The sequence below is a fragment of the Mercenaria mercenaria genome, chromosome 10 (genome assembly GCF_021730395.1).
Source record: "Mercenaria mercenaria strain notata chromosome 10, MADL_Memer_1, whole genome shotgun sequence".
NCBI lineage: Eukaryota > Metazoa > Mollusca > Bivalvia > Venerida > Veneridae > Mercenaria > Mercenaria mercenaria.
The window spans coordinates 29,867,964-30,006,903 of NC_069370.1; the positions used below are offsets into that span (position 1 = coordinate 29,867,964).

General features: G+C 34.6%; 6 protein-coding genes across 15 annotated transcripts; 3 read left to right on the top strand and 3 right to left on the bottom strand.

The window, feature by feature from the left end:
- Positions 1 to 38,990: 38,990 nt before the first annotated feature.
- LOC123559555 (inter-alpha-trypsin inhibitor heavy chain H4-like) lies at positions 38,991 to 41,505 on the bottom strand. Its single transcript, XM_045351478.2, has one exon. It carries the CDS (start codon positions 41,333 to 41,335, stop codon positions 39,398 to 39,400), a length of 1,938 nt encoding a protein of 645 aa, XP_045207413.2. The 5' UTR covers positions 41,336 to 41,505; the 3' UTR covers positions 38,991 to 39,397.
- Positions 41,506 to 56,703: 15,198 nt separating this feature from the next.
- On the top strand, positions 56,704 to 62,805 carry LOC123559554 (uncharacterized). 3 transcript variants are annotated; one of them, XM_045351477.2, is made up of 4 exons: positions 56,704 to 56,891; positions 57,593 to 57,885; positions 60,208 to 60,387; positions 61,019 to 62,805. In XM_045351477.2, exons 2-4 carry the CDS (start codon positions 57,630 to 57,632, stop codon positions 61,195 to 61,197), a joined length of 615 nt encoding a protein of 204 aa, XP_045207412.2. In that variant the 5' UTR covers positions 56,704 to 56,891; positions 57,593 to 57,629; the 3' UTR covers positions 61,198 to 62,805. The 3 variants fall into 3 exon arrangements, with proteins under 3 accessions (XP_045207412.2, XP_045207410.2, XP_045207409.2); XM_045351475.2 differs by having other exon boundaries at positions 56,706 to 56,891; positions 57,561 to 57,885; positions 61,019 to 62,804; XM_045351474.2 differs by having other exon boundaries at positions 56,707 to 56,891; positions 57,558 to 57,885; positions 61,019 to 62,804.
- A 97-nt stretch (positions 62,806 to 62,902) lies between these two features.
- LOC128545855 (uncharacterized) lies at positions 62,903 to 68,978 on the top strand. The gene is made up of 3 exons (XM_053552595.1): positions 62,903 to 63,411; positions 64,446 to 64,625; positions 68,427 to 68,978. Exons 1-3 carry the CDS (start codon positions 63,153 to 63,155, stop codon positions 68,603 to 68,605), a joined length of 618 nt encoding a protein of 205 aa, XP_053408570.1. The 5' UTR covers positions 62,903 to 63,152; the 3' UTR covers positions 68,606 to 68,978.
- Positions 68,979 to 69,721: 743 nt separating this feature from the next.
- On the bottom strand, positions 69,722 to 88,855 carry LOC123559553 (metaxin-2-like). Its single transcript, XM_045351473.2, has 8 exons — positions 88,691 to 88,855; positions 84,698 to 84,745; positions 82,298 to 82,417; positions 78,561 to 78,637; positions 75,206 to 75,337; positions 74,197 to 74,322; positions 71,982 to 72,058; positions 69,722 to 70,008 (listed from the first exon to the last, which is right to left on the bottom strand). Exons 1-8 carry the CDS (start codon positions 88,731 to 88,733, stop codon positions 69,843 to 69,845), a joined length of 789 nt encoding a protein of 262 aa, XP_045207408.2. The 5' UTR covers positions 88,734 to 88,855; the 3' UTR covers positions 69,722 to 69,842.
- A 5,325-nt stretch (positions 88,856 to 94,180) lies between these two features.
- Positions 94,181 to 111,480, bottom strand: LOC123559551 (monocarboxylate transporter 13-like). Of its 8 annotated transcripts, none has more exons than XM_045351462.2 (8): positions 111,278 to 111,473; positions 107,497 to 107,841; positions 105,689 to 105,832; positions 102,154 to 102,900; positions 98,827 to 98,891; positions 96,019 to 96,223; positions 95,273 to 95,398; positions 94,181 to 94,660 (listed from the first exon to the last, which is right to left on the bottom strand). In XM_045351462.2, exons 2-8 carry the CDS (start codon positions 107,819 to 107,821, stop codon positions 94,440 to 94,442), a joined length of 1,833 nt encoding a protein of 610 aa, XP_045207397.2. In that variant the 5' UTR covers positions 107,822 to 107,841; positions 111,278 to 111,473; the 3' UTR covers positions 94,181 to 94,439. The 8 variants fall into 8 exon arrangements, with proteins under 8 accessions (XP_045207397.2, XP_053408565.1, XP_045207402.2 ...); XM_053552590.1 differs by lacking the exon at positions 111,278 to 111,473 and adding an exon at positions 110,864 to 110,911; XM_045351467.2 differs by lacking the exon at positions 111,278 to 111,473 and adding an exon at positions 110,846 to 110,865.
- A 5,679-nt stretch (positions 111,481 to 117,159) lies between these two features.
- On the top strand, positions 117,160 to 126,008 carry LOC123559552 (maternal B9.15 protein-like). Its single transcript, XM_045351471.2, has 3 exons — positions 117,160 to 117,270; positions 117,547 to 117,987; positions 124,547 to 126,008. Exons 2-3 carry the CDS (start codon positions 117,677 to 117,679, stop codon positions 125,088 to 125,090), a joined length of 855 nt encoding a protein of 284 aa, XP_045207406.1. The 5' UTR covers positions 117,160 to 117,270; positions 117,547 to 117,676; the 3' UTR covers positions 125,091 to 126,008.
- The last annotated feature ends 12,932 nt before the right edge of the window (positions 126,009 to 138,940 follow it).

Below are 138,940 nucleotides of genomic sequence, written 5' to 3' on the forward strand. Positions count from 1 at the left end.
TATCCAACGATTCTCTAAATGGACCAAATAACACAGTGAAGGGATGTAGTTCCATTAGATTTCTCAAACTTCAAACAGTTCACTGCATGAATGAAGTTAAGTTGTGTCAATTCCCTTTGCTATGACCAATATACGATGTAATCTGTCATATTTATGACTTGTAATTGTGCAATTCTCGAATGTAACTCATTAAGCATAAATGTGCATTTTAAGAATTGCACAGGCTTACAAAGCTTGGGTAACATCCAGCGAAAGACAAAAAATAGTTCCACAGGGCTCCAGATAAGATGCGTATTAGCGTAAATTACGTATAGAAATAATGCAAATACGCATGTCTAATAATTTCTAAGCGTATAAAAACGTATATAAAATTACAGAAACGCACACAATGCATTTTTAAAAACAAAATCTGAATCGTCTGGATGCGTTAGGTAACATAGCCGATCAGCCTTAATTCTCCCACATTGAACGTAAACACGCATCGTATGATTTCTATAAACTTTGCGTGGGTTGAATTTTGCAGTCAGTAAACGGATAAATTATCGGAAGAAGAAGCTCTTATTGGTTTGTTTAGTTACTACTGATATTAAAAATGATTTTAATTCTTATTTTTCGAGAAATAAACAAATCGGCGAAACATTAAATTGTATTTTCTTGTAGTTTTTGAAATCGAAAGTAGATCGTCTATGTTTGGCTGCTTTCACGAAACGAAATAACTTTTTTATGAAAAGATTTAAATAAGAGGTAATTTAACCGTAAACTTCAATGTCAGATACTGCCAATTGCTGCTAAATGTCTTCGTATCATCACAATTTGTAAAATATATTGTTCAAACTGGAGAAAAGTGTAATCGTATCCGGATATAATATTTTGGGTAAATATCGAGCTGTGTTATGAAATTTTAAGAAAAAAACTAAAAACAAACTGAAACTGGTAGACTATACTGTCAGTACATCAATCATTAGCCGACTCAGGCCATTCAGGCCTTTGATTATCATTTGTAAAGTAACGGTAAACTATAATCGTGTACAGTACATACATAGGTTTAAATCAGAAGAACATTCGTAATTTTGGATATCATTTGATAATTTTTACATAAATCATTCAGGAATTGAATCCCCTTTTGATACATGTAAGTTTTATTTGAATTTATGACCAATTCCGTGAAATAATTGGCATTTAAACCTATAGCATGTAAAGCGTCAGCAGCAATGAAAATTTCATCGGAAACTGCTTCAACTATTTTGGTCTTTCAAGTGTTTTACGCGAGCGGGGATATTGCCCATATGAAAAAGATATCTCAGTATTTCCTAGAATTGTGCCAAATTAGTCTGACTACCGGACAACTAGAACGCTAGCTAGACATCCAGTTACCGGACAGCTAGACATTCCAATAATAAAATAGTAATTTCTTCACCATAATCAGAAGCTTTCTTAAATTCTAATTTGTCTTGGAACTGATTGATGAAAATAATTAATGCGTTCTTTAGTACATAAGGCATGGATTGGATTGTGCTCATGATTTGTTGTAATTATAATACTAATATGCTTGTCTCTGTTAAAACACTCTTACGCTAGTAGAATGACGTCACGTTAACGCGCGGTGACGTCAAAGTTTTTGTTGCGACCAAGAAAGAGCGCTTCTATATTTATCAAAGAGCTATAAAAATAAACAGATCGGCAACTTGAAAGGCATATAGAGCAAATCTCGCCAGAAAAAAAACGTGACAGCTGAACGAGATCTCCTTACCGGAAGTGACGCGTTCTCCACACGCCATTTTGTATGCACGGTCAGTTATTCATTGTAAATTAATTATCTCCGCGTCTCCACGCTTCTTTTTATGGTAAGAAACGTGCATTTTGTGTCTGAAGACTATTTCACATTAAACTAATGTTGCTTTAGATTATTTCTTAAATAAAACATTTACAAAAATCGTGATAACAACTACTCATATCTTTTACCAGCAATTACTTTATACACATGCAATACAGTACATAATACGTACATGTTACATAATGTATATTGATAAACGGAACTCCAACCAGTTCCATTAAAATTGGGGACGAACTGACTGGGGCGAAATTACGCCTGCATTTTGCATAAAGTGACAAACAGATAAATTTATACCTTCATTAATAAACTATTTACAGATTAAATAAACATTCTGTTGCACAGTAAAGTTATGATTTGCCTGATGATCTGAATAGTTAGAATGAGATATTTTCCTCTTTTTGTTCGAGGAAAAATGTGGTATTTCTGACATGTATGTACCAAAGGACGTAAAAGAAACAAAGGGAGGTAACTTTTTTGAGACTAATCCAACTATGTACAGCTGTTTGCTAAATATCTATTCCCCCTTTTTTTCAGTTCAATAAAATTTTATCGATGTTACCATCATAATCGCTACAAAAAAGTCTTAAAACTCTTCAAGGCCAGCTATAATCTTTAAACAACGTCTTATGGATCAGTCTGTAAACAAAGATGGCGTCGTAGGTTTGTCGGTGACCTAGTTTTCGCGCATTAATATATTACTGCAGTCAGAAAAACACAACAGAAATATATATTATAATAATTGAAAAATACGTTAATAATTGTATTTTTTGACGTTCGACAGCTGAAAATACATTTGTGCCAGAATGATTATATTTTGATGGTTGACTACAGCTATGGCATGGAACTACTTACCGCACTATTTTGTTCGGTTTGCAGTAAGGAAATTTCTGCATTGTTAACTTTGGATCGATTGCGAGACAACCGATCCAATCAAAGTACTGAGAGGACTGATGGGGGCAATGCTTTGCAGTTTCAAGACTTGATGTAACCCATTCATGTCAGGGAAGTACATGCAGGCATTATGTAATGCACTTGTGTGTGGCAAGAAATGGAGTGGTCACAACTTTAACAGAGCACAACAATAAAATTCATTAATTTTGTGTTCAATACACTTCTATATTTTGTTCAAAAGGCAAAGATAAAACATCTAGTCTTGTTCAATAGCAGTTGTTCATAAACAAACAAAAACCTTTCATTGCCAGGTTTGATAAAATGTAAAAGATAAAGCTATACAATGTATTTCAATTTCTTCAATACTTCTGTTTGCACTCTATGTCCTGACATCATGTGTTCTTGACAGTCTAACAGAAACAGGCAGACTTTGTGACACTTTCATGATGAAAGTTTGGAAAGAAAGTCAAAATATTCCAATATGTGAAAGTTTAAAGGAACAGGATTTCCTTGAACTGACATTGAAAAAAACTAGGCTATGTTTTCTAATGTGTACAATACTTATCAATTAAAAAAGTCAGGAATGTTTTTTGTTACAAATAAGCATCATTTTAACAAGAAGTCGTCATAAGTTAACACACAAACACCTGTAAAAATATTTATATAGATCTACCTTTTTTCCATTCCAACTATTGCTAATATTCAGTAACTGTTTTCTTAAAAACATACAATCATGATATATGAAGCTATTATTATTCATATTGTTTGTTATGTTTGTTGATCAAAATAACATTGTCTGTTTCAATTTTAGGTTATTTAATATACACCTGTATTTCAAACAATTAATATCATAATATAAGAAATACATTAAACACTATGAAAACCATGATTCGTCATATCAATGAACCTACCGAAATGGCGTATACAGTTAGGTTCGAGTAAATTAGGATACGAAACGCCCGTGGAAAAAGAACAAGATTTCTGGTGGTTCTGCCTTCGAATATCACCATCAGAAACCATTTGCACCCTCAGATAGATGAAATACATTAAACTGGTAACATAAATGTACATCTGCTGGGATAATTACCAAGAAAATGAGGCCAAAATGTAACGGGCACCTGCGGCAAGTTATCATCGCGGAATGGTGGATTACCTCCCATAGCAAAAATTACTCGGTCTGAACAATGATAAAATACGTATATGTACGCGCAATTATAGCAGTATTTAGCGCACTTTTTACGTTAAACGATAATTTTCCTGCAGATAAATACCAGTTTGATCAGCGTATATGGCGTTTTTTTTATATAAAAATCTTGGAATGAATTTTTTCTTCGGTCCTTTTACAAGGATTTCCCGAACATTATATGTTAAACACGTCATATACATAATGTTCTGATCTTTAGACTAAAGAATCGGGCACATGTTCAGTTTGGGAAATGCTGTACTTTTCCAGAATAAGCGCGTTTCTATTGGCCCTATAGTGAGGTCGGATTTCTGGAAAAAGTAAAAAAGTATCGCCACTGATTTGCGGTGGCGTGGTGGTTGCTATTGAAATTACTGCATGCCCGCAAGATTCTGATGCCATAACTTTTGACAACATCTCTATGGATTCAAACCTTCCCTAGATGACATGTATATTCAGGATGCTCTCTCCAATTCACAGTGCATTTCCATATCGACGGACTCTTTGCGAAATCTGCTATATCGGCGGCACCGGCTATTTTTTTGCTATAAACAGTGCCCAGGTTGGTATGGGAGGCGAAAAATCGAGCTGCCATCCATGATCATAGGTATGCTGCTCAAAAATAAATAGAGCACAGAACATTTAATAGACTGTCTTTTCTATGTTTTGTAGTGTTTACTTTTTAATTATCAGCGATTTTGCTCGCAACTCGATGAAATTTGTTGATGGTGTACTGACATGGAAAACTAGCCCGACTTTTTCCACAGTCTTTAACCAGTTTTTGCTTTGATATCATACATATCAAGCGCACTGTTTGTATTCATTTATCAATATTCTTCCAAATAATAAAGATAAATATGCCGAAATGTAAATGGATTTTTTCAAAAACCCCTTACTTTCGATTTTGTCGTGGCACCGGCGGTCTCTCTGCATACCAGTTTTTTTTTTTTTTTTTTTTTTTTTTTTTTTTTTTTTGATGCACAGGCAGGCTCTCTGCATTACGCACAGAGAGGCTCTATATGCTAATGACTATCTGGAAACATTATAGCTTAATTAATTTGGTGTGTATATCTGACTTTTTATAACTGCCAACATTTTTATAACAAAGAATCGCCGGTGCCGACGCAAGAAACCGCCGATAAAGCATATTTCGCAGAGTCCGCCGATATGGATATGCACCGGCAATTGTGTATTAAATTTTAGTAACTATTTGAAATTCAATTCATTTTTATGCAACTTGTGTGGACAAGACATTTTGATTAACGATTTACAGCTGATTTCGAGATCAAAATATATAATTATACATAATATACAATCACGAATAAGGACGGTCCGACCAAGTACATAAATATGCCTTTAAGCTTTAAAATGTTCTTAATAGTTGGTGTAAAACAGAAGTAATCTGTTCATAGTTGATTTTACGAATTCAAACAAAGAGAGAAAAAATCTACTGCCGATTATTAGATTAGATAATATGATAATTATAAAAGGTCAAACTGTCAAATTAATTTCCCCTAACCAAATAAGTCATAAATTCAAATTGACGAATAAATAATGAATTTTTTCTACCTGTTCTATTTCAAGTAAAACACTGTTTTTTATTTTATTTTTTCGTATTATTTTTTATATAGTATTAATTTTTATATATAACATATCTCTTGAAAATATTTTCTTACACATGTGAAAAGTATTTCATTTCATCACTGTATTTTCTGAAATAATATTTTAGAAATAACACCTGCACGGAAAAGATATTTTAACAGATCGGAATCGGGATCTATAGGATGTTGCCGCATAGTTGCTCACTTTCTGATTGTTTAATCTGTGAAGATAAAATTTGGTAACTTAAGATATATTCATGTTGCTAAGAATTAAGCCCTTATTTTTCCCGCATTTTTTCCCTTTATATACATGTATAACATGTACAATGTACACATACTGATTCTTAATTTTGCGTAAGGTTTACTTTGATAGCTTATTCGAATCATACATGTTTCAATGTATATCTATGTTGCTAACAGTAATATCATTATTTTCTTCATTTTCATTTATGTACATGTGTAATCTCATTCTCCTGTTAACAGTACCTTATCTACCTGTATTCATTTTCTTTTTTTACTTTTTCAGTAGAATGAATAATAACAACCTTTATGTAACCAACCATGTAAGCTGTAAAATTGTTTACCAATAACTATGTACACAATGTTGTATACGTTATTTAATAAACATTCTGTTCTGTTCTGTTCATATTTATAGATTCGCCTACTGATAAACGGTAGTGATCGCCGCAAACTGATAAAGTTTCTCAATAATACACATCCACAACGGTGACCTCGAGGCAAGGCGATGAAAAAATCAATAATCTATCGGCTTATCAGTGGCGTTGCAATTCTTTAGTAGTTGCTATTTTCACGCAGAATCAAGAACACATTTTTTTGAGCGTATTGAAACTAGATATTGGATTTCAGAATAGGTCACATGATCAAAACAAGTGTCGGTTTCAGAATCGATCGCGTGATCAAATCAAGCGTCTTTATTATTCTTACGCTTAAGTGGATCTATTATAATTTATATTTATAATGCAGTTTAGTTTTCTTCAGATACTGTTGTAAATATAAAATGTGTAGATGTATTTAATCATATCTGGATCAAAAATATAATTGCAAAATGCAATATTAAAGTTATGTTTGGTAAATACTTTGGAACTTGTTTTCTGTGTGTTGTCAGGTTGGTCATAAGCTCGACAAGAAAATTGAAATTGCCCCAAAAAGTAAGCTTATGAGCAAGCAATTCTATAACAGAAAACTGTTCCGTTATGCTTCCTTCAATATTGCTATTGGCGAATAAAGCTATAATTGGTAAAGGTAGGCTGGAAAGGCATAAACAAAACAAAACATAAAACAACAACAACAACAACAACAACAACAACACTATATTTCAAATATCAAAGACTACACTAGCGTGATTATAAAAGTGAATATTGCTTAAAACACTTAAATACGTTGTTTTTATGACAGTATCTTCAAACTTTCGTAACACTTGACATGAACGTGGCGGCAAGCCCTTTTTAGATAATAGTACATTTCAAATTACACGGTTTATAGCATATTAATGTTTATATCTGACTCAATAGAATACTTCTTCTGTTTCATTTGATTTTCTGTTTCTATACGATTTTTTTTTCGATATCCAAAGTGTTACAGTATTTAGTTTTTCAGTCGCATTATAGTCGTTTAAGTACTTTAATGTTTGCATTGATATAAATCATGCACGCTGGATTATAAGAAAGGTGTGGCGCATGTCATGGTTTTCACAATGTGTTCATGAATAGAAATATTTCAATAGAGGAGATTACGGGTATAGCATTGAACGCAAAGAATGGTTCTGCTCAAGGATTTGATCGCATACCTTACGACGTTTTGAAGTTCCCCACTGTAATTACTGTATTACAGAGACTATTTCAGTTGATATTTGATTGCAGTATTATCCCCTCTGTATGGCGTAAATCGATTATCTTTCCCATATTGAAAGACCCTTCAACTGACAAAAGAGTGCCATTGAACTATAGAGGTGTCAGTCTTCTTTCATGTGTGAACAAACTATACACGTCATTTATCAATAAAAGAGTGACATCACACCTGGAGCATAGCAATCTTCTGGCAGACGAACAAAACGGCTTCAGAGCAGGGCGTTCGTGCGAAGACCATATATTTACACTTGAAAGCATAATACGTAACAATAAAAATGTACATACTTCATTTATTGACTTGAAGAAATCCTTCGATTTTGTAGACAGAAAGTTGCTGTTATATAAATTGCTGTTGCACAACATAGATGGAAAAATTTATGAATCGATTAAAAGCATATCTGCTAGTTCTTCAGCCCGTGTAAAAATTTCTAGTAAGGACCTGCCGAATAGTTACACGTTAACAGACTGGTTAGATTGTGCCTCTGACCTAAAATAAGGGTGCACGTTGTCGCCTACACTATGGGCGGTGTTCGCCAACGATTTAGTGCAAGAAATCAATGAACTTGAACTCGGGGTAAATGTGGGAAACGTAAACATCTCGATACTGCTATACGCAGATGATATAGTTCTCATATCGGACTCTGAAGAGAAACTGCAATCAATGTTGGATGTGGTTCACTCATGGTGCAAGAAATGGCGCGTCCTTATAAATACAAACAAGTCCAAATGTGTTCACTTCCGGCAAGGGCGCACACGTCGTACTGATTACGTGTTCAGGGTTGGTGATAATATATTGGAAACGGTGGAACACTACAAATATTTAGGCGTAATCTTTGATGAGAAAAACTCATTTTCTGTGAACTGTGAAACCTTGGCCAAAAGGAGCAGGTCGAACACTGGGTTCCGTGATTAGTAAAATACACAACTTGAAAGATGTCGGCTTTAATGCATATGAAAAACTATATAACAGCTGTGTTGTACCAATTCTAGAGTATGGGGCTTCAACATGGGGATTCAAGCAGTTTCAAAGCATTGCCAACATTCAGCATCGTGCTTTAAGGTATTTCTTTGGGGTCCACCGCTTCGCTCCACTTCTGGCTATGTACGGTGGCTCAGGGTGGCTACCAACGGTTGAGAAGCGGAAGCTATGTATCCTACGTTTTTGGAACCGTTTACAAAAAAATGGACAACGACCGAATCACAAAGAAAGTGTTTAACTACGATTACGAACGGTGTACGAACAATTGGTCCAGTGACGTGAAAACGATTATGAACTACTTAAATCTAAATCATGAATTTACGACAAAAAATACTGTTAACTTAACAACTGTGAATGGTTGTTTAAAGACAAAGTACAACACCAGATGGCAAAATGACATCATGAATGTGAATAAGCTCCGAACTTATCGCCTGTTCAAATCCTCGTTTAAAAAAGAGGAGTACTTAACACTGAACTTAAAAAAGTACGAGCGTTCGCTGTTGTGCCAATTTCGTTTTGGAACGTCTGGAGGAAAGACTGTGTCTGTTTTGTGACAATAACCAGATTGAAAGTGAAACTCATTTTCTGGTATCTTGTGATAAATACACAACCTTGAGAAATAATACATTTAATGCTACTTCACAGAACAATTTATCTGAGACTGATCTTTTAAGTTTATTAATGCAGTCATATACTAGAAAGGTAGCAAAATATATTGTTAAAGCATTCCTATTACGAAGAAGTTTATTATATCGTTAAAATGCATACTTTTAAATATACTGTATGTTTGTATCATATCCACTAATTTATGATTATCATGTTAAATTAAGGGACGTGTATTTTGTAGATATAGTCAAGATATGCTCCATACGTTATCTTGTAATTGTAAACTAGTAGTGTTCTTTTTGAATTTTCGTTTCGTTTCAAGACCAACACTTCTATTACAATATATTTTAACAGTTCAATTTCACATCTCATTCTTTAATATGTCTTTTTGTTTCGTATAAGATTGATGTTTGTGATAATTGTACACATATAATCGAATAGTTAATCGCACATGTATATATGGTAGTACGTTTTGTGATAATCATTGCAATCATAAACTGTAATATAGCTGTAGTTAAGGACGAGAGACAAAATTTAATATAGAAAGTCGCTTTTGCAATTTAACGTTGGTGTTACAATAATGCTATAAATATAATCTGTCTAGTATTACTTCATCAGATAAAACTTCTCATTTACATTAAGTACACTACATTTTTCGATTAATTATCCTAATACTTAGCCTTGTTGATTCATATCACTGATAATTAACTAAAATTCATTTAATTAAGTCTTCATTCATAGGGGAGCTTCATTTCATTGTTTTATTCTACGATTGTTCCAAATTTTATAATCGCCATTCTTAGATATTCATGTGCAAATAATTTTTAAAATTGTAAATACATGTACGTTATAAACAAGGTGACATATAGGTCCTTTGGGCCGGATGTAAATTTCATGTTTATTGTTTGTATGTATCATATCATTGTTGTTACACATGTCACTATAATAAATAAATTTCTAATCTTATCTTATCTTATCTTATCTTATCTTATCTTATCTTATCTTATATGTCTCCTAAATTACCAAATATAACACGATGTTTAGCTCTGCCAATTTCAATGTTCATCAACATTTTTATTAACAAGAATATAGCTATACTGTGGTTTCATACAATAGTCATTTAATTTAGTTTTTAACACATTACACATAATTGCAAATCATAGTGCTATATCTTGGGCAGTTACATTGGGCTCAGTGTTGTTATATTTCTATAACTTGGGCAGCCATATTAGACAGTGTTGTTATAATATTTAGTTCCGTTGTGATCAATGTCAGTGTATAATGCCTGTGAGGTGTTGTCGATCTCATGACCTATCATCTGTCAAAAAGTTGTGGTGAATTTTAATTTTTTTAATGTGTACCAGGAAGTCGTTGAGATAGTATCCACAAAATTGACATAACTCTAAGGCCTAAAAATTCTTTGTTTCCGGTAACATGCTAAAACATTAGGGTAGGTAGGTCGGAATTGTTTTGGGGTGATTTTTTTTTATTAATTTAGAATGAATACAAATAAGGGGGTAAGGGGGTTATGCCTTTAGAGCATCAGTAAGTTGATTTCGAACATCACTGACAATTTTAAAGCATAAAAAGTGCAGTTTTGCAACTTTTTGTTAAAAGGTTGACAAAAAAAGTTCTCCAAGGCCATAAAAACATTTAGCGTCGAGCCAAAAATTTAGGGTAGGTCGGGATACCGGAAACAAACATTTTTACGCCTTATAATATATCTTTAATTTTCGAAAAATAGCAGCGTCAAGTGTTCTTTTCTTTATATCTTTATATCTCCTTTCAACTGCAATTCATGGAAGGACATCGTTATCTTTCAACTTAAACATTCCTTATTTGGAAAAGCTACAAAAACATGTTTACAACAAGCTTAGACACGGAACATTTTGTAGGGTCGGAATTGATGCAATGCCTTTTAATATGTTGAGCTTATTTATCAAATTGAATACTCATCTTAAGGCCGAGTTAGGTTTATTCAATTAAGCGTCTACTTTTACGCTTTGATCTGTAACACATATTGTATCATAAGGTTGTCCCATACCGCACCTTAAGACATTAGTTAAATCATGTAACAAGTTTTAGTACTGTAAAAGTGTACAGCATCATCATGAAAAAACTCGCGTTCTAAGATCAGTTCTATTTTTGAAGTAATGAATTTATTGTCGTAACACATAGCAATTTGTTTGTTTTGATATTGATTTGCCCGATCACGTGCTGTTAGACATACCTACTAACTCAGCATAAAGTAAATTGCGCGAAGCGATGGGTGTGCCCTAGGTAAGATTACAAAACTTGCAATTAGAAGGTTGTTCTCCGTTTAATGTCACTTTGATAACATCTCGTATGTACGTGAAGAAATTGTAAATTTCGTACCCCGGAAGAGAAAAATTGAAATTACAGTTAATTATGACGTTCATATTAAAAGGCTCGGTCGTTCGATTTCGTGGAAAATTTGTTAATTTCTGTGAATTTATCATATCAATTATTGATTTTATAAAGGCTTTTATATTTACCACCAATGGGAAAAGGCAAATATTGACTTCCTCTTAGTGAAAATTATGAGCGATACACAAGTTATTTGTTGACATAGTAAGACGCTAATACCTGCAAAGTCACAACTCGTTTTAGGAAGGAATTCACACCGACAGCACAGCAGAAGCATTTAGAATAGAAACCCATATCATATATATATATCTCTCTCTCTTGGCGATGGTTTAAATCTTGGGGTTACTTATAAGATTCTTTCACTGGTGGTAGGTGCAGATGGGAATAGGTGGCATCTATGTAACTGTTTCGGGTAACTGTTTCGGCGGTTACGAGGCTCTGTTCTAGTTTTCTATTAAGATATCATCTTTTGCAATAATATTTTATCATAAAATATTGATTTAAAGTCTGGAAAATACGCATCCAAATATATATAAATTGACTGAATATATAAGTAACTGTAAGTGTATGACTGCAAGCACAATTATATGTCATATCTTGCCAAATTCATCTGCTAAAATACTAAAATACTGGAATTAGGTATTTATATAGTCCGCCCGCCCAGCTCAATAGGGAGAGCGCACGTCTACGGATCTCGGGGTCGCGAGTTGATCCCCAGGCGGGGCGTATGTTCTCCGTGACGATTTGATGAAAGACATTGTGTCTGATATCATTCGTCCTCCATCTCTGTTTCATGTGGGGAAGTTGGCAGTTACCTGCGGAGAACAGGTTTGTACTGGCACAGAACCCAGGAAAACCGGTTAGATTAACTGCCCGCCGTTACATAACTGAAATACTGTTGACAAACAAAAGGTATTTATACTGTATAACTATATTCAACACTGTTCATACAAAAGTTTATTTCGTGCTTTAATATATAGAAACTCTGTGTTAATTTTACAAAGCACTTAGCAGCTTTACTTGCATTTTCAAGGCTTTACGTCTGGTATACAGAGTTATCTGCGTGATCACGTTTAAAATGCCACGTGCTGATTTAGTATAAGCAGTGTGACCAATCAAGTAATCTCGCTACGTCACTTTCTACTTTCACTTTCGAGCTCAAAATGACGTAGCGCGATCACGTTATTGGGCACACTGATAAGAGGTTTTGCTCTTCACGTTACTCGACCCCAAATAAAACCTATCCTAGCATATATTTGCTGAATGTGTGACTGTGTCCGAAAAATATACTATTTTGTTCCTATCTAGCCCGTAATAACAAGTATGGACGCGGACTTTGGTTATGTGTGCAAGAAATCCTTATATCAAGCTAACTGGAATCAAAAACTCCGTTCATGCTTTTCAGTTTAATTGACAAGGTTACTGACCGGGAAATGGGACAGACTTACCAACTCAGCGCGGGTTCGAATCCCGGTCCAGGCACTGGAAATTTCTGAGATGCTCTAGAGTGTCTCCCGTCTAACTAGAGGCCTGTACTGGTTCTTCCCAGGAAAGACGGCTTCGCGTGTATCGGTGAAATACACCGGGCACGTTAAAGAACGTGTCTATTCGCAAAGATCTAGGCTAAGTTAGCCGGACACGTCTGTATCTAAAACGTTCTCTCTGTCTGTCCTAGGAGCTTTATCTCACTCTGTCCCTCGGTGAGATCGCTCTGTGTCTGTACTAGTAGAGGATGAATTTCGCACAATGTGTGGCTGCGTTTGCTATATGTAAGCGCCTTATAAATCTGGTATTATAATAATAATAAGTTAATACTGTATGTAAACATAATGACATGTCTGTTTGACAAGATAACATGGCCTTTAAACAAGACAGTAAAGTAAACGGACAAAAACAAAACAAAAATCAACAACAACAAAAAAGACAGCTTTAAACAAGTTAATACTGTATGTTAACATAATGGCATGTCCGTTTCACAAGATAATTTGGTCAGTAAACAAGACAGTATAGCGAACAGACAAAATAACACATCTTTAAACAAGTAAATATTGTAGGTAAACATAATGGCATGTCTGTTTGACAAGGTAGCATGGCCTTAAGACAAGACAGTATAACAACTTTACACATCTTTAAAGAAGTTCATAGTGTATGTTAACATAATGGCATATCCGCATCACAAGATAATGTGGTCAGTAGACAAGACAGTATAGCGAACACAACATAACACATCTTTAAACAAGTTAATACTGTATGTACACATAATGTCATGTCTGTTTAACAAGATAACATAGCAAACGGACAAAAAAACACAGCTTTAAACAAGGTAATACTGTATGTTAACGTAATGGCATGTCCGCTTGACAAGATAATATGGTCAGTAAGCAAGACAGTGTAGCGAACAGATAAAATAACGAATCTTTAAACAAGTTAATACTGTATGTAAACATAATGACATGTTCGTGTGACAAGATAATATGGTCAGTAGACAAGACAGTATAGCAAACGGACAAAATAACACAGTTTAATCAAGTCAGCACATCTTTAAACACGTTAACACTGTATGTAAACATAATTACATGTCCGTTTGACAAGATAATATGGTCAGTAGACAAGACAGTATGACAAACAGACAAAATAACACATCTTTAAACAAGTTTATACTGCATGTACACATAATGGCATGTCTGTTTGACAAGATAGCATTGCCTTTAGACAAGACAGTACAGCCAACGGACAAAAAAACAGCTTTAAACAAGTTAATACTGTATGTTAACATGATGGCATGTCCGCTTGACAAGATAATATGGTCAGTAAGCAAGACAGTATAGAGAACAGACAAAATAACACATCTTTAAACAAGTTAATACTGTATGTAAACATAATGACATGTTCGTGTGATAAGATAATATGGTCAGTAGACAAGACAGTATAGCAAACGGACAAAATAACACAGCTTTAATCAAGTCAGCACATCTTTAAACAAGTTAACACTGTATGTAAACATAATTACATGTCCGTTTGACAAGATAATATGGTCAGTAGACAAGACAGTATGGCAAACAGTATTATGTACACATAATGGCTTGTCTGTTTGACAAGATAACATTGCCTTTAGACAAGACAGTATAGCAAACGGACAAAATAACACAGCTTTAATCAAGTCAGCACATCTTTAAACAAGTTAACACTGTATGTAAACATAATGACATGTCCACTTGACAACATAATATGGTCAGTAGACAAGACAGTATGGCAAACAGACAAAATAACACATCTTAAAACAAGTTAATACTGTATGTAAACATAATGACATGTCCGTGTGACAATATAATATGGTCAGTAGACAAGACAGCTTAGCAAACGGACAAAATAAGCTGACAGCTTTAAACAAGCTAGTACAGCTTTAAACACGTTAACAGTGTATGTAAACATAATGGCATGTCCGTTTTACAAGATAATATCGTCAGTAGACAAGACAATATTGCAAATGGACAAAACACATCTAGACAAAAGATTATAGCAAACGGACAAAATAACACAGCTTTAAACAAGTTAATACTGTATGTTAACATAATGACATGTATGTTTGACAAGATAATATGGCCAATAGACAAAACAGAACAGTAAATTGACAAAATAACACAGCTTAAAACAAGTTAATACTGTATGTTTACATAGTGACATGTGTGTTTGACAAGATAATATTGTCACTAGACAAGACAGTACAGCAATCTGACAAAGTAACACAGCTGTAAACAAGTTAATACTGTAATTAACATAATGAAACTATAGTTGATTTCCAGACAGTCCCGGCGTTCCATATTTTATTGTGCAGTTAATTATCGTTTTGTTAATGCTTATATATTGGTGACAACACAGGTCCTTTCTTATTTTCTAAATTCCAACATGAAAAATATCATACAATTAACTAGTTGGTAAAACAGAACAGATTAAGGACTAAATCACCTTCAGAATGTCTGAATATTTGTCACATGCATAACAGAATAAAGATAAATTTTCTTGTTTACACTACTAAATACTTAAGTAAGAAACTCGGAAGTACGAAGGGGTTGCCTCCAAATTCAAGTCTAAATTTAGAAAGTGTACTTTTACTATAGTTTGTTAGTAAAGTGAATTAAAAACAAATAGGTTCAGTGAGTTTTATCAAGTTATGATTTTATCAATATAGATTTGTGTATAATAGATAGAATAAGTACATCCTGTTTATATCACACAGAAGGAAATGTAAAATGAATAACACAATGATTTTTGGCAAATTCTTTAGTACCAGTTCAATAGCTAGTTTACTTGATGACGAATATGTAAATATACCACATAAACACGCTAAACACGAAATCAAAGTTTAAAAGTTGAATGATACGGTAACCATGGTTACCTAGTTACATGACATTGATTTCAGTCCGTGGAAACTTTTATGATACGTTTTACGTTATTTTCCGAAAACTGTAGTAAACAATTAGACGATATCATTGGCACGTAGGTACTTGTCGAGGAGTGAATGCGAATGAGGTTTAAGCGCGTATAATATAAATAATCACTTATACTTCTTTTTCATCCACCCATCGAAATGTTAAACGTGTTAGAAAACTATACTCTTTGATGTTTCATATTAATCGGACAAACCAAACAAGAAAATATTAAATTCGATGTTATGATCTGTTGAACATTTACAGCAAAAATAAAAATATATCTTTATGCAAGGGAAACTATCCAGTTTGCTTTGATAAGGAAATCATATTTTTCTATGACCTAAATCAAAAGCCACATCGCCATCAAATTATACATTTGGTTTCCACGGTGTATCTAGTGTATACATGTACAAAACAAGTTGACATTTTGTTATTTCTTTATTTGCATAACCTTACTAGCCGACACTACCCATTATAGTTATCTCCACACCAAAGCAATAAATTCTAACATAAAATATTTGTATTTTCCTCAATTTTACGAAGTTCCGTTAAGACCATTTTGACGCGAAACTGCGAGATACGTTGCGGTGGCGCGATGGTTCGACCTATGGCAGAGTTTCAGAAATTTCGGGAGTATCCAGGATATTCTGCCGGGGCTACTCTTTTTTTTAGAGCGAGTCCGCTGTGTCGTCTTGAAACTCTATGTTCAGTAGTCAGATCTTCACGATGGCAAAGTCGAAGCATGGGCTCTGACAGTTGTCAATAATCATTTTACACAATTACAACTTATCACCCATTGATATAATTGGCATAAAAACCCATTGTAACCGTGCCTTGAGGCAATATTAATGTTAAAGCGCGCTAAAAATATAAAAGAGTCTTATGTCATTTTCGCGTAACCTGTCAAAGTTGCACTTAGCGGACTTTAAATGTTATAATAACAAAAATGTTCAGAACACAATTTTCCATAAGATAATTCAAATATTAAACATAATTGATTTTATGCAATAATAGCGATAACACACATTTGTTTCGTTAAAACAAAACCTGCAGCATCTCTAAGGGCACGTGCACCAATCAGTCCGCCTTCGGGATTATGCAGATGGTGTTACACGAAAAAAAAATCTCGCACCAGCCCTGCAACTTTAGTTAGTTAGATACTGTTATACTAAATCCGTCCATCGAAATGAAATGAAATGAAATTAGATATTTAGTTGTGATACATATATAAATAATTATTTTCATATGAAGTGTTTTCTCCAGTGTGTTTCCCTAGTTTTTAAAGAAAGCAATTACCACTACTAAAACCTGATATTTTCATTTTCTTCTACCTCTTACAGTAAGTTTTGAATTAAATCAAGGGACATTAACTGGTAGTTGTGTTAACGCGTAAAGCTAAGGAGAGTTAATTCTCCTGTTACGTTTACTCATGATGAACTTTTATATTTTCAAATAGTATAATTCAACAACAACGACAAAAAACAAAACAAAAAGAACAATGCCAAAGAAATACTGAAGCACCGTAAACATACAAGAAAAGTGTCCAAACTGATACAGGTGCCCGAATAAGTAAATGCAGGACTAAATCCGATGGTAAATATAATTGAGCATACACGTGCATGGCAAACGGTACCATTTTATAAAGACCAATCTCATCACCATCATGCCACATTACGGTAATTATACTGATGAAAATCTGTTAAACAGACACAAGATATGCAAACAGTCGCTCATACATCTGTCCATAGGTACGGCGTCGACATCACTTGCACACAGACGCTCATACATCTGTCTATATGGATTTAATGCAGAAAGGTACGGCATCGACACCACTTGCACACAGCCGCTCATACATCTCACAGTCGCTCATACATCTGTCTGTATGGACATAATGGACATAGGTACGGTGTAGACACCACTTAAGCACAGCCGCTCATACATCTGTCTATATGGTGATAATGGGCATAAGTACGGCGTAGAAACTAGTTGCAAACAGTCGCTCATACAGCTCTCTATAAGGACATAATGGACACAGTTAAGGCATAGACAGCACTTGCACACAGCGTAAAAAGCAGGAACTTGAGGCCCTTCGACAGGAGGCGATGGAGAGAGAAAAGGAGTTAGAGAAACTAGAATCTGAGGTGTCAATACCGAACAAAACTGCCGAGAATTGGGACAAGTCAACACCGACCAAAACTGGCGAAAATTCGGATAAGTCAAGGAAAGACAACTCTGGCGGGAAGAAGAAGAAAAATGACGACAAACGTATGGACAGACTAAATATAAATGATTTGAGAAAAATCCCGGGTTTGAAGAAAAAAGCAGTACATGAATTGTCTAAGTTAGGGATTTTAGATGACAGCAGTATTTCTAATGACACTGATATTTTAAGCTCTAGTGAAAGTAGCTCTTTGAATTCTAGTGAAACAAAATCAGACTCATCAAGTTCTTCCTCAAACAAGATAAAATCTAAGAGTAAAAAGAAAAAATTGATTTAGAGAAATACTTGATACAAGAGGGCCATGATGGCCCTATATCGCTCACCTGTTATCATTGCACTTGAGGACAAGAAGGTCCTCAGAAAAAATATCTAAGTCCAAAGGACAGGAACAACAAAGGAAAGAAATTTAACCAAAAAGAAAAACAAAATTCTTACAAGGTACAGATATGTCAAAATACACCTAAAAATTGGAGGTACCATCCATGTTGTACCACAGAAAAGTGGTCTCGGTTTTTCCCTACGGCCAATAATAAAAAAGTTACTAAAAATAGGCTATTCATAGTAACGTAAAAGGGAAGTAATTCAAAAGAAAATTATTGTAAGTTAACAAAAGAAGGATCTGCCAAATAAATCTGTTGACATAAATGAAATTTCAGATCAGTATCTTCATTAGTTACGGAGATATACCCATTTTAATTTGAAATAAAGGGAGGTAATTTGACATAAAATCAGTCCATAGTTATCTACCCTGATTGGCTCGGTCCAGCTAATGACAATAATGAAATTTCAAATAAGTCCTGTAGGTACTTACTGATATAAATCCATTTTGACTACAATCAGGGGAGGTAATCAGATATAAAATAACTCTGGAAACTATGATTGGATCTGATTTGTCATGGAATCCAAGATTTATTGTTGTTGAAGATATTTTGGAAGTTTGTATCAAATAAAACCATAAATGAAGTCTCTATATGGCTGCAAAAGCCAAAATAGCCAATTTTGGACATTTAAGGGGCCATAACTCTGGAACCCATGACGGAACCTGGCCAGTTTAAGAAAGGAACCAAGATCTTGTGGTGATACAAGTTGTGTGCAAGTTTGGTTAAAATCAAATTATAAATGAAGTTGCTATTGTGCAGACAAGGTCAAAATAGCTAATTTTGGCCCTTTCAGGGGCCATAACTCTGGAACCCATTAGGGGATCTGGCCGGTTCAACAAAGGATCTGAGATCTTATGGCAACACAAGTTTTGTGCAAGTTTGATTAAATTCAAATCATAAATGAAGCTGCTATTGTGCAGACAAGGGCAAAATAGCTAATTCTGGTCCTTTCAGGGGCCATAACTCTGGAACCCATAATGGAATCTGGCCAGTTCAAGAAAGGAACCAAGATCTTATGGTGATACAAGTTGTGTGCCAGTTTGGTAAAAATCAAATCATAAATAAAGCTGCTATTGTGCAGAAAAGGTCAAAATAGCTAATTTTGGCCGTTTCAGGGGCCATAACTCTGGTACCCATAATGGGATCTGGCCAGTTCAAGAAAGGAACCGAGATCTTATGGTGATACAAGTTGTGTGCAAGTTTGATTAAAATAAAATCATAAATGAAACCACTATCGTGCAGACAAGAAATTGTTGACGGACGCACGGACGCACGGACAAACGACGGACGACGGACGAAGGGTGATCACAAAAGCTCACCTTGTCACTATGTGACAGGTGAGCTAAAAAGAGGCAACTAATAAAGCAATCATAGGACCTTTTTCAGAGAATCCTTTTGCCGAGCAAATAAAAATTAGTCCACTTAACACCGTACCAAAGGCCAATAAAGTTGATAGACGAGTTATCCTAGATCTTAGCTTTCCAAAAGATGGTTCAGCTGTTCTATTTCTGAAGATAGTTATCTCGGAGAAGTACTATTGGTTTTTCCTAAAATTGATGACTTTGATGCTTTAATTAAAAGTAAAGGTCAGAGTTGCTTAATGTATAAGTTGGACTTAAGTAGAGCATACAGACAGATCAGTATTTGTCCATCAAACTATAATTTGGTAGCTTTTACTTGGAAAGGTCATATATTTTGTAACACAGTCTTGTCAATGGGGTAAAGGTCGGCAGCTCAAATTTGTCAATGTGTTACAAACGCTTTTGCGTATATGATTTGGAACTTCGGGTAAGCTGTATTAAATTACTTGGATGATTTTGCGGGTGCTGAAAATAAGGTTATTGCACCAATTGCCTTTTCACTGTTGCGTAGTTTATTGGTTAAGAGTGGAATTGTTGAAGTGATGGAAAAAGTTTGTTCTCCATCCACCCTTATGACGTTTTTTAGGAGTTCTTTTTGATAGTGAAAACATGACAATGCAGGTTACTGCTGATAAGCTTTCCGAGATAAAGTTGCTAATTAAGGAATGGTTAAACAGAACACACGCTTTTTGAAGGATATACAAAAGTTGCTAGGAAAACTTAATTTTATTGGAGCTTGTGTTCGATCCAGTAGAGTTTTCATAATCGGATTTTAAATTGGCTCAGGTTATGTTATGCACATAATAATCTTAGCTTTCCACTGCCTTTAGAGGTTAAACAAGATTTGTGTTGGTGGGATAAATTTCTTCAATTGTATAATGGAATATCCTTGATAGATTATGGAGAATTGTCTGGTGCTGAAGGAATATTTACATCTGACAGCTGCTTGTCAGGCTGTGGTGGCATGTTTGGTTCCCAGTTTTTTCATAAGGAATTTCCAAGCATCAATACATGAGTTTCAGTTTAGGGCGTGTCATTTAGAAGGTTCTGTAAATAGTTTATCTGATTGTTTATCAAGATGACATTTACACTCTTCTTATCAACTGGAGTTTCAAAAGTTATGTGCACAGTTGGGTGAATTTACAGAGTTTAATGTCACAAATAGTTTTTTTCAGTTTTCGCACGAGTGGTAATTTCTGTAATTAGAAATTGGTTCTGTTTCAGAATTACTCAAGTTGAGAAGGAACTGAAGATATCCACAGCTTCAGCCTTTGCAAAAGGTACAAATAAGAACTAAAATGTTCAATGGGAGAGTTTTTTTTTGTTTGTTTTTTAATTTATTTTTTACCTACTTTAACACAAACATTACAGTTGAGCAGGACATTTAAATCTATAGACAGTATACGAAATTATATTTCGGGAATCAAAACTATGCATGCCCTTTTGGGGTATGAATTTGAGCATATTAACATATATCTGCTTAAATTGTCTTTGAGAGGAATGACCAGATTAAAACAACACACAGTACATAGAGCTCAACCAGTCACCATTCAAATTCTGAACGATATTTATGATATTTTAGATTTTTCGGACCCAAATGACATAGTTTATTGGTGCTTGTTTGTTTTTGCCGTTTTCCTTGTTGCTCGCAAGTCTAATTTGGTACCAACTACACAGCATGATTTAGCTAATGGCAAGCTTTTACACAAAGACGATATTGAAATATTTCCTGATTACCTTTTAATACATTTTCGCTGGTCAAAAACAATCCAGTTTGGAGAAAGGGAAGTTGTGTCTCCCTTTGTAATCCAAACTATGCCCTGTTTCAGCATACTGGAGGCTAATTAAATTGAATATTAATAACTCATATGGTGAGTTATTTTGTCTGCCAGGTGGTAAAAGCATCACATATCGTCTTTTTCTCAAAACGTTCAGGGAATGCATTTACAAAATTAAATTAAATCCAAGAGAGTTTTCTACGCATTCTTTCAGAAGAGGTTTTGCTACTCTGGCATTTCAGTCTAATGTTCTTCCAGAACACATTCAGTCATTAGGTGACTGAAAATCTGACGCATATAAGTGCTATTTAGAACTTTCGTGGGTAGAAAAACTTAATATTCTTCGGGAGATGTTTTCAAAATTTACCTGATCAAGAAACAAATTGTTGTATAACAGTTAGGCCGAGAAGTTTAGTATCAAGTTTTATATATTTTTGAGATATTAAAGTCACCATTTTGTCAGATTCCATAGCGAAATACGTGACAGATATTCGCCAGGCTAAAGAAATTCCCTTTCCAGGAATAAATATTACTCGTCTCACGGCAAGAATTGCAAAGAATATAGACTTAGCGTCATCTCCGTGTACAATATTTCATGTTAGCACCAACGACATTATTATTTTTTCAGAAGGTGATATTACGAGTGCTTATAATGACATAATATCAACTGAACTGTACTCCAATACATACATAATTTTTTCCAGCATTTTACCGAGACCTTTAAATCATGAAGTTTCGGGTCCTAAAATAAAATCAATTAATGTACAATTGAAAAAGTTATGTGACAATAGGAATTGTCAGTTTGTTTCATCTTCCAGATGCTTTTTTAGGTTTGGTAAACCCGTTAGAGAGTTGTTTTTCATTAGAGATGGGGGTTTTCATCTTAATTAACATAGAAGGCACACGTCGACTTCGACAGTGTTTTATCAACACAGTTGTTCATCTTTTTAAGTAATACTTGATAAGGACAAGAGTTTAGCATGAATAAGAATTCCCAATTTAAGGACTGAAATATATATTCAATAGCTCTGCCTACAGGTTGTTAGCAATTTTGATATGTTAGAGGAGATGATTTCAAGGTCACCAACTTCAGTTATACATATATATTGTTTGACCTGTGTTGTGTTCATGTTAACCTTTTCATGTTATTGTGCAAACTTTCATTTCACATTCCTAGGGGTTATATAAGGGTTGGGTGTTTTAACTTCTTAGGAAGTACATCAATTCCTAGAGGTTTGACTACAGAGGGAGTAATTATTCTCTCAAGTCAGGGGACTCTTTAATGGAGATATCTTCTCCTGCAGAGCCTGTTTCTAGTGGAAGTAGTATGTGGCACTTCTCTGGAATTCTTGATTTTTTTAGGGGAAGGGATTGTTCATCATCAGTACAGATAGATATGTGATTGATTATTTGATTACTCATGTTCATTACATTATCTTGTGTTTTCACAGGTTTTCTTTTGATGACAGATAATGTAAGTTTTGTAAAGTTTGTTTATCTGTGCATTTAGTTTGTCTTGTCATTTGCTTTTATTTTGTTTATTTTTGGGCTGGGAGTTGGCGTGTTGAAGCCTTGGGGCATTTTGTGCAGGTATTTCTTTAGCCTAAAGGCATATTAGACTTAACAAGTGAATCATACATTGTAGGACTGTTGTTGTACTGTTGAAGTTCAACCTTGTAATTAAATGATATACTTTCACTTTGTTATTAAATGTCGATGCACCTGAATTAAATCTATTACTATATTTAATAACAGTCAGTTGTGTATGTTGAATAAGAGGATAATCTATTGCATTTTGGTTGCACAAAATCATTTAATTATACGAATTCTAAATATCTATTCTCCAAATATTTTTTATCAATCCTCCATCAGCTGTTTTTTCTGAACATTTTTATCAACCCTCAATCAGCTGCTTTTTGTTTACATTTTTACGTCACTTCTCTTTGCAATTCCATTGCTTTTTATTGGTCAAACCTAAGTTGTTTATGAAGTATTAATACGCGAGAATTACTTATAGAATTTCGCGCGTTTTAGACCAACAGTTTCGACACTGTTGAATCGTCGACGTTGATTTATTTTGCCACTCCCACCCACTATATTCATGCTTAGGATTAGCATGTGTTTGTATTGCATATATTATTTTAGCCTTTTTCTTTAATGTTATTTCCTTTTTTGCTTTCCTTCCTTTCAGTTTTTTATCCTTTGTTTTTCTTTTTCTTTTCTTCCTCAATTTATTATTTCCTTTTGTATTTCTCTTCTCCTGTCTTCCACGTCTTAAATATGGCTTATTTATGTTTAAATTACTTGATTTATGTTTGCAGTTTATTTTGATTTTCTTTAATATTGATGAAGATATTAGATGTTATATCTGTTATAATCAAAATGCATTGTGAAAGGCGTGTTGAAGCCTTGGGGCATTTTGTGCAGGTATTTCTTTAGCCTAAAGGCACATTAGACTTAACAAGTGAATCATAATTTGTAGGACTGCGTAGTCATCATTTCATGGACACACAGATACGGTGTAGACACCACTTTCACATATCCGCTCATACATCTCGCAGTCGCTCATACATCTGTCTTTATGGACATAATGGACATACGTACGGTGTAGACACCACTTAAGCACAGTCGCTCATACATCTGTCTATATGGATATAATGGGCATAGGTACGGCGTAGAAACCAGTTGCAAACTGCCGCTCATACAGCTCACTATAGGCATAATGGACATAGTAGGGCTAGACAACTTACACAGCGCTTACAGTCTCCATATGGCATAATGGACATAGGTACGGCGTAGACAGTTGCAACAGTCGCTCATATCTGCCTATAAGGCATAATGGACACAGTACGGCGTAGACAGACTTGCACACATCCGCTCATACAGCTCTCCATATGGACATAATTGACATAGGTACGGCGTAGACAGCATTTGCACACAGTCGCTCATACATCTGCCTATAAGGACATAATGGACACAGTTACGGCGTAGACAGCACTTGCACACAGTCGCTCATACAGCTCTCTATATGCACATTATGGACATAGGTACGGCGTAGACACCAGTTGCACACATTCGCTCATACAACTCTCTATATGGACATAATGGACATAGGTACGGCAAAGACACCAGTTGCACGCATCCGCTCATACAACTCTCTATATAGACATAATGGACATAGGTACGGCGTAGACACCACTTGCACACAGCCGCTCATACAGCTCTCTATATGGACACAATGGACATAGGTACGGCGTACACAGCATTTGCACATAGCCGCTCAAACAGATCGCTATATGGACATAATGGACATAGGTACGGCGTAGAAACCAGTTGCACACAACCGCTCAAACAGATCCTCCATCAGTGTAAGTTATACGTAAGGCGTATAAAATCCATACATAGTAGTTCATCAATTTACTGACTGGGCGCTGCCAATTGCCTATCCTTTATTAGTGCTTTAACGTTGGAACTGGATTTCTATAATGGATGGACAATACATTGCGTTAGCCAATGTTGCTTGACATCAATTTGCAATGTAACGTTCGTTTTGCAAACAAATTCGACTGCTTTAGCAATACTATATGCTTCATCAGTTGACTAATAAGGCTAGGTTTTTAATCTAATGCCATTGTATTTCCAGTCTGTTAGGTTCCGTACTTTGGTTTTTAAGTCCGACTCTTCCTTTGGATGATATTTCAGTTGCAGTGTAAAGGCCAACCCATCTCAGGGTCAGTTTACTACCAAACCGCCTGTTCTTGCTTGTACTCTTTCTGTGCACACTCATTTTAAGTAAGACAACTTTGCAGGATTTTTTTTTTGTCACAGTTTTCCTTTTGTCTGTTTTGTGCTTTCTTAATGTTCTAAGCAACAGTGTTATTCAGAATTTGCCTGGTTTCATTGAATGAATCAAGCCGTTGTCAATTCATAGTTGTTGGGGAGACCAAAATTCCGTGCTTGTCTTCCAAACATCACTTCAAGTGTGATTCGTTGAGGAGATAAGCAAACAGCGCACTCTCTTATCTACTATCCCAGTCGGTCCCAGCCTCATTTGCAAAACATTTCTTACAAGGAGGCAGTAAACAGTTTTCAGAGCTTCTCGGCCTAGAGTCGCCTACCCAACTTTCAAAACCTCACACAAAAGTCTGTAACCACACACCTGAAATAAAGATATTGCAACATTAACATGACTGTATGTCTATCGTTACAAACCATCTGCAATACATCTCTAATATCTAGTTTTCTGTTTACAAGACCTGAATTTTGTGCTCTCCCGGTCGCGGAAACTGATGACGAAAAAAGCTAAATTTGCCAATTTTCAAATCGCCGTAGAAAATTCCCTGCAAATGATAGCCCCAACTGCTACACGGTGTCATACTCTGGTAACACTGTAAAATCTGAAAATAAGCTCAAATATATGTGTCATCCGTACCGTTTTTTCACTATTCCAGTTTTCCTGAGGCCCCTGCTAAAATGACAACTCCACTGTCAGCTAGCTCAGCGGAGGCATGTATTCGCATCTACAAGTCATTACGTCATACTATCAAGATCAAGGCTACTCAGCTATTTTTTTTTAAACATGTGAAACTCAATTCTAGCCGCTGAAACTTCAATTCTAGCAATAATTATTATTTAGAAGTTCAAATATGCACTTCATTCCGTAAATTGCCTTAGTCTAGTCCGATTTTGCAGATATAAGCTTATTTAAGAAGTTACAAGCATTTTGTTAGTATTTGGTCCAACATACTTTTTTAACATATTTCGGGTATGCTGAATCCAAAAAAATATGTTGGCCATCTGGCAAATGCCTCTGAAAGGGTTAAAAATGGGGGCAAAAATGACCACTGTTTTTAACCAAAAAAAAAATCCGTCGATACTACTTTATGATACAAATCTTTATCTTTTATATGTTTCAACAAATTATTTCATGTTATTAGTATAATTGAGTAAATATTCATCAATAAAATATATCACAAGTTAAAAATGTGAACTTTACGGGGTTCAAAAAGGGGAATTTGAAGACAATTTAAAAAAAAATCCAACATCATTTATAGTATAAAAAATGAGATTAATTATTAGATTGAAAACTTCTGCTGGAATTTTAATGTCAAAAAGAAAATGATATTTTGATGAAATGGTTTTGCAGTTTTAAAATAGTCATTTAAGAAAAAATAAACAATGAGGAAGTTAAAACTTAACATGGCATTTTCTGTAATGAACAGAATACCGTGTAGAACTTATTTTATCCTGGTAAGATCATTTTATTTGATAATCAACTTTTTAATACCTTAGAATCATAATAATTGATGAAAAATAAATGTGACAGGGATTAAGATTAAGGCTAATGTGAACTTTATTAGTATAAACAATCCAGGTCTCTATCACAATAACAATCTGAGTCAAATCATGTTTTTCTTAAAGTCCTTATCTAAAGTTTTACTTATTTGATGTACATTAACTCTGATAAGAACACACTCTTTCATGATCATTAAGGTTTTAGAGGTGTCAAGAATACTTCATGGAATCAGGACTTTTCGAAGGACTTTTTACAAGTAGAACAAATTTACATGTATATTTTATTTCTATTTTTTTTTAGAGATGCTTTGCTTTATATACTTCGTTATAAGATTTGGTGAAATTGTATTTATTTTAACTTTCAGTATCTGTGATAAGGTTATTTATAAGAATCTGTTAATGCTAGCTTTTTATATACAATAATTGCTTGTGAATGATAAATAATAAATATTATTTTGTTTAATAGGTGTTAAAATATTCCAAAGTAAGAATGGACAAGACTTTGTATCTCAAGAGAACATTTCAAGATAGCACAGAATAGTGCATCATTTGTCAGGAGGCAAAATCTGACAAAACATGAAACTAAACAGCCTCAAAGCATAGCATCTCTAAAAGAGTGTGCGGAATCAAGAGTTTTTTTTAGAGATTTTTTCTAAATATGAAGCCATTAGTAGAATTGGAAAAAAGATGAAAATGACAAAATACGTTGCCATAGAAAGTGTTATTCTAATTTTGTCCACAAAGAACTTTCAGTCAAAGCTAAGATTAATATAGAACAAACATCAGATAAAGCTGCATCCTCATCAGAATTATCATATACTCCTACTAAATTAAAAAATGTGTATGTTCTGTCAAGACAAAAAAAAAACAACAACAACATAAAAACTCTTTAACATAACTAGTCATAGTATTTTAAAGGATGCTAAACATGACAACACAATGCGATTATGACTCTCTGATGTCAACGGAGGGCAAATATCATAAAAATGTTTAAATTCTTTTCGATACGGAGTTCGCAAAACCAAGGTGGACAACTCAAATACAGATATTGCCATGATCTTTGTTATACATGAACGCGGGTATGCTGCAATGAAACCGCAAATACTGCAGCTTTGAGGCAGTTGGAACAGATACCGCATACGTACTGAAGAGACTTTCTCAACAATTTGTTGTCATTCATTTAATTCTAGAATATCATCTTTCAAAGAAGCCCTACAATGTAAACTGAGAAACCAGTTTTAGTTTGTAACTCCACTTCATATATCTTCTGGTGAAAGGAATACACTTCTTGTTCCATCTGAATGTGCTGCGTCAATGCTTAGAGATGCCCATTATAATACTACTGGTAATAGTGATGAACGGCTGACAATACTGAAATATAATTCTAGTGGCGACTTCTTGTCATTTGTACACGTAGCACTTAAATTAAGGGCTGATATGTTCTCTTTGGAAGGAAATTCTGCACCGAGTGTGACTGAAAATGATTCAGTAAACTGTGTTCCGGAGTGTCTATTCATGTTTCTGAATTTAACGTATGGTGGTTAAGAGCTTCTAGATGAAGAATTTGAACGTAAAGATCCTGAATACTATTTGATAGGCAAACAAATATATTAAGTGTAGCACACGATATTGTTTATGGAGTGAGTGATGGTACAAAATGGACCCCTAAACACACAGGTCTGGCAAATACATTGCACTAGATGACTAGGTTAAACCATTTACTTAACCTATTTCATAGTGCAGGATACACATTGAGCTACAGAGACATACTAAGAGTAGAAACATCTTTAGCTGAAAAAAACGAACCTGGAGTCAATGGATCCTGAAACTGGTCATGTTATTCCGCTGAATCTTACTGAGAATGAGATATCGACACATTAAACACTGTTGTTCAAAAGTGTATGTATATATCAGAAAGACTGGGACAGTCACATTCAGTTATAACTGTTGAGCAGGCTCTTTACTTTAAGCTTGTGGATTTGAAATGGGCAGTGCCCTAGAATGGGTGGTTTGCAATTATCAATAAATGATTTGAAATCTGGTGTAACATTTTAGCACTTCCAGCAAATAAAATTGACGTAGTAGATTTTTATCAGAAGCTGATCATGCAGTCGCCTACAGAAAAGACGTTGGTTGTTGGCGTCGGCTTATAGGAAGAAGAAATTGTTGAAAACACTGTCATTGAACTTAATTTGGATGAATTAAAGGCTAAACGCGAGGAAGCTGACACAGGAATCATTCTCCATGCTGTTCACTGCAGTAAACGATCAAATTGTGTCACTGTTGTTGTTTCTGCCAGAGATACTGACGTATTTGCTCTTACTATGCCACTTGCAGGAAATAAATGCAACAGTATGGATGATGGCTGGAACAGAGAAAAAACGAAAATACACTCCATTCAACACAGTGTTAAATAAATCCTCAATAACTGAAGAGTTGCGTAGAAATCTATTTGGCTTTCATGCACTCACTGGCTGAGACACAACATCACATTTCTGTGGAATCTCTTAAGATCTGTATTTAAAGTGTTTACAGCCAGTGCAAAACTGATAGGTCTTGGATATGGACAACTGTCTGGTGATGTAATGAAAAACTGAATATTTTATTTGCAAAATATATGGTCAAGATGCTGTAAGTACTGACAGTGCCCAAAATGTTCTGTTTGGCAGGTCTATCAGTCCTGAACACATACCCACAACCAATGATGCTTGCTCATTTCACATTAGAAGAGCTCATTATCAAGCCCTGGTATGGAACCAATCAACTGTTCTCACTGCAGACCTGCCTGCACCTTCCGACATGGGATGAAAAGGTGGCAGATGACACACTTGAGCCAATTTTTATTACCCGTGATCCAATTCCTCAAGCTTGTATTGAGTTCATTGCTTGCAGGTGTACATCTGGATGTAGGACCCTCAGATGTTAATGTAAAAAGACCGGGCTCTGATGCAAAGACATAAATAATGAATATGCGATAAAAGTATTACCAGCTGTATGATCTCGAGGCAGAAAATTAACATGAAATGGGACTGTGAAAGCAAATATTTCAATCTATATTATTTTGAAACAATTATATGATAAACAGTTTATGGATTTAGCTTCTGTCCTGTAAATTGATTCCAAGTATAAAATTAGTGTACTGTATTCAGCATTAGCTTTTCAATTATAACCAACGTGAAGTATTTAATTATCATCTTTTTGGCGAAAAAAATCAATTTAGAGTGGGTTTTTAAATGCTTTTTTCTCCTAACGGAGCACACATTTGGATTAAAAGTTATTTATCTTTGAAAAAAATGTTGTTAATTTAATCTGTTACTATGTTACATGTAACTTTGATAAAGAACCCCACATACTTTTGGATAATTGTAATACTATTACATATTAATATTAGAAATATCTTAATTTGGTGGCCATTTTGTTTTCCGCCATTTTGACCTACAAAATATCATTTGTCAGATGGCCAACATATATTTTTGAATTCAGCATACCAAAATAATACTAAAACAATAGATGGGACCAAATACTAATAAAATGCCTGTACCTCTCACATTTATTGAAATCTGGACTAGACTACCTCTTATTTGTAAAGGACAAAGTTCAATTAAGCCTTATATGGCCTACACAATTTGTAAAATTTTCAAATTGGTTATAATTACAACAAATATACATTGCTTGCTACCAGAATGTTTATCTACTATAATGAATTTAGTTTTTTGTAAACAATTTTATTATTTTGTTCAAAACATGCCACTGAATATTGCCGAAATCGCAGATTTTTTAGAAAATGAACATGTTTTGCCATATTTAGGTCACATGGGCATGTTTTTAGTAGTGAGCACACTCGAGAACCACAAAAATATTTTGACCATAGGTCAAGCTTCTTCCACAGAATTTATGGTCATTTTTTTCGACAGCTGTGCTCATAATGAAAATTTCAGATTTGTTTAAAAATTTGGTTAAGAACTGAAGATTTCCCATACCCTTAATGTTAAAAGTATTTTCGTTTATGTCAGATATTTTCTTTGATAATGAATGAATTGTAAAATATTTCATTCACTTTGATAAAACAATTCTTCTTGATGAAAGAAAACTTGTTCTTCACTCCATTTTGAGACTTTCAGTTTTTAGGCCATTTTTGGACAAAAGTGAACCTTCTCCTTTGACACTAACAGCTGAAAACTGTTTACTGCCTCCCAAAGTTCTTTTATCACACTTTCTCTGTCCATTTGTGTGAGGATGGTATGCAGCGGATATTTTATGCTCAGTGGTTAATTCATTGGTCAGTTCGTCAACCACTTTGTTTGTAGATTCTTTGCCTTGATTAGTGATTATTGAATCCATTAGTTCATATATACATATTATACCTATCAGAATTTGTCTACAATTTCAGATAACATGTGCAGTAGAAAACTTTAAGCAATGGTCTGCCGCTGCCATTTTACCCGGTATACTTGTTCTGTTGACAAGAGGTTTCATAAGGACCAATTATATCAATCCCAATAAGATTTCGCACTTTTTTTAATGAAGGTATCAATGTCTTCTTTCAAATATGGATATTAAGTGGAGTATTTTTTCTGTTGTACACAAAGCGTGACTACCACTGATGAAGCTGAGTGACATATTCGGATTAGTTATTTTCGGACAGAGATTAGTTAATTGGGACAGAATATTGAATATACGTCTTCGAATGCTTGAAAAATAAGTAAACTGCAGACTGATTTTAGTAAATAGAGGATATTCAAGCTTTTTTCATTAATACGTTGTTGTTTTTTTCATGAAACTTGGATCAAATGATCACCTTATCAAGAAAATGTGCAAAACTTATGAGTCAGCCATGTCGCCTCAAGGTCAAGATCACAACTCAATGTCAAAGGTTTGAGCCTTCCATTTTGTGTCCGCTCTGTATCTCCTAATTCCCTTGAAGGATTTTCATGAAACCTATGTCAAATGACCACCTTATCAAGACAATATGCAGAACGTATGAGTCAGCTATGTCGGCTCAAGGTCAAGGTCACAACTCCAGGCCAAAGGTTTGAGCATTCCATTATGTGTCCGCTCTGTATCTTGAAAACACCTTGAAGGATTTTCAAATTCATTGATGTCGTCATACATGAACTATAAAATATACTTAACAACGTCAATGCTTCCACTATATACCATCAAATTTGAAATACCGCAAACGCATTTAAACTCCAGTTTTTATATATAGGTAACTGACCGTACCAAGACGGTGCCCCTCTTTTCAACTTGCTTTTTGCTTGGTTCGTTTTATATGTTATATCTATATCTGTTATGGCGTTACTTTCCTTATTCTCCCCCACCACTCCTCCAACATTTACGCCTTCCTCTCCTTTTTACTATGAGTAAAGTGAGATACCTAGTGATTTTGCCATCGGTCGTCCCACTTTGTTTTCTGTTTGTTCCTTTGTTCGACTTTTGCCGTTTGTTTTGCTTTGCCAATCCTTGTTTTCCCTTTCCTCCACCCTTTGTCTACACCATCTTTGCATGTAATTAAAATTTAAAAAAAAAATTTGAGGCAACCTGTCTTCTATATCTTTCCACTACAGTTTCTATTCTATTTATGGCGGGTCTACTTTGCGATGTATGGCTCTGCTTGAGTGTACTTTTGCTATGTGCCTCCAGGAAATGTACACAGTAGCAAAAGAAGAGTCACTATATTTCAAAGAAAAACATAAAACTACTTAAAAGCAGGCAAAAAGTAGATTTTTATCAGTCTGCTATAAATTGAAGATGATCATGTAATATATTCTTTTCTAATAAAAACATAACATTATTCCTAGACATCTGTTTTCTTAAAATCAACTGTATACTTTAAGTAAAAAAGTAAAAACAATTAAGGTCTGTACAAGGATGCTTCTGGCCAAATTGATGAATACCAATCTATTGGTTAAAAAAGGTAAATAGTTTAAAGTTTTTTCTGTCTTTTGATTCTGCCCCCATGAAGTGCAGTCAATAGAAAATAACTGAACGAATTTGAGAAAAATCTTTCCTCAATATGCTACAGATCAAATCTGGTAAAGATGCAATATGCGGTTCCTGAGAAGAAGTCGTTTTAAAGATTTTTTATTAGAAAAGTCTTTGATAGGATGTATTTGACAACGTTTGGTGAACATCCATCAAGTCGTTTATCTGCAAAAGTTGTTTCGATGATTTTCTATTTACATATTTTATGTTAATTAAGTGCAGTCAATTGGACCATTTGAACATGTTTGAATAGACAGGAGAAAGGCTATTCCTTGGAATCTTCAGACCAAGTTAAATGAAGATCAATTATTTGGTTCTTGAAAAGATATTGTGAAAGCATTTTTCTATTTTTAGCACTAGTGACCATAAAGGGTAGTCAAATGTAACTATTTAATCAATCTTTAGAAAGGTCCATTCAAAGATATTACAGACAAAGTTTGGTGAAGATGCATCCAGTGCTTCATGAGAAGAATTTAAGGTGTTTGTATTTTTGCATTTTAAGCTCGGGTGACTTCTACATGTGGCCAATTGAAACCATCTTACCAATAGTGAGAGAGATCTACACAAGGCTGCTACAGACCAAGTTTGGTTTTATTCTGACTAAAGTAGTAGTTTTAGAGGAGGTACTTATATAAAATGTTGACGCCGACGGACGGATGATGAAGGACGATGGACAGAATGATCACTAAAATCTCGTTTTGTACAAAGTATAGAAGACAAATGCTTACCTTTTGACCATTGAACAACTTAGGGGTTGCCGATTTCATATAGAGCTTATAACTCAGTTAAAGCTGATCTATTGATAAAACAGAATAAGCATACCATTTCAGAATATCATCAATGTAGAGGTTGACAAAAGTCTCTTAAAAGACGCCTGTGCTTACAATTAAAATTCGGCACAGTGAAAATGAAAAGGCTTAAAATGCTGAAAATGGAATAAAATGTAAAGCCTAAGGAGATTAGGTGGCTATTTAAATTTCTTCATTTGAACAATATCATCTGAATGAGATTATCAAATTCGTTTTTGAAATATTAGACTGCTTTGTGTTTTGTTAATAATCGTGAATATGTGCCCGCTCGTGATGAAATAATGCACGGAGGGGCACCTGGGGTCTTCCTCCACCATTAAAGCTGGAAAGTCGCCATATGGCCTATAATTCTGTCGGTGCGACGTTAAACCCAACAAAAATCAAATCAAATCAAATAAATAATCGTGAATATAGAAAAACATAAAAGGTAAGTGTAGATTTCCTTGAAGCATAGAGCGCAGCAAACACAGCCAGAGACACAGATCGCCAAATAGGCCTGCCACAAATAGAAACATGCAAGTATACAAACTGACAGCGGGGACAAAACGAACGGATAAAGGGACACATTGGGCACTGCCCAGGAAGGGCCACAGGCAACACATTCGAACGATACATCTATTTCTATCTTTCTTCTTTCCAAGATCATATACTGCTAAAAAAGAAGCAATTTGGTCTTACTGACAGTGTTTATTTCTATATATCATATTTGCGTGATAATCAATTTTCATCAGTGGAATCAATATTATTAACTAAAAGCGCAAAAGTAAACAAACCTCAAGTACTCTGTCAAAAAAGAGATTCTATGGGGGAAAATGAGGAAGCCATCCATCTGGCTTACAGAAGGTCGGTGGTTCTACCTAGGTGGCCACCCGTGGTGAAATAAGGCACGGAGAGGCACCTGGGTTTTTCTCCACAATCAAAGATAGAAAGTTCCCATATTATCTAAATTTGTGTTGGTCCGTCGTTATACCCTACAAATTTATTGTGCATGCAAGTTTCTACGGCAACAACCGAGCGCTCGTTTTCTGCAAACATACCAACATAATACTATGTATGACAATTGAACCTCGATGTACTCAATTTGGACATGTCAGTGACTTTGTTTGCATTAAAATAGGACACCCGTCTCACTCTGCTGTTCAAGTTCCAAATGACATGTGTTTTACAATTGATAAATCAAAAGAGCAGCAGGAGAATAAAAATGGTCAGCCAATGTCTCTAGTAAGAAAAAAGTTACGCTAAATTTAACACTCTTGGTGTGATATTGAAGATTTTTTTATGGTTGCACTTAAATCTATCAGTCTATATCCAAATCTGGATACCGGAATATCATTTAACAATTTACGCAGTTTGAATTTGCGTTTGCATGCCAGTATTAGATGTTGTTTACGTTAAATAGAAAAAAGTTACGTTTCGCGTGAGAAAACTGGAAATATTTGCAATGTGTGGTAGAAGATACATTTATCAAAATCCTGTCAAAATGTGGATTCAGAAGACATGCATTAAATCAAACATTGACGAAGATTAAACAACGATAACAACAAAAAACTAAAGTATCCTTAATGTGCGAGTATTGCTTATGCAATCTTCACATTGTAGAGGATATTAAATAATAAATAAATAAATACATTTTGTAATTATTCTACTAAAATGAACTAAATTGAATAAAAATTACTTGAGTAGATAACCCTTACTTACTGAGAAGTACCAATTTTGGAACAAATATGGCTAACATTTTATCGGAACATCTTTCGATGAACACAATGATAATCCTCCCATCTACAGGAGGATATGCTTGTATGCGTTTCTGGTGGCGACTATAAATATGTCTCAATACAAAGTAACTATGCTGTAACAAACAAACAGGAAACATATAAAGCCTAGCTTTTTCTTTTGTTTGCTTGTTTTTTATATGGTGGCGCTTGTTTCTTCTCTAAGTAGAAAATTGTCAGTGTTTTTCCAACTGCATTGAGGAAACAGCTAAATTCTTACGTCTTCCTAGATTAATCTTTAAATATTATTCAATATAATAAAGCAATTAGCTACATTTAAAACTGTCAATGCTTTACAATTATTCAGCGTGGAAAATCATCATTGACCCTCATCTCCTTGGTTGAATAAGTTTTGCTTTTGAAAAGTTAAAAGGTAGTTTATATTATTAAATTTGCCTTACAATTAACCACCGCGTTATAAGCATAATCAATATGAACATTCATCCCAATGAAAGTAATGCAGCATTGTGAAAAGCTTGCAAAAATAGCAGCTTATTCCACACGGCCTGTAAACACTGGCTCGTCCTCTTTGAGGAGATGAGTTGAAAAAAGAGCCAATGATACTTCCGAGGAGGCGCTAATGACCGGAACTTAATGCAGAATGTAAACAAAGAAGAAGGGTGAGTTGATTGTTTCCTTTCTCAGATAAATTTAAGGCCCTATTTCAAATAATAGCGAATGTAGTTCCATTCAGAAATGATTATACTTTTTATATATGAAGGCCATTTTGCAAGGTAAATGCATTCCTTGACGTGAGAACTTTTGAAAGTCGGAAAACAGAGCAAGTCCAAACCAAAAGTAGACATTTTCCCATATATTTCGCCCTAATTTACACAAATTTAAGATTTAATAGTCCCTGCATCAATCTTGCTGAAAAGCATATCTTACTGCTGCATGACTTATGTGGTTTACTAGCGTGTTTATCCCGTACATGTGCATTTAACACCGTGTGGAGGAGCCATCGCCGCAGAGGAGGCGCTAAGAACCGGAGTGGGAGCCAAAGCACTTTGAAATTGAGATTTTTAATGTATCATCAATTCTCATATACCAGAGCTATATCATGATTCCCTTGGATTGTGACAAACATCTGATGGATGATATTGTAACAACATCCTATTCATTTAGAATGTATTACGAGATATTTACACTTCTCTTTTCTTTTGCACTTGTCTAATGATGGGCTATTATGGCGTTATAAGTTGTATAATTATGATATTTTCTATGTAAGGGATATTTCCTAATGCACAAACGGTTTTCGTGTCCAACGCATTTTGGATTTTTTAATAGTTAGTGTTAACTTTGTGGTAGTCTTCAAATGCAATTGCAATATGTGCTTCACTAGGTACTTACAAATGCTAAATAAATATATTTGTTTACTTGTAAATTGCTTAATTCGATTACATATATGAGAAAATGCTAACACTCAAAATACTCTCCCAGATGTTCTAACGATAACAATGAAACTGAAAACGTTAGATGTTTATTCCCCGGACGAACCGCATATAGGTTTGTCTTATCCTTGTCCGTTTGTCAGTCGTTCTGCAGTCAAAGTCATGTTAAGTTATTATTTAGTACTGCGAGTTTGTAAATAGGGTGCCATCTGTTGAGGCAATATTTGATGTCAGACTTTGTTTTTAATTAATGCTACGTAGTCAGAATGTGTACTGACCGTTACTAAGCTTACAGTTACAGAATTATAAATACAATTTTTTAATTTTACTTAAATAACGTTTGTAAGGAAACATGTATGTTGTTACTTTTAAACAGACTCATCTGGAACGAACAGGAGTAATATCATACAGAATTGGGCATCCTTTCTTTGCGATTCCTTTCAAACATTTAAAATAAAATTGACCATTTAACATTAAACTATGTAGCCGTTGCATTGATACATACACATATATTTTTAGCTCGATTTTTCGAAGAAAATGTAGAGCTATTGCACTCGCACCGCCGCCGGAGTCGGCGTCGCCGTTGGTCTTTTTTTATAAAGTCAAATATCTCTGTTACTATCAAATCTATTGACTTTAAATTTAAAATAGTTATTTACTATCAAAGTCTACACCAGGAGAAACAATCCCTATAACTGATTTGAATTTTGATGGAGTTATGCCCCTTTTTAACAGAGAATTTTTGGTTAACCCTTTTGGTTAACCCTTTTGATAGCATCAAATATCATTGTTACTATCAAACAGAACAGAACAGAACAGAATTTTATTCAGACTTGTACATCGTACATCGTCTAAACACCAATATTACAATATACATAGTCACGTTCATACAATTTTAAAGAAAGTAACAAACATGTTGTTAACTAGAAAAGAGAAAACAATACCTAGCAATATAATATATAATCAAAAATAATGCAATTAACAAAGGAGAAGTGAGAATACATGACATGGAATTCTTTATAATGTATTAATAATAACCAAATTTCTTTTTTTTTTATTGCCTCTTTGATACATTTACACACATTTATAAACTCATCTTTGTTGGTCGAATTTAGTAGTGAATGGAACTATTGACTTGAAACTTAAAACAGTTATCCACTATCAAAGTCTACACCAGGAGAAACAATCCCTATAACTCCAATTTGAATTTTGACAGAGTTATGCCCATTTTTAACTTAGAATTTTTAAGTTTTATAAAGTTTTTACTGGCAAAGCTCTAATTCAGAGTCAAGCACTGAGAAAAGTCGAGTGCGCTGTCTTATTGACAGCTCTTGTTATTTTAGGTAGAGTATGTGCATTTGGGTAGTATAATACAATATCAAGCATCAAATTACAAACATTAAAACGAAATAGCGAGAACGAAAACGCTTTATACGAGTGTTTATCAACCAGGAAAAGAACTGGTCAGTGGCTCCGACTCTGGACATTTGCGCCTCCTCCAAGGCTTTGGCTCCTCCTCTTAGCCAAAATTGAACATAGAGGGGTAAAACCCGCCGTTAAAACACATAGATAATTCAGATTTAACATACCATTATGGGAAAAATTGGTACAATGTATGTTTACTCTTATTTGTGTAAATTAGGGCGAAATATATGGGTAAATCTCCACTTTTGGTCCGAACTTGCCCCATTTTCCAACTTTTAAAAGTTCTCACGTCAAGGAATGCATTTACCTTGCAAAATGGCCTGCATATATAAAAAGTATAATCATTTCTGAGTGGAACTACATTGGCTTTTTTTTTAAATAGGGCCTTAAATTTATCTGAGAAAGGAAACAATCATCTCACCCTTCTTCTTTGTTTACATTCTGCATAAAGTTCCGGTCATTAGCGCCTCCTCGGAAGTATCATTGGCTCTTTTTTCAATTCATCTCCTCAAAGAGGACGAGCCAGTGTTTACAGGCCGTGTTCCATAATGTCGTTCAAAAATCATTGCATATCTTGATTACATAGTTTTGATCGTTCCCGCGAATTATGTATTTACATATCCCAAAGCCATGCAATTTTATCACTAGTTAGTAGACATTAAGTCCTCTTTGCATGCACACACCAATAAACTTAATGTAAACGGCACCAAGTGCACAAATCATTTAACATTTTGATACCGTTAATATAAAATCATTAAACTTTACAAATAATAATGTTAAACAGGAAACCAGGTTTACGAACCGAAACACTTTAATATACAAAAACAGACTATCGATTAACAAAACAACACATATTTTAAGTCTTATACATACATATTGCAAATAAATATGCATACATATACATGTATCAACAATAGTTACACTTCAAAATAGCCTCTGTGTAATGACATTAGACACATTAAAATACAGCAGAGAATATTTTGATTTATTGTCACACAATACATATCTGATAATTTCCGATGCAGGGATTTTTTGAAAATAGACAGGGCCTATCATTACAGTTTTGATTCTGAAACCACTGACGCATGGGCAATCAGGATGACGCTTCTGTGAAATTACAAAATCTTTCGTGCTAATTTATTTGTGAACTTAACCATAACCCAAAGACCATATGAAATTTCGGCTAGAAAAAAGTTAAATCTATACATGACATAATAACTTCGAAACTAAAAGTCCAATAAGCAAAAACAATCTGTTAAATGTGGTTTGATGACAGCCTGTTGTCATGGAATGTATAAATATTCCATCTTCGGATCCAGGATTACTATGAGTTGGATAGTCGGTTACAACAAGTGACGTTAAAGGCGTCACAAATCCGTATTTCAGAGATAACTCTAAAGCCATATTGGTTGCTACGTCTCTTCTCCCTGCGTCGACTGCGCTTGTCGATTCTTTTAACAATTGTTTCACCCATTGGTAGATAACAAGTCGCGACAGCATGGCAGAATCTTCATTTAATATCAAAATTGTTGGAACAGATTTGAAGACAATATCACCCGTGACTCCAACAACTTTAACTTTAGGGTAAATTTCCTCCCCGGCGATTGTTCGGCCATTTATTACAATTTCACCTCTGCAGTCATATAGTAATACTTGAGTCTGCGTAACATTGGTGGCAGGAATTGTTTCACCGCCCACTTCAAAAGAGAAATTAAGATTCTTATAATATGGATTTTTAATATCTTCGTACATCGCAATTAGTTGACCGTCAGCAACATCACTTTGGATCTCTTTGATTTTAGTTAATGTACCGGCGTTTTGATATGCTATTGAACTAAGAAATGTTATATCTGCATGTCTCCCGAATGCAATCGTGTATATTGTCGATTTGCAGCATCTTCCTTCGAGGCCATTATTTGCACTCCGTACATTTTTAAGGATAGCGCTTGTATTTGTCACACCTGCTGTAGGCGATCCATCGGTTAGAAACACAATTATTTGTCCAGAGCGTTCGTTGGCAGCATTAATGTCAAATAAACCTACAGCCCGCAGTAAAGCGTCATTTATGTTTGTAGAACCTCTCGCTTTGACATTTTGCAGCACATACCGCTGCGCCCTATTTACATTTTCTGAACTTGCTACCTGAAAACTTGTTTGCCACATGGCTGAAACGTCATCAAATATAATGATATTGAAATAGTCATTTGACCGGAGTTGAGATAATATTGATGCCATGGCCTGCCTAACTTGTAGTATAGGGTTTCCGCTCATAGAGCCGCTTATGTCAATGACAAAAACAATTTGCTTTGACATGATTTCACTCTCATTACAAGGAACCGAAAACATGTGAACAAACTCTCCATCACTGTTAAGAAAGACAATGCCTCCGTTCTCTTCAATTTGTAATTCATATTCTATTTCAAATGGTGCTTTTAGGCCTTCAGTTGCCGCTACCTGGTCAGACTCACTTGGCTTCCAATCTATTGCATTCACATAATAGCCATCATTCGTTGCAGTTCCCTCATTGGATAGTTCTTGTTGAATAACATATGGTGTTTTGTAAGTGAGTGTTTTAAATTTTTGTTTTTCCTTAAAATTACATTTTACTTCAAGGTTTGGTATAACATGATCCGAATCTATAAAAATCTTTTGAGAATACTTTCCAGCATGACGCTGAAGAAACTCCTCATATTCCAGGCGAAATTCTATCGTAGTATTTGCTGCAACGTTTACCTCGACATTGAATATATCTATGTCAATATCATCCCTTATGTCCTGTTGACTAATGAGACCTGCAGTAACATTATCTTTCTTCGCTTTTTCGTATTCAGCTTGCGCTTCTTTCTTCTCTTTGATGGCAGCTTTTATCGTTCTGTTATCCGTATCTATTTCAAAACTTGTGATGAACGCTTCCTTCGGGAGCCTCACTTGAAATGCCACTTCCTGGTCCGCTGACTTCCGGTTTATCATCATACTTCTCACTAATACCTTTGCGTATCTAAGAGCAACATCCGAAATAATTTCAAGCTCCTGAACATTGATCTCATTCGAATTCCTACGGTGTCTTAGGTTCTTAATAGTATACGCCATGTTTATCAATAAACACGTCACAAATATAAAAGCTTTCATCTGCATCATAGTTATTTTCAGTCTTCCAGTTTCTTCTACGAGAAGCTCATTTAATCCATTATCTGTTTTGTATTGAGTTTCATACGATTGTATTGATCCACACTGTACAGCTATATGTACCCTAACTGTACAGCTATATGTACCCTAACAACCGTGTAGTAAATTATGGTTATTCATCCAAATCAAAAACAGGGTCTATTTTAAAATACAACAAATATGTATAGGATTTACAAGTACATAAAGTACATGACATATAGGTTCATACTTTATAGGTGATAGTGTGCAGTTAGTTAAATATTTTAGTACATGAGGCGTCACACGGGATTTAATTGAGTGATAAAACTTACATTAAACATTAAACATTAATAATAGATGAAACCTTTTCCTCATGTTTTGAGTAAAAATTCGCCAATGTAAAATTTGATAAATCCTTGACTTTTTTATATTTTTAGAATATAAAATCGGTTATTAAATGGGCTGCTGTGTGGTTGACTTTTTTCTAGACTGGTTTGAAAATACGACCCTCGAGGATTTTTAATAATCAGTGTGTATGGGAAGATCGCAGTTTTGATTATCTCTCCGAGTATAAAAAGACTTATGCAATGGATGAAGTGTATATGCGCGTGTACTTCAACTTATTTATGATAATCGCCCTTGATTGGATTGATTCGCTGTTTTCATGTTTTCTTAATGACGTTATTTGGGATAATAATTATTTCAACATGGTTGTAATTATATTTATTTAACCTTAAAAATTTGCCTGTTTTACTGATTGGCATACGGGTTACCGTGGCATGATTTACACTTCCATTTTCCATGTGCATGATTTATTCTTGCTCAACGCACTCGCAAAATCCATCTGGCACCCCAATGCCAAATGACTCACGTGTTATAATGACAACTTACGATTGTGCATCGTTTAAATCGTTTAAAGTAAATACAAAAAAACATTTTTTGAAAATTTCCCCCCCTTTTTCTCCTTTCCTTTTTGATAATTCTCGTCAAAACTTTTTTAAAAGGTAAAAACATAACGTTTTATATCATAAAAAATTAATGTTTTACATTTTGACACGCTGGAGCGTAATAAGCCATTACTAAAATGAAATACCTGCTGTGCTTTGACGTCGTTTTTGTAAAAGATGTTGGGCAAAATTTAAAACAAAAAGGAAAAATTTTTTATTTTTACAGGAAAAGCTAACTCGGGGTGGGAAATTAATTTCAGTATAGCCCCGGTTGTCCCAAAGCCTGTAAGGGCAAGTAAATTTGACCATTTAAAAAAATTATTTTACAAGTACAAAATTTTGAGTTGACAAAAACGGGCAAGCAAGCAAAATCGACTTTGCCACCCTTGAACATTGATAAAAAAGAATATTACTTTGGATTTCTCATTGAATTTATCAAACTCGTTGAATAAAATTGATAAAATGTCGATAGAGCCTCGCATTTTATTATTTGATGCATCTCGTTTAAGGTGGAATGCGCCTGATCTGAAGTTCTTGGGTTCCGTTTCGAAATTTTGTTTAATATAAAATTCAGCATACATGTTTTCCTCATATAATGCGCATTTTACATTTTAGATATTTCTGTAACATTTTTCTCTACAAACTTTCAAACACGACCACTGACGTCCATTTTTGATGAACCATGTTTCACGTCCGTCAGACTGTTTTCGTAAATCGTTCTGTTCAGTCAACAAGTATCGATTTGCTTGTTACTCATCAAATTTTCATTTAAAAATGTCTTTAAAATGATGTATAATTTGTGGAGATCACTTTACCGTTAAAGTCGATATTTACAATAAATTTAAACTTAGTTTCATTTAGGCAAAGCAGCTGGGCCATTATAAGCAGTTTAGTTTTGATTCTCCTTTTTCAGCTACATTTATTTTGGCCGTGTTCAGAAAAGTGAGTACATCTGTACCAAGAAAATATTTTATATTACAAGATGATATTTAACCAGTTACGTAACAATAAAGTCGTTGCTCCAGAAACATATTAATGATAAATAACGTGACAAATCAAACTACATTTTCTATACGATTTCTTAAAAGTTACATTTCGATCTAATTCACAAATACTGCTTTTTTTATCAACGATATATCAAAATAAACAAATGTTTCTTAAAGTAAATTGCTTAGCAAAAACTTGTAAATGATATAACTATGTTATTTACAGTGCAAGTAGATGTTTATTCTGATCATTCTGGCATTAAAAATACATATCTTTAATTCAAATGTTGACTATATCAGATAAAATTTAATTAATTTAACTTAAATAAGTTTTTAACACTTTAACTAATAGTTTTCTCATGCTGCTTCTGATAAATATTAAAGTATGCATGTGTCTTTACTCCCAGCTTAGGCTTCGTTCAAAACGAAATGATACTTCAGTATTTCTTGACGCACGGACAAGAAAACATTAACAGGGATGTACAGGGCCATTCTCAGCGTTTGAAGAACATTTTCATAAGAATTTTAAGCACAGGGAATTTGAATAGTAGACCATAATTGCACGGTATAATGTTAATTCAGCTTGTATTTGTTATAATTCTAGTCTAGGACAAATCTTTGTAAATGTAACTCAACAACATCATACAATATGAAATTATGAAATAATATAGTACAACAATATATATTTTGAACCTTACAGTATGTATGAATACGATATGAAATTATATAGTACAGCAATGTATATTTTTTAAACTCCAGCAAACACATATACATACACAGTAAATGGATATAAGCAATCTACTTGATATTAAAACAAAACCATACATATTGGAATTTCGCAGATAAAAGGGATTATTTTTTTGGAAATGGGCCTCAAATGGACCTCAAAAAAGTTTTCCTGAAAAAATAAAAATAAATAAAAACTACTGACCCCCCCCCCCCCCCCCCCCCCCCGAAAAAAAAAGACAAAAGAAATAAGAAGATAAAAAAAAACATAAAAGGGTACCTTTTCCTGCTATCGCCAATTATAAACCCTTTATTTTTCATTAGATGCGGGTAATTTGAAAAGTAGCAAATGTAAATATTTTTATACAAATCTGTAATTCTACGTATTAAGGTTTGGTCATATATTCAGTTTTTGGACCAAGTTTGACCAGTTTTTTTTTCAAACTTTTGATACTCTTTGTTAAGTTTAGCTATATATTTCAGTGTTATGAATTTTGTTTTAAATATTGAATAAACAATGGAATATTTAGACACTGTGTATAATTTTCTTTAAACTTCGACTTATAAATGTAGTATTTAAGTAGTAATGATATAAAATTTCCTTTATGGTTATCTTTAGCATATGAGAAAAGAAATTTCTTTTCTTGTATATCTAAGACTATTTCATACTCATTTTTTATCCAGTTTTTCACTTCTGTTAAATAAGTTTGAACATATGGGCATAGATTGAATAAATGTTCAATCGTTTCTCTCTGAGTTTTACAGTAGGAGCATATATTACTGTCGCTTTTTTTAATGACATATAAAAACGTGTTTGTAACAAGTATGTGTTGATTTATTTTAAACTGAAAATCTTTTAGCTTTACTTCTTTTATTGTCTGTAGATTTTTACAGTATTTCTTAAACTCTGACCCGGTAATTCCCATTGTTTGTATCCATTTATTAGGTACCATTATACTTTTCGTATCGACAAATGTATCATAAAAACTATGGCTTCCTTTCTTTTCTTCAATCAACGTTTTTAGATAAGGATTTAAATACATATTATTTTTATACTGAATAATATCATTTGCGCTTTGCCTTATTTTGTTTTTCCAGTCTATTGGTATATTTGAAATAATACGATGTAAATCTAAAAAGGTTCCATTTATTGTGTAATTGTTTTTTAGACTTTCTAAATTCAAAAACATCCCCTCATTGTCAAGTAACTCTATTACATATACGATATTATTACGATACCAATTATCAATGTATTCCGTTTTATTTCTAAAGTTGTGGTTATACCATAAAGGAGAGTACAGAATGTCTTCTAAGTTGCTGATTTCACAGCATTCAATAAATTTACCCCAGCTATTAAGAACATTTCGCCAAAAAGGATTTTGTATTTCCATAGCGAGTATTTTTGAATATTGCGAACCCTTAGCTTAATAGGGAGAGCGCAGATCTACTGATCTCAGGGCCGTAAGGTCAATCCCCGGGCGGGGCGTATGTTATCCGTGACCATTTGATAAAAGACATTGTGTCTGAAATCATTCGTCCTCCACTTCTGATTCATGTGTGGAGTTGGCAGTTACTTGCGGAAAACATGTTTGTACTGGTACAGAATCCAGGAACACTTGTAAGGTTAACTGCCCGCCGTTACGTAACTGAAATACTGTTGAAAGACGGTTTTTTAAACCCAAAACAAACAATAAAACAAAAAAACTTTTCAGACACGGGACATATTCGCGTTCGCCATCGTACTGTCACAACTTCGCCATCGTATGTCACGTTCGCGTTGTACCATGTACCTCGCGCTTCGCGAAAGTAGGGAGCAGGCGCTGGCCCTAAGACGGAACACCTTTTAAATTTAATATGAAATTAAGGCACTGCCTCAATCGGAATCGATCAGACTTCAAACTCATCCCTTTTAACATTTAAAAAAATGTCTACTAGGGTGTTAAAAACGGGCAAATTGTTAGAAGCACAATGACAGACCTTAAGGTGATCACAACAGCTCAAAACTGTGCCCCGATGAGTAAAATCATACAAACAAAAAAGTTACATAATTGCAACCACTGTTTAACAAGACTTAACAGACACCATAAAATCTATTGCACCACGCAGGTTAAAAAGCTCAGTTTTGGGAGACATATTAGCTTTCTTGTGAGGCTTGGTTTTTTCTATTTGTTTAAATTTTGTAATTTGAATTATCGTAAACAATCTAATTTTTGCTTTTATATACACATCACAAAGACTTGCATTACACTTTATTTATTGAATAATGTTCTTTTTAGTTTTATCTGTATACACATTTATAATGATCACAGATCACAAAATTTTGTTTTATTTACATGAATATAGCTAATGTGATAAAACTTTTAATAACAGTACTGGATGCTTTTGTCAGCTTTGAATAAGTATTGTCAAATAAAGAAATTGTGACTTGCTGTATTTCTTTATTTAAAATGTACATTTTCTTACAACAAGACAAAAAACAAGGGGCATGTGGACCCTGTATCGCTCACCTGGCATATTGACATAAGATCATCAGAAACATTCTGACAGTTAATTAAGATATGATCATAATGTAGCCTCTAAGAGTTAACTAGCTTTTCCTTTGATTTGACTTGGTGACTAGTTTTTACCCCACATGACCAGATTCAACTTGATGAAAGATCATCAAGATTAACATTCTGATTAGTTTCATAAGATGCAGTCATAAATGTGCTTGGTTTTAACAAGCTGTTCCTTTGATTTGACTGCGCTATTCTTTTCCACTACCTAGATTTAATTGGCTATGATCATCAAGATTAAATTCTGACAAAGTTTTCATTAAGATATGGTCATAAATGTGACACTACGTGTTAAAAGCTTTTCCTTTGATTTGACCTGGTTACTGTACTAGTTTTTGACCCTAGACGACCAATATAAATTCCAATATTTTATTGAGGTAAATTTTGACCAATTTCATTAGCTGGGCAAATTGTGACTCTAGAGTGTTAACAAGCTTTTTCCTTGATTTGACCTGGTTACCTAGTTTTTGACCCACTTGACCCAGATTTGATCTGTCTATGGTCATTAATATTAACTTCTGACCAATTTTTCTGAAGATAAAGTCTTAAATGTGACCTTTACGTTTAACAACTTTTCCTTTGATTTGATTGGGACCTATTTTTCAAGTGACCACATCAAATGTCCAAGATTTTATTGAGGGTACATTCTACCAGTTTCATAAAGATTAGTCAAAATTGTGACCTTAGAGTTTTAAATATTCAAATTGTTGAAGTTTGGCCAAAATTGTGACTCTAGAGTGTTAAAAGCTTTTTTTTTTTTTTGTTGAAACTAGTTTTTGACCCCACTTGACCAGATTTGAATCTGATCTATGGATCATTAATATTAACATTCTGACCAAGTTTCATGAAGATAAAGTCTTAAATGTGACCTCTACAGTGTTAACAAGCTTTTCCTTTGATTTGACTTGGCGACCTAGTTTCAAGATACCCAACATAAATGTGTCCAAAAATTTTATTGAGGTAACATTCGGGACCAAGTTTCATAAGATTAAGTCAAAATTGTGACCTCTAGAGTGTTAATAGTCAAATTTGTTGACGACGGACGGACACAGGGCGATCTCAAAAGCTCACCTTGAGGCACTTTGTGCTCAGGTGAGCTAATGCTAGAGTTGTCACAGGAGTGACGAATTATCCCCCCAAACAATATGGCCTTATCAAAGAACTAAGCCAATAACAAAGCAGCATTTTCTTGAGCTATTACCTAATGACCTCAAATTCAATCTTTATAGTTTCATGATCCTCCGCCCAAGTGTTCTAAAGTTGTTGTAGGGAAAAAGGGTTTTAAATGTTCCGTATCATCCTGACCTTTGGAACTCTAAAAAAAATACAGGTAATCTGCTGGTCAAGCCCAACCTTGTACTAAATTTTTTTTTCTCACCCCAAGCATCCTGAAGTTATTGTCCAAAAACCGTTTTAAAAGAACCGTTATTTATTTTGTTGAAGTTAACATCACAGACACAGGATAGGTCAATGGCGACTTTCCAGTTTTAATGGTCGAGGAATACCCCAGGTGCCCTCCGTGCATCATTTTAAAAGAACCGGGTCAGTGTGACCTTGACCTGTGACCTAAACATCAATTAGGGGTCACCTGCTGGTCAAATCAACCTCCCTAACAATTTTCATGATCCTAGGCTCAAGCATTCTCAAGTTATAATCTGAAAAACATTTCAACTGTTTTGCCTTTTGTGACCTTGACCTACGGACCTCAAAGTAAAAACTTGACCTGTATTTCATGAGGGTGACACCTATGTACCAAACTTTATCATCCTAGGCTCAAGGTCTCAAGTTATCATTCGGAAATGGTTCAACTGTTCAAAATCAATGTGACCTTGACCTTTGATCTATTGACCTAAAAATTCAAACACCTGTATTTTATCATGTTACCCTGTGTTAAAAAAGCTATGATCCAGGCCAAAAGCGTTTGCAAGTTATCTTGACCTTTAAACCTATGCCCCCCAAAGTCGAACTTGACCTGTAACTTTGTACCAAAAAATATTTAAATCGTCAAGCTTTTCATGATTTAATCATCTGGAAGCCATGAAAACCTAATGATGAAAGACAGGGACAAGCTTACTACATGGGGGTATAACAGAAACATCCTCTTTAAATCTCATGAAAAATATGAGAACTAGATCCCCACGGGAAAATTATGTCAAGCCCGCCAGCTGTCAAAAGGACTGGGAGTTGGGGCATGACACTCCTTTTTCTCATTGAGGCAAAGGATTTATCCCAAATAAAAGAGATTGCAAAAAGTTACAATATAAGTTATTTACAGTAACAACAAAGGAAAGAAAATTTAAAAATTTTAAAAAAATTCAAAAAAAAATTCACACAAAATACATAAAAATTGGATGTAAACATGCATGTTGTACTACAGAAAAGTGGTCTTGATTCTTCCCTACGACCAGTAATAATTAAGTTAAAAAATGTAAGCTATTTATAGTAACAACAAAGGGAAGTAATTCTAGGATCTTATGCATAGAAACTCCGTGCATGATGATGAAAAATTGTGCCAAGTTTAGATCAAAATCCTCTAGAAATCAAATAAAAATGCTCCAGACATTAGTCTATTCTTGACTGACTTTTGAACCTCTAAGTTGACCTTGACCTTAGACCTGGGTTCTTCCGCATGACACTCCGTCTAATGGTGGGTGAACAATTTGTGCTAGTTACATCCAAAAGTCCCTCCATGCGTGAAGAAGAAATGCCCCAAGACAAAGTTTCATTCTTGTATCCTTGACCTCTAAGGGTGACCTTAAACCCTAGACCTAGGGCCCTGGTTCTTGCGCAGGACACTCCATCTCATGATGGTGAACAATTGTGCCAAGTTACATCAAAAATCCCTCCATGCATGAAGAAGAAATGCTCCGGACAAAGTCATTTTTGAATTTTGACCTTTGCCCTGTAAGTGTGATCTTGACCTTTGAAATAGGAACCTGGGGCTTGCACATGACACTCCGTCTCACTGAGGTTAACATTCATACCATATATAAACAAGATTGCTCAATGCATGTCCAAATTATGGTCCGAACAAACAAATCCGGACGGACGCACGCACACACATACACCGAATAGACATTTAAACAACTATGTCTTCGCTTCCACAAGCGGGCTTGACAATAACAAAACCAATGTGATAATCACATTATCTTTTAAAAGTAACAGAGCTTAGTCAAACACTGCTGTTCTAAAAATATATTTAGTTTCTGAATAAATCCTGATTCCTATCCTTAAAAGTTTTTTTTTTATTAAAGTTCCCTTGTTCTTCTTGTTTTTTTATTTTTTTCTGGTGTTTCTTTCTTGCTTTTCAAGTATATGGATTTGTTGCCCTTCCATTTTGTAGCTGCCTGCTTAAGAAGTGAACCTTTAAAACAAAAAATCAAATATTGTAAATTGATAAAAAAGCCCCCCACCAACTTTCATAAAGATCCCATGAAAAATGTGACCGTGGTCACAAGACAAAAGTTTTAACCGGACGCACGGACGACAAACGGATGCCGCGCTATCACAAAAGCTCAACTTGTCATTTTGTGACGGTGAGCTAAACAAAGCGTCGGATGACAGCGCGCTCGACTATCGAAGATTGATTGAAGAATGGGGTCAAAAAAATTTCCATAGATTTCAGACAAAAGAAAAAAAGGATTAAAAAAAAATTTTTCCCTGTATTTGTGGATTTCGATTAGTCTTGCACTAATGGCAATGTGTGACCATGATGGCAAAATATGTTATTAAGTTATATTTTAGGCAAACACAGACTTGTATGAAAAGTTTAACTAATTTCCAAGTCCAAAAAGGGTCATAATTCAGTCAAAATATTTGAGAGTTATGTAAACTTGCCTACAGATGGAAATCAGGGTTGATATACTAGTGTTAACAGTTTAAAGCCACAGTTCAATATTTTGACAAAAATGCCCAAAGTCCAAAAAGGGCCAAAATTTTCAGCCGTATAGTTGCAAGAGTTATGTACTCTTGCCTGCAGAGGGAAAATCATAATGATAAACAAGTGTTAAAGTTTAAAAAGCCATATGTAAATAGTCTTGACAAAACTGGCCCAATATGAAAACAGAACCAATTTCCAAGTTAAAAAAGGGGCCATAATTCAGCCAAAAAATTGACAGAGTTATGTATCTTCCCTATTGATGAGACTATAATACTGAACAAGATATAAAAGTTTCAAAGCCATATGTCAAACACTTTACACAAAATATAAACTGGTACGAAAACTTAACCAAGACTTCTAAGTCAGAAGGGGCCATAATTCAGCCAAAATGCTTGATGGAGTTATGTTCTCTTGCCTCAACTGGATATGGTGATGGTAAACAAGTGTGAAAGTTTCAAAGCTTTATCTCAAAAGACTTGTAAAAATGAAGACTGGTACGAAAAACTTCCCCCAAAGATTTCTAAGTAAAAAAGGGGCAATAATTCAACCAAAAATGCTTGATGGAGTTATGTACTCTTGCCTACAACTGGACATGATGATGATGGTAAACAAGTGTTGAAAGTTTCAAAGTTTTAAATCTCAAAGACTTTGCCAAAATATGAACGGGTACGAAAAACTTAACCAAGATTTTAAGTCAAAAGGGGCCATAATTCAGTCAAAATGCTTGAAAAGAGTTATATACTCTTGCCTATAACTGGACATGGTGAGGGTAAACAAGTGTTGAAAGTTTCAAAGCTTTATCTCAAAAGGGACTTTGTAAAAAATGTGGACTGGTACGAAAAAACTTAACCGGGGGTGTGACGCCGACGCCGACGCCAACGCCGACGCCGTGGTGAGTAGGATAGCTCTACTTATTCTTCGAATAGTCGAGCTAAAAATCAATATCTGAGAACCACTTCCTGCGATAACACTAAAATGTAAATAAAATTAAACCATTTGTTGATGTGATTTTTGGGAAATGTTGCCTTGCATTTTGGGATGTTGGGGAAAAAATGCAATATGTTTGGACTGGGAAGTGGCCGAAAATAGGCCTCTGTCATATAAGGATGAAAAGCCCTGCCGGCTAAACAATTTCTGACAAGAAATCATTTTCAAAGTTTTTCTTTTCGGTGAGTTCTATATGGAATTAAATATTTGGGTAATTTTGAAAGAGGACCCCCCCATGACATTCTGTGAAGTTTGGTGTAAATCTGCCCAGTGGTTCTGAAGAAGATTTTTCCCAAATTTTTGGCAAAATGACGGACATCAACTCATGTTGTCACCCTGTGACAGGTGATCGAGCTAAATAAATGTTTAAATTTGCATACATGTATTAAATTTTATGGTTTTGTCCAGAAATGCTTTATCATCAAGGAAATGAAATGGAAGTCTTTACTAAGGACTAAAAAAAATTTTGTTCCGGTAACATGCTAAAAACAATTAGGGTAGGTAGGTCAGAAAAACTTTTCCTTGGAATTTTTAAAATTATTTTTAGGGAGACTTTTTGGAAATTATTTTGTGTCAAAAAATGAATACAAATGGGGGTAATGCCTCTAGAGCATCAGTAAGTTGATTTATAACATCACTGTCCATTTTTAAAGCAAAAAGTGCAGTTTTGCAACTTTATGTCAAAAAGTTGAAAAAAATGTTCTCAAAAACAAAGGGGACGGACCGTCCATTTAGGTCGGGCCCAAAAATTATGGTAGGTCGGATACAGGAAAAAAGACAAATTTTTTTTTTACGCCGTATGTTTTTTTGGGATTTGATTCTATGCACCGACTCAATCGCAAAAATCTGTTCACACAAATACTAATTTGTATACAGTATATCATGCCTTTTGAATGATTGAAACTGCTTCCCATGGTGCACAGCTGCAACTATATAATAAAGAAACAGAAAGATAGAAATACCTTTTGACCGCACAAGTGGTTCATCTGTCAACAAGCACTTTGGAGCAGTACAACAATACTCTGTATAATAGAAACCCAAAATGCCTGAAAATAGTGAAAGGTGAGCAAATTAAGAAAAAAATGGACAACCAGCTGTTTTGAAAAATTCAAAGGCTAAGAGCTAACATCCTTTGGCAGTTTATCAATTTTCAAGCCAATAAGATGACCCCAATTATATCATTGGTATGGCGGGGATAAAAATTTTTTAAATAAAACTTTTTTAATGAAAATAAAACCGTAGCAAATTTTGTCAAAATGTATAATGAAACGAAGTAAATGCGGTTAAAAATTTCAGTTTTGAAAAAAGAAAAGTCCCCTGTATGAGTAGGTTTGTTTACACGACTGACCAGCCAGAACAGCCAAACATTCATAGCGTCAAGGCTCCACAAAGGCCACGGTGTGATCGGAGTTCGAAGGGAAGGTTTCCCTCGTGAGGGTCTGGAGGGCGATGATCCTTAAATGCCGGAAACGCCTCACATAGAAAATTTTAGACTTTTAACACACAATAGACTGGTTTTGAATAGTTTTCCCTCCATGTTTACTTTTTGTGATGTTTATTCATGCGGTGAAATAACAGGGGTTGCCCCGTTGAATGTAAAGCTGTATTATACGGTACAAAAACACTGTGTCAACGTCACCTTGCATGTTTGATTCAATAATTTTCTACGAAAAAAAACAATTGATTGCTTTATTTCTTTAACATGCGTGTGATCTTGAATAGTAGGTGTGTAAGCGTGATCTAAGGCTGAAATACGTGTGGCACACACGCAATGCGTGAGTCTTGACAGGTATGAACATTACTTTAACCCAGTGAATTCCAGGTACCTTTTTGACTTGGTGGTCTATGACCTTCACTTTGCTCGGTATCATGAAAAGGCAAAAACAGACTGGTAAAGCAGCTAGAAGAATCTGTTCTGCCTTCCTCAGTTTAGTATGAACAAAAGGACCGACAAAAAGTACAATTTTTTATTGGTATCTGACGGTCATGATTCATAAACGAAAAACTTTAAACGTATTTGAGTATGTGTGCAGTGTGCAAAATTTAGATTTCAACTAACCAAAGCTGGCAACCAGATAGAAAAATTTTTCCCAAACCTGACACCAATTTCACACGCCCGACCCTTTAAAACTGAAAATTTTGAACCATAAAACAATGGTCTGCTCATACCCTAAAAATACTTCATCATATTGTTTGGGACATGCTGACTGGGATTCCTAGGAGAACAGGAACTGAATGCATCGGACCAAAAAGAAATGTGAGCGGCTTCAGTTTGCATTTGCAGAGCTCAAATTTAAACTTTTTTTTTACCCAAGAAATGCAAATTTTAGCATGTAGCTTTTTTCTTGTTGCTTTAAACTGAAATCTACAAGCTTGCAAATTTAGACTTTCATAAAGAATGTTAGAATATCCTAAAAATCATGCTAGAACATCAATATTGTTTGCAAAGGTTTTCCTTGGTGTACAATTTTATGCGTTATAACTCAAAATGACCTTCAAAGTAAATTTGGAACGCATCATTGATGGGGTAACTTAACTACTGGCTGAAAAATACGGCAAGGCAAATTTTCGTACCTAATATATAAATAGCGATTCAACTGTATACATGTACGAATTAGTAAGATAGCCTGCGTTCTAAATTAATTATAAGATAGACCTCTACTTTCTTTATAATCATTAATCCATTCAACAAAAAATGGCTAACCAAAAAAGAATGTTGTTTTTGTTATCCTCAAATGAAAGCGAATCTACAAACATTAACAAAAACCGAACAATTTTTACTATTATTTGTATTTACAAAATAAATTGTGTGAAATTTTTTATCTTAACTTGCATTCCATGAAACAGACTGCATTTAGCGAGTCCAAAATTTGAGCCCTGTGATTTGTGAAAGTAATTACATCTTCTGCATGATTATGGTTCTGACTAACTCTTAAACTCTTGCATTTATGGAACAGTTTGAATTCAATTCCTTTTATAATTCGACCAACTAATCAAGCATGCTTCAGAATCCAGATAAGGGCTGTATTTTTGTAATTACGAACTTTTTTAGGGATCAGATATACTTTATTTTAAAATGTGGATGTATCAATACGAATTTATTTTAAAATGGGTTGTATCAGTACCCACATGTAAACAGTATTACATATATCCAAAGAAAGATGAGCCGAATTGCATGTCTGCCCCCAAGTTGCACTTATCAACTATCTCGACTGTTGACAATTGCACGGTGTCAAAAAGAGTGTGGAATATACGAAACAAACACCCCAAAAGCATAATGTAACGCATTAACACATAAATTTTTTTGGGCTTCAAAAAAATTATGCGTCATAAAAATCTGAAAAGGGGAAATAAAATTCTACCAAAACTGAAAGGCAACCAAGTTATTTTTATTTTTAATTTGGTATATGAACAGAATGAAAACCCAAGTTTGAAAGAATATCTTTACTATTTTTCAAAAAAATGTTAGTTTTTTATGTCGAAAGCCCGATCGGGCAATGTTACCAGCCTGTTTAAAATCTATATTTTTTTCTATAAGCCGATCCGATTCCCTATAAATTATAATGCTATATTTAGGCCGAGCACAGCTTATCGGCAGAATCATAAGCTCAACCAAAGAAGTATAAAATACACAGAATGGCAACTGGCTGTAATCTCGCGTGAGCTCGTGTCAGAGGGTGATTCGGCGTTATCTTACTAAAAACAAACATCGGCGAGCATGGAGTTACAATTTGTACCTTTAAAACTACATTTAAAATACATGTTAGCTTCTAAAACAAAATAAGTTTAATGTGAAATGGTCTTAAGACATGAAGTACATGGTTTTTTTTTGCCATCGAAAGAAGCGTGGTCATACGGTGATAATTATTTTACCGATGAATAATTGCTTTTGCATACAAAATGGCGCGTGGAGAAAGCGCCACTTCCGGTAAACGAGATCTCGTTTTTTTGTCACGGGAGGTTGGCGAGATTCGTTCTATATGCCTTTCAAGTTGCCAATCTATTTATTTTTATAGCTCTTTGGCTCAACTTAATTACTGTGTATACATGCAGTGAGCCTTAAGAAATAATAATCTAAAAGGCCCATTTCAAATTGATGAATAAATAAAAATGTAAAAAATAAGGAATTTCTATGCTTTTTATGGGTGGGGTGTTTGTTTACATTATTATTATACAATGGAAAGTTAGTTACTCACGTTTCTAAAAATGTCAACAGGTCCGACCATGCACATGCTGTAATGGAGTGCCGTCCATATTCTATATAAAAGTAAAATAATTCCATTAATCAGTCATGCCTGCAAGTAAAATCACTGATTTCTTAATTTTAAAAATTCAATATAGGCTTAGTAACAAAGAAGTTCAAAGAAACTAAAGTACCGGAAAGGAATTAAATACGATCTGAAAAGCGACACAAAGGTGAATCTATTCTCTCATTACCCGAGCTGAAGAACTCGTTTTGGGGAATGTTTTTGTTTCCTCAAATTTTCAAAATGTCGGCGCCAGTGTAACGTGTATCCACTCTTACTTAAATATAAAATGTTCAAATGTCGCCGTTTAAAAATGCTACTCAGTATTGAATAAAGCATGTTTGTATCACAAATTATATCAGTGTAGGGCACGTTACCGGCTGATTAGCTTCTAACGCAAAAACAATTTTAAAAGCTTACTTTGAATATTCTTTCGAGTCGCAGACATCTTATTGTGGGGGATTTTGCGTTTCGCCTACTGATCTGACGGACGCTTATTAACAATAACGAAGACCGTGATATCCCGAATTTCATCGGGGTCGGGTCGCACGCCGGGGGTCTAAACCGGATCACCATATTTTTTTATTTGGATAGTATGTGTTGTTTGGATACCCTCGTATGTTACCGTAGTGGGATTCGATCCCGATTTTCGTCGCTTCGCGACGAAAATCGGTAAGATCGATTCCCTATTACGGTAGCATACGGGTATATGTGTAAACATGCTGTCATTGGAGAAAATAAGTCATTGAAGTAATGAACCCTCCTGTTTAACTAAACCAGAACAATTTTGTTTCTGTTTTAAAAAAGACGATTTTAGGTCCATGTTTACAAACAAGATTCATGGGCATAATTTGATTACCCTTGAAAGGTATTATTTCAAACAATGAATAAATACGATATAATCGATATTGAACTTAAATCTTTTTCACTATAAATAGGCTGTATTTATCTATGTTATATTTTTTTCAAAAGCAAACAAGTTTTAAATACAGATTCTTTTGTATTTATCTGAATAGTGTTGAAATAAATTTTCGTGCGAAAATATATTTAAAGATATAACTACCATAACAATTTCGGCAGGTATATACTTTGTTTACGAAAGTCTGACAATCATATTCAGCGCAAAACTTACTTTGAAAAAAAAACCTCACTTTTTGTAGGAAATGTGTTGAGATGGTCAGGAGAAAAATGGATTAAAGAGTCTCGTAAAGTATATATAAAGGTATTTCTATTCAGTGTATTTTTTTTTTATTTCTCTGAGAAATAATGCCAAGAGAAACAACACAAGTAAAATCGCTTTACAACACAATAAAACAAAAAAATAATGCAACAGGAAAAGACATTATTTACGGTAAGGCGAAGGGGTGGGGACGTCACGAAAAAAAAGTGTTCCGATCAAAGGGACAATATAGGTGGATGGAGAAAAGGGGAAATTAATTTTAAATAAGTCGTTATTCCAAAGACTGATCATTGTTTTGTTTTTCTTTATGACATATTTTCTCACGCGCGCGCGTGCAAGCGTGCGTGCGTTTTTCGAAAGGTGTCCTATCGTCTTTAATTAGTTTTGACTGATGTTTTTTTTTCTTCATGCTCATTGTTGGGACTGGCAATATTTCGCGGAGAAATAACGAAATGATCGCATGGGATAAATGAACAATAAAGATATTTGTCAAGATCATTGAAAAATAATGTCATATTTTCCATGCAATATGTGTAGCTTGAAGAAGTCCGTAGATTATGCCAGTTGGCTAAAAAGGTACAAATACATCTTGTGTAATGGAAATTTCAGATACATGCTGTAACAACAGTGGTAAAATTATTATGTAAATGTGTCTAAATGAATACAAATATAAATAAGAAATCCAAGAATCTTAATAATGCATTCCAGCAGCTGGTGTCTTGACACTAATTTTCAATGTTCAGTTCAACTGACAGAGAAGTTTGAGTACGTGCTTCAAAGATGTCACCCAAAATGGGACTATATGGATTAATACCAGCTTCGATTGCTATCTTGTTCATAGCTGTTGCCATCGGTGTGAATAGGTGGCAGTATAAAAAGGAATCTATGTCTAAATATATACAACATGAAAGTTATACTGGCCTGTGGAAATTATGCATTGAAACAACTCTGACGTATTCGAAGCCGTCAGTGACAAATCTTGGAACAATTACTGTGAAAGAAACGTCGTCAACATGCGATGACATCGCCGCCTTCTGTAAGTATAGAATGTTTTTCAAACTATAAAAAAAAAAATAAACATATCTTTTTTTATACGCGTAGTTACGTGCACAAAGTATCACACCTAAGGATGCCAGTCACACGAAGAGATGATCTCTAACAATCTATGCTAAGGGATTTGCTAGCAAAATAATAAGGATTTCACGACGAACTGTAACAGATTTAAGAAGGGTTATTCTGGTTCAAGCAAGAAAGATCTTTTTTTTTCTAGTAAAACTAAGGTTTTGATTTTACTAGATCTTGAATGTAAACGTAATTATTAGGTCATTTCTGACTGATTTTTTTTTGTATCCGATGGGAGTTGAATACAGGGTTTTGTACTCGTTAGTGAAATACATGTGTTTGTAACAGAATATTTGTAGGTATAAAATAAACTTAGATATTTAGGAATATACAACAATGTGTAAATATTCAGACGTAGTCAAACATAAGATCGAGTATGTACTCTTTATTGAAGAAATAGAAAGCTCCGGGCTTACACAGTAAAAATGAAAAATAATGATTAAACGGACAACAGTGTTCTAAACACCCATTTACCCACACCTCGCTACTTTAGTAATGTTTTTAACAGTTTATTACTATGACCAAGACGTATATAGAAATACAACATACCCAAAGGCAGACGTGATTCTGACACCCTCGTTAGTAACTGTACGACTGCTGTTTCGAGCCAGATCGGCTAGATCTCACAGTTGATCAACTGAAAGTGCTGTTTCTGAAGGTTATTGCACATTAGTCTGGCAGTAGAAATGTACACAAGAATAGAATGCTTGTTTTGGAAGTTTATTTCAAAGCCCAGGTAGCAAGCTAGGTGTTTGGGTGTGTTGTAAAATACACTTAAGCCATTGTTTTAGTATGGTACTTCAGAAGAAGACAATTGTGTTTGTCATGTAGGGCTATCCCTATTTCATACATAGTTCCTCGGATTCATGTGCAGTATGATAGTTGCCGGTAAGGTAACAGATTACTTACACACGGAACTGTGTCAGCCCCGACTATACAGATAAAAAAACAATTGAGCAAAGACAATTGTGTTTGTCGTGTAGGGCTATCCCTATTTCATACATAGTTCCTCGGATTCATGTGCAGTATGATAGTTGCCGGTAAGGTAACAGATTACTTACACACGGAACTGTGTCAGCCCCGACTATACAGATAAAAAAAACAATTGAGCAAAGAGAATAGCGCAATGTGCAATGTACATGTTATTCTTTCACATATCCAAGCGATGGAAAATGCACCACTGTCAATTTCCAAGTCAGAGAAGTTGTGTGAAGATGTCGTTTAAAAGTTGATAATGGAATATGGTAAAAATGACCAAAGATTGGTTCCACCAAAATGCACTCATTTGCAATGTCTGTCTCGTAAATCACAGACGAATTTTATCAAAGAAAATGTCCAAATTACCCATATTTCTACGCCAAATACTGCCGTCATAGATATGTCACTGTGTAAACAGAAATACTTGACATAGGAAAATGGCTCGGCATGAAACTAATAACAATCAAGAGAAAAAGCGATCATATTTACTAAGCTCTACGAGTTTGCTTATGGTAGAAGAAAGATGTAAAACTTTGTAGGACAACACTTTACGAGACTGCATCTTTTCATTACGAATCAAGAATTTGCCATTTTACGTGAAAAATAAAGTAAGACCACACATTGCCAATTTTTTTTCATATAAAATATCAAATCTACAGACATTGCAGCATTTCAGTATGCTTGTTTGCTTAGGGAGTCACGAGTGATAATGCTTTAATAGATAAAGAGCATCTTTTATATGAATGCAACATTCGTTTTATTTTTGGTGTACATAGAATACATATGTTTGACTATTTTTGTTGTACACAGAATACATGTGTTTGACTATTTTTGTTGTACGTGGAATACATGTGTTTGACGATTTTTGTTGTTCGTGGAATACATGTGTTTGACGATTTTTGTTGTTCGTGGAATACATGTGTTTGGCTATTTGTAAGCTTTATTTGATGGTAAGTACCCACTATAGTGCTCCAAGTGACCATCGTGAAAAATAATCCATTAGGTCTAAATATAACTTGCTCCATATTTTAGTCCCGCTTCCTTACTAAATAATTTCATTCAAGCGTTTTGCATGTAAGAAAACCGACAGATTTTAAAGAGACCGGAGAAAGTCTAATCCTAAATAGAGCTTGATTTCGGCGATTTTGATATATGTACAAATCAACAAAGTTCTACTTGAATTGTTGTCTGCCTAATCTATTCAATGAAAATAAATTATCGGATATCAGAATAGTAAGTGTTATAATTTTCGTTTCAGCCACACAGAAAACGTTGAAGTTCATCAGCGTCGTGAAATATATTCTATTCGCGACCCTCGTGTGCATGGTTCTGGCGATACTGGGAACGCTAGTAAAACATTTCGTGCTGAAGGAATGGTTGCACGAGAAACAGCAGATAGGACTGGGTTATATAACTGCCATGTTGGCTTTTCTGACTGGTATGTCTCCGTAGAGTGTAAATTGTCATGTTCCTAAAAACAGTAAGCCTTATACCTATCAACTATGGTAAAAACATCTTGGCTAGACTACAGTATACTAAGTAATCATAAGGGTTAAATGATTTTATAGGTATTTTGACGCAAATGCAGGTTATAAATATCAAATATGGGTAAATACGGAGAAACCTGAATATATTTTATATACTCATTACTCTTGGGTGTGTATCTACTATCCTCATGGACTAAGTAAATAGTAAATAGTAACTAACCTAAATGTATGATGTGAATAGTAAAAAAAACACACCAATACTTCATTAACTGATAAAGAAAGATTAGATACATTAGGGGCGACTAAGCAATTTCATTCCATAGACTTACATACAGTCAAATATGACTTAAAAGACTTCCCAGTGGAAAATAAAGAAAGTACTAACATGTGGTCAGTCAACACAGGTAAAATTATATCATTCATGATTCAACAAAAGTAAAAACAAAGGCGTTTTTACAGGTTTTACAGTAGTGGCCTTCATTTTGGAGAGAGTTAATTCAACTGTACTAGGGTTAAGATTTTATGCGAAAGATCTGCGTATTTTCAGCTACATTTAAGACATCATTTTGTTTTCATTTTCAGGAGTTCTAGCAATTGCGGCATTCGGTGTGTATGGTGCTGAAGTGAAGTACGAAGGGTATACCCTTCAAGCAGGGTTCTACCTTGCTGTAACAGCTGCTATATTGTCATGGATTTCGGCAGCAATGTTTCTTGCAGGCAGTATTTGTATTGGGGCAAAAATGTATCCCGATATGAAATGATTTCAATGAAATGTCGACGCTAATAGACATTGAACTAAATCTGCCACATTTTTATTTGTAAATAGGTGGCTTGCCATCAAATAAATTCTAAGGAATGACGAAAGTATCATTTTATGAAAAGAGACTGAAATTGATTCATAAACAATTGTACAAAATTACTACTTGTTAGTATTTATGACATATTTGATTAAAAAACACTCAGTGAAACCTTATCTTTTATGTATAAAGTATTGTGTGACGGTCAAGTAATTCTATAGCTAAATCTACCTACAGTATGAACATGTACTCCCACTAAAAAGATTGGCAGATATTTTCACAAATGACTTATTTTAAAAAAAAGTCATTTATTTGTAAAAGCAGCACGACATACTCTGTTGGATTTTATATTTCTACAAGTTAAATTCAGTTGACAAGGATTTTCTACATTTAAAAGAAATATCAAATGGAGAAAGATGCGGACTGTAGTACTGTAGTTTATCTTTAACTGTAGAGTGTCCGATTAAAATGCATATTTTGATCAACATACTCCGATATTAAATCAAAAGATATGTAGAATTAGATACTCCAATGCCTGGACATTTTCAAATGTTTTAGCAAAAATAGTTACACATGACCTTGACATCTGGCTATGATCAACAGTAATATTCAAATGACTGGAACTGGCCTATTCACTACGTCACCTTGAGTTAACCCACTCTATGTTGGCATTCTACGAAGCCTGATGTCAAGAAATGTTTTGAGTTTCAAGGACACCGTAAACATGGTCTGTGACTTATTTTCTCTATCTCGCGATAGTTCATGTTCGTTCGTCAGGAGACCGTAATACCAAGGGCATGTGTCTAACTTGAACCAGAAGTGATACTTTTTGTTCACATACATGTAGGAAAACGTTTTCAAGATGACCTTGTTTCATCAATTTGGTCAAAGGTCATGGTTGCCGCTTTTCTTAACAATATGCTAAGTTGATCAACTGACAAGATGTATACGGGGTCCGTATTGTGTAAATGCACGTAAATCACGTTAAACGGTAACAGAAATACCGGAAACTAGCAGATTTACATTCTTAATCAAAAATATTTTTGTTATATGTGTTGTTTTTTCTTTGAATTACGCATGTATATATACATATCAGAATACTTATCTTAAAATAATTTAACAAATGAAAAATTGCAAACTTTAATCAATATTGCAAATACTATTTAACCTGTTTCACTTAGTTGAAAATAAACAAACTATCACTGTTTTTATTAAACATTACGTACTTTTCAATAATAAGCCTTTTAAAGACATATAATCTATTGTATTAATTCGGAATTTTTCAATACTATATTGAGAAAGTTAAAATACTTATCATAAAATATTGATATTCGAGGATATAATTTAAAGCACCCCTTAAGCCAAATATTGATGAGAACGACTTTTCAGGTTATTATTAACTTAGTGATAAAACTATGGCACCTGAAAACGCACCAAACTAAACTGAACTGAAATTCCAGATTTTTAAATTCTACTCAGTTATTTCTTTTTCGTGAAAAAAAAATGGGATTACAATACGGTATTTTGTTGTAAAACTTTGAAGAATAGATCGGCATGATTGGAATAAATAAAGCTGGTTATACAAATAACCAATACTTTTACTTATGAAAATGTTTAGATAGGAAATTGACAGAATGTGTATCTTAAAGAAATAAGTTTAAAAATAAGTCATCTGCATATTGTGTTACGTATTTTACGAATCAGACCTAAAATTTATCAAAATTTGTTACAATATAGGTCACGAGCCTGCTGTAACTGCCGGATAATGACTGAGGTCTACATTTGCTAAAAGATAAAGCAAGGAATTGAAGAAATAGGGAAAGTAAGAAATTCATACTAAATTGTTTGAACTTTCGATTTGAAAAAATACTAGCTTTGAAGTCCATCTATTCATAACAGCAAATAGTAAATGCAACGCAATGATAATTTCGCAAAAATCAGGCCTCTTTGGATTAATACCAGCTGTTGTGGTTATCATATTTATAGCAGTGGCTGTTGGTGTGAACAAATGGCAGTATACGAATGGACTTGTCTCAAAGTACATAGATTTCGAAGGGCATGCTGGTCTATGGAAATTCTGTAATGAAACAACTCTGATTTATTCAAAGCAGTCGGGAATGAACACACTAAATGTGAAGGAAACACTTACCTCCCAGTGTTATGATATTACTGATATTTGTGAGTATACTAATCAATATTTCTAGCAACCGTCGCAATGTTGGTAATGATTTTTATTTTTAGTATACTTCATACATTTAGAAATTTTAGAATTTCAGAAGAATGGAGTAGCGCAATAGTATCATTTTTCACTATTAAGTGACTTTACCATTTTTCAAACAAATCACAAAATACACACGAAACGTGTTTTCATTATACTGTGAAGTCATTAATATTTGTGGGAGACTAATTTTCGTGGATTTCGTGGTTGAGTCAATCCACGAAATTTAATCCCAACGAACAATTAAAATTCCTATTCATTTTATGTTCAAAAGTTGAAACCCACGAATTCATATCCCTACGAAATTGCAATTTTGACCAAAACCACGTTTCATGCCCACGAAATTAAATGATTTTACAGTAAGTGCACATATCTTTTATAATGATACAAAGGTGTAAATATGGAGATTTCACGGATATGAAACTAAATTTAGCTTTGTTTCCAAGATATTTTGGAATACTCGTATGGAAGTTATTTTGCTTTTGTCAGGATTTCTTGCCTTATAATGAAATTGATTCGTAAATTGGTAAATGCAAGACATTTATGTGTACTAGTACTTTTGTGTATTTTTATGATTGGGCTGAGGTCGTCAGGTGGAGAAATAGTATAATAACATTACTCGATTTTGCTGAAATTTAAGCATGTTATTAACACAATTTTTTGTAAATGTATAAGAAGTTTCATAAATGCACTGTCTGTAATATGAAAGATATTGCCAAAATATTAAGTGTCCTTTAGTGTAAAGTGTACAAAAAGAAGTGTGTTTGATCAAATAGCTTATCAAGTCAAAAATGAATTTCATATATTTTTCTTCCAGTTTTGACTTAAGCCCAGCACATTTAGTGTTGAACTATCAGCACAAACTAGGGACCGGCTATTTATATAAAGAACTATTCAATAATTTGATCAATTTCTATTACACTTAATCTTCCTAAAACGTACACAAAACGAATTTAGATATATCACATTCTCACATGTTCAGTTTTGTCCCTAGGCTCACAAAGAATGACCAAGTTCCTTAACACAGTGAGGTATGCCTTGTTTGCCAGCTTGGCGTCCATGGTTCTAGCAATTCTTGGAACACTTGTGAAGAATTTCGTATTAAAGGAATGGCAGCACGAGAAACAACAGATGGCTTTGGGTTTAGTAACCGCTATGTTAGCTTTTCTAGCAGGTATGTTTTACTTACTACCTTTGCAAAAACGTAATTTATCATATAAATACAAAAGAAACGTCAACAGAGTCAATGGAAGAAAACACATATCAACTGTATATAATAAAAACCTACTGAACCATCGTCTAATGCATTGGTGTTGTTGATTTGATTGTTATTTTGTGTGTCAATGCAAATGGTATGTGAATATACAGGTACTACAATGTCCCCTCGAATGTTTCTATGATTTTAATTTTTTTCATATGTGCTTTACTAAATGGAATCATTAAGTATCACCAGAAAACATGATTTTATCCCCTCGATTCCAGTCTGACAACAATTTTAAAGCTAAAAATTGTGTCGCTTGCTTTATCGCAAGACAATAAAACGTTTAGAAAAATGTCTGAATACTGAAAACGCAAACAGCCCATCAGCTTTCACTTACTGGAAACCTGGAGTTGTGTTTGCTTGCTTCGTGTGTAAGGCGTTCATTTATTCATTCATTCATTCATTCGATATTAATTGTGTTGTACAATGACAGTAAGTGATTACTAGAATCTCAGGGATAGTTCTAGACCTTCTAAAAGGACATTGTGCTGCAGAGAAGTGGAACGGTGAATATTGCGCAGAAAAAGTGGCAGGATTATGTTTCCTATTACCAACCAACCTTTCTGGGAAAACACTGCGGAATTCTTGGTATTAATAATTGCAAGACAAGCACCAAATGTAAACATAGTCATTCTGCAATAACAAGAGGGTCCTAGGTCGCTCACCAGAGTGTCTAAGCTAAAAAATATAACACTTTTTGAGTCATGTCAGAAATATTTCTGCTAAAAGTTTGAATTAAGGGACTTCCACAGTATAATTCTATGTAGGGATATCTAACGTTGTTTTTGAGATCGACAGTCAACTCGTCCCCCGATTTGGTCATTTTGTCCCCCTTGGTGATTTCAAATTGGTCATTTCGTCCCCCTTTTTCGCCCCAACCCCTCCCCCTTTTTAAACATACTTTTGAAAAAAAAATCAAAATACATGTATGATCAATTAAATCGTATTTTTTTTTAATTAAGTATGTTTAAAAATATACGTTTTCGTTTGTTTTAAGAACTTTTTTTGATTAAACAATGATAATTTAAAAAGGATGATTTTCTTATTTCCTGCCTTTTTTTTTCTTCTTTTTTTTTTTTGTTTCTTTTTTTTTTTGTAAGTCTGCCATGACATAATTGCTTTTTCAATAGATTTAAAAAAAAAAAATCCTCAATCCAATCAACTATTAGCACTGTGCCACATTTCATTCAGTCAACCAAGAACTTCTCCTGCAATTAAATACATAAATACATGTACATGCATTAATACCTTCCGCTCAACCTAATCAACGACTTTTTTTTATGTGATTAATAACCTTCCACACCTTTCGTATATATAGGTATAGGCTGATTCTACTTTTTTAGAAACGGCTGTCCCCCGACATTTGAAGTATTTTTTTCTAGTAACAAAAATGAATATAAAGCATGTTGGTTGCCTTTAGTAACACATATGTAATTTAGTAGTCTGTAACCGTTAAAAAATAGTAGCCTGTAACCTTAGTATTTAGTAGTTTGTCACCTTAAGAATTTAGTTGTTTGTAACCTTAAGAATTTCGTAGTCTGTAATCTTAAACAAGAGGGCCATGATGGTCCTATATATCGCTCACCAGAGTTGATCTCGCCTACTGACCTAGCTTTTGACTCAACATGACCAGGAGTCGAACTTGACCTATAGATCATCAAGACAAACGTTCTGACTAAATTTCATAAAGATTTGGTTACAACTGTGGCCTCTAGAGTGTTCACAAGCTTTTCCTTTGATTTGACCGGGTGACCTAGTTTTTGACCTCACATGACCCAGATTCGAATTTGACCTATAGATTATCAAAATAAACATTGTGACTAATTCTCATGAGTTTCAAACTTAAATTGTGGTCTCTAAAGTGCTGAAAAGATTTTCCTTTGATCTGGCCTAGTGACCTTGTTTTTGACCCCACATGACCCAGTTTCAAATCTGACCTAGAAATGATTAAGACAAACATTCTGAACCAGTTTCATTAAGATTGAGTTACAACTGTGGCCTCTAAAGTGTTAATAAGCTTTTCCTTTGATTTAACCAGGTGTCCAAGTTTTTGATCCCACATGACCTAGTTTCGAACTTTACCTAGAGATTATCAAGACTAACATTCTGACCAAGTTTCATCGAGATTGGGGCATAAATGTGGTCCCTAGAGTGTTCAAAAGCTCTTCCATTGATCTGACCTACTGACCTAGTTTTTGATCCCGCATGACGCAGATTCAAACTTAACCTAGAGATCACCAAAACTAACCTTCTGACCAGGTTTCATAAAGATTGGGTCACCAATGCTGTCTAGTGTTCACAAGCTTTTCCTTTGATCTGACCTACTGACCTTAGTTTTTGACCACACATGACCCACCTAGAGATCATCACGACTAACATTTTGATTAAGTTTCATAAAGATTGGGTCAAAAATGTGTCTCTAGAGTGTCCACAAGCTTTTCCTTTGATTTAACCTACTGACCTAGTTTCTGACCCCACATGACCCAGTTTCAAACTTGACCTAGAGATTATCAAGACTAACATTCTGACCAAGTTTCATAAAGATTGGGTCACAAATGTGCTCTCTAGAATGTTCACAAGCTATCCCTTTGATCTGATCTACTGACCTAGTTTATGACCCCACATGACCCAGTTTTGACTTTGGCCTAGAGATCATCAAGACTAACATTCTGACCATGTTTCATAAAGATTGAGTCACAATTGTGGTCTCTAGAGTGTTCACAAGCTTTTCCTTTGATCTGACCTACTGACCTAGTTTTTGATCCCACATGACCCAGTTTCAAACTTGACCTAGAGATCATCAAAACTAACATACTGATCAAGTTTCATAAAGATTGGGTCACAAATGCTGTCTCTAGAGTCACAAGGCAAATGTTGATGGACGACGCACGACGGACGCCGAACAATGACCGGTCACAATAGCTCACCTTGAGCACTTTGTGCTGTGGTGAGCTAAAAAATACTAGTCTGTAAACTTAGAATTAAGTAGTCTGTGACCTTAAGAATTTAGTAGTCTGAACTATAAAAATTAGTAGTGTGTGTAACCTTAGAATTTATTTGTCTGTAACCTTAAGAAATTTGTAGTATCAGACCTTAAATAATTAGTAGTCTGTAACCTTAAGAATTTAGCAGTGCGTAACCTAAAAAAAGTAGTTTGTAACTAAAGAATTTAGTTGTGCGTAACCTTAGAATAAGTACTCTGTAACCTTAAGAATTTAGTAGTGTGTAACCTGAATTAGTAGTGTGTAACCTAAAAATTTAGTATTCTCTAACCTAATCTTATCTAAATAATTTTAACATTTCCCTTAGTCAAAACTGTGTGTAAAAATTAATTTTAAAATTGGCCTGCAGTTTCTGGGAAGAATTTACTAGAAATTTCTACTACTTACATGTAAGGGAAAATTTGGCCACACCTTTTGACAATGCTTTTCATAAGAAATTAAAATGATCTGAATAATCTTGGTAGACCACCAACAGAACATTTCTAATAAGAATATTTGAAAACCAGGTCAGCAGTTCCAGCTACATAAAATCGTAGTTATAGCCATACACTGAAAATGTTGACCCTCCCCCTGGTGGCTAAGTTTTGTTAACAAAACATAAGTAGACAATTACTCAAACATAAAAATCATCTTTTATTTTTGAGCTACATTTTTCAAACGGATATCAAGTATCGATTGTTTGAAAAATTATTATTGCTTGTTTGTATTGCAGGTGTTCTAGTGGTTGTAGGGTTTGGTGTATATAACGTAGAGGTGAGGATGGAGGGCTATTACCTACAGGCAGCATTCTATCTCACTGTGGCTGCGTGGCTGTTGTCGTGGATTACAGCAGCCATGTTTCTTGTTGGTGGTATTTGTATCGGAGCAAAAATGTACCCAGATTTGAAATGATTTCATTGTTATTGGCAGTTCTGTAATGAGTAAATCTATAAGAACAGAAAGATAAAAGACTCTGCAAATGATCAAAACCCAAACAGTTAAATCAAATGAAATACACAAGTTTCTAGGGGCCTATATGCATACCAGGAATTTACCCTACAAAAAAAACGTACTAGTTAAAACGCAGTAACTGCAATTATTTGTGAACAGTATTTCCTAATGATAGTCTGCTAGACAAAAACATGAAATATACACAATATGTATGTGCATTCTCAGCTGCACATCTTTCTCTAACACTGTCCTTTTAAACATAACAGCATCTCAAGCAGCAGAAGGTCCCGAGTTATCACTTAGTGATTATATCCCCTTCAATACTGCTTTGAAAGAAGGAACAGTTTTAATTTCCATGCATCAATCACATAATACACAGATGTTATAAATAGTTTTGTTCGTTTTGGGTTTAGCCCCGTTTTTAAATATTATTTCAGTTATGTAATGGCAGGCAGTTAACCTAACCAGTGTTCCTGGATTCTGAACCAGTACTAACCTGTTCTCAACAAGTACCTGCCAACTTCTCCACATGAATCAGAGGAGGAGGACAAAATTATTTCTGACGCAATGTCTTTTATTTATCATAATGGAGATTATACACCTCATCGAGGGATCAACTCACAATGCGTGGCTCTGTACACTCCCTACCGAACTGAGTGAATGGGCTCAATAACTTTGTGCATCAAGCCTCCACCTTACTCTTTTAACCAACTTTATCCTAACAACAAATAAACTTGTATCTATAAATCATGAAATTAATACTCGGTAATGAAGTTCACCAAGTATAAGTGACAAGATTTGACACATGAAAACCAAATTTGTAAATTGTATAAAACAAAAATATTCAAAAAATCTCAAGATTTCATAACCTAATTTTATCTTCTGCCATGAAACTACATATTATCACATCATATGATATCATATCATATTGCCTACCTCCTATGTAACAAATTTCATGAAAATAAAATCTTGTACATTTTATACTTTCAAAAATATTGCAAGATCCACTCTTCATGACTGGTTGACAGGACAAATTTGAGGAAAACCAGCAAAAGACTAAAATATTAAACATACACATTTAGTTTTACAGATTTTCATTTATTCATGCATATCTCCTCTCCAAACATAAACAGTATATCTAGTTCTTAAAAAAATTATCACAAAATGAACACAAGCAGTGCTTGTATAGGTTTTACACTCAATAATCGTTGTTCAGATTTTTATAGTATTTTTGGTCCACTCTTTCACAAAATTGCACAAGATTCTCGAATTTTCTAATGATCAGCGCAAACTCCCTATTTGGAAGGTCTGTGGTCAACAAAGTGAATAAATGTCCAAACACCAGAGCGTCTAGTTCCGTTGGCCTGAAATGTATTCCGTTTAAAGCATGATTTATACTGACACAAAAATATGACATATATGTAAATATATTTTCTCAAATAACTTGGAAACTGTCAAGCATGCACATTTCACAATGATCCCGTAAGTTACATGATACATTTGACTGCTGTCTGATCCATCTTATCTGGAACAGGGATTTTTGAAAATTGTGGCTCTAAATGTAAACTTAACATTATTCTAAAGGTGTCCGAAGGCTCTTTTAAAATATCTTCAATATAAATTTACGGGCAAATGCGTATTTTTCCCACTGTGTTGCTTTTGCTAGGATATCCTTCTGCCATCAAACTACATAGATATCATATCATATATTGTCTCAAAAATGGCTGAAATTTTGCAATGGTAAAAACCTCCTCAAAATTGTTTTTGATGATAAATCATTAACATATTTTAAAAACTGAAAAAGGTTCCTATTACCACCCTAAAAGTTCGATAAAATGGTTATAATTTCAATGGTATTGTCTGATATTTAAAGTGATATCAGGGAAAACTTTCTTACAGAGAAAGTGGATCGAGTCATAAAGGCCTGTACAATTCAATAATTACAATATAGCCCTCATAAAGTTCTAAAGCTCTTTTAATTTTATGTTTAAACCAGATAAAGATGTCCTAATTCCCAATGTCCCAAGGCAGTTTCAACTGTCATCCTTTATGTAGTTTATACCATCTTCTATGCAAAATGACAGCATAAAACAATATTCTCTGTGCTCAATAACATTTTATTAATTTGTGTTGTCACAGAAGTAACATATATCAAATATTTCAAAGCATCTCAGTTAGATCTTTATTTTCCTCCAATATTGAAGACTGAATAAACCCAGGCCTCGTAAATAGTTCTTTTGTCTGTACTTATGGTAGTTTTGAATGATCAGATTACTTTTTCTATACAGTGAAATTTAATGAAACACTGACTTTTCATAACTTATTCTGTTATAATAAATGGTTTCGGCAATGAATAAACAGATCTGGTCATGTGTTTGTGATTTTTGCTACAGAAATTTAAACCTCATTAAAAAATATGTGAATAACATAATTCTGATGACATTTTTGCAAACAGAAATGTTCTAAAATGCAGATTCCAATGAAATATACTTGCTATTATACAAACTACTATAATATATAAGCCAGTGTGCTTACTGTTTCTAGAGTTTGCTCACAATTAGGGAGATCCAAAATTTGAGGCTGATTTCACCATATTATTTAGTATTGTTTCATTCATCATTATTTTTGTTACATTACTTTATCTAGAAAAGATAAAGATGTTGCTTCGTAAGTCCACTTACTTGTCGCCATTTAACCGTAGGTCTGATTTTGTTTACATATACTGGAACTAGGCTTTATTCTATGTCATCAGAATAAATGACATTCTGCTATGCTTTCCAGTTTATCAAACATGCATAACTACCATAAAATACCACATTTATGTCCTTCAAACACCCGAGCTTTTTATTTAGCAGCCTTAACTGTCCTTACACAAGATTCTTTTGCAAGGAAAGAATTATAAAATCTACAGACTGGATTACAGGCTAGATAGAATGTTAGTCAGGTGGACTGCCATATCACATACCATCCTAAGATGAGATGTCCCTAGAAAGTGGCTTACTCCCCCAAAAATGTGTGTTCTTACTTGTGACTCTAAATTAACACCATATAAACCGTGGTTGCAATCACCTTGCAAAACTGATTCTTATGTGCAAGACACATTTTTGTGATGAGTAACATCTGTGTAAAGCTTTAATGAAATCCCTTGAATTATTTAAAAATTATTACTGGGACATTAAGCATATTGGACAGACATTTAAACTAACTGATGTACAGTGTGATTATGCATTGCCGTCCTTCAGGGACATAAAAAATTTGTAGATTTTTGGAGATATTGTCGCAACCTTAAATCTGCTTTTGAAAAATATACTACAGGAAAATAATCATTCATACTCACTTCTTTCCAAAGAAAAAGTCCTGCTTATCAAGTCTTTCTGACAGTGCCTGACAGCATGTCAAAACTTCATCACACACCTGATGAAAAAAAGGCAAACTCTGTTTTCTTACGAAGTGAAAATCCAAATATAATGCTAAATTTGACAAAGAATTCCCTTAAATTGAAAACAAGATCTTTGAATGAAACTTATAATGTGCAACATCCCTAGAGGGATCATTTTTTTATGACAGAGGAAGAACTTAATTTAACCTTCAGCCTGCTGGCGGCTAGTGATTTTGCCTTTGCGACCAATGCAGACCAAGCTAAGCCTGCACATCCATGCAGCCTGAATCTAATCAGGGTTCCCACAAAGCAGAGAAAACAAAATTCCCTGACTTTTCACTGACCAAACTCCAATTTTCCCTGACCAAACCTTTCGCGTTCTGGGATGCTTAACTGGTCATCTATTGGTAAATGTGGCCTCCGCCAACACTTACCATGTTTCTTGTTATATTGATAACTAAAGGGTATATAAAGATATTTTGTTCTAGTTTAACAGATCGCTATATTATTTTAGTGTGATGTAACAGACAACAAGAAAGGTCCATACTATTCACTGAAAGACTACCTATGACCAAGTTTTGGGTTTTTCTACTGTGTCTGTTTAGACAAATGTGCAACATTCTATGAAAATTTGCCTTTATTCATAATTATATTTTTGTAGAAAGTGGCATTTTTCACATAATTAATAGGGGTAGTCTATTTTTAGACTTCATAGCATATGTATGTTACAATATATTTAGAAGTTGTTTGTTTCTTTTTACATTTCAGTATTTGTGTTTGCATTCTACAAACATGACAAATAATGATTAAAGATTGACATAGAATCATTAAAAGCAGAAATGCCTGTTTATTTTCAAAAGTTGAAAATTTAATACAATAAATACTATTCAGCTTAAATGCCTCAACATATCAGTATTTAATGACTAAACAAATCTTACTTCACACATTTTTATCATGCTGATTTACTTTTCAAGCTGTAGTACCTTTACATGTACAACAGTATTAGTGTTTGATTTCTTTTTTGTTTAACTTTCCATTTTTAATTGTTTTTCTATGATGCCAAATAAGTCCTAATATCCACCCTAAATATGCAATTTGTTTGCATCTTTTCTACATCTCTTAATCTTTCAGTCTTTCTCTGTTAGCTGAATTCTAAAATATTACAGAGTAAAATTAAGATGATGCAAAGAATTCTATTAAAATAGACTTTTACTTTTAACAAAATCCACCACTAATAACCATTCAAACTTATTAGACACTGAACTTCCATAAACACTTCTGCACTTGAAAACTAGTTTTGATCTTTACTAAGAAGAGTTGACCAGAAGATTAAAGTCTATTTAAATATAAAATAAATCAAAATGGCAATGTTTTGCACATTGCAATCTGTAAGCAGTAATTTGAGTAAAGAAAATGGTAAACATTAAGAATGGTATGTAATAAGTTTTCTTAAATAACCTTTCCATACAAACATAAATAACAGAAAGGTTTTATTATGGCTTATATGGTAAAATGATGAAATGGATTTGCAACTATGCAGAACTACACAGTTCATAGCATTCATAGTCTTAATTCTGTTAAAAGTTAAAAATAATTCTATTTAACAGACTGTATTTTTTTAAAATGTTTGGTTTAGCCAAAAGAAAAGAAACTGCCTTGGCCTTTTATTTTCATTCTTTTTACTTTTCACAACTTTATTCTCTTGCTTTTGACTTCTGGTTCCAGATTTCCCTGACTTTTCCCTGACTTTTACTAAATTTCCAAATTTCCCTGACCAATTACAAAATTCCGTGACTTTTCCCTGACCTTGAAAAAAAATACTTTTTTCCCTGACTTTTCCCTGACCTTGGGAACCCTGCAGTGATCATGGTTTGCACTGTTCATTATTCAGTCGGTAAATTTTCAGTTAACACCCCTCTGAATAAGAAGTGGTACTGCCCAAATTGAATGATGGACCAGTCCATTTTAGAAATATAGCAGGGTAAAGGTTAAATACTTAATTTTTAGATTTCTTACATACATATCAATTTAGGAAAATACGTGGGTGGGAGCAGTTATTACTGTTAATTAGGGAATACATCTTTTAACATTTTCAAACCGGCAATTCACATCCCTGTGACAGAAACCACAACATTTCATAACAGAAAATTAAAAAGATTTCCCAGAAAATTACCTCATCAAATGTTTTCTCTGCCCATTCGACACTTGCTAGACGTTGCTTTACTTCTCGCTGTTTCTTCCACGGCAGTATCTTGTCTAGTGGCCATGGATGCATGCTCCCATATCGCGGTTTAGAAACCTGGAAAAAAAGGTTAAAAAAAAGATTTGAAACTGAGTGGGGTATGCCATCTAAGCTTCAAGTGAGTTCACCATTTATTTGCTTTAGAAGGAATTCATAGCTGTACAAACTTCTGATACATGATTACCCTTAATTCAAATCAACCTAGTCACAGTCTTAACATTCAAGTTGTTACACAGTTATCACTTAATTTGGTTTCAACTGAAAATGTGGAGTTTGTATTGACATACATACAAAGTCAGCACAAACTCTTGCCACATTTTACAGAAAGAGATATATACATAATTTTGTTCAATCTAATAACAAAAGTTGATCTATTTACAACAGTCGATGTTACAGCATCTAATCTTATTATACTGTCAACAATAAAGCATGTAGATTTTTTTGGCAAAATAATGTACTAAGTAATATTCAGACATGCTTTCATACATAACATCACTACCTTTGTATCCTGTATTCTAGAACAAGAACTCAACTTCAGCCAAAAAAGAAATCAGTATAAAGTATAGACCATTTATTGACCTAATGACATTAAGTTGTCCAGTAACAGAGCAAAAAGCGAAGGGGAAGCAATAATTTCAAATTCGTTAGAAGGTCAATAAGTGCTGTATTTAAAGTTTAACAAGCAAATTTGTAGGTAACCATTAGCAACCCTCATACCTGCCAACTAAATGATCTACTAAAAGAATTCATTTAAAAGGTAGTGCATAACCTGGCATAATATACAAATAAGTGAGACAAAAATTTATGATACACACTATACAACACTGGAATCAAATTCATTATATTTTACTGAATTTTATATATATCTCCAAACGTTTTAGACCAGTATTATTTTGCAACAATGAAGAAAAGAAGAGCAAACACAGTAACATAATTTTACCTCCTCTGAAACTTCCTCCCTCAACCAAGCTAGGTAATGTTCAGCATTGACTAACGTGTTTCCTATCAATGCCATGTAAGCCTTTAACTCCGACTTGTGAATGTCCGTCAACTCTGAACTCAAAAGGAATCCCTGTAAATATTTATTAAAGTATTTTATTTACTTGTTTTGTTGGACCCGAGTCACATCAACGCAGTTCAGACTTTACAGGGATATTTAAGTTTAAACATAGGATGAAGACCCTCGGTCACCTCCTCACAAGGCAAGGTCCCATCAAGCCATATTCAGGCGTGGGCTGGCAAATGGGAAGAATTTATCATTAAAAGATCTTACATATTACATATTGCAAGTCAATGGCGGGCTTTTAAAAGTATGAAGTAAACCTATATTTAAGTGCCCTTGAATTTAAGTGGCTTCTCGTAACTGGTATGTCAAACATATACCTTAAGAATTCTGTTATATTGATGGATTAGAATAGCAAAACAAACAAAAAATAGAAAACTAGATGGTGTTCTTTTTAAAAAACACATTTCTCCCCAGCGATGCATTCAAAGTGGATAAAAGAGTCAGTTTTAGACAGAGATTGTGGAAATGAGTGTCAACATGTAGTTATATATAAATATGTATATAAATGTTTTCTGAAAGTCATGAATGTGTGATGACTGATTATACGTGGACTGATTCCATTCAGGTTTTCAAACTGAAACTAGAGCTATCACTGAAGGTGATGAATGTAGCCCCCCGCACACACTGACACAGTACACTGCAATTCGACTTACATAAGATTGCTTAATTATGTGGACTGTATGTACATAGACTCTATGTATATAGCATAGTAACAAAAACAAGAGGACCATGATGGTCCTGAATCGCTCACCTCTTCCCACATGATCCAGTTTTGAGTATAACGTCGTTTTTTCTATTATTTGACATAGTGACCTAGTTTTTGAGCTCATGTGACCCAGTTTTGAACTTGACCTAGATATTATCAAGATAAAAATTCTGACCAATTTTCATGAAGATCCATTGAAAAATATGGTCTCTAGAGAGGTCACAAGGCTTTTCTATTATTTGACCTATTGACCTAGTTTTTTAAGGCACGTGACCCAGTTTCAAACTTGACCTAGATATCATCAAGGTGAACATTCTGACCAATTTTCATGAAGATGCATTCAAGGGTATGGCCTCTAGAGAGGTCACAAGGTTTTTCTATTTCAAGACCTACTGACCTAGTTTTTGATCGCAGTTGACCCAGTTTCAAACTTGACCTAGATATCATCAAGATAAACATTCAGACCAACATTCATACAGATCCCATGAAAAATATGGCCTCTAGAGAGGTCAAAACGTTTTTTCATTATTTGACCTACTGACCTACTTTTTAATGGCACGTGACCCACTTTCGAACTTGACCTTGATATCATCAAGATGAACATTCTGACCAATTTTTATGCAGATCCATTCACAAGTGTGGCCTCTAGAGAGGTCATATGGTTTTTCTATTTTTAGACCTACTGACCTAGTTTTGGACCGCACATGACCCTGTTTCGAACTTGACCTAGATATCATCAAGATGAACATTCAGACCAACTTTAATGAAGATCCATTGAAAAATATGGCCTTTAGAGAGGTCACAAGGTTTTTCTATTATTTGACCTACTGACCTAGTTTTTGAGGGCACGTGACCCACTTTCGAACTTGACCTAGATATCATCAAGATGAACATTCAGACCAACTTTCATACAGATCCCATGGAAAATATGGCCTCTAGAGAGGTCACAAGGTTTTTCTATTTTTAGACCTACTGACCTAGTTTTTGACCACACGTGACCCAGTTTCGAACTTGACCTAGATATCATCAAGATGACCATTCTGACCAATTTTCATGAAGATCTTGTGAAATATATGGCCTCTAGAGAGGTCACAAGGTTTTTCTATTTTTAGACCTACTGACCTAGTTTTTGACCGCACGTGACCCAGTTTCGAACTTGACCTAGATATCATCAAGGTGAACATTCTGACCAATTTTCATAAAGATCCCATGAAAAATATGGCCTCTAGAAAGGTCACAAGGTTTTTCTATTATTTGACCTACTGACCTAGTTTTTGATGGCAGGTGACCCAGTTTCAAACTTGACGTAGATATCATCAAGGTGAACATTCTGACCAACTTTCATAAAGATCCCATGAAAAATATGGCCTCTAGAGAGGTCACAAGGTTTTTCTATTATTTGACCTACTGACCTAGTTTTTGATGGCATGTGACCCAGTTTCGAACTTGACCTAGATATCATCAAGTTGAACATTCTGACCAATTTTCATGAATATCTTTTGAAATATATGGCCTCTAGAGAGGTCACAAGGTTTTTCTATTTTTAGACCTACTGACCTAGATTTTGACCGCACGTGACCCAGTTTCGAACTTGACCTAGATATCATCAAAGTGAACATTCTGACCAACTTTCATAAAGATCCCATGAAAAATGTGACCTCTAGAGTGGTCACAAGCAAAAGTTTACGCACGCACTGACGGACGGACGGACGCACGGACGGACGGACGGACGACGGACGCTGCGCGATCACAAAAGCTCACCTTGTCACTTTGTGACAGGTGAGCTAAAAACAAAGTCCCATAACTCTGAGGAATATTTATCCAAAAGAACGTAACATGCACCATGCACAACTAGGGTTGGTACTGATCAAATGTGTGAAGATTCATTAAATTGTGTGCAAGGGTTCGGGAGATTAGGCGCTCACAAGATTGCACATGCAGACTGTATGTATACAGTATATTAACAAAACACAGTCCCATTACTTTGCAGAATTTTCTGAAAGAACCTTACATGCACCATGCACATGCACCATGTGTGCATGGGTTCAGGAGATTAGGCACTTACAAGATTGCATATGCAGACTCTATGTAAATAGTATAGTAACAAAAGACAAAGTCACGAAACTCTGCAAATTTTTTTTTTCCGAAAGAACCTAACATGCGCCATAACACAACCTACTGTTGTTACTGATCACTTGTGTGAAGTTTCATTAAATTGTTTCAAGGAATGAGGAGAGTTGGTGCGCACAAGATTGCATATGCAGACTCAATATATATAGTATAGTAACAAAAAACAAAGTCCAATAACTCTGCAATTTTTTTTCTGAAAGAACATAAGATGCACCATGCATAACCACTGTTGTTACTGATCACTTGTGTGAAGTTTCATTAAATTCTGTCAAGGGGATGAGGAGAGTTGGTGCGCACAAGATTGTGTCTACGGACGGACGGACAGACAGACAACCTGAAACAGTATACACCCCCTTACAACTTTGTTGTCGGTGGGTACAATAAGATCCTTACCCTGGTTTGAACACAAGCAATTATAGGTTCCATCTCGGATACAAGAAATGGTCCAAGCTGGATGAAAGGAACACGACCTGAAGAAAAACAAGAGATCTAAATAGCAGATAAACAGTTCTTTACATAACTAACAAGACATAATATTCACAAGAATATGACAGAGTGGTAAAAGCAGGCATTAAGTAGTTACCCATGATGTTGTATGTTCGGTCTTAAAGTAGTCATCTATATTTACTTGATGTTGTCGTTTGGTCTTAAAGCCTTCATCTATGTTTGCTTGATGTTGTATGTCAGGTCTTAAAGTAGTCATCTATGTTTGCTTGATGTTGTACGTTTGGTCTTAAAGCCTTCATCTATGTTTGCTTGATGTTGTATGTCAGGTCTTAAAGTAGTCATCTATGTTTACTTGATGTTGTACGTTTGGTCTTAAAGCCTTCATCTATGTTTGCTTGATGTTGTATGTCAGGTCTTAAAGTAGTCATCTATGTTTACCTGATGTTGTACGTTTGATTTTTAAAGCCTTCATCTATGTTTGCTTGATGTTGTATGTCAGGTCTTAAAGTAGTCATCTATGTTTACTTGATGTTGTACGTTTGGTGTTAAAGCCTTCATCTATGTTTGCTTGATGTTGTATGTCAAGTCTTAAAGTAGTCATCTATGTTTACTTGATGTTGTACGTTTGGTCTTAAAGCCTTCATCTATGTTTGCCTGATGTTGTATGTCAGGTCTTAAAGTAGTCATCTATGTTTGCTTGATGTTGTATGTCAGGTCTTAAAGTAGTCATCTATGTTTGCTTGATGTTGTATGTCAGGTCTTGAAGTAGTCATCTATGTTTGCTTGATGTTGTATGTCAGGTCTTAAAGCCTTCATCTATGTTTGCTTGATGTTGTATGTCAGGTCTTAAAGTAGTCATCTATGTTTGCTTGATGTTGTATGTCAGGTCTTAAAGTAGTCATCTATGTTTGCTTGATGTTGTATGTTAGGTCTTAAAGTAGTCACCTATATTTGCTTGATGTTGTATGTCAGGTCTTAAAGTAGTCATCTATGTTTACTTGATGTTGTACATTTGGTCTTAAAGCCTTCATCTATGTTTGCTTGATGTTGTATGTCAGGTCTTAAAGTAGTCATCTATGTTTGCTTGATGTTGTATGTCTGGTCTTAAATTAGTCATCTATGTTTGCTTGATGCTGTATGTCAGGTCTTAAAGTAGTCATCTATGTTTGCCTGATGTTATACATATGGTCTCAGGGATTTTTTAACTGTTTAGAAACTGGGGCCCGGGGCCCATTCATTTGGGAAAAATGGCGCGTAAAACCTGAAAACTGGGAAATACAAAAAAAACTGTTACCATCACACAACCTTTATTTCAGCATTGTTATTGTTTGATGTCATATATTACAAGTCTTTTGTTTTATATTTTTTGTCTTTTGAAAGTGTCTACTAAATTTTCTGGTATTTCTTCAGTGAGAAACTCATGGACACTCAACAGTCAGTAAAATTTTGTGAAATTTTAACCTAAGAAATGGGATAATAAGCAAATTTTTGCAATTGATATGGGGCCCATATTCGGCCTCAAAATCAGCCTTAAAAAATACCTGGGTCTTAACTCCCTGAGGCCGATATCATAACATACATGCTGCGGCGAGATAAGAATTACCACCTGACGTCGAAGAACATAATATGATCTTATCATAATCACACTTGCATGCAGTCAATTGATATCATGCATGGAAATATTATTAACATGTAAATCAAACTATACTAAACCTTCCAAGTTTGAACAAATATTTATATTTATCCACTTTCGTCCGTAACTTGTACCCAAATAGAATAATAATTTCACTTCGAAACATTCACCATTTTTACACACCTATTGCCTTTAATAAATATTTGAACATTTCCGTTTTTATAACTTTTTTTCACATGTAAACACATTAAATTCCAATAAATAGAAATACACTATTAACACAGAATATTTACATCAACATTACTCAAAATTAACACCTATTTTTGAGTGAATATCGATGGTTTATTTTGATGTAAATTAATTTCTAAACATGTACACAAACGTTGTGTGACACGCACTGAGACAGTTAGGTTGTAATATTTACACCCATCTTTGAAGAATTATTAAATTTACAAAAAGCGTTTATTTACACACATTTTTATGTACGAAACATGTTTTGTTGTGTTATTTTTATCCATTTGAATTTAATGCGATGTAAGTGTACAAATATTTTAGCTTTCTAAAACTTAACATTTTCCGACCATTCATTTCTCTGATAATGAAATTTCATCGTCGGAATCATCATCCGACGGAACTGATACGTCAAAATCAACATGATAATGAATATTTTCTTCAAGGTAAGAAAAATCTCAGGCAACCGACATTATTTTAATCTTTTGAAATACAGTATGAACGAAACACAGCGGAGTTCGTCTTATTTATTTCCTTTACCGCATATTTACAAACATTTATTTTAACAAGGAAACTAATTATTAGCATAATTAATAATTATATAACATCTAAGAAATAAAAGCCGGTATGCAAAATAATTTTGCTTTTATCAGGATTATCAAAAATTATCAAGTATGTGACGCAATCAGCATGATCTCGGTGCCGCGACTATACTCTTCAATCGCCGTCCTGGGGAGTCCTGATAACGCGCGTATAGTCGGATATCGACGCTACAGGGGTAGAAAATATAGCGCCTTTAGTCGCATTTCGGCCCCAAAGAGTTAAAGTAGTCATCTATGTTTGCTTGATGTTGTATGTCAGGTCTTAAAGTAGTCATCTATGTTTGCTTGATGTTGTATGTCAGGTCTTAAAGTAGTCATCTATGTTTGCTTGATGTTGTATGTCAGGTCTTAAAGTACATGTAGTCATCTATGTTTGCCTGATGTTGTATGTCAGGTCTTAAAGTAGTCATCTATGTTTGCTTGATGTTGTATGTCAGGTCTTAAAGTAGTCATCTATGTTTGCTTGATGTTGTATGTCAGGTCTTAAAGTAGTCATCTATGTTTGCTTGATGTTGTATGTCAGGTCTTAAAGTAGTCATCTAGGTCTTAAAGTAGTCATCTATGTTTGCTTGATGTTGTATGTCAGGTCTTAAAGTAGTCATCTATGTTTGCTTGATGTTGTATGTCAGGTCTTAAAGTAGTCATCTATGTTTGCTTGATGTAGTACATCTGGCCTTAAGAATAGCTTCAAATGTAACCAGATTTTTTTTCAAAGGTGAGTCATGACAAAATGACAGCTTGGTAGATTAACAACTCTGTTGTCGCAAAAAACTTGTATTTTTGAATCTTTGAAAATTATTAAAAAAAAACTTTTTTAACTCACTGTTTATTCAGTACATGCTGATTTATCACACAACTTACCAATTCATAGCACATACACTTATTGAATGACTCAACAGTCAATAGTTTTGTCTGCAGACTGGCAAGCCATTCAATAAATGTTGTATTACATGTCATCAGAAATAATTTTTTTTTTTAAATTTCCATCAGGTTTTAGTGTTGAACTACAGACTGGTCAATAGCACTATTGATTGGCAACTATATAAGGAGTCACGCAATAATTTGTGCTAATAACCAGTCTATAGTTTAACACAGTTTTGCGTGGAAAAGTCAAAAGTTATGAAAAAACTTTGAAATATAATTCATATGTCATGTAATAAAACACTCAGTAAATGAATTGCAGGTCAATTAATTACACAATATGACATTTGATATACCTGATGGTGACATTTCCTCCGCATTTATCCTAAGTTCTGTTGTAAACTTCAGTCCGCACATATGTAGATATGTCTTTACACTCAGACATGCTGCATAGTCTGGGAAAGTTATCTGTTCAACTGAAAAATAAAATGATATTAACCTTTTCATATAAAGTATACTTTTTAAAACAGACTTTCTTCATTTGAAAAATAAAAACAATTTTATTCCTAGATAATGAGTATCAACATCACATAATTCCTGTATACATACATGTAAGTCCTTAGTATTAGTCCTGAAAAAGTTACTTATTTAGGGTAAACCATCCTTACATATCTAAAACTCCTATACTAGAGTAGAAGGCTTTTTCCATGTTTTGCAGCAACATTTTGTTCAGTTAGCAAAAAGGGGATTTTAAACAGGCCAAAATAAATGCAAATGAACACTTAATTTATCAATGCAATCTCCTATGTTTTCTATCTGTAAGGTATAATGTTTCGGATATCCTATCAAAAAAAAAACAACAAAAAACATGAGGGCCATGAAGGCCCTGTATCGCTCACCTGATCTGTTGACTAAAGATCATAAAGATTAACATTCTGACCAAGTTCCATTAGATATGGTCATAAATGTGGCCTCTAAAGTGTTAACCAGCTTTTCCTTTGTTTTGACCTGGTGACCTAGTTTTTGAACCCACATGACCCAGATTCAAACTTGACCTTAAGATCCATGAAGATACAGTCATAAATGTGGCCTCTAGAGTGTTAACAAGCTTTTCCTTTGACTTGACTTAGTGACCTAGTTTTTCAACCCACCTGACCCAGATTTAAATCTGACCTAAAGATCATCAAGATTAACATTCTGACCAAATTTTATTAAGATAAGGTCATAAATGTGGCTTATAGAGTGTTAACTAGCTTTTCCTTTCATTTGACCTGGTGACCTAGTTTTTGACCCCACCTTACCCAGATTTGAACTTGACCTAAAGATCAACAAGGTTAACATTCTGACCAAGTTTCATTAAGATGAAGTGATAAATGTGGCCTCTAGTGTTAACAAGCTTTACCTTTGATTTGACCTGGTGACCTAGTTTCTGACCCCACATGACCTAGATTTGAATCTGACCTAAAGATCATCAAGATTAACATTCTGACAAAGTTTCATAGAGATGTTACCATAAATGTGGCTTCTAGAGTTTTAACAAGCTTTACATTTGATTTGACCTGGTGACCTAGTTTTTGACCCTACATGACCCAGATTTAAATCTGACCTAAAGATCATCAAGGTTAACATTCTGACCAAGTTTCATGAAGATACAGTCATAAATGTGGCCTCTACAGTGTTAACAAGCTTTTCCTTTGATTTGACCTGGTAACCTAGTTTTTAACCCTGGATGACCCAATATCAAAGTCATCCAAGATTTTATTGAGGGTAACATTCTGACCAAGTTTCATAAAGATTGGGCCTAAAGTGTGACCTCTAGTGTGTTAACAAGCTTTTCCTTTGATTTGACCTGGTGACCTGGTTTTTGACCCCAGATGACCCAATATCGAACTCGTCCAAGATTTTATTAAAGGTAACATTCTACCCAATTTTCATTAAGATTGACCTGGTGACCTAGTTTTTGACCCCAGATGACCCAATATAGAACTCTTCCAAGATTTTATTTAGGGTAACATTCTGACCAAGTTTAATTAAGATTGGGCCAAAATTGTGACCTCTAGAGTGTTAACAGTCAAACTGTTGATGACGCCGCCGACGCCGACGACGGACGACGGACACAGGGCGATCACAAAAGCTCACCTTTGAGCACTTTGTGCTCAGGTGATCTAAAAAATAGACCTACCTACCAGGCTTACAAATTAAATTATGGATTTCAACAAATAACCTGTCTTAGATAGTGTTATAAATTTATCTTAAAATTTTCTAGAGAAAGGATGCAAGTGTTTAACAGATACAATGTTTATAATTCAATCAAACCTACTATATTTCACTTAGCCCAAAAATACTATAAATAATATCATTTTGGTGAAATTATTTCTCAAGACAGTCCGACTATTATTCTACATGTACTCCCATCTTCATACACATTGTAAATTACTGTAAAATCAGAAATTTTTGCTAGGGATTTATTTTCACTATACTAGTATTTGCAAACAGACTGAAAGATATCACAGGTACTGTATGTGTTAATTACCAAGCCAAGCTTACTTGATTCTTTGGCAACATTAACTAAAAAGGTCTGGCGTCCTACAAATAAATCGGACCTGCACAATTACATAAATGACTCGTGCATCTTCTAGAAACTTGTCATTAAAAAGAAAACTGTTGAAAATACCTTTTCCTGAACTTCCTAACATAAATAGAAATCTTAAACACCACCTAACATTTTAAACAAAACAGCGTAAGTACTACAGTACCTTGATATTGCTGAAATAACTTCACATTCTCAGGCCATCTCTCTGTTGCTGAAAAAGAAGAAACAATTACCTGTACATTTATTTCTTTCATTGTACATGCTGCCAAGTCTGATATATTCATTACTGTTGAACACAGCCTCAATATTTCATTATCAGGGGTTTCATTAAGGGACGCATTGCAGAGATTCCCCCTGCTATAGTGGTCTGAAGCTGCTGCTCCTTTTTTTTTTTGCAGCATGCACGTTCTACTTAAATATTAAACATGATAAATTTAGTGAGTATGGAAACATAATCCAGTTAAACACATTTTCATTACTAGAGCTTTCCTTATCAGCAAAAATCAACTCTTCAGAACTGTAAAACGTATTTACATCCTCATGCTTTGAGGTATTAAACGAAATATTCAAACTTGAAGAAGGAACATTAACATTAACAGAACTGGAACAGTTTAAGTTTTCAGTCTCATTTTCTAACGCCTGCCCCTGTGGGCAAGCAACCCCCGACCCAAAGGGGGACCATGGTCTCTGTCACTATTACTACTTTGATTTGTGTATTTTCTAGAAACTCCTTGTGATGTGTGAAAAAGGCTAGCACTGGAGGTTTGTGACAGGGAAGGGCTTACATGTTGCCCTGTACCACTAGGATTTGGAGTTCTCTGTTGAGGAGGGCTATCTTGTCCCCTTGAATTTCCAGCATATTGACGTTCATTTCTTTTTTCATCATTCACAAGGACATTATTACCAGACAACTTTGCTTTCAACTGACTGTTTATATGTAAAATTTGGATTGGTAAGCCTCCTTTTAGCAACTTCTGCTTTCATTTGATTATTAATTTTTCTTTGTCTAAATGTGTAGTCTGGGGTAATAGATACATTCTGAAATTTTTGAACAGTTTTTAATTCATTGATCTTTTTCAGAGCTTTCCTCTTAGTGTTTTCATCTTTCAGGATGACTTTCAAGGGTCTTGACTTCCTAGCACTAACTTTCTTATCTCCTAATCTTTCAAATGCATTGTGTTCAACCTCAACTTCAAGTTTTTCACACATTTCAGTGACATTATTCATTTCTTCAGTTTTTCTCTCCTTATTTTCACTAGATTCACTTTCAGGTACATTGTACAGTACGATATTGTTCTTTCTTTTTTCACGTTCCTGGTGATCAAGTAGGGTCTGATCCATCTTATAATCAAGACTCAATTCAGACTGTTCATTTACTTTTAGACTCAAGTTTGTCCATCCTGCATTTAAGTTCATCATTTGAGTTTTTCAAAAAGTAAACGGCTTTTAAGACCCGTTTCACTCCAGGTATTGCACGTTTGCATCCATTACAGTACCAGATTACATTTTCATTCATGCCTGAATTTACCAACTCTTCCTAAAGTTCTTGAGACAAAGTAGAACAAGGTAAACAGTACCAGTATTCACATAGTTCACATGCAATTGCCGGATCTTCATCATCCAAAAATTCTTTACATTCACAACAACTACGATCCCCGTCCAACACGCTATAATTGTGTTCATTTTCACTGATTTGTTTTTGCTTAGGAGGGTTCTTACTACTACTTTGTATTGGCTTTTTCTGACCATTTTGGTCTTTCTTTGGAGCCATTATACAGAATTTGATCAAATGTTTACAAGAAAAATCACATGCGGCGGCCGCCATGTTTCATTTCACCTTTAGAATTAGAGGTCACAACTTCAAACAGCGATAATTTTCTTATCAAATTATTTTAGTTCTCAAATTTACAGGGCATGGATCACTGGAGATGGGAGGGGGAAGATAATGGATAAATCTGTAAATTTTCTTTCCCACGATTTGCGTCCATCTGAAGTTCCGTATTCCTAGACAATCCTATGATGATAGGCTATAGGATTACAGAAGTAAGTAACAGGCATCAAGTATATGTTAGAACATGCATAAATGATGTTGTAAACTTACTTATTTCACTTAAAACAGCGATTTTTCATGTCTGTCATACATACATTACAGGTGTTGATTTCGCCCGATTCTATTTGCATGGAAATCTAAAGTGACAGGCAAAATCAAATCATAAAATTTAAAGTATGAAATATTTTTTTAAAATCCTTTTGAGCTATCATTAAGAATATAATCCACGTTTGTCTGTCAATTTATAAAAAAAAAAAAAAAAAAAAAAAAAAAAAAAAATGAAAAAAAAAAAAAAAAAAAAAAAACATTTAGTATGGTTTTGGAAAGAAAAACTTATAAATAAGGGCATTGATTTTGTGGAAAACTCGAGTGACAAACAAACTAATTAATCTCATAAAATTTTAAGTAAAGAATTTTTTTTTTTAATTTAACATTAATTTTAACCCTCATATTTCTATACTGAATATTTCCGCGCCGCCATTAATATATCGTTTAAGTTTATACTAACTCAAAATGGCGGATCGATAACACGAAATATACGTAACATGGTAGGCGTGAAAAAAATCGCTATTTTCAGTGAAATATGTAAGTTTAAAACATCATTTATGCATGTCCTTACTTATTTCCGTAATCCTAGCCTATCCTCGTAGGGCTGTCTAGGAATACAGAACTTCCATTATTCCAGAACCAGAGGCTAGGATTACGGTACCGTAATCGTAGCCACTGCCAAGTATAAAACTGGTGGTACGGCCGGTGCATAATAAACCGAATTGAGTCCATTTTTCAAACGATAACTGTTGATTTCTCAGACTTCCAATCATAAATTCATTCCTTCCCCATGTAGAAAATACTAACAACATTAAAAAGCACCATTATCATTATAAACAAACGATCTGATACAGTGTTCACGAAAGACCCTGAATATTCACAGGACAGTCGGTCTGGTAAACATGTTTTTTTTTACAGGACCGGATAATATTTTACCAGACCGAATTCTTTTTAATAAAATTGATATCTGATCTTTAAAACTGGTATTTATACATAGTCTATAATAGACAGCATTATACAAATTAGAATCTACATCGATCCTTTTAGTTTATTTCCACATGTATATTAACTGAAACAGATTTCAGACATTAAGTTTTCAGGCTGTAAAAAGTCTCCCTGTACTTGGATTCAGTGTTGTTATATTTTCTGGTCCTTTTGGACCATGGAGTCCATTCTACATATATGTAATAGATTTAGAGTCCCGCTTAAGCCGTTGCTAGGGGGCATGAGAGATGTTGCACATTTCATTACCTCTCGTGAACAGACTCAAAACGAGTCTGCTGTTACTCTTCTTGGTTGCATTCTTTGCTTCTAAAGGATCTTTTTACAGATTTTATTCATATTCATTTGCTATCTAATCGCTGTCTTTTCCTCCACAAGTCTATTGTTTGCACCGAGTCACGTTGATGTTGACATATAAAGAGAAAGATTACCTCGGAATTTCTGGAAATTCCCATCAGACTGGTTCCCTCGTACATAAATTGAGTACCATCCACGATTAGTAAGCATCCAATGATAACGCGCGTTCTTAGAATTGTCGTGACGTCATGATGGTTTCCACTGTTTCTATTTTAAGTACCAATGAAACAAGCGCTTACTAAAATATAGTTTGACATCAATTTCTCGGGATACCATGTTACAATTAATTTAATGATGAAAGTCAAACTTTCGCGAAATCATGGATTACTTTCTTCTTATTTTATCATACTGACCTGCAATTTTTATCGGACACTCGGTCTTGTGAACTTGATATATCAAGCCGGACTGGATCAAAATTTACCAGATATGTCCAACAGTCCGACGGCTTTCACGACCTCTGTCTGATAGAAAGTTATCCTATTTCAAAGCGTTTGCCAAATTGATCAATAGTGATCAAAGCAACTGATGCTTACTAGCCGAGATCTCATTCAGTTGCCACATTATGTTGGTGAGATTTGCTCTATATGCATTTCAAGTTGCCGATCTATTTATTTTTATAGCTATTTGGGCCGACCTAAGAAATTTACGTCGCGAAAACCGAATACGTTCAACAAAAAGTTTAAATATGCAAAAACCTACCGCCTAATTCTATTTTTACTGCTTCTGACAGTAATGTAGTCATGAATCTTCTAAAATCTGAGTCGAACAGAAACGATAAATGAAGTAATATGGCTAAAATCGCTTTTTAGCGATGTCCTCTGAGTCTGCGTCAGTAACTGCTTCTGGGACTGCAAATTACGCCTTGGTGACATAGATTTCAAGGTCAGAAAAAAACTATAACTCAAGGCTGAACACCACTAAATGTGGCTGTTCTTAATTTCATATAAAATCCATACGTTTTTCGATTCAAAACCATACTAAATATAAATATTTTTCTGGAAAATTGCATACACACGGAGAATTATATTCTTAATAAAAGCCTCAAAGGATTTTTAAAAATATTTATTACTTTAAATTTTATGACTTGATTTTGCCTGTCACTTGGGATTTCCGCGCATATAGAATCGGGCGAAATCAACATCTGTATGAGGTTTTCTTTTCAAAACCATTCTAGATATAAATATTTTTTCTTCAAAATGTATAAAAGCTTCAAAGGATTTTAAAAGAAGATATTCATTTATACTTCAGTCATACCGAAAATCCACTTACTTTATAACGGTTTTTCAAAATTTTCTAGCATATCAGATTTTCAGAGACTTATATTCCCATAAAGAACTATATAAGAAAAACAAAAAGAAAAGGGGGTGTTAACTTTTATTTAAGAAAACTACAGTTCGTTAAATACAACCCGCTGAATTTTACTCCTTTAAATTTTTGCTTTTCAAGACATTAAGCTAGGTCACACTAGCCTAAATAATATTTATTCTATATAAAACTGACATTTTCTTAAATGCTACCAAGCATAGCTAGGCCCATTCCAGTGAACAAACCCTTACCTCATTTTAAAGAGTTATGATAAAACTGACATAAAATGAAGAGAAAAGTAGGGGTCATATATCTTCTAAGAGAGATTTCTCTTGTCACATTTTCTTACTGTAAAGTCACCTCAAAATCACACTGCTATGACCTGGAAGTACTATTCATACTAAAATTGAGTTTTCCTTCACCAAATACAACCTCCTCTACTATTTTTTTCTACCAAAATGTCGAAAATACATCCACAATGAAATTTAAACCGAAAATAGCCTTAATTTAAACCTCTGTGGCCATACCAAGTGAAAAATTAGTGTTCAAAAACCTGTCCGCCATTATGCGACTAGACCAAATGGCTCCACGCTGTTCTGCTTTACTATGGTTAGGCCTTAAATTCTTACGCCGCCATTTGTACCTAGCATGTGATAGGAATATGTATAACAGACTGAAAATACTTCAGCCCTGACCGGGAATCGAACCCGGAACCTCTCACACCTAAGGCGGACACTATACCACGTCGCTATAAAAGCTAGCCCAATAGCAAGGAAATATAAGTGCGTCCTTATACTCTACCCTACTACACATGCCGATTTCGATAGAATACTAAGTGATACATACTGAAACGCGGCAGAGTAAAAGCAAACACGATGCAATAGAGAAATGGCACGAGGTAAGAGAGAATGATTAGTCCTATTTATATTTGGACTACTTGATTTTTCCCTGAGGAGACTAACATTTGATTTGGTTGTGATCTGGAACCGGCTACCTAGCCTACGTGTAACCTACCACTGGGACCGAGCCTGAGCTCTGTCTTGCAGATTGCTTAGTAAAGGAGCTGCCCAGTAAGCATTCGGCAGTCACTGGTGCTTTCCAAGGACACCTCTAGTACTCTACTGTTTTCCGTCTTACTTACTTGTGTTTGTCGGGAAATAGCTTTAAGCTACTGTTATAGGTTGTACTTATCCGACGTTAAATAAATTAACTTGTATCTTGTATCTCGTATCTCGAAAAACTTGTACAGACTGTCGATCTCTAGGGCACCGGGACTGAAGTTTACTGATGGCTATTTAATCATGGGCTAAAAAATAAGCACAAGTGTACAAAGACTAGCATTTTTTGTGCTTGCATGTCCGTGAGAGTAAATTTTATATTTTGATTCAAAATATGTCAGCTCACAAATGCGAGCTCGTATTGATATAACTCCAAAACAGTATTCCCACAAAAATAATTATGCTGACTGCGGGCAAGTTGCATTCAATGAGTTGAGATAAGCTTATTATTTTCAGTTACACTGGCTGGTCAACTCACTGGTTCCAGAATTACATAAAAGACGCCGCAATTTACGGCGGCGGATCCAGCAATTGTATATCTTTATCTGGGACAATGGATCTAACAATAACATATGTATATTCTCATTCTCTATTTATATGAGTCATATTTTAAACTGTCACATTTAAACATTACTCCTTTAAAATTACTCCTATTTGTTCATTGCCATTTAGATATTCTTATTATTATTATTATCATTATTATTATTATTTACCAGATTTTTATAGCGCTCTTTTCATCTATAAAATAGATACAGAATGATATGGGCACACAATACAACACAAAATATATATTTAAAAATATATCAATATTAAAAGATAGTTAGCTAGAATCAGGTTTGACTCTACATATTAATTATACTAGATATTTTAAAGAACAATAAACAACAGTAAATAACTTCTATTGCACAGTCATACAACAGCTTGTTTTCCAGTGCAAAGTTAGTTTCAACTGACCTTGAAGAAAAAGTGTGTTTTTAATGATCTTTTGAAAGCATGCAAACTTTTAGCATTTCTAATGGTAGCCGAAACTTCGGTGCAGCTGGTGAAAAACTTCGATCACCGTACCTCACAGTTTTGCTTTTTGGAACAACAAGTCTTTAACATAGATCGGTGATTGGTCATGCAATGCTTTGTATGTGTGAACTAGAATCCTACAGTTCACTCTGAGTAACTGGTATCCAGTGCAGTTTTTTTAAGACCGGCGTAATGTGATCATAATGCGATATTCTCGTTATGGTTCGAGCTGCAGTGTTCTGAAGATTTTGAAATCTATTCAGCAAGGACTTCGGAACACCATACAAGAACGCATTGCTATAATCAAGGCGTGATGTGACGAGTGAATTTACTAGCGACTTTGTAGCATCTGTATTTTGATATTTCCTGATGTGGCCTATTTGACGTAGCTGTCCGTATCCTGATCTACAAACGGAGTTAATCTGTTTTTCCATGCTCATTTTGGAGTCTAGAAATGCACCAAGATTCCTTACACATTTAGATGGCTTAATGTTCTCTTCTCAAATTTTCACGGAAACCGATTCAATATGTTTTTCGTTTCTTTGAGAGGTAAATACAATGACTTCAGTTTTATCGGCATTGATTTTCAACATGTTGCTGTTCATCCACGATGCAATTTCGACGAAACAGTTTTAAACACAGCGTAAAGCATCTTTCTGAGAGACCGGATTTGTTGGTTTGAAAGATAAATAAAGCTGCCCATCGTCGGCGTAAAAATGGTGATTTAGTCCATGTTTCTTGCATATTGTACCAACTGGTTTAGTGTACATTGTGAACAATTTTGGTCCGAGAACGGACCCCTGTGAAACACTGTATTTCAATTGCACTGGTTTTGACAATTCACTAGCTATGGTCACAGTTCGGTAGCGGTCGCTCAAAAATGAAGTTATCCATTCGAGTGGTTTCCCTGCGATACCAAAGTGGTCGTGGAGGCGGTGCAATAGTGCCTTGTGGTCGATGGTATCGAAAGCAGCTGATAGGTCAAGTATCACTGAAATTGTGACATCATTTTGGTCAAGGGAGTTGAGAATGTCATTTTGAACCTTCAGTAATGCAGTCTCAGCTAGTGGAGTGAAATTTTCTGAATGCAGACTGCTGTTCTTCGTGGAGACTGTTCAAAGACAAGTGGCGTTCCAAACGAGCATCGACTACCTTTTCAAGTATTTTAGACATGTACGGTAAATTAGAGACAGGTCTATAGTTCTTCAGAACATTTGCATCTAGATCTGACTTTTTGATGAGTGGTCTGATCAACGAACTTTTGAAGGATTTCGGTACATATGCTTTCTCCAAAGAATCATTGATTATTTTAGTGAGAGATGGTAGCAGTTATTATTTTGTTGTTGTCAGATACCTTTAATGGGCATTGAATTTATCAATAATTTAATCTTAGCTTGACATATTGCACATCAGAAATTATCATGACAACTTCCCATGAAATATGACAGCCAGTTTTCTTACGACTTTCATTTGGCACAAGACAGTAAAGCTCAAAAACACTACAATTCTTGGAAGTTTATAAATTGCAGTGTTATTTATATGATAAAGAAAACTGACTATTCATTGTATTCAATATGACTATGAACTCAGTTGTTCAAATGCATATTGTCAAGACTGAATTACAGTTCGTATGGTTTGTGAGAGCTTTAACATTTGGTCTTCTGTTTACATGATATCTTTGAAGATGTAGTTGCATTTTTAAAAATAAAGGGGCGTAACTAATAAATGAATGACTATCAAATTTATATCTGTCGTGTATTTGGTCAACGGTCTACAGCTGAGCAAAGACACGTACATTTGACATTAACAGTAACTTGTAAAAGTATGGTCGTGCATGCGCCATGTGGTTTCATTTAAAATAAATGTTTATAGCAATCCGTTATCTTAGTTCTTAGTCTCACTGCACATTCATTAATTCAGTCAGTCAGGATTGTTATATTTCGATCTTTTCGCCTTCCATTTGTGCTGTGTTAGTGGTACAGTTTAGTTTTTCGGCCTGAACATTTATTCATTTGGTTCCAATATTCTGGCCTTCATAGTTAATCAGCCTTTCGATATCATGCAGGGATTTTTATTTTGTCTCTTGACAGTTTCTGTGATATTCAGGCTTCGTAAGCTCGGATCCCATTTCAATATTAAGGTTTGTTTACTTCTGTCCACTGTTTTCTCGTTTAGGGCTAGTCCATTAATTTACTTGGGCTCAGATGCCTCTAAATTGTATTTTTCAATTTATAACATATGCAAATGTTGACTTCCGCTATGCCTGGGAGTAGAGGTTGCGGAAGGTAACATGCACTTCCACTATTGTCCATGAACAGGCGGAATCAAACGTGGTCTGCAATATCTTCGTTTTTTCGTGCGTATATATCGGCCTGTGGGTTTCCACTTTATGTATTTTACAATATATTGTAAACTAACCGATTTTCTAGCTTATGGATCCTTTATGCAGCACGTTGAAGAAAGGTATACGTAGCGCATACTAAATATATGCCATAAATACAGATACAGATAACTTACCGGTTATACATTTAGTGTAAGAATCTTGCTATACACATGTAAATGTGACAAGGCTACACGCGGTCTTATCCTTTCACCGAAGTCCTTGGTTATACATAATGTTCTAGTACCACATTCTGTATAACACCAGTTTAGTTCATGTGAGTAACTGAGCAAGGTCTAGCTTTGTCAGCAAATAAAACAAATCTCTAAAAGTTAGACTTTCTGGATTGATTAATACGCGCAAAAGCCGTTGAAAGTACAATCTTACGGAGCAGAAAGAACGTTTGTAATGGACAAATGAAAGAAACACTGCAACATTTATTAGTATTTTAATCATTATCACACTGCTACGTTTATCGATGCAGGTACAAGAATTATTTATTGTTTTTATATATACAACACATGGAATCATAAGTGCGCGTAAGTTACATGTGAATATAAGCAGATAAACATTCGCTAATATCTTTCTATACAATTTGATTAGATAAAATAAACAAATATATTTGGCTATAAAACGAAACAATGTTTGACTATAACAGTGTATGTCTTCCATCCTGAGGTAACTTTGTGTCCTATTGTTTATTATTAATACCGACACCATTGTTTTGCTTTCTGTCCAACAAAACTGTTTCTATATCATTTTTCTTTTGATCCTCCATTTTCTTGTCTTCACGTGCTTTTTCCCATCTGCTAAGTCTTCTTAATGGAAGACATATCAATCCCGATAGACAAATCACAACACCAGCGAGGTAAAATGATGCCAAGTAATTGCCCGTTGCATCAAACAAAGCTCCTGTGAAAACAAACAATTTAAATTTAGAAAATAAAATGTATAGTCAGAAAGACAACGTTAGAAGAAAGTAAAGAAAATGCATTTTAAATTTCAGTTCTAATGTAAACATTTGTAACGTTTTCTCATACTATATAATACAGTATAGCAACGATCACTCGAGGTCGCAAAAGGATAAGCAAAATACTTGAGTAATCTAGCGTTTCCAGTGATAATATTAAGGTCGAATCACGTTCTGAATTTCCAGTGAACGACACAAAAATATTCATTTGTTTCAAAAAATAATAAAGTTATAATTCAACCTAATGTTTTACTTAACATATCAGAAAGAGGCCCTTCTTATGCTTTTAGAGGGAGTTTTGGTACCTTATTAGCAACAACATACTAAACAAAAAATATATTACGTGACTTCAGTCAGCCCAACAAAAAAAATCTCAAGCACAACTTGATGGAAATTATTGTAATTTTATGCACTACGTTGTCTTACCAAGATACTTAAAAGATTTCGGAACGGACTTTTCACGAGTAACTTTAACAACGGCAAATTAGTCGATTTTCATTAGAAAATAAAAACAAGTCAAGAAAATATAAACCTTGAACTCATGACTTTCATACCTGCAATTGGGGACCCGATAAAAGTGGACAATCCCTGACAAAGTATTAACAAACCAAATGAGTTTGTAAGTTTGTCTATGCCGAGAAGCTCAACCACTATGATCGACCGAAGTGATACAAATACAGCTGGAAGTAATTGATACTACAAGATTAGCTTACTCAAAGTATGTGTTCTTATTTTTGTTTAATTAAACCTATCTCCATTAACATTCAATGGCACATTACTTGAAGTTTTCGAAATAAAAGTTACCAATATACCTCAATAACTTGACATGAACCATCTTAAAGATGAAATTAGATCTTTTTTTTTTTTTTTTTTTTTTTTTTTTTTTTTTTTTGACAAAATTAACTTTCACGTGATTGTTACTTCCTTACTTTTGTAAATACAAAAATGATTAGTACCTCAAAATTTAAACTCAATACATATATATCGTATTTTAAAGATTATCTCAGAGTAACTCATTCTGGAGCCAGTTGTTCGAAACTTTAACAGTTGATTAAGCTAACAGTCGATTAACTTAGTAATATTTCAACACTTTAGAAAACGTAGAAACCCAAATGTATGGTTTATAAGGATTGTAAAAACTGAAACGTCTTTACAGTAAAATTAAAACATCATACTAATGTTTCCCACCAAGACTAGTATTTTGGATCAAAATTTAACAAGCGATTAGTTTAACAGTCTGTTATAAAGTTTCAAACAACTGGGCCCTGGCTTACATGAAAATACAACTACAAATACAAACCTATACCACATCCGAACAATACAGCATATGCCACCAAACCAGCGTATATCTTGTAGAAGGGAACAAACATAGTGAGAACTCCAGTAACAATAAGCCAAAATGTATTTATAAGAATACAGTCTGCCCATGGCTTATCTGACACCCAGCCGACTGCTATACGTGCAACGGTGTTGATTATTCCAATACTTGAAATAATCCAGGCTGTCTAAAATAAATGAAAAGGGTTATCGGTGGATTTACCCTGTATCAATATGGTCTAAAACAGTTTAAACAAAGAAATACATTAAACGTGTTCTCCGTTTTTCTTACTTTTGGGCATGGTACTTCGCATTGGTAAAACTACAAAATTCAAGATTATCGGGGTAGTGGTGAAAAAACAAACTATTTGTTGTTATATTTCGTGACATAGTAGTTTCATGATGTACAAGTAGTACTTTCTTACAAAATCCAAAATAAAAATGGTAGAAGATGAAATTCTACTCAGCAGTCTTTTCATGAAGTTTGCCATGGGATTGATGTTTGCCATTTCTAAGGGTCCTATCCTAATCACTGACAAATGTAAAACTGTAAATAGTTTGCATATTGCCTTTATGGCTGTATTGAAACTATTAAATTAGTGTTTTGTTATGCTTATCTACGATGTTAATTTGTGGTATATTATCCGTTATCTTTACAAAATTATAGCGAGAAATACTCATTAGACACCTTTGAATTCATAAGTTGTCTATGGCAGTATACTATTGAAGCCCTGGAGGAACAATTGATTTCCGTACTTCCCACTTCGGACTTCTAACTTTTGCACTTCTCACTTCCAACTTCTTGACTTCCTACTTCTAACTTCCACACTTCTGACTTCTAACTTCCGCACTTCTGACTTCCAACTTCCTGACTTTCGACTTCTGATTTCCAAGTTCCATACTTCTTACTTCCGACTTCTAACTTTCGCACTTTTGACTTCTAACTTCCGAACTTCTGACTTCTAACTTCCTGACTTCCGACTTCCAACTTCCACACTTCTTACTTCCGACTTCCTAAGAGGGAAAGTTGGAAGTCAGAAATGCGGAAGTTGGAAGTCGGAAGTCAGGAAGTTAGAAGTCAGAAGTGCGGAAGTTAGAAGAGGGAAGTAAGAAGTCAAGAAGTCGGAAGTAAGAAGTGTGGATGTTGGAAATCAGAAGTCGAAAGTCAGGAAGTTAGATATCAGAAGTGTAGAAGTTAGAAGTCAGAAGTGCGGAAGTTAGAAGAGGGAAGCAAGAAGTCAAGAAGTCGGAAGTAAGAAGTGTGGAAGTTGGAAATCAGAAGTCGAAAGTCAGGAAGTTAGAAGTCAGAAGTGCGGAAGTTAGAAGTCAGAAGTGCGGAAGTTAGAAGAGGGAAGTAAGAAGTCAAAAAGTCGGAAGTAGGAAGTGTGGAAGTTGGAAATCAGAAGTCGAAAGTCAGGAAGTTGGAAGTCAAAAGTGCGAAAGTTAGAAGAAGGAAGTAAGAAGTCAAAAAGTCGGAAGTAAGAAGTGTGGAACTTGGAAATCAGAAGTCGAAAGTCAGGAAGTTGGAAGTCAGAAATGCGGAAGTTAGAAGTCAGAAGTGTTGAAGTTAGAAGTAGGAAGTAGGAAGTCAAGAAGTTGGAAGTGAGAAGTGCAAAAGTTAGAAGTCCGAAGTGGGAAGTACGGAAATCAGTTGTCCCTCCAGGGCTTCCATAGTATACAGACTGTCTTATATTTCTATATATTACACACACTGTCTATGATAAATGAACAAAGTTATCATTGAAAGGTCCAATGACTGTGTAAAATATTGGAAACACAATTACCAAAGGAACTATTTTGGATGTTTGAAATAGATGAAAAAGAGCCTCCGTGGCGGAGTGGTCTAGGTAATCACTTACTCATCACTTCTGTGAGGTGAGTGTAGATTGAAGTTATCCAGGTGGCTGATGGAAAGCCTGTGGTTCTACTCAGACGTATGCCCATGTCTAATATATTGCTCGGAGGGGCACGTGTGGTCTTCCTCAACTATGAAAATCTGGAAGGTCACCATTTTACCTAATAATATGTCAGTACTGCAATGACTTCACTAACTGAAGCAGAGACGTCAGTCACATGTCCGAAAATAAAAACACCGATACAATTAGTTCTTCACATTTTGACTTTTAACCAAAACGTATAAAACGGAATTAAAATATAAATGTGTTGTGAAGTTCCTACAGATCATGTCCAACATGTTAAGGAGCGTTGCAACGACGAACTCACTAAACCTAAAGTGGCTGCACATTGTAATGGTGTATACACTAAACCTAAAGTGGCTGCACATTGTAATGGTGTACATAAACTAAGTGTCACATTGTAATGTTATACACAAACCTAAAGTGGCTGCAGATTGTAGTGGTGTATACACTAAACCTAAAGTGGCTGCACATTGTAATGGTGGATACACTAAACCTAAAGTGGCTGCACATTGTAATGTTGTATACACTAAACCTAAAGTGGCTGCACATTGTAATGTTGTATACACTAAACCTAAAGTGGCTGCACATTGTAGTGGTGTATACACTAAACCTAAAGTAAAGTGGCTGCACATTGTAATGGTGTATACACTAAACCTAAAGTGGCTGCACATTGTAAGGTTGTATACACTAAACCTAAAGTAAAGTGGCTGCACATTGTAGTGGTGTATACACTAAACCTAAAGTGGCTGCACATTGTAGTGGTGTATACACTAAACCTAAAGTGGCTGCACATTGTAATGTTGTATACTACGTGAAAAGTGGCATGTGATCAACTAAAAGCGCAAGTACCAAACAATGAAATCATTCCCTACCTGTGAAGTAGACATCCCATGCTCTATTGCAATGTCTGGTATATAAATGAATGGTACGAAAAAACCTGAAAAAATCAAAATAACATTTTTATTATAATTATCAATGCATTGTTATTATTATCACAATTTTAGTATTAGCTTCGTAGTCATCACATACGCCGTCATTATCATCATTGAAACAAAACTTAATGTGACGAGAGGGCAATATAAACTGAAATTTTGAAGAAAAGTGACCATTGTATTTGTTTAAAATGCATTTTCTGTAATTTTTGCATGTTGTATCATATGTATAAGTGTCTTTATTTAAATTTACACTACTGTTTCTTTTAAATCGACATGTGCTTCTTTTGGGTAAAATGTTCTCAACAAAGTTGTCTGAAAGTAAATTTAGGAAAGATGAATTTAGTCCCAACTAATGTTTTGAACAATTTTCAGGTCAGTTACCAGATACAGGTGTCAAATGACGTAAAACATCTTAGAACAGTTTCAAAATGCTGAGTAAAATCAACTCACGCTACTTAAATATTTCATACTGAGTTATAACTTAATATCATATATATATTTGATCCCAAAATTAGAGCAAACTAGAGTTATCACTAAAGGTGAGGAATGTATCCCCCCCCCCCCCCCCCACTCTCCCCACACACACACACCCACCCCCTCATGCACTGACACACTACATTGCAATTTGACGCACACAAGATTGCATAATTATGTGGACCGTATGTATATAGACTGTATGTATACAGTATAGCAACAAAATACAAAGTCCCATAACTATGCAGAATATTTATCTAAAAGAACGTATAACATGCACCATGCACAACTAAGGTTGGTACTGATCACTTGTGTGAAGTTTCATTAAACTGTGTGCAAGGGTTCGGAAGATTAGGTGCGCAAAAGATTGCATATGCAGACTGTATGTACATAGTATGTTAACAAAAAACAAAGTCCCATAACTCTGCAATTTTTGTTGTTGAAAGAACCTAACATGCCCCATGCACAACTACTGTTGTTACTGATCACTTGTGTGAAGTTTCATTAAATTGTGTCAAGGGGATGAGGAGAGATGGTGCGCACAAGATTGTGTAGATTGTGTCTATGTATATAGTATAGTAACAAAAGTCCCGTAACTCTGCCAAAAAAATTCTGAAAGAACCTAACATGTCCCATGCACAACTACTGTTATTACTGATCACTTGTGTATAGTTTCATTAAATTGTGTGTCAAGGGGATGAAGAGTGATGGTGTGCACAAGATTGTGTCTATGTATATATTATAGTAACAAAAAACAAAGTCCCGTAACTCTGCAGTTTTTTATTTCTGAAAGAACATAACATGCCCCATGCACAACTACTGTTGCTATTGATCACTTGTGTGAAGTTTCATTAAACTGTGTCAAGGGGATGAGGAGAGATGGTGCGCACAAGACTGTGTCTACGGACAGACGGACAGACAACCTGAAACCAGTATACGCACCCCCCTCCCCCCCCCCCCCCCCCCCACAACCCCCTTACAAGTTTGTTGTCGGGGGGTACAAAAATCTATCAACTGAATTGAGTGTACCGGTCAAGTATATTCAGTTTAACAGGTTTTGATATTATTAAATGTGACAGAAACGAATAAAAGCATTACATATCTGTAAACATCAGTTTGATGATCATATCAAACGCGCGTCAGACAATTTGTTGACCTTAAAATGTGAAGTGGTGTTGCACAATTGGTCATTTTCACAATCTGTAGCTCAAAATCACCCTTACAATTGATGAAAACTAATAACGCTAACGTGTTACTATAGTATCCTACGAGTTGTTAAACCGCCATTGACCAAATGCTTATCTTATTTTACAAAGATTGTTTCCATACAAAATTATAAAGAACATATTTTTACACGAAATTCCTCTCCCCCCCCCCCCCCCCCCCCCCCCCCCAAAATAATGTTTGAAATGTACCAAATTACTATTGATAATGGCGGGAACTCAAAATGTTGTTTTGTATCCAGTTACATCCGCGTCAAGCGAGATAAATATACAAATGATACTGCGCATGCTTTCTACAGATCTTAGCAAAAATATCGTGTATGCGGCTACAGTGCAATTTTTATTGCCAATAAATCACATTATTAAACAAATGTTGACAAGACTTGATTTTCATCAAATAGAATGCGAGCAAATCAGGGCTACAAAATGCCGAGTTGACTTTTCTCCCTGTGTAAGGTGGTGTTTAACATTATATGAAATTTTATACATAACAATCTTTAAGGTTTGTATATTTTTATCATATTTATAAATTGTATAAACTAATACATTTTTGGTATGGTCTTTCAAATCTCGAATGAAATATGACAACACTGGCCATAGCCCATGCGACTACAAAAAAAAGCATAGGTCCCTAAAGGCAAATAACTGGCTAGTATATTTTCCCCTTTGGGTACCATGGTTCACATGGTACACCAAGGTGTAAAGAATAACATGCATAATGGCATTTTCTTTAAGACTAGTGCCTAGTCTTGTTATATCCCGCTTAACGATACAAAAAGGACATAAACTTGAATTTATTTATTTGACACTGTTTCCTCAAACATGTAATAGCATATGAAAAGCAATAAAGGTGTATCTATAATTGTAAGCCTCGATCGGCAAGACATTGTATTCCCTTATGTGGCCTATGTCTATTTGCAGTTGTAAGCTCTGTTGTCAGTTTTCTTGAATTTGTTGACCTTCCGAAAACTGTGTAGGTTTATGAACTTTCTAAATATGGTATAACATTTAGCAATTCAATCTCATATAGCGTTATACTTCACCTTAAACAAGAGGGTGACCGAAATATAGGTCAGATGGACTGAACTTTAACTTTTCTTATAGCCAAGTCATTGTCACTGAAAATATTGACCAGGTGTTAGCACGTATGTTATCGCAGACTGCAAACAAACCGTACATAATAACACTGATAAAGATGTAATTCTGTTTGCCAGATGGTGTTAAATTACAGGGGTTGGTATTACTTTTTGATAAGCTAAGGAATATTGAGGTTGTTTAAGGTCACCATTTTGTAGTAATAATATGATGTTGAGCTGCTATCTGAACGTGACTCTGAATATGAACAGTCCTTATACCGATAAACGTGTAAGGACGCGATGCGAATAAAATGAAACTTGTATGAAGATAAATTTCTCCGTGTAACAGTTTTACCTTGCTTCAGTAACTGACCAATTTTAATTTCGTTGATGAACATTTGCAAGATAACACTAAATGTTATACCATAATACAAACATTTACCGATAAAATAATCAATATGCAAATTAACAAACAACAAATCCGTACTCACCTATCATGCAAAGAAAACAGGATAAACCGTAAAGGACGAAAGTTGGACTTTTCAAAAGCGAAAAGTCGAACGTGTTACTAAAAAGCTTTAGCCATGAGATTTTCGTGCTTTTTGTGCTACTTGTATCGGAATGATCTAGTTTTAGCATACTTCGCACGAACATTTCTTCATTTGCTGCCGCTGTATATTCAGGTAGATTTTGAACACTTCCGCTATAAAATATATCTTTTCGTTCCAAAGGACGTAGAACATGTCTACCTTTGGCATGTTTCCTAGATCTTGGTTCAGCATCAAGAAAGAGGCTATGGCCTAGTCTTGCTATATCAGAATCCTTACTACCATTTTGTTGATTACATGCTTCAAGAGATCTACTTCTATAAATAGAGTTTTCGGGTGCGCCCTTAACTCTTTGCAATTGTGGATTGTAAATTGGTTTGCTGGTATTATCGTCTGCATGTATTTCTATTTCTTCATCGCAAGTCTCCACGAGTTCCAATGATGTGTCTGTATATTCTAGAGGGCGAAATAGCGCTGCAAATACCAGTCCATTAAGGGATATAGCGGATAAGATCCACATAGCCCCCTTCCAACTGTAGCGGCTAAGGAGGGCCTCACTAAGTGGCGCAAATGCGAAACTGCCTATACCGCTCCCACAGACGGCTATACCTGTCGCCAGGGCACGACGTTTGTCAAAATAATACCCGACCATTACAATAGCTGGTAAATACATCAATCCAAAACCAGTTCCTAAAATTTAAATCAAACCTTTTTTATAACTTTACATTAAAACAATCATATGTTTGCTAAATAATAGTTTACGAGTATGTAACTACGAATATCCTTTGTGCATTCTTTATATGATTTCTATCATGAGACAATCGATAAAAGTAATAACGTACGTATTGAAGTCCCATAAGGTTTCTATTTTTATGTTAAAAAAAGATAAAATGGTTGTCCAAATCGAGAATATGCAGAAGAGCACTAGTTTTAATATGGCAAGTGATCTAATACAATCAAAGTTATAAAGGCGGAGGGGCATATAATAAAAAAACAATGGATTCAATTATACTTTCTATTAAGCAATTGTGGAAAGTAAGACTGGACAAGAAGTTAATATATTTTATGGTCTTAAACTCTTAACAAAAAATGTGGCGGCCATATTATATATACTAAGTCATTATGGGCCTTTAAAGAGTGTTGGTGAACTCCCAGTTAACGAAAATATTACTTTTTAGGACTATTAAAACTATTCCTGGCCGTTACAGAGTTTATAACGTCAATCATGTTTAAATTTGAAACGATTTTACAAATATAACCCATAAAAAATCCATACTGGCAACTTGCAAATAAATTTTCGTTTAACAATCAGAGCAAAGACGTTTACAGAGACTTATCCGATGCTAAAATTTATAATTACACTTGGTGAATGGACAAATATTTTGCACCATAATTTATGGTAAAGATGTACAATTCAAAGTTTTAAATACAGGTTACATAATTTACATATCAGTACTAGAAATTATGATGTTTTAGAGGTGGACCGTATAAATATTAACACGACACCTAAATTCAGTATATTGAAACGTGAGACGTAACGTCAAAAGTTGCGACCCATGCTAAAATTCTTTCAAGTGATATAAATAAATGTAAAGTTTTTAATGACTATTCATCCTATTTTCTTGAAAAAAGTATCAAAATATACAGCAATGATTAAGCTGTAGTAAAGAATTAAAAAAGTTATCGTTTAGTCACAGTTATATGAAAAAACAACACCAACCGCGTGAAAAAAATGACGAAAAAGTGTAAGTACTTTGTAACATTTTTTTAAACAAACAGTAACTTTAGGGAAATTATTCTTATTTTAAGTGATTGAAATTGCGGGAAATTTTGCATGCTTTGTCATTGAACGTGATAACGTTTGTGGAGTAATTTTGACGGTTGTGAATACGTTAAAAAACAAGATGGATGTGTTTTCCGCGGCCGTTGAGTTATGTAATTTTCACTTAAAATAATACAAAATTAAGACATGTTGAGTTATAAAATGCTGAGAAAAATTCATTATCTGAAAAAATCTGACTATTTTCAGATAATTTTACTTCGCTGTTTTCACAGTATCTGTATAAGCAACGCAAAGCTAAAAATTAGCCTTTTCTTTGTTTGTAGTTACAGGAATACAAGTTCTTAAAATTGTCACGTTTTCAATTATTAAACATATGAAAAATTAACCATGCTTTGTAAACTGCGATAACAAAAAAATCTGTTTTCTTTTTTGTATTTTAACAGGTTTGATCAATTTCGCTTACTTTTCTCTGTAAAATGATAATCTAATTTTGAAAATTCTTTCAAAGATGATATTTTTATTTACAGATGAATGAGTTCTTAAAATTGTCACACATTAAAAGAAACTAACGTCAAAAGAAAATAACGTCAATGCGTTTTATTCTGTCTTCTATTCAATAACGGCAAAATACAAGGAATATACCTACAATGATAGAAAGGGTTGTCAGTTGTTTAAAAAAGTGGATTTTCAAAGAGAACCATAAAAATTGATATGTATATTTCAGATTATTACCGCGGATTTTACTATCCGAAAACAGGATCTCTGTCATACAAGATTATAATGAAAAAAGAAACGCGCACTAATTCAAGTTTAATAATGTGTGTTGTTAAAGAAATTGATTGCAAACACTCTATTTCGTTACAGGTTTATTTACACGAAACCATTCTTGACATTGTGGGTGAAATCTCACAGTTATAAAAGAAACACAAACTTACGAGACAGAAAAATGTTCTTTAACATTCAGATGTTATAAACGGTAATACCTGTACTGTTAAAAAAATTTATTACATTTAAATGTACGCTTTAATATAAGTATGCATTACTTTTATAATATAACATGAAACAAAAATATGCCTGAAATGAAATAATAGCATTTAGACGTCCCGTTTTTATCATGTGTAAACTACTGATTTTTCATGATTTTGACGTCGTTTTTATGTTACACTAATGGGTTGCAACTTTTGACGTTACGTCTAAGTATTTAGAGATATTTATAAACAGCCGTAACACTTCATATCCTCAACTATCAGACTATCATAAAGAGGAAACAAATATATGAGTATGAAAACCATTATCACAAAAAGTATGTCTTTACCGTTTAGAAAGAGGCTAAAATATGTATTTACCAGCGCAGAAACTAAAAAAGGGACACAAAAACATATACTTGTATGTAAAAAACATGAGGGCTATGTATACCATTACACCACACAATTTTGATAGTAGATAAAAAATGAATTTGTCATACACCTAACCACCAAAATGTACAATAACATCGTCACTTTGGCCTTTGGATGTTCGGCTACTTGTGTACTATCTTAGATTCTTGAATAGAGATACAAAAATGATTTTGCAAATTCGCCTGTCTATAACTTAGTCTGTAAAATAACGTCATCACTTTTAAAATAAGGGTACAAAATATTTTACTACCATAGAATTTTGGATAGGGGTGTGAAAATAATTTAAAATACACCTTACCACCACAAAATCCGTACAGCACAATCATAACATTGACGTTCGGAGAGAATGTGCAAACGAAGAAAGAAATTGATGTGATAATAGCTCCTGCCATTGCAACCTTTCTGCAGCCAAATATATTCGTTAGTGCCCCAGCAATAGGACCTGTGGTCATAAAGTGGGTTAAGTACATTTATCACATGTTTTAATAACGTAAGTTATTAAAATTTGAGTGCATTACATTTGGTATTTTTACAAACCGTAAAGATGGAACTATAAAATGGGTAAAATCTGGTTAAACCCTTTGAAACAAAACATGAAGACAAAAATAAATCGAAAATTTGTTTGTTTCGTATACGATCACATAAAAATACTGCAGGGGAAAGAAAGTTCGTTCTTACAGTGAAACAAACAAATATCCTCTAGACATACATAAATCTTTCCTAAGTACTGATATTACGTTATTTATTTTATTTTATTTAAAGTTTAGATCTACTGTAGGTCGTTAAGTAAAAGTAGAATCCCACATCAGACACACCTAAAGTTGCACATATTAAAAATCGAGCACGCTCGAACTGACATGGTAATCGCTGTAATAACAATACATGTACCAGCAAGATACATTTTAAAAGAAATGCGTTATTCCAATAAATTCAATATAAATTGGGTGGATAGCTTCACAAACATGAAACAATTTGAAAATACAAAGTCGTGTCATCGATTTAAAACGAGCAGTAACCTGTAACCTCGAAATGCTGAGAGCAGGTGTAAAAATGCGCTTTGGGGCAGTCAGTCTCATATATGTTCTCAATTTCATTCTATTTTCCGTTTTGACCTTTTTGATCGAAGTTCAAGAAAATTATAGAATTATACGCAATATTTAGAGTGCGTGAATTGTAATACGTGTAAATGCGATGCGTTTCAGTATATACTCGTATGTGGATATGAATTTCCAAGTTTTGTAAACTGGAACAGCACAGATAATGAAGACAAGTATAACTTTAATCATTAACCGGAACAGCACAGATAATGAAGACAAGTATAACTTTAATCAGTAACCGGGTCAGCACAGATAATGAAGACAAGTATAACTTTAATCCGTAATCGGAAGAGCACAAATAATGAAGACAGTAACCGGAACACCACATATAATGATGACAAGTATAAATTTAATCAGTAACCGGAACAGCACAGATAATGAAGACAGGTATAACTTTAATCAGTAACCGGAACAGCACAGATAATGAACACAAGTATAACTTTAATCAGTAATCGGAACAGCACATATAATGAAGACAGTAACCGGAACAGCACAGATAATGAAGACAATGTAACTTTAATCAGTAACCGGAACAGCACAGATAATGAAGACAGTAACCGGAACAGCATGGATAATGAAGACAAGTATAACTTTAATCAGTAACCGGAACAGCACAAATAATGAAGACAAGAATACCTTTAATCAGTAACCGGAACAGCACAAATAATGAAGACAGTAACCGGAACAGCACAGATAAAGAAGACAAGTATGATTTTAATCAGTGACCCGAACAGCACAAATAATGAAGACAAGTATAACTTTAATCAGTACCCGGAACAGCACAGATAAGGAAGACAAGTATAACTTTAATCAGTAACCGGAACAGTACATAACTTTAATGCTAACAATGGATGCATAACATAACCGTGTTCCAAATTGCATCTGTTCTGTTTCTCAGTTCTTTAGTGTTTATTTCACCAAACATCTGTGTCAAATATGATTCATTTTTATTTCCAAGATCTGTTAAATATCTTGGGAGGGGCAAGTTGTCTACGATCTGATTACTTACCGATTGACAAATAAGTCCCGGTTAGTACAGAATTGATTGACGATGTTGTGCTTTTATTAGCCCCGAAATAGTCCTGGAACTCGATGAAGAAAATTCCAAACGTGAAAGCAATACCATCAACAATGACTCCGATCATAAAAGATGAGAGAGTAATTACCCAACCCCATCCTCCATCTGGTGGTACGGGTGTCAGCAGAGTACAATCTTTATGTTTACTGCTGTTATTCGAGGCTTTGTTCCCGTTTGCAGAGCTTTTCCTTAAATACGTTTCTGTCTCTTTGCTTGTCTCTTCAGAGTTTTTGGCCAGTTTTGTGTTTCCAGGCATGGTTGTTCCAGAGTATCATGCTGAAATTACATGCATGCATTAAAAGTCAAGCACATTTTGTTAGTTTTTTTTTTTTCAGAAATAGGATACTGGTGTAGTTTGAGACATACTATTATATGCAAATTCTTCGTTATTTTAGAAATGACCATAAACAAACGATCACAACAGTTTGTGACCATTGCACAACTAACAAACACCTTTTTTACTAAACATTTATTATCTTTTTAATGTTTTTGTTGAACTAAAGTCTTATGTAGTAGCCTATCCATATTTTAGAGTATCAGTCTCCTTACAGTTAATGTCTTTCGTATATATGGATAATTTTCTAACGTACCTAAAACCGAAATTTCGTGTAAATTTAATAACAGAACAATATATCTTACGTAAAAGAGAAAATTACAGCGCTATCTTTTTAACTATAAGTCTAATATGACTAACAATGCTTACAATATTTTTATATTATGTTGACGTCACGTCGACGTAATATTTAGCGCCATGTACGAATCGAGAGATAACACTTTCAATTTGATCAAATATTTTACTTAAAACATGTGTAAAAAGGAAATATCACATAGCATAACTGTCTTAATTAATTTACACACACACACGGAGTTGGTTATTAGCTGAGCAGAATAATTCGCCATCATTTGCGCCCCAGTGGAACTATTCCGCAATATGTATTACCGTTTCCGCCCTGACGTGCATAAACAAAGGAGCGTGGCCGTGACGAACTACCATTTGGCACCATACATGCGCGAATAAACAGTTTTATCATATTTTATCTAAATTTTAAAATAAAAGTATATTAGAATCGAAATAATTTATAGCAAAACAGAGTTTGAACACTCTTTATACACTCGGGCGGTTATACGTCATACGAAATAATTTAAATAAATTATTACGCCCGACGAATAACCGCCCATCGTGTAAAGATAGTGTTCAAACACGGGTTTGCTGTAAATTATTTCTTAAACAACACGCTTTTGGACACATAAAGTAAACATATTTATCTAAATGAATAAATATTGGGAGGTGTGAAGCGACAGAGGTCCACGTACTTCTTTAATTATATACACCTCTGTCGCTCTCGCGTATAAGCAATGTTTGAACTGCGAAAAACATTATACATAAGCATATATGCAAAGAAATTCATTTTGAAGCAAACGCCATTGAGACTGTTTTAATAAACTCCATTAAACGTTATTTTTCCATTTAGTGGGAATATGCTTCACCAGTATTATAGAGTATTTCCTGGTGAAACATTCCGCTGGTCGAGAACATGTAACATCGGCGGTATATGATATAACAATTGTTGTTTTATGTTTGGGACAATATCATATTTTAAACAGATCTACAAAAAAAACACTACATATTGATCTCAGTTGTATATTCTATGCTCAAGTTTTTTATTTCAAAGTAAAATGTACGCTTCAACCAATTGTTCATGTAACTTCTTTAATTTCATTGTCAGTTGCAAAACAAAAACTAGAGCTAACACTGAAGGTAATGAATGTACCCCCACATGCACTGACACAGTACATTGCAATTTGACGCACACAAGTTTGCATAATTATGTGGACTGTATATATATAGACTGTATGTATACAGTATAGTAACAAAAAAACAAAGTCCAATAACTATGCAGAATATTTATCTAAAAGAACGTAGCATGCACCATGCACAACTAGAGTTGGTACTGATCACTTGTATGAAGTTTCATTAAATTGTGTGCAAGGGTTCGGAAGATTAGGCGCGCACAAGATTGCATATGCAGACTGTATGTACATAGTATGTTAACAAGAAACAAAGTCCCATAACTCTGCAAATTTTTTTTCTGAAAGAACCTAACATGCCCCATGCACAACTACTGTTGTTACTGATCACTTGTGTGAAGTTTCATTTAATTGTGTTAAGGGGATGAGGAGAGATAGTGCGCACAAGATTGTGTCTATATATATAGTATAGTAAGAAAAAACAAAGTCCCGTAACTTTGCAATTTTTTTTCTGAAAGAACCTAACATGCCCCATGCACAACTACTGTTGTTACTGATCACTTGTGTGAAGTTTCATTAAATTGTGTCAAAGGGATGAGGAAAGATAGTGCGCACAAGATTGTGTCTACGGACAGACAGACAGACAGACAGACAGACGGACGGACAGACAGACAACCTGAAACCAGTATACACGCCCCACCTTACAACTTTGTTGTCCGGGGGTACAATAAGCTTACATATAACTTCAGCGTCATGTTTTAAAAATAAGCAAACTTAGAATGTGACCGAAAAATGTTTTACCTGTCAACGAAGATTATTTATACATGTGCATCCTGTGGAAAGTTTCCTTATTTTCTACGTAATCAAGCTTTGTTTAGATCTAGATATATATTTTTCATATGATTTCTATCTAAAACAAATATTATTTCCAAAGTGTATTCTTTTGATTGTTAAGATACATATTTCGCTTTTATGATGTTAAAATAGTACAAAAACATCCGTATATTGTTATGTTAAATGGCTGTAACAGAATAGTTTCCGGTCGATATATGATATATATTATATATATGTATTTCGGTTCATTACATAACCGTGAGATAATGTCCCATACCTGTATGTTCGTAGACTTACACCCTTACTCTCTGATTCACCTTTTCAAATATAAAACAATACCACTGACATATTTTGTACCATTTGCATAAAAGCCCCGGGTGGTGATAGAAAATATCTCGATTTGTTTTGAATTTTGTCGTCAAAATGTTACTTTGATAGGATTTTTTATAATTAAATGGCAACATAATTTTTCGCAGGCCCGGATATGCTTGAAAATTACATGGCTTTGAATATTTCATCAAATTTCAATGTAAATAAGGATATATTTTGTAAATTGTTTATTTTATTATTACTATTTATCATTATTAATTATTAGTATTATTGATATTTTGACAATGTCAAAGCTCTTATCCATGGCGGGAACTGCGTTGTCAACGCATTAAAGTTACAAATAATCTTAAACGGAGAGTAAACTCACTGCTAATGAAACACTAACGTGTGAAGTCTGTTAACTTGTTTTGCCTTCCTTTGCTTCTGTGATCAGCTGAAAAATTGTAAAAAATGAACGTGCATTTTCTGCCAGTGGTACTGATCTAAAGTGTTTGCAATGTACGCGCAAAGTATGAAGTTTTTAAAAAGGCCATTTATTTAATATTCGTGTTCTTTCTCTCTGTAATAGAAGATATCAATATATACATGAAAACATGAATAAATATCTAATAGGAAAACACAAGTTCCAAGATCGAGCCCCCACTAACCGTAAACCTATAGTAGTGTATACCCAGGCTTGTGCATGAACAGTAATAAATATATGTATATTTGGTAAACTTAACTGCTCACATTGTTATCTCTTAATTGTTATTACACAAAGTTCGTGCCTGTTACAGTAATGTAATATAGTGGTACTTACATACTATAAATCCATGTAAAGTTAATTTGGCAGTACTTATGATAACAGATGTCACTTTGAAAAATAAAACACAAGCTAAGGGTATGTCAGAAGTATTATCTTGTTCAAAGATAAAATATTACAGATAGTCAACTGTTTCGATCGTTTACATGCACAACCGCAACATTTGGGATGATAACCAAATTAGGGTTTGACACTTGTAGTTTATCAGTAATTTTAGTGTCCTGATACAGTAACAACATCTATTTAAATAACAGTTACATGATGTCAAATTGTGCATTACAGTATCCCTCACCTACAGCAGCTACTCAAAAGGTGATAACGAAATAATTTTGATATTTTTCATATTTGTCTGCATCAAGAGAAAATAGTTAAACTAAGCAGACCAAGCTACTAGTATAAAGTTTCAGATTTATGTAATCTACGATTAAAACAGTCTATCATCTCTGAGAATTATATGTAAGATTTTTTGATATTGGACATACAGACTGCCTTACTATTTTATGTTATAGTGACAGAAATCAATGTTTTTGAAGAACTGACTATAAGATCATATGACATTTAACATATATAGGATTCAGGGACTAACTTAATATTTTTCTGTCATACCGATAAAATTCTATCTTAAAGTTTTTGTCTGAAATTGATTATAAGATTTTTTGATATAAACATAGGATACAGATTGACATATCATTAGGATACAGACTGACATTTTTTGTAATAACGACAAAAGGATCTATTTTAAAAACGCTTTTCTCTGAAATTGATTCTAAGATTTTATGGTATTAACATAGGATACAGACTGACATATCATTTTTATGTAATAACGGCAAAAGAGTCTATCTTAAAGCTTTTCTCTGAAAATGATCGTAAGATTTTATCATTTTATGATATAAATATAGGATACAGACTGACTTATTATTTTATGTAATAACGACAAAAGAGTCTATCTTAAAGCTTTTCTCTGAAATTGATCGTAAGATTTTATTATATAAATGTAGGATACAGACTGACTTATTATTTAATGTAATAAAGACAAAAGAGTCTAGCTTAAAGCTTTTCCCTGAAAATGATCGTAAGATTTCAACCCGGGGCTAGAGGGCGTGGACGGTACATGCATTTCCACTACCGTCCATGAACAGGACAATCAAACCGAGCCTGCAACATTTTCGTTTTTGTCGTGTTGAGCGACCTGTGAAGTTTCTACTCTTTCTATTTTATGATATAAAAATAGGATACAGACTGACTTATTATTTTATGTAATAACGACAAAAGAGTCTATCTTAAAGCTTTTCTCTGAAAATGATCGTAAGATTTTATGATATAAATATAGGATACAGACTGACTTATTATTTTATGTAATAACGACAAAAGAGTCAATCTTAAAGCTTTTCTCTAAAAATGATCGTAAGATTTCAACCCGGGGCTTGAGGGCGTGGACGGTACATGCATTTCCACTACCGTCCATGAACAGGCTCAATAAAACCGAGCCTGCAACATTTTCGTTTTTGTCGTGTTGAGCGACCTGTGAAGTTTCTACTCTTTCTGTTTTATGATATAAAAATAGGATACAGACTGACTTATTATTTTATGTAATAACGACAAAAGAGTCTATCTTAAAGCTTTTCTCTGAAAATGATCGTAAGGTTTTATGATTTAAATATAGGATACAGACTGACTTATTATTTTATGTAATAACGACAAAAGAGTCTATCTTGAAGCTTTTCTCTGAAAATGATCGTAAGATTTCAACCGGGGCTAGAGGGCGTGGACGGTACATGCATTTTCACTACCGTCCATGAACAGGCTCAATCAAACCGAGCCTGCAACATTTTCGTTTTTGTCGTGTTGAGCAACCTGTGAAATTTCTACTCTTTCTGTTTTATGATATAAAAATAGGATACAGACTGACTTATTATTTTATGTTATAACGACAAAAGAGTCTATCTTAAAAATGCTTTTCTTTGTGATTGATGTAAGATTTTATAATATAAACATAGGATACAAACTGATTTATCATTTTTATGTAATAACGACAAAAGAGTCTGTCTTAAAGTTTTTCTCTGTGATTGATTGTATATAAGATTATATAATTTGGAACATAGAATACAGACTGCCTTATTATTTTATGTAATAACAACAAAAACAATCTATTGTAAAGACTTTCTCTGCTGAGGTTGAATTGTAAGGTTAGGAGTTACTTTACCTAAAAGTCATTCGTATGTTTATTGTTGGATACATTTCTGAACGACAAAGCCGCCATGCAGTTAACAACGGCTTCCAGTAGAGGTAATGTTCTGACGTCATTTCACAGTGCAAACGTTTCTTGAGCAATTCTGGTTAAAGGTGCCAAATAAAGACAAATAAAAAAAAACATAAATCTTTAAAAAAGACTACACATTTTGAAATATACTGCTAAGCATTACGATAGCCGTGCAATATTCCATTGAAGTCAAAACATGTGCACATAAACGAATGATTATTTTTGTATTTTCTTTGACTGACATGGATGGTCATTTTGTCCTACTTTCGTGTTTTAATAACGCTTTTCCGTAATCGGTTGGAAATTCTTCGGGATTACGTGATTTTAAAATTAATTCAAACGAATATCCGTTTAAAGACGTGCCACAAAATAACTGTATTCTTTTGTATTTCCATGATGGTAATTATACATGATTTGCATGAAAAATATGAGTATACAAGATTTTAGTTTCAAATGGACAGTGACATGGTATTATAAGAATGATTTTCATGAAGTTTTTGTGAGAGTTCCCTATCATCACGTTATCGTTGAGGAATCCATATTTATATATTATAGCCTCGTTTCGGAGCATTCTTCCGTAAAAATCCGAAGATGCGCGACGGGTTCGTAAGCTGTCGGAAAACATACTTTCGGTTTGAAATAGACAAAAGGTTTTTGTTTATTTTTTGGTTATTCTTGAACATATTCATGACTATTTTTAGTAAATATGAAGTCTCAGCCACAAACTCTGGTTTTCATATAATACTCGTTCGGGTATTAGTAGTGGACCTTTAAATGGTGTAATTTCCATAGCACTGTAATTTTGTATTTTAGAAAATTTGCTGTGTATGTTTTTCCTACCTCCTAGTGAACATCTTACTTGCGTTCAGTTGAATAATTATCTTTGCGGATATAACAGAAGTTGCGAGTATTTGTCTATTTTTTGTTTCAGAAAAAAACCCAGCCTTTACACTTATAATTGTGTCCAATCAAATTTCAGCATTACCTTTAAGATTTACTTAGGTAGATATGAAACCTGGCACATTTTCCATATGACGAAGTGACGTGTGAAAACAAACGTAGCCAACTGACGTTGTAGCCTCTGGAAGCTCTGTATGATACATCACAGCTGCATATAGCTTCATCAAAGGAAACATCGTTTGGACTGCAAATATATCGCTTGGTCTGTAATGATACTTCGGTACTAAACTTTTGAACACAGTCCGTATATCCCTTGGTGTGTTGACTTATGTAGATAACTCGAACAAATATGCATGATGGAGACCAGTTGTCTGCAACAGCCGTTTAATATGTTCGGGATGCTGACATAGAATAAATGTCACCTTTGCCTTTGAAACTATTCAGACTACACCAGTATCAGTAATTAGATATCAATCTATACTATTGCGTCATTATATTTATCGTGAACCACTTTCGGCAAATATTCGGGTTACTTTGACATGTAAATAAAAGTGTAGTAATTTGGAGATGAAAAAAAAAAACGTAATCACTTAATGCTTATATATAAACAAGCTGACGTAAAAGACCTTTCTTTCAAACATAACTTCTCTGGAGAAAAACGTTTGAGAAGATTTTTGCGTTTAATGGAAACTTTCGTATTTTTATAAAGTAAACAAAGGCAATCGGATGCAAATATCATTAAACATGCATATATTACAGTACCGTAACAAAATACTCTGCGGAGTATTATTTTATCAGCAAAGAGGCATAATAGTAATTAACCTTTTTTGCTTTTTCTAAATATATTGATTAGTTCAAAAATACATTTTGATTGTTAAAGGGACTGGCATCCAGATCGTTCGACAACCAAAAAAAAAGCATATGTTTTTAGATATCTGGAAATGAATGCTATATATTTCTTAAGAAGGCTTTAAAACTTAATTACTGACAAACTATATGTTATGGAAATACATGAGAATTTGCTGTTTTAACTACTTTTTGCGATGAAAATCGAAAAGCGTTTGTAACGATTTACTCCAGGTAAACTGTCTGGATTATAAATATTTATATTTCGAAGTCATAATTCACTTCTTCGTCTTTATTGCCGCGGCGGTCCGGGGATCGAATCCCGACGCGGCCATCTTTTTTTCTTGATTTGGAATTTTTAAAATATTTTATAAACAAATGTTCATAATATGACCAAACTTCAATTTGAAAGAAAGATTATTTTTAGCTTAATCTTGAGGTCAGTGCCTTTAATATCAGCAGTTTTAGGCATAAAAATGACAATTCTGACACCCTTTATTAGTGCATTTTTGCCAAAACTTTGATATCTTAGTTAGTGTAAAGGCAACTTAATCCTCTTACAAATGTAAAATAAACTTTTCTTCAGCCATGATTTTACATGTACAAATTTTTTTTTTTGGGGGGGGGGGGGGGGGGGGGGAAAGCAGAAAAGTAATCAGATATCTTCCAAATTCAATAGTTCCCGCTATATTCCCTAACGTTCTAGAATGTGTTCAAAGAGCAATATAATTACGATGTTTCTCATTACATTCTTATTTAAGACATTTAGAAAATTCAAAAAGATCTTACTAACACCATTAGAGAAGGAACACTTAGAATTGGTAAGTCACACTTGACTGAGCAACTGACCTCGAAAGCTGTTGTAAACCAGTAGCTCCCTTGCTTGGCGTTCAACATTAAAAGGGAAACTGGCCTCTTCTCTCTTACCCTCGTGGCGATGGATTCCATCAGGAATGAGGTGTCGACTGGGGATGGCCCCCCATACCCCCCCCCAGCAGGAGGGGGTACCCCTCCAGCACCCACCCCATTCTTTTCCACGCTCTTTTCAAAAATACTCTTCAGCAACATGCCTTCAGACAATCCTGGCTAGAACTATCGACGAGAGTGATTAATATAAGTTGTAGAACTTTCTTTACAATCGACCTAAAATAAATTATGTATAAACTATATTTCGTGACCTTAGAAATAACATCTGACGTTAAAATTATTCTTTCCTAATTGAGGCGACTCTCTGGCTGTATACGCGTGTACGATTTTCCAATAACACGTTGACATGGACAGGGTTTAAATCAGGTCAATATAGCCAGTGTCTTAACTGCCTTATTTACTCAACTGAAAGTAGTAACGGATTTACTTTGTTGTCGGATTTAACAACTTTTTTTTGTATTTTGTTGCAGAAATAAACGCCCCCTTTGTGCAAAATGTAACGCCCCCGTGGGCGCTTAGACGGGGTGATTTGGAATGTCAAAATGTCAATAAGGTAGAATGGTCTTGTGCTTGCGTCCAATCCTATAGGGTTCTACACACTGATGACCAATATTTAAAACAGACATTGCAACCAGACTATTACAAGATCATTATATATTTATATATAGATGTGCCCTAGAAAGAACTTTTGCTATGCTTTAAACCTGTTAGAATAAGTTACAGGACATATTTATAGTAGAAACTGAAATTTTTTTTACGAGTACAAATTTATCTTTTTAATAACTCAAAGATATGATCCAGACATTTCTCTAAATAAGATTTTTTTCTAACCAGACACAAATCTTGTCCTTAAACAATGCTTGACCATTAAACTGGACGCATTACGGGATGATCCGTAAAATAACGTAATTGTCGCATTGTAAACAAGTGTTCCCGCGAAATGACGCCCAGTTCGAGTAATAACATTGCAAAATTCTTGAAATCTGATTGGTGGAACTCGCTTCTGGTCGACATTTTTTTACAAGGCGATACGAGAGGAAAAGTTGGAAGAGAAAAGGTAAAGTAAGGAGCTTTATTGGCCACATTTCATGAAATTTACAGTTCACACTAAACATTGTGACCTATTTTACCTGATTCAGTTATTCTTCGAAGCATCCATTATTTTTATTTCGTGCCTGAGGTAAACGAAGTACACATGAAGTGTCCCATTTTTCATCATGGTAAACAAAGGAAAAATATATTCCGTAATTCAAATTATTTCACAAGGTCAGATATCTTTTTGAATTAATGTAGTTGTTCTTTAAATCATTAAGTATGGTTTTCTTTATTTTAGACAAGTAACTGATGATAAAAGTGAAGAAAGCAGACGTGAAAATTGCGAGTGTGAAAACGAGGCTGTTTGTCATCTCAATAAAATCCATTGCTCATGTTTGAGCATTTCTGGTTGAAAAAAAGAGACAGCTATGAGGGAAGAAATTGCAGCTGCTGTTGTTTTCGTTACACGATTGATAAAGCAAAACGATAGCATTCCAAAAGAAAAAGTTGAAGAGTTCTCAAGTCAGTTATCGGCAACTTTAATAGACAAGTTCAAAAACCACTGGTATGCAGATGAACCTACCAAGGGTCAGGGATATAGGTGTATTCGTATAAACCCATCAGAACCTATTGATCCAGTTTTAGATAAAGTAGCTGGTATTTGTGGATTACAGTACAATGATCTCAATTTACCACAAGAGCTAACACTGTGGGTTGATCCAAAAGAAGTTTGTTGCAGGTGAATATAATTTGGCAGGGTAGAATGCACTTTAGCTGTCCCCGAAAGTTTACACTGCGCATGCGCAGCAAGTTGGGGTGTGGGAGAAAAGCGGGGGTGTGGGGGCAGCAGCCCCCAAACATATTCATCTAAAAATAAAGTTACCGCTTATAACTTTTAATTTTTAAGACATTTTTAAACTACTATTATTGTAGGGACCGCTTAAGTGCAAGTGCTTCAATTTGGTATATATCCTAATGTTGTTACCTATTTAAGGTCAGTTTTCTAACATGTTCTCTATGAAAATTTAATCACTTTGGAAACAGTGTACCTGATGGAATCCATTATATTTGATTTGTAAGTGTTTTCTCTAATTACCACATCTTCGTTTGCATTGAGTTTGAAGGAAAAGGTATATAGATTTGTCTCTGCTCGTAAGGAGATGTTACAAATGAAATAAAATTCAGTGAAATCATAGTTGATATAATTATGATCTCTGTTCTTTGGATAAAATTATCACAAATAGATGCATACGTGTCCCTTTTGATATTGTGAGTTTTTAGCTCGACTATTCATAGAATAGTAGAGCTATTGGACTCGCCCATGCGTCGGCGTCCGCGTCCCGATTTGGTTAAGTTTTTGTATGTAAGCTGGTATCTCAGCAACCACTTGTGGGAATGGATTGAAACTTCACACACTTATTCTGTGATAAACTGACTTACATTGCACAGGTTCCATAACTCTGTTTTGCTTTTTTACAAAATTATGCCCCTTTTTTGACTTAGAAATTTTTGGTTAAGGTTTTGTATGTAAGCTGGTATCTCAGTAACCACTTGTGGGAATGGATTGAAACTTCACACACTTATTTACTGTGATAAACTGACTTACATTGCACAGGTTCCATAACTCTGTTTTGCTTTTTTACAAAATTATGCCCCTTTTTCGACTTAGAATTTTTTGGTTAAGGTTTTGTATGTAAGCTGGTATCTCAGTACTCACTAATGGGAATGGATTGAAACTTCACACACTTGTTCACTGTCATGATCTGACATGCCCAAAGCAGGTCCCATAACTTTATTTTGCTTTTTTACAAAATTATGCCCCTTTTTCAAGATAGAAATTTTTGGTTAAGTTTTTGTATGTAAGCTGGTATCTCAGTATCCACTAATGGGAATGGATTGAAACTTCACACACTAGTTCACTGTCATGAGCTGATAAGCACTATGCAGGTTCCATAACCCTATTTTACTTTTTTACTAAATTATGCCCCTTTTTCGACTTTCTTATTCATTCAAGCGACAAGGCTGTTAAATAGTCGAGCGTTGCTGTCCTCCGACAGCTATTGTTCCAATTGGGTTGGGTTTTTATGTCTCTTTCCACCCCCCACCACCACTGGGACAGACATTGTTTTTGCCCTGTCCATCCGTCCGTTACACTTCATTTCCGATCAGTAACTGGAGAACCATTTAAGCTAGAACCTTCAAACTTCATAGGAGGCAGACAACCCCTATTGTTTTTGGGGTCACTCCATCAAAGGTCAAGGTCACAGGGGCCTGAACATGGAAAACCATTTTGGATCAATAACTTGAAAACCACTTGGCCCAGAATTTCAGTGTTCCCATACACGTAAGTTATGTACGTGTTTCACACACAGATTTCTCAAAAGTGTCCCGAGAGTAAAATCATGCACAAAAAAATAAAAATTGACGAATTCACTCAAACTGTCCTTTGCTCTTTTAAAAACTCCTTTGGGGTAGTTATTTTACCAATAATCACACGACCGCTTGTAGACACTTGTCGCTTTATACAAATGTAGTTATCGAATATCAAAGTTAGCATCTAAACAAGTTTTGTTTTCGTTCTGGTCAGTGATTCGCAACTGCGAAAATGGAGAGGAAAATACAAAGTTTCTTTGGGCGAAAAAGGCCCATGGAGAACGAAAATGCTAGCGACACCACGGACAGTCACCTGAAAGAAACTAAAACTTTTGAGTCCAGCCAAAAGTCCAAAGAATCATCGAGTACTTTGGTTCATACTTCCGAAACCTGAAGGTCCTGGCCTGTTTGAACCATGAAAGAATGGAAAACATTAAACTTTTATATGAAACCAAACAACAACAAAACAATGAATTTAAGCATGTAAACAGCCTTTAAATAATTGCTAGTGGAACCCATCATTTTGCTTGTGGGGAAAAAAGTTAAATTCGATCCCCGATTGGACATGCAGAGTAGATGACCCCTATTGATTTTGGGGTCACTCTATCAACGGTTAAGGTCACATGGGCCTGAACATGGAAAACCGTTTCCAATTCATAACTTGAGAACCACTAGGCCCAGAATGTTGAAACTTGGTGGGATGATTGGACATGCCAAGTAGATGTTCCCTATTGCAGCCAACCGTCGATGTCTCTTTGACTTTCGCTTTTGTCCCCTATTGACTTCTTGCCTTTTACGACTATGCATTGTGGGAGTCGGGCGCTTTTCTACAGCAGCATTTCTAATTTATATGCTGAGTTTCAAATATATTTCAGTTACAGTTTACCTGATATGCTTATTTGTTGTTTATCAAGAGTATGTTTAACAGTCAATTTACTGGTATCTATAAATGCTAAATTAATTTGGCTTGGGTAGAAGGAAATATTTGTGTAATCTTCCCATGTATTAATTAATTAGATGAGACCCCCATGGTAGATGGGGAAACCCAATGTGTAGCCTCTAGCAATAAAGTCGTTACTTACTTACTAATTACGGTAGTATAGTCACCAAACCCGCAGAAAATAGATAATACCCAGCTATTTCAGTTTGAAATAATTAATCGCAAACAGAGATGTGGTGTTCATTCTAACACAACCCGATTTGTTTTCCTTTTAAACAAAGAAAGCTGAAAACTGTGTTATTATTCAGCCATTCATTTTTCTGACGTCACAATTATTACAATACATCATAGGGTTAGAGGGCATAGCGGGGCACTTGAAAAGAAATCAACAGAAATCAGGCACAGTCGTGTTTGATAGATATCGCCAAGGATGTATATAATAATCCTTGATAATGTGTTACAATCAAAATAATATATCTCAATCAGTGATTTGCTCATGAATTAAACCATTGTTTGTCTTTTAGATGCGTATTATCACTCGGGCTGCGCCCTTGTGATATCATTCCTTTGCATCTTAAAACAATGATTTTATTCGTTTCGGATATTTATTTGTTTGGGATATATTATGTCTTAATTAAAGTCATTGGAGTTCAGATGAAGGAATTTTATCACAAGAGAGCAGCATGTGTGATACAATAATATGCATCTGAATGACAATCATTTTATTCAGGAGAAATTCACTGTCTGATATATATTATATTGATTCTAACATGATATCAATGATTACTATCTACAATTTTGACACAGCATCTACCAAATATTTGCTTGTTAAAATTGTTTGGGTGAGTTTCTTAATCTAATCTCATGGGCAGCTATGACTTGATACACCAAAAATGATTTTTTTCACAGTTACAGTCTTCTTTGTTTAATAGGGAAATAGAAATTGGTTGTGTTAAAATTAAGAAATAATTTACAGCAAAACAGTGTTTTAACACAATTTATACACGATGAGCGGTTATACTGTAAATTTGATCGTAATAATTTCACGAAGGCATAGCACAAGTGAATTATTTTGTACGACTTATAACTGCCGGAGTGTATAAATAGTGTTAAAACTCTGCTTTGCTATAAATTATAACATTTCGATTCTAATACGTCTTTTATTGTAAAAATTAGTTCAAATGTGATAGAACTGTTTCTTCACAGATGTATGGCATCAAATGGTAGGTCGTCAGGCTCCTTTGTTTATGCACGCCAGGACCGGAAATGATGATACGTCTTGCAGAAGAGTTCAATTAAAGCACAAATGATGGCAAACTATTCTGCACAGTGAATTACCATCTCAGTGTGTGTGTAAATCAATCAAGACAGTTGTGCTATGCAGCATTTCATTTTAAACATGTTTTTAAGTAAAATATTTGATAAAATTTGAAAGCGCTACTACTTGATGTGTACATGACGTAAAATATCACATTGATGTGACGTCAACATAACATTGTCTTTGTTATGATTTAAGCATTACCTGGTCATATTAGAATATAAATTGAATTAATATCATTTTGTCTTACCTGTTTGTGCCCGTTTGATTCCATGGGATCTAGACATGTGCCCGTTTGATTCCATGGGATCTAGACACTTCTTGTAATATATAACTGTTAAAACATATAATCAGGGGTTCCACTAGACCTGAAAACCAAAGAGTCCCAGGACCCTTGGGTCCAAATTTTGAAGGGTCCTTTTTCAAAATACAAGAGTCCTGCCCCAACACATCGATACAATTGACTATATTTTCTTATATAGTAATACTACGTAATTAATAGCTACTACAACCAAGAACATGTTACAGCATAATAACAATTTCTGTTTCAGGTCATATAGTCTCATATTGTAAATAAATTTTTATCAAAATTCATTTTAATTTGATGAGGTTTTTCTTCAGTATTTTTATTTGTTAGCAGAAAAGTGCTAAAACACTCTGTAAAAATGTATCCAAAACGTACTATCCGTTTACTGGTACACTTTCGGAATGTCGTCTGAAATGTTGTTTTTGGCAGTTAACTTGGTCCACTAAGGTAAACCAGAGGGTCCACTAAGGTAAACCAGGGATAGTTCCTCAAATAATGATGCTACTTTTCATTAAAAATTGCATTGAAAGTCAGTTTTTTTAGTGAATTTTGGAAAAATTGCATATGTCATCGGGTGTAATTAGAATCGTGAACGGACATTCTAAACTTTTTTTTGCTTTCCAAATTCATTTAAATTTGTGGATTTTCTCGTTGAAATTAAGGTACAATCATTAAACAAGGGCCTAATTTAAAGTTTGCATGAAGAAATCTTGCAGGACACTTTTCACATGCTCGGTAATCAGCTGGTCGCTTAATTACGATAATTTAATAATTGGCGCCTTTTTTGACAGTATGCAGGCTCAATACGGGTAACGCTTTATCAATTAATGTTTACTTAACACTTCATTGATTCTCATTACTTATGTGCACTCGCCGTGACGTAACTGGCTGATAAAGTAAAATCAGCGTGGCATGTCCACAGGATAAAGGGCGGGATTTAGCAGAAGATCAAAGGCAGGAGGGCATGTCCGCGAGTGTTTATTTTGAAAACACGTGTTTATCGTGGACATAGTTTTACTGTAGGAAATGACTGATAAGAGGAAGGATTATCAAAGGAAAATGTCTCTGGGTCCCGAGTGACGCACAGGCAATTATCATGCCGGGTCCTTTGAACATCTTTTTAAAATCTCCCGGGTCCGGACCCGGGGTCCCGGGTCGAATGGAACCCCTGATATAATTATGTTTTGTGTTATTTAAGAATAATGTGTTTAAGAATGGAGTGTAGACATTGAGTCACATCATTGCTAAGAAATGTAGTACTGTACTAAGTATATACTATGTAATGAATATTAATAGATTTTAATATAATTATTTAAGTGATATTGTAATTTGAAAGAATACTTCTGATTTCAGGACTGTTGCCTGTAGCCTAATGGATACACCTAAAGTTTAATTGTATAAAGCTATAAAAAGAGCATTTTTGTATTTAAAGAAAATTTCCTTCTTTTGGTTATAGCTTGTATTTGAATCTTGAATGTTTGACAGTCATCCATAAAATATATATTCTAGTATGACTAACAATACTTTAATCGTCGCAATGATATTATGTTAATGTCACGTCAACGTGATATTTAGCGCCATGTACGCATCAAGATATAGCGCTTTCAAATTTTATGAAATATTTTACTTAAACATGTTGGTGCGCCATAAAACCCAAATAAAATAAATAAATAAAATAAACATGTTGTAAACGAAATGTTACATTGCACAAATGTGTTGATTAATTCATGCACATACTGAGTAAGTTGAATAATTCGCAATAATTTTCGCCCGAACTGAACTTTGTCGCAAAACATATTACGATGGCCCTGGGGTGTATAAACAAAGACCTACTATTGGTGCCATGTTTGTGCGAAGAAACAGTTCCATCATATTTGATATAAATTTTACAATAAAGAACATAATATTACTAAGAATCAAAATAAGTTGTAGCAAAACAGTGCTTTATCACTAATTATACACTCTGGCTGCTCTCTTATGAAATTATTGTGTGTATTGAGTGATAAAGCACTGTTTTGCTATAAATCATTTCTTATTCTAATATGCTTGTCTCTGTTAAAACACTCTTATGCTAGAATGATGTCACGTTAATGTGCGGTGAAGATGATGTTTTTGTTGCGACCAAGACAGGGCGCTACTATATTTTATCTATTGTTTTAGATTAAGGACATGTTAGAATCGAAATAATTTATACCAAAACCGTATTTTAACACTATTTATGCACACGGGCAGTAGTACATCATACAAATAATTTCACTCGGGCTGCGCCCTCGTGCTATTATTACGCCCAACATATAACTGCCCATTGTGCATAAATAGTGTTAAAGCAGTTCATATTAATTATATTTCTCATCATACAGGTTTGGTGAGAGCCAAGGTTCCTTTTGCCAACTTGCGGTGCTGAAGGATGATGGAAACTTGGAGAATCAAGCACACACTGTTAACATTGAGGATCTTGTAAAACAGCAGCAACAGCGTTTCAACATGAACCTTAATATTGTTACCACAAGGACAAGTGCTAACAAGCTGAAAGCCATGGCCATGAAAAGTGCAGCATTTCAGCAGCAATTTTACAAGTCCAGTTACCACCATAACAGCAAATATCAGCAGAACTTATACAACAACAACAGCCAGCAATATCAGAGCTCCTCCCGACCATTCCACAAATCTCATCATCACACTCCTCATCACCACCATCATCATAAGAATAGCTATCATAGCCAGAATATGTCTGTAAATAATTTGAATGGCCATCAGGGTAGTAAGGGCCCAGGTGATTTTAATGGGGGTAGTGGCAATTTCAGTTCGGGCTACGAAATGCAGGGAAAAGATAAGTATCGGTGGGTCCGAAACAAACAGCAAACCCCCGACCAGCAGGAAAAAATGAGATTAAGTCCGAATTGAGCATTACTTGATCAAAGCCATTGGGTGATATCTATTCAAAGTCAAAATCTAAGTCTGTCAGATGTATAGAATATTATTTTTGTGCCTTGTCACACTTGTGCTAGTCTATAATTTATACAGATTGTTGAATAGTGTAGATTGTCTTAATCATGAGGATTTTTAATAATTAGTGGCAGCTTAGATTTGACTCGGTTTTATAATATACGGATCGTATTTACTGTTGACGACTTTTGCCATGTTATAAAGGACTTGAGATTGTGATTTTTTTTAATTGTACCTCATTATCTTACCATCCTTTAATACTCGTGAAAACACATAGTAATTGCCAATTCCCGGTCAGTTCTGTCAGAGTCAGTTAAGTTTGTGGTAACTCAGTACATTACTAAGTGATCATTTGATTTATGTATGTGTGGAGGGTTTTAAAAGTACAAAACCTTAAAATAAGGTGTTAACATCAATCAGCCCTGGATAAGCAGAACAAAATAATTTATAATTAAAAGTACTTCATGATTTTGATTATATACTGACGTAACATGCATTTGTGAACTCTCAGATGAACAAAGTAAGTTAGGTATTAATTTTCTTATGCCTTTTGTATTGTTCAGGCATACAATTGCATCAAAGTTAATGTTACATTTAAAAGGTTTGCATTCCCATGGTTTTCCATATATTTTTTTATGCATTTTAGCAGAACCCAAAGATCTCTATCATTTTACACATATCCCTTTTTTCGTTGTTTTCATCACTGGACATTTGAATATCATTGCCCATTTTGTATTTTTGTAACCAGAATATTTATGAGCACATTTCATTTTCAATGCACTTTTTAAGTTCATGCAATGCAACTTATTTGATACAAAACAAAGTACTGGTAAGAAAAAAGAAAATTGTTATTGAAAAAATTAAATACTGTTAAATTTTTATAAGTTCTCCTTACATTCTTTAGAGACATTTTATCAGTTTTCACAGCTGCAATACATAGATCATTTATAACAGAAGAAACATTGAACAAAAACCATTCCATTTAGTTGAACATATATTTTTTACATGCACCATTAATTGTAATTAAAAATATTACTGAATATTGGCGTAATAGATCATTTTCAGCCATATATTTGATTCCAAAATTTGTTTTAACAAGTTTCAGAATTTTTTGTTGTAAGCTAAAAAATTCTATAATTCAAACCAGTTTATGGCATATGTTTTCACCATATTGTATCATCTTTTAAAAAGTGTCTTCATTGCTGTCAGACGGTATCAAATGAGCCTCCGTAAGAAAATAGGAACTCTATGTTTCAGATATTAAAGTTGAGAACTTCAGTCTCGCAATAAGTTGTATAGCCATCTGAAAATTGTCTACGGTTGACTTCCTATTTGTTACCAAATTTTGTTTCTCTCACAAAATGTAGGAAATACAGATATTTGCACTACAGGATCTGTGGTTTTTGGAGTCATGGTATGATATGCTAACATGGGTAAAATTGTGATAAAAAGACAGAAGTTTTATATTGTGATAGATTACTTTGTTGTGTAATTGATTGGTGTGCTAGTGACATGTGCTTGTATTTTTTTGCGGTTTTTTGTTTTTACAGATTTTATAGAATGGTAACTGGTACCCTTATTTGTGAATTACATCTGGAATATAAGACATCAAATGTCTTTGTAGTTTTTGCTAATTAGAACCATTGCTTGTAATGCAACATTAAAAGAATACTTTTTAGCTCACCTGTCACAAAGTGACAAGGTGAGCTTTTGTGATCGCGCAGTGTCCGTCGTCCGTCCGTGCGTCCGTAAACTTTTTGCTTGTGACCACTCTAGAGGTCACATTTTTCATGGGATCTTTATGAAAATTGGTCAGAATGTTCATCTTGATGATATCTAGGTCAAGTTCGAAACTGGGTCACGTGCGGTCAAAAACTAGGTCAGTAGGTCTAAAAATAGAAAAACCTTGTGACCACTCTAGAGGTCACATTTTTCATGTGATCTTCATGAAAATTGGTCAGAATGTTCATCTTGATGATATCTAGGTCAAGTTCGAAACTGGGTCAGGTGCGGTCAAAAACTAGGTCAGTAGGTCTAAAAATAGAAAAACCTTGTGACCACTCTAGAGGTCACATTTTTCATGGGATCTTCATGAAAGTTGGTCAGAATGTTCATCTTGATGATATCTAGGTCAAGTTCGAAACTGGGTCACGTGCAGTCAAAAACTAGGTCAGTAGGTCTAAAATAGAAAAACCTTGTGACCACTCTAGAGGTCACATTTTTCATGGGATCTTCATGAAAGTTGGTCAGAATGTTCATCTTGATGATATCTAGGTCAAGTTCGAAACTGGGTCACGTGCGTTCAAAAACTAGGTCAGTAGGTCTAAAATAGAAAAACCTTGTGACCACTCTAGAGGTCACATTTTTCATGGGATCTTCATGAAAGTGGTCAGATTGTTCATCTTGATGATATCTAGGTCAGGTTCGAAACTGGGTCACGTGTGGTCAAAAACTAGGTCAGTAGGTCTAAAAATAGAAAACCTTGTGACCACTCTAGAGGTCACATTTTCATGGGATCTTCATGAAAGTTGGTCAGAATGTTCATCTTGATGATATCTAGGTCAAGTTCGAAACTGGTCACGTGGAGTCAAAAACTAGGTCAGTAGGTCTAAAAATAGAAAAACCTTGTGACCACTCTAGAGGTCACATTTTTCATGGGATCTTTATGAAAGTTGGTCAGAATGTTCATCTTGATGATATCTAGGTCAAATTCGAAACTGGGTCACGTGCCTTCAGAAACTAGGTCAGTAGGTCTAAAAATACAAAACCTTGTGACCACTCTAGAGGTCACATTTTTCATGGGATCTTCATGAAAGTTGGTCAGAATGTTCATCTTGATGATATCTAGGTCAAGTTCGAAACTGGGTCACGTGCGGTCAAAAACTAGGTCAGTAGGTCTAAAAATAGAAAAACCTTGTGACCACTCTAGAGGTCACATTTTTCATGGGATCTTCATGAAAAATGGTCAGAATGTTCATCTTGATGATATCTAGGTCAAGTTCGAAACTGGGTGACGTGCGGTCAAAAACTAGGTCAGTAGGTCTAAAAATAGAAAAACCTTGTGACCACTCTAGAGGTCACATTTTTCATGGGATCTTCATGAAAAATGGTCAGAATGTTCATCTTGAATATATCTAGGTCAAGTGCGAAACTGGGTTACGTGCCTTCAAAAACTAGGTCAGTAGGTCTAAAAATAGAAAAACCTTGTGACCACTCTAGAGGTCACATTTTTCTTGGGATCTTCATGAAAGTTGGTCAGAATGTTCATCTTGATGATATCTAGGTCAAGTTCGAAACTGGGTCACGTGCGGTCAAAAACTAGGTCAGTAGGTCTAAAAATAGAAAAACCTTGTGACCACTCTAGAGGTCACATTTTTCATGGGATCTTTATGAAAGTTGGTCAGAATGTTCATCTTGATGATATCTAGGTCAAGTTCGAAACTGGGTCACGTGCCTTCAAAAACTAGGTCAGTAGGTCTAAAAATAGAAAAACCTTGTGACCACTCTAGAGGTCACATTTTTCATGGGATCTTCATGAAAGTTGGTCAAAAACGATGTCATACTCAAAACTGGGTCATGTGGGAAGAGGTGAGCGATTCAGGACCATCATGGTCCTCTTGTTTATTTATAGATCATTTTATGTGAACTTAGCCTTGACTCTGACATGTGGAAATTAATCAGTATATGGAATTAATACAAGACTCCAGAATTGCCATTTGTTTTTAATTATATGTTGATACTTGATTAATTATTCCATGTAAATAGTAACATTTTGTCTCGTCAGAATTGTATGATAGCATATTACAGATCATGTATAGTGATTTATATATATATATATATACTGTGAAAGATATATTTAGATTAGATTGAAAGAGTTATAATATATGATTAATTTATGCTAATTTAATTAGGCAGTTTTCAAAGTTATATTTTGTTTTTTTGTATATATCGTAAAACACCAAAGGTAGAATTTCTTTAAACTAGGATGTGATATGTCTCTTTCAAAGTCATGACGGGTAAATGTTTGTTTCGTGTTGCCTGTAATAATAATGATAAGTAATTCTTTTAAAACCAGATGGCAACGAGGCTTGTTTCATTATTTGAAATGATGAACCAAATCCTTCAGCTTTTTTGCAGTGTTTTTGTCAAAATTTGGTAAAATTTCTGTAAAACCGCTGTCGAAAATTCTCTTTATGATTCATTATAGAGCTGATTGTACATCCAAGCTGAGGTACCATTTATGTTAGATGCACATTGGTAAGGCCATACTGGCCGAAGGTATAAAATGTTTAGAGAAGTTTTGCTATAGTAATGTAGTCTGCAGTGTGATATCAGTTAGTATTTTATTGTTAGAACATGGCTTTCTTTTTCTGTCTTTTTTTAGGGGTTTGGTTAAATATTCTATATAGAGCTGATGAAGAATAGGCATAAAAATTGGGGCAAATTAATCTTAGTAGGTCATTTAGAGGTTCTTTTTATCAAAATTGGCTAAAATGGACAATATCAGTTCCACTTCTCTGTTTAAAGGGAAATTGTTTGAAGTTGAGATTTTGACTTGGGTCAGATATCTGATTTTTTTTTACTGCAAATAGCTTTAAAACAGAACACACTTGACTTTACAGAGTTACCATGGTTATGGTCAGTACTAGTTGAGTTGTATAAGAATTGGGTGGGGGTTACTTATGGTACATACAGAGACATAGGTCAGTAGGGCATTAAAGAATAAGATGGCAGAAAGCAATGTTTGTTTGTTGTTGTCATGGTAACCTTTTATTTACTACTTAATGTTTTACAATATTTGCACAGCAGTTAGTTGTGAATATTGATGTATTTTATCTTGTTTTCTGTAGAGAGGCTGTGTGTTGTTAAGAGTCAATATTGCATGCTATTACTGTGTGTTTTCATTTCTCATATCATACCTACATACTGTTGTATTTTCTTAGATATTGCATTATATCATACACACAAACCTAATGTAAAAGTTTCATATCCATTTTTTTGCCACTAAGAAAAAGATTTGCATAATTTGGGGCAGAGAATATCAGGGACATGGAGTGAGTGTATTTGTTAACTACGCAACAGTGGACATTTTATCTGTAGTGTAGGTTTTGGATAATTTGGAACTACATTACTTGTAAGAATTTTCTGATGTTCATTATTTGAAATTTAACTTATCAGATGAAGCAAAGAATTTTTTTTTTAAATAATGAAACCATAATGAAAAAAATTATTAAAATATAGAATATTATATATTATTATTTAAGGGTCTTGTTTGCATTAGCCATTTTTGAAAAGATATGCTATGTAAATTCTCACTTAATGATACAGAAATAAAGGCTTGGCATTTTGAATGGTAACCATTGTTATGCTTTGATGAAAGAGGTAATTACAAAGTGAGGTATTGATATGAAAATTGTACATTGTATGTGAGTATGGTATCAGTGTTGAGAGCCGATCTGTTTGTGAGCGAAGCAAGAGTTCTGTTACATTGTAAATGTGATTGAATCACGAGCATATCTTGACTACATTCAGTGGTTTCATATGGTAGTGTTTTTATCTCGGTAAAGTGACATTGTTTTTTCAACAAAGATATCAAAATTGCAGTTTAATACAGTTCCTTGTTTTTAGTATGTTGCTGTTTTTAAGAACTTTTACCAGTACACTGTTTTAATAGAGAATCAGCCAGTACCACATCAACTTCATTTTACAGGTAAATAGAATTCTGGAACATCATTGAAACCAAATTCATGATCATACCAAAAGTTGATGAAATTAATGAAAAGGCATTTTTTTTTTTCAACATCCCACTGTTTGTACAGGTTAGTTGTGGGAAGAAAGTGTGTGAAAGACTTTACTGGCATTTTCAAAGTAACAGGACTGCTGTGAAAGTTTTAAAGAAGGGGAAAATGGCCGGTGCATTGTTGTGAAAGTTTCTGTTTGTACTATGATGCATGACATGTAGTTTGATATATATCAGGGAATCTCAGACCATTGTTATTGATTCATGTATATTTATATAACCATGTTCAATGCAAAGTCATGATCAGACATTAGTATTTACCATTTACATGAAGTAGATATTATTGTATTTGAACATCAATTACTTTCTTCAAACTGTTTATCATTTCATACAAGCAATGCATAACAACATGAAACTACAGGCAGTAATTTTATATTTAATCAAAATTTTATAAGATGAGATTCTTTTTAGTTTGTCTATTCAAAGAATATTGAGGGCTGTTCTACTCAGCCGAGTGCTGGCGGCATACCTCGGTTAAAGTTTTGCGTGTAAGATCATATCTGGGTATCCATTGCATGTACTGGATTGAGATTTCAAGCAAGGCTTCGTAAGTTCCTGGTCATCAAACCTACCCACTGCTCACCTAACCAAGTTTTGGTTGAATTTAATGTAAAGTATTACCATTTTTAACATAGAACATCTGGTTAAAGTTCTGTTTGCAATGAACTATCAAGCTGTATCTCAGAAACAACTGTTCAGTTGGAATGAAACTTAATACAATGCTTCCCAGTCATTAAAACTGCTGAAATAATGAAGTAAGATAGTTTAGTTTGAATTTATTTTGGTGACTTACAAGTTGTAAGGTGCAAGTATCTATTAAGCTTATGTCAGTATCTGACTGTAACTTGATGCATTGTGATCCAGGCATCAGAGCTACTAAATAACCACACTAGATTCATTGAATTTAATGGAAGTTGTGGCCTGTTTGTTTGACTTAGAAAATTTGGTAAATGTTTTGCATGCAACTATCTGGTTGAATCACAGTAACAACTGTATGTATTTAATTGAAACTTTAAAGACGAAACATCATTCTCTTCATGCAACTTATCATGCCTTAAAAATAAATTTGTAATAATATGTAATAAATAAAACTCAGTTACATAAGTCCTATCAAGATACGGTCCTAGTTCAGCTAAAAAGTTGTTGAATAGTCGAGCGCACCATCTTACAGCCAGGTCTTGTTTAAATTTGGTTTATTTATAATCCTTATATAAATGTTTATCTTATTTATGATTCACTGGGAAACTGCTGTGAATGTAATTGTGTTTTTTTTTAGTCGGCTTGAGCTATGATTATTATCATTTCTTATGACTTGGCCAGCTACTTGTTTCCTAGATAAATGGCAAATTACATTGTATCAGTGTTTAATCTAGCAACAAATTTTTATCAATAGTAATGCTTGGTTTTCCCTTTCCGCTTGACCTATGATTTGTTTAAGTTTATATGACTTTTCAGGAATTTTTACTTTTAAAAATGGCAAAATTATCAACTGTTCAATCGTTTATCTAGATTTTATTAGTTCAGAAAATTGTCTTGCAGTAACTTCCCTTGGACTGTAAAAACAGTCTCATATTGACCTGTATATCATGTTAAGTCATGTAAACTGATTGTGTTCAGATAAAATATTTGTGATAGTAGCAGAATTTTCATTACGATGTTATCAGGGGGTTGGTGGTGTTGCTCACAATCAAAAGCAGATCTGGACAATTAAAATATTTTAAAGCATATAAAATATGTGTTACGTTTTTCTTAGACTTTCCTTGAACATATTGATGCCCTGTAAGAAGGTTGCAAGTTCACCTATGTGACACAAGAATGGAGCCGTGCCATGAGAAAACCAACAAAGTGGGTATGCGACCAGCATGGATCCAGACCAGCCTGCGCAGTCTGGTCAGGCTCCATGCTGTTCGCTTTTAAAGCCTATTGGAATTGGAGAAACTGTTAGCGAACAGCATGGATCCTGACCAGACTGCGCGGATGCGCAGGCTGGTCTGGATCCATGCTGGTCGCATACCCACTATGTTGGTTTTCCCATGGCATGGCTCAGTTATGATCTTTGCTCTTGTATTTGAGCTTAAGTCACTGGTAACCCATATGGGCATTTCTCGAGAAGAGTGTTATTATGTCTCTCCCAGGAGACATTTTGTTTTTGCCCTGTCCGTCCGTACGTCACACTTCATTTCCGAGCAATAACTGGAGAACCATTTGACCTAGAACCTTCAAACCATTTCGATCAATAACTAGAGAACCACTTGACCCAGAATGTTGAAACTTCATAGGATGAACATGCAAAGTAGATGACCCCTATCGATTTTGGGGTCACTCCATTAAAGGTCAAGGTCACAAGGGTCTGAACATTGAAAACCATTTCCGGTCAGTAACTTGAGAACCACTTGACCCAGAATGTTGAAACTTAATAGGATGATTGGTCATGCATAGTAGATGACCCCTCACGATTTTGGGGTCACTCTGTGAAAGGTCAAGGCCACAGGGGCCTGAACATTGAAAACCATTTCCGGTCAGTAACTTGAGAACCACTTGACCCAGAATGATGAAACTTCATAGGATGATTTGTCATGCAGAGTAGATGACCCCTATTGTTTCTGGGGTCACTCCGTTAAAGGTCAAGGTCACAGGGGCCTGAACATTGATAACCAGTTCCGATCAATAACTTGAGAACCACTTGACCCAGAATGTTGAAACTTTATAGGATGATTGGTCATGAAGAGTAGATGACCCCTATTGATTTTGGGGTTACTCCGTCAAAGGTCAAGGTCACAGGGGCCTGTTCATGTAAAATCATTTTTTGGAAATAACTTGAGACCCACTTGACCTACAATGTTGAAACTTAATAGGATGATTGGACATGCAGAGTAGATGACCCCTATTTATTTTGAGGTCACTTGATCAAAGGTCAAGGTCACAGGAGCCTGAACAGTGACTTGAGAACCACTAGGCCAAGAGTGTTGAAATTTAGCGGGATGACTGGACATGCCAAGTAGATATCCCTATTGCAGCCGACCATCAGTGTCTCTTTGACTTTCGCTCCTGACCCCTATTGACTTCTTGCCTATAGGACTTTGCATTGGGGGAGACATGCGCTTTTTATGCCCCCTAAGGGAGGCATATAGTTTTTGAACTGTCGGTCTGTCAGTCTGTCGGTCTGTCCGCATTTTTCGTGTCCGGTCCATATCTTTGTCATCGATGGATGGATTTTCAAATAACTTGGCATGAATGTGTACCACAGTAAGACGACGTGTCGCGCACAAGACCCGGGTCCGTACCTCAAAGGTCAAGGTCACACTTAGACATTAAGGGATAGTGCATTGATGGGCGTGTCCTGTCCATATCTTTGTCATCGATGGATGGATTTTCAAATAACTTGGCATGAATGTGTACCACAGTAAGACGACGTGTCGCGCGCAAGACCCAGGTCCGTATCTCAAAGGTCAAGGTCACACTTAGACATTAAGGGATAGTGCATTGATGGGCGTGCCCGGTCCATATCTTTGTCATCGATGGATGGATTTTCAAATAACTTGGCATGAATGTGTACCACAGTAAGACGACATGTCATGCGCAAGACCCAGGTCCGTAGCTCAAAGGTCAAGGTCACACTTAGATGTTAAAGGTCTTTTTTCATGATAGTGCATTGATGGGCGTGTCCGGTCCATATCTTTGTCATTCATGCATGGATTTTAAAATAACTACGCATAAATGTGTGACACAGTAAGACGACGTGTTGCGCGCAAGACGCAGGTCCGTAGGTCAAAGGTCCTAAACTCGAACATCGGCCATAACTATTCATTTAAGTGCCATCGGGGGCATGTGTCATCCTATGGAGACAGCTCCTGTTTACAAAAGCATTTTCTAGTTTTAGTTTGAAGATTGTGTAAGGTACAGAAGACCCTCCATTTTTCAGAATATTTCCCAGGAAAGCATCTTATCCCAATGTTTGTAATTTTAGTTTGAGGAGCAAGGGCCTGACTCCTGCTTTCATATTCTATAGTGTTACATTGGATCACTGCCTGCACTGAAAGATCATTGTGCAGACATGTGTCTTATGTAGGAAGCAAGACTGTCACTCATTTTCTGCAGAGGATTCACATGATTTCTACAGTACTCATTTCAGTGGGTTTTAGCCCCAGTCTGTAAAAAGGAGGAGGCAACTCTATCAAGCATTTTGACTGAATAATGGCCCCTTTTCGACTTAGAATATGCTTATTGTAATATTAAAGTTTTAGTCATTGCTTATATTATACTATCAAGCACTGAGAATAGTCTAGCGCGCTGTCCACTGACAGCTCTTGTTACACAACTGATCACTAGAAAATTGCTAACATGGCTAAGTTTATAACAAATTCTAATATGACTAACAATGCTTTAATTATCACAATGATGTTATGTTGACGTCATGGCAACGTGATATTTTGCGCCATGTATGCATTAAGAAATAGCACTTTCAAGTTTCATGAAATATTTTGCTTTATAACATGTTTTAAACGAAATGTCACAATGCACAAATGTTTTGATTAAGTTATACCCATACTGAATTAGTTATTCGCTTTGCTGAATAATTCGCAATAATTTTTCCCTCGATCTGAATTCTGTTGCAACACGTATTACCATTTCCGGTCCTGGTGTGTTTTAACAAATACCTACTATTGGCGACATGCTTGCGGGAAGAAACAGTTCCATCATATCTGATATATTTTACAATAAAGAACATATTAGAATCGAAATAATTTATAGTAAAACAGTGTTTGTCACTATTTATACACTCTGGCAGTTATATGTCGTCCGAAATAATCGTATAACCGCCCATCGTGTATAAATAGTGATAAAGCACTGTTTTGCTATAAATTATTTCTTAAATATCATACGATGATTATGTTACTGATGTAGACTGTGACAATGTCAGTAGCTGGTTACTATCGAGCACTGCTTCAACCAATAACTGCTCTGAAAGGCTGCAAAATTTTGTTGAAGTAAGGTTGAATCTATAAAATAAATTTATACTTTAGCTGTAGAGTTTGATTACAATTTCTTGCCTACCTAGCGGGGAAAGTATACATTTGTCCGAGCACGCGCCAGGGATAGATATTTTTTCCCTAGGGAAAAACCTTGTCTAAAATAGCATGCACTCCGGTGACGTCACATAGTACTGGCACTATTATGACGTCATAAATTTTATAACTGTCAGGAAATACCCTAATATATTCGTCATCACAATCTATTTTGAATGTGATAGGCAAGAAAAGTGATCCAACATGTCTGCCTGTGTAATCCAGCTGTTTTCCAGACCCTCGGGACAGCTTGGATAAAAAACCTCGCTAACGCTTGGTATTTCATTCCATACTGTCCCTCAGGTAGGGAAAAACCTGTCTTAAACAGGCAATATTGTGCTTTCTATAAATGCCAGAGCTAAGAACATACTTAGTCAGACTTGAAACTATGCAATTTCAAATAACGTTTCATCTTGACCAAAATCTGATGCGTTAAAACCAGTTTCGATGGATCCTGCATTGGCTGCTTCCAAGATTGTGCTCCACAATAACCAATCCGATGCTGTGGTTTTAAGACATGTCTTCAAAATTATGACTTGCAGCCATGGGCTTTACTAAATTCTGTAGTGCTTTTTGGAAGTACCAACTTCTACAATAAATCATTCAACCAGAACAATAGGCATAGCTGGTGGTTTTAATTACATTTTTAGCTCGACTTTTTCGAAGAAAAAGTAGAACTATTGCACTCTCCCCGGTGCCGGCATCGCCGTCGCTGTTTGTTAAAGTTTTTGTTAAAGTCAAATATCTCTGTTACTGTCCAAGCTAGAAACTTAAAATACATGTTTACTATCAAAGTCTACACCAGGAGAAACAATCCCCATAACTCTGGTTTGAATTTTGACAGAATTATGCCCCTTTTTATCTTAGAATTTTTTGTTAAAGTTTTTGATAAAGTCAAATATCTCTGTTACTATCAAAGCTATTGACTTGTAACTTAAAATACTTATTTAACATCAAAGTCTACACCAGGAGAAACAATCTCCATAACTCTGATTTGAATTTTGACAGAATTATGCCCCTTTTTAACTTAATAGTTTTTTGTTAAAATGTTTGATAGAGTAAAATATCCCTGTTACTATTAAAGCTTTTGACTTGAAACTTAAAATACTTATTTACTATCAAAGTCTACACCAGGAGAAACAATTCCCGTTACTCTGTTTGAATTTTGACAGAGTTATGTCCCTTTTTTACTTGGAATTTTTTTACTGGCAAAGCTCTAATTCAGAGTCAAGCAATCAGAAAAGTCGAGCGCGCTGTCTTACGGACAGCTCGTGTATATTCTACCAAGCACAGTAATACAGGTTTGGAGTTCACAGCATCGGTTGACATTGCAGTGGTCTGAATTCTTTCCACTAAGCCGAGTCATTAGAGCTTGAAGGAGAGGGTGTCACGTAGGTTCAAGTCTGCAACCAGTATTTAAGTTATTCGATGAATGATCACCCTGCTCACCTGAGGTATGCCTGCCTTAATAGGCCAATAGAGAGAACACAGTACAGCCATATCAGTGCTTAAGACATCATGACATTGTGTATAGAGATCACATGGCACTGAAAACCACTAATTTAACTTCCAGTTTAGATATTTGAGGGGGAACTGATCACAATGTGTATGTAATTATTATCACTTCGAAATTAACTATCCTTCATTAGTTTTATACTTCATTGGTTTCTATTGTGTATGTTTTGGCGGGCTTTTGCACGAACATTTCGTGCAATTCTGCCAGTATATATAGGTTTTTTCGCGCTTTATCTCCACTCGAGGTTAAAATTTGGCAGCAAACATACGTTTATGCCCACCCTCCCTCCCAGTTAAATTTGATAATTTGGTAAATTGTTCGAGGCTTTCAACTCTTAAGAGGGAACCGCTTTAACGTTCATTTAGTTGTCATTATGATTTCCATATTTTAAAGTGAAATGTTTAATCTTAAATATATTGCTTTGTAGCACAATAGATGTAAAATAGGTATTTCATTTTATAGCATCTATATGTTAACATGATTTTCACATTTATATTAGTGTCGTTTCAGATTTTTACAATCACACAAAGTCATCCCAAGAGACGAGGGCACTGTCGAGGACAACATAAATTTGACATCTTGTATTGTTGAATATTTACTCCGCGTTACATTGTTCGCGATATTTGCTGCCAAATATATACCTTAAAGTTCATTTGGTTTATGTATAGTGTTTTGAGTGAGTATTCATTATAAAGCAATTTTGGTGCTGTCATTTGTGGTTAAATTAACATAATGCGATTAGTATTTGAAGCTATCTTTATAAAATAAAGAATACGACGGAAAAGATTAATAGATATTTTAATCTTCTGGAAGATTCCCTTACCTGAAAATGAAATTTCGAAGTTTAGAAGGAGCAACTCCTGCTTGCAATTTGAAGTTTTTTGCACTGCCCTCAAAAAGAAAAGTCATATTTCGGACAACTTATATTTTCTGGTACAGAGAAGGTTTGGTAGTTGGTTAAAACTTAAGCATCCTGAACGATGACATATTGCTGATTTTTACTTGAGAAATGCATATAATTCCACTTTAAACCTATTCATGTTTTGGTTTTATGTTATTAGTTAATTGAGATAAGAGAATAATTAATTTACTCACAGCTTTAGCGTGAGTAAAAGTCATTTGGTAGGTTAAACGACCACAATACAAAGCTGAAAAAGATGTTGAAAATCTATATATTTATTGTAACAAAAAATACTACACAGACAGGGAAAAGCATTCTCTAGAATATAAGGATCTTACATGTCTGTCTGTGTAAGACGGGTTTTCCCTACCTGAGGGAGTGTGGAATGAAAAACAAGAGCATTGGCAAGGTTTTTAGCTCCACTATTCGAAAATAGGGGTGCTATTCTACTCTCCCTAGCATCGGCGTGAACTTTCTTGGTTAAAGTTTTTTGGCAACCTTTGTTTCTCTTTGTTACTTAACAAA

Coding starts and splice junctions, on each gene's coding strand:
- LOC123559551 (XM_045351462.2), bottom strand. CDS start 107,821: ATGCCTGGAAACACAAAACTGGCCAAAAACTCTGAAGAGACAAGCAAA. Junction 96,224..98,826: donor ATGGGATGTCTACTTCACAG/GTAGGGAATGAT, acceptor CATTTATTTTAG/ACAGCCTGGATTATTTCAAG. Junction 94,661..95,272: donor TATCGGGTCCCCAATTGCAG/GTATGAAAGTCA, acceptor TTGTTTTCACAG/GAGCTTTGTTTGATGCAACG.
- LOC128545855 (XM_053552595.1), top strand. CDS start 63,153: ATGATAATTTCGCAAAAATCAGGCCTCTTTGGATTAATACCAGCTGTT. Junction 63,412..64,445: donor TTATGATATTACTGATATTT/GTGAGTATACTA, acceptor TTTTGTCCCTAG/GCTCACAAAGAATGACCAAG. Junction 64,626..68,426: donor TATGTTAGCTTTTCTAGCAG/GTATGTTTTACT, acceptor TTTGTATTGCAG/GTGTTCTAGTGGTTGTAGGG.
- LOC123559553 (XM_045351473.2), bottom strand. CDS start 88,733: ATGACTACATTACTGTCAGAAGCAGTAAAAATAGAATTAGGCG. Junction 82,418..84,697: donor GTTATTTCAGCAATATCAAG/GTACTGTAGTAC, acceptor TTTATTTTTCAG/TTGAACAGATAACTTTCCCA. Junction 70,009..71,981: donor GACTTTTTCTTTGGAAAGAA/GTGAGTATGAAT, acceptor AATACATTTCAG/GCCAACGGAACTAGACGCTC.
- LOC123559552 (XM_045351471.2), top strand. CDS start 117,677: ATGAGGGAAGAAATTGCAGCTGCTGTTGTTTTCGTTACACGATTGATA. Junction 117,988..124,546: donor CCAAAAGAAGTTTGTTGCAG/GTGAATATAATT, acceptor CTCATCATACAG/GTTTGGTGAGAGCCAAGGTT.
- LOC123559555 (XM_045351478.2), bottom strand. CDS start 41,335: ATGATGCAGATGAAAGCTTTTATATTTGTGACGTGTTTATTGATAAAC.
- LOC123559554 (XM_045351477.2), top strand. CDS start 57,630: ATGTCACCCAAAATGGGACTATATGGATTAATACCAGCTTCGATTGCT. Junction 57,886..60,207: donor CGATGACATCGCCGCCTTCT/GTAAGTATAGAA, acceptor TTTTCGTTTCAG/CCACACAGAAAACGTTGAAG. Junction 60,388..61,018: donor CATGTTGGCTTTTCTGACTG/GTATGTCTCCGT, acceptor TTTCATTTTCAG/GAGTTCTAGCAATTGCGGCA.